The 124741-nt window shown below is 61.2% G+C and overlaps 8 protein-coding genes across 14 annotated transcripts; 7 read left to right on the top strand and 1 right to left on the bottom strand.

The window, feature by feature from the left end:
* The first annotated feature begins 4101 nt into the window (after positions 1 to 4101).
* OTUD7B (OTU deubiquitinase 7B) lies at positions 4102 to 41043 on the top strand. Of its 6 annotated transcripts, XM_035571795.2 has the most exons (13): positions 12965 to 13053; positions 14155 to 14388; positions 18113 to 18261; positions 21974 to 22144; positions 22356 to 22571; positions 27716 to 27817; positions 28809 to 28936; positions 31580 to 31692; positions 32466 to 32593; positions 33208 to 33357; positions 33744 to 33858; positions 34942 to 35026; positions 35830 to 41043. In XM_035571795.2, the coding sequence occupies exons 3-13, from the start codon at positions 18189 to 18191 to the stop codon at positions 37129 to 37131; spliced, it is 2583 nt and encodes an 860-aa protein (XP_035427688.1). In that variant the 5' UTR covers positions 12965 to 13053; positions 14155 to 14388; positions 18113 to 18188; the 3' UTR covers positions 37132 to 41043. The 6 variants fall into 6 exon arrangements, with proteins under 6 accessions (XP_035427687.1, XP_035427689.1, XP_035427692.1 ...); XM_035571794.2 differs by lacking the exons at positions 12965 to 13053; positions 14155 to 14388 and adding an exon at positions 4102 to 4321; XM_035571796.2 differs by lacking the exons at positions 12965 to 13053; positions 14155 to 14388 and adding an exon at positions 5905 to 6559.
* Positions 41044 to 43643: 2600 nt separating this feature from the next.
* On the top strand, positions 43644 to 49596 carry MTMR11 (myotubularin related protein 11). The gene is made up of 15 exons (XM_035571814.2): positions 43644 to 43732; positions 43980 to 44110; positions 44817 to 44883; positions 44979 to 45121; positions 45233 to 45474; positions 45569 to 45656; positions 45753 to 45841; positions 45941 to 46062; positions 46165 to 46228; positions 46494 to 46564; positions 46662 to 46834; positions 46956 to 47126; positions 47360 to 47569; positions 48364 to 48636; positions 49465 to 49596. The coding sequence occupies exons 1-15, from the start codon at positions 43684 to 43686 to the stop codon at positions 49594 to 49596; spliced, it is 2025 nt and encodes a 674-aa protein (XP_035427707.1). The 5' UTR covers positions 43644 to 43683.
* A 1758-nt stretch (positions 49597 to 51354) lies between these two features.
* SF3B4 (splicing factor 3b subunit 4) lies at positions 51355 to 56467 on the top strand. Its single transcript, XM_035571802.2, has 6 exons — positions 51355 to 51418; positions 51619 to 51747; positions 52669 to 53211; positions 53572 to 53766; positions 55070 to 55240; positions 55965 to 56467. The coding sequence occupies exons 1-6, from the start codon at positions 51385 to 51387 to the stop codon at positions 56147 to 56149; spliced, it is 1257 nt and encodes a 418-aa protein (XP_035427695.1). The 5' UTR covers positions 51355 to 51384; the 3' UTR covers positions 56150 to 56467.
* An 8637-nt stretch (positions 56468 to 65104) lies between these two features.
* SV2A (synaptic vesicle glycoprotein 2A) lies at positions 65105 to 71190 on the top strand. The gene is made up of 12 exons (XM_035571806.1): positions 65105 to 65684; positions 67154 to 67334; positions 67460 to 67611; positions 67702 to 67835; positions 67969 to 68058; positions 68266 to 68376; positions 68456 to 68544; positions 68986 to 69150; positions 69243 to 69376; positions 69468 to 69671; positions 70437 to 70596; positions 71007 to 71190. The coding sequence occupies exons 1-12, from the start codon at positions 65105 to 65107 to the stop codon at positions 71188 to 71190; spliced, it is 2184 nt and encodes a 727-aa protein (XP_035427699.1).
* A 2425-nt stretch (positions 71191 to 73615) lies between these two features.
* On the bottom strand, positions 73616 to 74017 carry BOLA1 (bolA family member 1). The gene has a single exon (XM_035571801.1). The coding sequence runs from the start codon at positions 74015 to 74017 to the stop codon at positions 73616 to 73618; it is 402 nt and encodes a 133-aa protein (XP_035427694.1).
* A 4149-nt stretch (positions 74018 to 78166) lies between these two features.
* On the top strand, positions 78167 to 85913 carry LOC118261582 (nuclear receptor subfamily 2 group F member 5-like). The gene is made up of 3 exons (XM_035572475.1): positions 78167 to 78494; positions 84263 to 84790; positions 85639 to 85913. The coding sequence occupies exons 1-3, from the start codon at positions 78167 to 78169 to the stop codon at positions 85911 to 85913; spliced, it is 1131 nt and encodes a 376-aa protein (XP_035428368.1).
* Positions 85914 to 108590: 22677 nt separating this feature from the next.
* Positions 108591 to 111046, top strand: HJV (hemojuvelin BMP co-receptor). Its single transcript, XM_035572474.1, has 3 exons — positions 108591 to 108684; positions 109497 to 109999; positions 110423 to 111046. The coding sequence occupies exons 1-3, from the start codon at positions 108591 to 108593 to the stop codon at positions 111044 to 111046; spliced, it is 1221 nt and encodes a 406-aa protein (XP_035428367.1).
* Positions 111047 to 119291: 8245 nt separating this feature from the next.
* Positions 119292 to 124065, top strand: TXNIP (thioredoxin interacting protein). 2 transcript variants are annotated; one of them, XM_035572477.1, is made up of 8 exons: positions 119292 to 119960; positions 120831 to 120903; positions 121010 to 121157; positions 121505 to 121607; positions 121775 to 122031; positions 122137 to 122293; positions 122408 to 122556; positions 122737 to 124065. In XM_035572477.1, exons 1-8 carry the CDS (start codon positions 119711 to 119713, stop codon positions 122770 to 122772), a joined length of 1173 nt encoding a protein of 390 aa, XP_035428370.1. In that variant the 5' UTR covers positions 119292 to 119710; the 3' UTR covers positions 122773 to 124065. The 2 variants fall into 2 exon arrangements, with proteins under 2 accessions (XP_035428370.1, XP_035428369.1); XM_035572476.2 differs by having other exon boundaries at positions 119487 to 119960; positions 122137 to 122556.
* The last annotated feature ends 676 nt before the right edge of the window (positions 124066 to 124741 follow it).

Raw genomic sequence — 124741 nt, forward strand, 5'->3', positions numbered from 1 at the left:
TGTTGGAGGAGATGAGGAGCGCTGTTGCGGAGCCAGCACCATTTGGAAACTGAAACCAAGTCCGTGCCACCGTGCCTCTCGGGCAGGCGGGCATTTTATCTTCCCTGCTCTCCATGGAAGGGGCACTAATGATATAGTGAGGCAAATGTGGCTCGGGGCTTTAGTTCGCCTCTGGCTTTAGGAGCTTTTAATTAGTTTTACGATGTTATTTTAATTTCCGAGGCGTTCCAACCCAGACGGTCCGCCCCAGCTGTCACGGGGGTGTGCCAAGGGTGTCGCACCAGGCCCAGAGCTGTCTCAGATTTTTTCTTCCGATTTTTTTTCCTTGTGCTTTGGGGTTTTCCAAAGGAAAGGTCCGACCCCAGGGCACGCCTATGGCGGCAGAGCCAGATGTGGGTTTCCCCCAGAGCTCCACCTCTGCCTCTTGCCACCACAGCCTCACCCTAACGTTTTTCCTGTGTCCTCTTCTCTCTCTCGCATGATTTCTGACAACGATCCAGCCGAAATAACCAGACCGCTTTCCTCACAAAGAAATTGAGTGAAAACAGGGTTTTTCAGCTGAGGCGTTTGATGCTTTCCTCCTTGATTCCCCTCCTGACGTTGGCACTCTCTCCTTCTCCCCCTGCGCCGGCTCCTTGCTCCTGCTCCCAGGAGGATAAACACGAGGCGATGCTCGGGCTTTGCAGTTCAATAGCAGCAGCTGGCACTGGGCTGCCCAGGCTTGGAAAAACACGAGTTTTCACTTTCCACCGTTGCCAATTAGGGCTGGATGCGGGGAATCCTGCTCTCCTTTACCAGCCTCGCAGCTGACACGCTGGGAACGCAGACGAGTCCATTAACCTCCCAGAATTGAGGGCTGCCTCCCACGTCTGTGAAGTGAATGGAATAAAACCGGGGACTGTCGGAAGGGTTAATGCATTACCATATGTGAAGTCCTCAGAAATCCTCAGATGAAAGGCTCTTTAGAAGTGCAAAGCACTATTATTTGTCTGGCATCTGCGGAGCAACTTGCGCAGGAGCTGCTGCGAGGTTTCCAGCTAGGAAGTTCTGAGACAGCTTTCATCCAAGGGGAATTAAAAAAAAAAAAAAGAATCCAATCCATAAACAGACTCTGGAGGGTTAGAGAGACCGAGTCGGGGCTGAGGTAGGTGGGGGAGATCCCGCACGGCTCCGTGGAGCCGTCCCTGCTTGTGTCGCACCAGAATTTGTCCCCAAAAGACCGACGGCACCGCGGCGAGCAGCAGGAATCGAACTGTTCGGTCGCCTGCGGGACTGCAGCGTCTGCCATCAGCCCTGGCGCTGTGATTCCGCGATCTTTCACGTGGGTGTTGTGCGGGGCCTGGAGCTGGCCGCTGCTCTTTTCCTGTCGCCTTGGCTCCAGGTCGGCCGGGATCGGGGGCCCGGGTCCCCGCGGGGCTGTCCCCACGCTGCGCATGGGGCCCGGTGCTGCCGGGGCTTTTGAGCTGCGTTCCCCCCGCTCGCAACGTCCCCGCGGTCCCACGGCAGCAGGTTCAGCTGATCCCACACCTAACCCGCCTCGTCCCTCCTCCTGGGGGTGCTCCCTGCCTCCCTGGACGGGCAGAATTGGGGCAAAGCAGGCTCGCTCTGCCCTGCTGGCACCACGCGGGTCGTGTTAGCACCCCGCGGCGCCAGGCCTGCGCTCTGCCGAGGGACCGGGGCTGGGAGACGAAACTGCCCCCGCTGCAAGCTCACCCCAATTTTTCCCAGTGTCAGCGCCCCCCCAAACAGCACTGCTGTGCGGCTGACGCTGTGCTAAGGTCACTGGAAGCGAGCCCCAAAGGCATTTGTCACTTGGCCGGGCACCCCTCGGCACCGCGTGGAGAAAACCAGATCCCGCTGCGACCGAGTCGCCCCGGTGGGCTCGTGCCCGCCGCTCGTTGTCCCCTCCAAAAAGCCCTTCCCCGTGCTCCTGCGTCCTGCGGGTTAGGCCCCGTTTCCCACCAAGGGGCCAAGCTGTATTTTCAGAACCAGCCTGCGCTTCCACGCTTAGCCTGGCGGAGCATCCGCCGACGGGATGATTGCGGGAGGTCCGGCAGGACCCCGGGACGGGGCTGGAAAACCCCAAAGGAGCCGTTTGCGCGCTGTCGGTGGGATCACTGAGGAGGTGTGAGAGGAGCCGCTCGGGAGACGACCCCGAGGTGTTCGCTGGCAGCCCGGCGGGCTCGGCTGCGCGAGCAGGGGTCTGAACGGCGGCGCTGAGGGCACGGAGGCGGGTTTGAGTCGCCACGAGCGGGTTTTCCTTCGCCCCAGCTTCAGCTCCGGTCGCAGGGAGAGCCGGGCCTGGCCTCCTGGGCTCTGCTCAGCCCCGGCACGACGGAGGGGAGCTGCCCCCATGGCACATCGGTCCTCCACGGCCACCAGCACGGCCCCAACGCGCTCTACCCATCGGGGGAAAGCACTAGAGCGAGATGCTGAGCTCCGAACGGGGCTGAGGAGGTGGAATTGGTGCTGAGCTCGTAAGGCAGCGAGGGTCGGGCGCCGTGGTTCAGCCCAGCACTGCCAGCGGGACACGCAGAGACCTCCTCGTGCGCCCCGTCCCTCACAAACCCCTCACAAACCCCTCACAAACCCCGGCTGCGGCGACGGGCGAAGGTTTAAATTAGGGCTGGCAGCAGAGAGGCGAGATTTTAGCTTTATTTAGCGCCCCGCTGACCCCCTGCGAGGGAGGAGGGGGACACCAAGCCCGGCCTGTGGACGGCCCAGACCTCGGGGGCGCTCAGCACCGTCCCTCCTCCGACCAAACGCGGCGCCGAGGGGGGTGAAAAACCCCAAAAAAGCCTCTCCGGAGGCCGGGACCCCGCGGCACAGACGGTTCTTTCTTCGCCGGGCTTTTCTGCGCCCTGGCCCCGTAAACAATCCTTTTGTGCGAGGCACAAACAGGGCGAGGGCGCGCGGGGAACAAAGGCGGCCATTGAGCGCCCGGATCAGCGCGTGACGGCCCCGCGCCGCTCGGGGCCGTGGGGGGATCGCCGTGGACCCGGCACCGCCGGCCCCCGCTCCCGGGGGAACGTCCCGAGGGGTTTTTCCCCCCCCCCCTCGGTGAAGCGGTATCGGGGTCAATCGGGACCCGCCTGGTGTCCGGGGTTCTTGTGGGGTGAAGATGCTGTGTAAGGTTTGCGGGCTCCACAGAAGCCTCACGAGGGGCACAGGCCCCACGCAGACCCCACACAAACCCCACTCAGGGGCTCAGACCCCATAGAGGGGTGCGGGTCCCATTAAGGCCCCACAGAGGGTACAGACCCCACACAAACCCCAGAACAGGGCCCAGACTCTATTAATTAAGGCCCCACACAGGGGTACAGTCCGACAGAGGGCTGCAGACCCCACATAAACCCCATAGAGGGGCCCAGGCCCCATAAAGGCCCCATTGAGGGGCCCAGATCCCATTAAGACCCCATAAAGGCCCTATAGAGGGGTGCAGACCCCATAAATGCCCCATACAGGGGCACAGACCCCATAAAGGCCCCATAGAGAGTACAGACCCCCCACAAACCCCACAGAGGGGCCCAGGCCCCATTAAGGCCCTGTAAAGACCCCATATAGGGGCATCAGACCCCATACAGGCCCCATACAGGGGCGCAGACCCCATAAAGGCCCCATAAAGGCCCCATACAGGGGTGCAGACCCCATTAAGGCCCTGTAAAGGCCCCATATAGGGGCATCAGACCCCATACAGGGGCGCAGACCCCATTAAGGCCCCATAAAGGCCCCATTAAGGCCCCATACAGGGGTGCAGACCCCATAAAGACCCCATAAAGACCCCATACAGTGGTGCAGACCCCATTAAGGCCCTGTAAAGGCCCCATATAGGGGCATCAGACCCCATACAGGGGCGCAGACCCCATAAAGACCCCATACAGGCCCCATACAGGTGCCCAGACCCCACCCAGGCCCTACAGAGGGGCGCAGACCCCACCCAGGACCCCAAGCCCCGCCCCCCACCGCTGAAGCCCCGCCCCTCCCTCCCCCTCCCTCCCTCTCCCAACCCGCGCATGCGCCACGCGCCGCCGCCGGGGCGGGGCCTCACCCGCGCCGCCATTGGCTCTGCCCAGCCCCGGGGGGGGGAGGGCGGGGCGGAGGAGGCCGCGTGCTCCCGCGAAAGCGCTCCGGGCGGCCGCGGGGGCGGCGTCAACGTTCCGGGCGGGCACGGGGGCGGTGCAAGGCGTTCCGCACCCCTCCGCCGCCCCCCCCCCCCCCCCCCCCCCCTTCTCCCGGTCCCGGTCCCCTCCGGTTCCTCCGGGAGCGCGGCCTCGGCCTCGGCGGCTGCAGTGGCCCGGGCGCGGCATGGAGCCGCTCGCAGGTAACGTTCCCGGCGGCTCGGAGCGCTCTCCGGGCACGGCTGGGTCCCGCCGGGCCCCGGTAGCGGGGGGGGGGGGGTCCCGGTTGGGGCCCCGCCGCCGGTTCCCGGTGGCCGCGGTCCCGGTGGGGCCGGAGCCGGGGTCGGGGCCGGGCACGGCGGGGTCCGCGCTGCCCTTTGGGCCCCCGCTGCCAGGCCCGGGGAGTCCCGGTGGGGCCGGGGCCGTGCCCGGTGCCCGGTACCGAGGGCCCGGCACGGAGCCTTGGGGGGCCCCGCGACCACCGGCGAGGCCCGGCCGCCCTGCTCCGGGCTTCACCCGGTCTCCCCCCGGGCAGCCCCGGCTCCGGGAGGGTCCCGCACACGGCCCCGTGGGGGCCTCGCTGCCGACGCCGGGCCCGGAGCGAGGCCGCGCCTCGGGGCCGTGGGGCCCCGTGAGGAGCCCCCCGAGGAGCCCCCATCCCCCTGAGGAGCCCCCCCGGACACCCCCCGGCCCCGTTCGTCCCCCAGAGGGTGCCCCTGGCCCTGTTTGTCCCCACGGGGAGCGCCCTGAGGAGCCCCCGAGGATCCCCCCTGTCCCCGTTTGTCCCCCCGAGGATCCCCCTTTCCCCGTTCGCCCCTGTGAGGAGCCCCCCCGAAGAGCCTCTGTCCCCGTTTTTCCCTGAGGAGCGCCTGAGGACACCCCCCGGCCCCGTTCATCCCCCCGAGGGTGCCCCTGGCCCTGTTTGTCCCCACGGGGAGTGCCCTGAGGAGCCCCCGTCCCCCTGAGGAGCCCCCCGAGGACACCCCCCATCCCCGTTTGTCCCCCTGAGGATCCCCCTGTCCCCATTCTTCCCCCTGAGGAGCCCCTGAGGATCCCCCCCCACCCCTGAGGAGCCCCCCAGGATACCCCTGTCCCCGTTTGTCCCCCTGAGGAGCCCCCATTCCTGTTTGTCCCCATAAGAAACCCCCATCCCCATGAGGAACCCGCTGAGGATACCTTCATCCCCCTGAAAACACCCCTTTCCTCATTCATCCCCATGAGGAGCCCCCTGAGGATCCCCCTGTCCCTGTTTGTCCCCGTGAGGAGCCCCCAAGGAGCCCCCATCTCCCGGAGGAGCCCCGCAGGATGCCCCTGTCCCCGTTCATCCCCCTGAGGACCCCCCTGTCCCTGTTGGTCCCCATGAGGAGCACCTCGAGGAGCCCCCGGCCCCGTTCTTCCCTGCCAGGAGCCCTCGAGCAGCTGCTCCTCTGCTTGGGTCCCCGCCGGCCGCGGTGTCTTTCCCCCTAAGTCGCCCCCGACGTGCAGGTATCCGTGTCTCCTGGCATTGTGGAGCTGATCTGAATAATTTAGGCTCGAGCACCGCCCTGGGGAGGACGAAGCCTGGCCTGGCCGCGCCGGTTACCGTGACGGAGTCGGGCACAAAGAGCCCAAATAAGCGGGTGCAAAATAACCGGGCACGGCCTGCGGGCGGTTGTGGGCCCGGAGTGGACGGGACGAAGGTGTAGGTGGGTGCAGCGTGGTGCTGGGGTGTTCAAAACGCTCTCACCTGCAGCGATTTCCTATCAAACGCTGGTAATCTGCGGGCTTTCCTCTGGCGTTGCCCAGAGGGGATTATCGCTCGCAACCTGGAAGCCCACGTGGCTTCGAAACGCCGCGTCGGCGCTCAAACCGGAGCGAACTCTGCCGGCCCGCCTGCTCCTGCCGAGGGTTTCGCGTTGTGGCAAAGCCGGCGGCTTCTTTCTGGGCCTGTTTTTGGGCGCTGAGTTCTCTGGGCACCGTCAGGAGCTGTGGCTGTGCTCGGATGGTGCACGTCGCCCTCGGAGCACGGTGGCCACAAGCTTCAAACCAGCTCCGGAGTTCGCTGGGCTCCATCTCGGGAGGAAAAGGAGTTTCTCGTCCGGCTAATTACAGCTTGCCGAGCGGCGGGCTCCGTCTGCTTCCCTTGTGGGCCAGGAGGCTGGCGCGGGAGTCAGCAGCTCGCAGGCTCGAGGGAGACATCTCCACGCTGCGAGTCGCTCGTGGAAGGAGCGCAGTAACGGGCCGGGAGCCTCCCGGGAGGCCGAGGAGAGCCGGCTGCTCTCGGTTTGTCCGGCTGTGAAACGGGCCCAGTGCTCAGCAGGGCGATGCCGAGGGCTGCCCCGGTGACTACCGGTTCCCCGATGCGCTCGCCGTGCGCGGGGGGGTTTGGTTTCCAGCTCCGAGTCGCAGGGCTGAGTACAACTCAGGATGTTACCGTCAGCTTAAGTCACGGAGCAGGAGAGGTAAAACTTGGCGGCTCGGATTATTCGCGTCGGGTCGCTGACGATGCCGAATTTCTCTTTCCTACGAGCCCGGGTTTGCTTTCTGCCTCGCCGTTCTCGCTGCCCCTGGAGCAGCGGCGACGCTCGGGGTGTGAAAACTTTCTGTCACAGCCGAGGAGCAGGCCGCTGCGCTGGGCATTCACGCTTTCTTTGGAGGGAAAATAAAAAAAGGCAACAACAGAAGAAAAAAAAAAAAAAAACCGCCTTGTGGTGCTAATTGTAAGGCCAGACTCGGAGCAAGAGTTTCAGCTTAACAAAAGCTGACATTTCAAGTGGGTGTGAAGAGAACAGTTGGCAGGGTGACACGCAGCGTCGCAGTTTGGGCTCGAGCGCGGGCAGCGAGCTCCTTTCTGCCCCTCGCGAGTCGTCCCCTCAGCACAGCGAGATAAACGCTCTTTGCTCGGGAGATGAGAGGGACGTTCACGATGGAAAAGGTACCGGTGAAGCCGCCGTGCAGTGGTTTAAGCCGCGTGTGTCTGCGCTGTGTTGCTCTTTGGGGGAACGCGGTGTTTAAAATACACGAGCGCGCGTTGTGGGTTTTTTTTGTTTTTTTTGCCTGCTGCAGAAGTTGAGGGATCACGGGGGGAGGTGGTGAGAAGCTCGTGGCCGTTACTTGTGACGGGGGGGCCGTCTGTTGAGAAGCTTGTCCCGAGCACGCAACCCGGAGGAGGCTTCTTCCAAGCACTCCTCGCCTCCCGCGGGGCGCGCACGGGGCACAAACCCTGCCGCCCGCAGAGCGAGGGGAGCTGCGCGCCCAAATGCTTGCACAGCCCGGGGCCGAAATCCTTCTAGCGCCTGATTTTTGCCTCCTGGTGCCGAGGGTTTACCGTCCTTCTGGCTCTTGCCCCGCTCCCGCGAGCCCCGCCGATGCCTCCGCCGCGCTGCCCGCTGCCTCTCCGGGTGAAATTTCCACCGAGGCTTCAGTGGAAGCGAGGACGTCTGTCAGGGAACAGAAAGTTTGGGTTTAGGATTTCTCCTGAAAAGGTCTCTGGAAAGAGGAGTTGATAAATAACGGCGCCGACGGGGCGGGAGGCAGCGGGTCTGCTCCGTCCGCGTTTGAAGCTGGCTTTTACGTGGCTCTGCGGCTCTGTTCCCGTGCTGCTGCAGGCACGCCTCTCAGCCCGAGTTTGAGAATCATCTGGAAGTTGAAATTAGTGCAGCTGTATTTAGAGCAAAGGAGAGCAGGTGGCTGCAGCCCGTGGAAATAGGACAGGGCTTGCTTTTAAGGGAAGCTGCGCGCATGAAAGCGGTTGCAGTGATAGCAGTGAAAGTTTATAAAACGCGACTCGTGCCTCACTGCTGCCTCTCCTGTGCCCTGGCCTTCTGGAGGAGCAGCGTGTTTTAAGAAAGCTTTCCCCGTGTGCTGTCCTGAAGCGGCCCAGGTCGTGCCAAAAACGTGTGGTCCCGTGGAGGCTTCTCGTTTCAAAAATCCCGTTTGGCAAGCCGCTGCACCCAGCACAAAGTGCCGTAGCCCCACGAGCTCAGCGCCCCATCCGCCCTGACCTCAGCCCGCCCATCGCTTCTATTTAGGAACAGACATTTCTGTCTTAACTTTGCCTCGTGGGCTGGATCCCTCTCGTGCCCGTGATCCCGCACCCTCCTTGGCACTGGGAATAATTCTTTTGCTGCTGTCGGAGCTTCGATGACGATCTGCCCCTTGGAGTTTCGCCTTGGCGGTGCTGTGCGGGCTGCAGGTTCTCTCGCCCAGCCCCTGCTCGGAGCTGAGCGACCGCGATAAAGGCGCGAGGTCGGGCTCCTTGCACCGTGTTCGGGCACCCCGGTGTGCTTGGGGTGACCCGAGTCGGAGCGGGGGCTCCCCGGGGACTGCGGGCAGGAGGCAGCAGCGAGGAGCCTCCCTGGAGGCCCGCGCGCTTCCCGTCCGGCTCGCTTGGAGCGGAGCCACGCGAGTGGCTTATTTTGTAGGAGCTCTGCTGATAAGGCTTATTAAATAAAGAGCAGGGCTTGGGCAGCACGGCCGTGGGGCTGCTCAAGGCGCCGAAGTTCTTGCCTCTGGGCTGCATCACGAAGCTTGCGTCGGGGCAAGGCCGGCACGCGAGTCCGCGGGGGGCACGAGGCAGGGCCACGCAGGCAACCTCTGCTTTGGAGGTAGGCGCCGTTCGACGCCGCTTTTGGGCTGGCTTTTCGGTTTGGGAGCTCCATAAGCGTCGCGTCGAGGTTTGCTGCTTGCTTCGGCTGCTGGGACCTCGTGGTGGAGCCCTGCAGGGCAGGAGAGCAGCAGCGGGGGGATTCCTCCCGGGGACTCCCGGCGGTGGGGAGCGGCGAGCTGCTGCTGGGCTTCGGGTCCTGAGCTGGCAGCGATAGCTCTGCGGCGCCTTCTGCAGCGGAGGGATCCACAAAACTTCGGTTTCCTTGTGTTTTTTTTAGCTTTCCCGGGACTTGAGCCAGCTTTGAAAACACCTCGGGTGCGCGGTGCGGGCTTTTTTTCGCCCGTGTGGTTGTTTAAAACCAAAAGAGCCCCGCGTTGGTTCTCAACGGAGGGCCCCGCTCCGAGGTTTGCTGCCTCCTCGTCCCAGTGTTAGGTGGAGGCATCCTGGCTGTGGCTGCACGGCTTTCACTCTCTGTTTTTATGGGTGTGGTGACCGAGCAAGAAATACTGTTTGAGGATCAAGCTCATTACAGCGCCGAGCCGCGTGTGACTCACGGCCGCTCGGCGTAATCTCTGCCTCGCTCCGCTGGGTCCCGGTGCGCGGCGGGGGGCAGGAGCACGTCGAGACCTCGCTGAAAAAAGCCTGTGCAGGAGTCGCGGAGGAGCCCAGAGGTAACGTGAGAAAACCTCGGTGCCATCTGTAGGTGGGGAGCTAGCAGAGCGTGGAGGGTCCCGGTGCGAGGCTTCTACCGGCGTCCCGTGCATGAAAACAATAAATGATGTGAGCCTAGCAATGGATCGGGCAGATTCTGTTTCCCAAAGCCCCTGGCGCGGTCTATGCCACCCCCACGTAGCCCACGGCCTCACTATTCTTCATTCCGCTCCTCGTTAGCTAACGTTCGTTGACTCGAAGGCTCCCTGCGACCCCGTGTGCTCGAGCGCGGCGTGACGTTGGTGTGCCCCAATCTTAAGGAAACAGATTTCAGCGACCAGCCCGGGAAACGCGCCCGTCCAACCCGAATTCGGCTTAAAATCAAAATGCAGGCAATGCAGAGGAGGTATTTAAATGCACTCGAAGATGAAAGCCATCTTTGGTGGCTAATACCTTTTAAGATGTTGACTTAAAAGCTGGAATTTAAAAGTGAAAGGCAAAGTGAAGTGTCTTTTGACACAGAAGGAAGCGTTTTCCTTGGGCTGAAGCCGTGAAGTTTCCTTACGTGGTTTTGGTTGCTGTGTTGTGCTGCCTCGAGTGAACGGGAAACGGACACCCAAGGCCTGAAGGCAGACACCTCTTTCTTACTTTCGTTTTATTTTAGGACCCAGACATACGTAAGGCACCTCCGAGAGCCCGGTCCTGTGCTGGTGGTCGGGTTTGGACCTCGGGAGCTGGGGCTCGTGGGTTTGCCACTGTCCAACCCCTTCCCCAGCATCGGCCTGATTGACAGCTTGGTGAGACTGCCTAAAAAATAAACACCGTTCCATTTCTTCTTCTGTTCACCCTGCTTTTGTGCTGGGACTGACGGTTTCATGCTGCTGGTCTTGATAAGGTTGGCCTTCAAAAAACAGGGCAGTGCTATTGCCCAGGCAAGTCGAGTTATGACGGCTCCTAAATATCTGCAATTCGGAAGGTTTTTAGCAGCGGAGCTGTGTCCAGGTGTAAGTTTGTGTCCCCGTGCTTCCTTCCCTCCCGTGTTTGCACAGAGCTGATAAAGCAGCTGGCAGGTACTGGCTGGGGTGGTTCGGTGCCAAGCAGAGCCCTGGGAACAGTTTCTGGAAGCGCTCGGTGCGTCACTGTGAGGTGCCGAGGAGAATGAATCCTCTCTGGAGGTTGTGGGGATGAAACCTCTGGTCTTGGCTGAGGGGAGAAGGTTTTCTCATGCAGGAATCATCTCTGGCATGAGCTAACGCTGGCGGCTTGTTCCCTTCCGAGGCTGGTAGAGGACCATGCTTCTGAAGTATGACGGCGTGTTCAGACACGACAGCAAAACAGGGTGAAATATTTCCAGTAGCAATGAACTCAGTCATCCTTTCTGGACAGGACAATGAAAAACAGTGAATCAGGCTGAAACCATTCGCTGGCAGTTCTGTGAAACGCCTCCGAGCCCGATGGGGGATCTCGGTGCGGCGGCCTGAAGTACCCACGCGTACCAGGAGGGGTGCTGGGTGGTTTGCTAACCTTTCCTCTTCTCTTTTCCTTCCTTTTGTTGATTTAAGCAACACCCTGTGGCTTTGGCATTTTAGAAACAGCTCATGTTTTGGGGAATAATTTGGTAATAGCCTTTTAGCTTTGTTTTGAGTCTGCGTTGCTGAAGCCCAGTGCAATAAGAATGGCATGAGCAAACAAGGGAACGCAAGGTATAATGCCAATCTTTTAAAACAAGCAAAAACCCATTGAAACTGAATTAATACACTTTCGAATACGGTCTTCAGAGATGCAAGCGACTAATTCTGCCGTACCTAAGCCTGGGCCTCTTTGGGAGCTCGCCTGTGTGGAGGAACTTCGCACCACGGCGTTCGTGGCAGGCTCAGGGGAGCTCAGCCCGCACCCGGCCGTGCAGGTGAAGGCCACTTGGCCCCGGTGCCAGAGGCTGCGATTTCTGCAGATCCTCCTGGAGGATCCTGCTGTGAGCACTCCCTTCCCCTGCTTTGGTCAGCGGTGGTCCCCGAGCAGAGGATGGTGACGTTACGGGCGCAGCGAGCGTGTCCGTGCGGGGTGGCAGCACGGGGCGCTTAGCACCTCGCCAGCTCCTGCCTTATCTGCTCCCCGCGAGCAGTTATTGCGGCAGCAGTGAATGCACACGCTTCACCCCAATGTGAGCGGGTCGTAAACTGCTTTTTATAAGCTTTGCTAGCAGAAGCCGGCGAGGCTCGTGGCGGCGGCGGCTCTTCAGTCGTGTAGCTGGTGCTCAGTCATGTCAGGATCCGGCCCTGCACATGGTTGGGTTGTTATTTGTTAGATCTCAGCATTGTGCTCTTTGGCAGGTGAACATTTAAAATGCTGACCGGGATCCTTGCCTCTGACTACAAGGTGAATGCGCTTGCTGCTTTTTTTGGGTTTTCCCCAAAATTATTTCTGAAACGTGGACGCTTCCCGGGCTCATGCCCGTGCTGCGCGGTGCTGGCTGCTGCCTGCGCAACAAGCCTGAGAGTCCTTCCAGTGTCTCATAAGGGCGAGGCTTAATTAAGCTTTTTATAGCATTTTACAGGCATTAGCTAACGCAATATTGTGACATCCCTGTGGGGTAGGTGTTTTTTGCTCGTCCTAATAAAGCTGTTTCTGTCTGTGTGGGCACTTGGAGAATTGCTGGAAAGGAGACGCCACCGCTGAAGCGAGGGGGCTGGTGATGGCCCTTCGGTAAGTCCAGCGTCATGCCAGGCCGCTCTAAAAATGTGTGAATTCCCAGGGGTTTGGGTTTCCTAACGTTATCACATGCCCACGTGCAGCATCCTGTGGCAGGCAATGTTGGGAAGAGGCGCTTGGAGATATTCACATCCTCAAAAAGGAGCTGGTTTTGGGACAGCGCTTCCTTCCCTCCAGATGAAGGGTTATGGCAGCCTCCGGCGTCACCCGTCTGTCCGGGCCTGGTCTGTCACCCATTTGGGGCAGAATCTGAATATTTCGGCTCTGCCTCGGGCGATGCCGTGCTGAAGATGAGGAGCCGCAGCCTGCAGACCTGCCGAAGGTGCTGCTGGTTGCCTGCTGGGGGGGGTGGCTGGACTTCGCGTTGAAAAGCTGCGCTTTTCTGAAGAAAAAGGAGAATGGAAAGTTAGGTGAACGTGTGCCACGTGGGCTCCGTGTGAGCAGCGCTGAGCTTTTAGCTGATTTCTTATCTTTATGGCCCTCGGGGAGAGATTGTGGGGTATGAAAGGAGCACGGAGGTTACGGGTGCTGGTGTTTGGGCTGAGGGAGAGGAAAGGTCAGCTCTCTGAAACACCCAGTCCGGTTTTATCTGGCTGGTGACACGGCAAATTGTGAGGAAAACTGTAACCCTGAGACCTGAAAGATGCCAGTGTTCGCCTCAGATGTAGGCTTTTCCTCGTCGGGAGGCGCGAGGGGCGAGCAGCGCGACGCCCGCTCCGCTCGCGCGCATAGTTCCGAGCTGGCGTCACGGCAGCAGAGGCGGTGAACTCCAGGAATTCCTAACAGTCCAGGACATTGTGGTTTCTACAATGAGTCGGGCAGGCTTTAAAGAAAATATTGACACCATTGTCAGTGGGCTGGGGCTCGGCTGTCGCGTCCATCGTGGGAGCCCTGGTCCGAGCTGTGTGCCGCTGCCGAGGCGAGGAGGAGGTTGGCTGTCTCTTGGGCTTTTCGGACCCTTCTGCCTTGGTGGGCCTGTTCCTTTTGGTTAGTTTTCAACTTAGCTTTGTCGCCTTGCTTCTTGCTTTGGGTCTGCCCGTGTTCCCCTGGGGTCTGTCGCGTTGCTTTGCCGACGTGCTGGAGCAGGGGGGGCTGAAGGCCGCGCGCTGCAATGAAGGAGGGCAGCAGCCAGGCCGGTCACCGGTGCAGCCTCAAAACGTTTGATAAGAGTAATTGGGATGAAAGCCTTCTGTGAAGTCAGTGCTTTTAAAGCTTCTGGTGGGGGGCAGCTTCTTGTAGCGGGCTGTCGTGAGGTGAATAATCCCCAGCTCTGGTGTTTCATCAAAGCGGTTTGAGGAGATGCAAACCATGGAAGAGGAAAATGTGAAGGAAACGCAAGCAGCTTTGCTGCCTGCCAGATAGGAGCCTGCTCATGTAGCTTTGAGAAGGGTGTTAGTGCAAAATAAAGAATGCTTTCTTATAAAATAACAAAAAACCCTCTCAATAACTAATTCACAACTTCTTGCGCGGGCTGCGGCTCGCTGGGCAGAGGCGGCGGGGCAGGTGTGAGAGCAGCGATACGACTGCGACCTCTTATCTCTGATGCTTTAATAATCTTATCAGCGTAACGGGGAAGGAGACGGTAAAATTGCAGAACACCTTTGAGGGGAAGCAAGCTGGAAAGAAGCAAGGAAGCTACTATGCAAAGGAAATTAGGATAGAAGCCAAGGACCCAGAGAAAAGCCCCGAAAACCCACGTTTTGTGGTGACCAAACCGTGTTACGGTCAAATTATTCCCGTGGAAGTGAATTTCCACACTTCAAGGCAGAGCTGAACGTGAGGGAAAGGGGATAAAGGCACTGCACCCATCCCTCCACCATCCCTCCGTCTCGCTGCTTCTGTTTGCGTGCAGGGAGATGGCCCAGAGGCCAGCAGATTGCAGGAACGGGTAACTCCTCTCCCCTGGGAGTCTGGAAATCCAGCTGGGTGTAGGCTTTGCAGCGTTCCCCGCAAATACGCTGGCTGCTGGGTGAATACGGTGGCTCCCGGTGCCCCGTTCCAGGCGGTTTTAGCAACAGGGTGCCAACAACAATGTACAATTGTGAGCTTTACAGCAGTGTGTTTATTCAAATAGAAATCTTTCTGCAGGTTTCATTGTGAAAGAGGCACTCTTCTTCCCCGGCGATCTATTCTGGTCCTCGATGCAAGTTTTTCGGGAAGGATGTGAAACCTCGTTGATGCGAGGCCAGCCCTATAGATGTAAATCCTTCCCGGGCAGAGCTGCCTCCGCATCCCAGCTCCCCAGGCGTGGTAGAGGTGGCGTCACCGATACCCCATCTGCAAAGAAATGGAGTTTCGTGAAGTTTTGAAAGCCTCAGCGAGGTGAGCGCGACAGCCACCCCGTTGCCGTTCTTCCTTAGATAAATCGTTGAACGTAAATGTGTCTGCTGCTTCCCAGCGCGCTGCCAAGATACCGCAGGTACATAGCCCATGGGGCTGCGTGTAATAGGCAATGGCTTTGGGCCCGGAAAGCTGTTTACAAAGCATTTACCCCAAGGTGCCTGCCTGCCTGGCACTTGTGCTTGCTTTATCCAAGCACCGATCCTGTGCCGTTTGGGCTGCAGGGCCGTGCCGGTGCCAAAAGCAGCGAGAAAGCCTCTCGCTTCTCGCCAAAAAGTGATTTGAAGGAGATAATAGGGCCTTATCACAACAGGAGGATTGCTGGGAAGCGCTCCTGCCTGGCGTTTAAACGTGATGACTGTTTTTGAAACTCCGAAGAGCGTGGTTGGATTTGGAGTCGGTAACAAAGCCTTGCTGGTCCCGGGCTGCGCAAGCTCCCCGAACGCCAGGAGCTGGTTGTGCTCCACGCTGTCGTTTTCCCCCTCAAACCAAGATTTCTATTGGTTTGAAGGGCTCGGAGATACGTACTCTCAACTCCTTCTCATGCCTGAAAATGCAATTAAGGAGAACACGTTGGCTTTCTACAATCTTAAATTAGCGCCTTGCTGCTCTGCAGCCCCGTGGTGAAATTAAACGAGAAAAGCTTTGGAGGGTGTGCAAGGCTTGGAAATGCCTCGGAGTCATGTAGAGGCTGGGGACCGTCTGCTAGGAGGGAAATAGAAGGAATCTGGGGGCAGTGGCTTCTCCCAAAGCACCCTTTGTGAGTGTCTCTGGGTGTTGGGAGCTCCCCTTCCACTCCTGGCAGCCTCGGCGTGGCTGAGGAGGGGACCTCCGGGGGACGGGTCCGGCCCCTTCCCCACTGCCGTCTGCCTGACCCCGTCTTCGCCTTCGGCTAGGAAGTGTCTCCCAAATTCCTCCCTTCCCTCCCGTGGCCAGGCAGTGTGCGGGGAATCGTTCTAATTTAAGTCTGTGCGAATTAAGGCAATTTGGTTTTGGCTCTTCACCAGTGGAAACAGGGAGATTTGGACGCCCTCCTTCTGACGGGAGCGCTGTGGATAGCAGCGGGAGACGGGGCTTGGGAAATTCAGCTGGTGCTTTGCACAATGTCTTAAACAGCAAAAGCTTCGGGTGTTCGGGTGCTTCTGGTGGCATTTTTTTTCCTGGAATAGCTTAAAATGTAAATATTTGGAAAGTAGCATTTCCTTGCTGAGTACTGATTATGAGGTGTTTCTGGGATGGCTTAAAGAAATGGACTGTATAATAATGAAAAAACCACACCTATAACATGGAATTTGATGGCTTTCTTCTTTATTTAGCTGTGTCGCTGCCTCCGGCTTCGAGAGCGAGCGGGGTGGCTGGCTTGAGGGATTTGCACGCGTCCACGTGTGGCCCTTGTGGAGAAATAGATGATTTCCGAGGTGCTTTTGGGATCGCGTGCCAGAGGCAGTCTGGCACCTGTGGGGTCGGGAGTGACATCCACGCGGTGGGGACGCTGTCCTGGACCTGCCTGGCTTCCTGAGGAAGATTAAAGCGTGAATATTCATGAGTTAATTTGCTTAATTCCTGCGTCCTGCAAGTAACGGTCGGTATTGCAGCGACCGTGGAACCGCCTGAGTCTCGGTCCCGCGGGCGCCCGCCGTAGCACCCCGGTGTCCGTAACGTGGTGAGGAAGCTGCCGGCGGATTACAGCCAGCGCTGGAAGCTGCCCTAATCGCATCGTAAACACCTACGTATGCGCACACGCACGTATGTACGGGGGGATTTTGGCCTGCTTGACACCCGAAACGCTTTAGCCTTGGCTGGACAGCATCGTTGTGGTCGCGGAGCTTGGGTCTCCCTGCAGAGGAGGTCGGATCCTTCCCTCCCTATGGGTGGAGGCTCCGCGGGACTGATCCTGCCCGGCACAGGTGTGAGCTGCAGCCCTGCCTGCTCCAGCCGTACCCCGAGCGATGCCGGCAGCGCGCGGAGCTGCCTGGTGTGTAAAAAGAAGCATTTACGTACAAAAAGTGAGCGCGGCGGGAGAGGCTGTTCCTTCGTTTGGACCCTCGCGGTAGATCCCCGGCAGCTCCTTGCTGTGCCGGCGGAGCTTTGCGGCTGTGTTTGGCCTCGAAGCACCAAGGTGCTGCTGTTTGTGTGTGCAAGGAGGTGGCGAAGCAGCCGCGGCGCCACGAGTTGGTGGCTGCGGGCCGTGCACTCAGCGAGGATCCCATTCGGCGAGGAACAGGCGGGTTTGAGGATTGCCTTGGGATGACAACAGCCCCAAGATTGCTCCGGTGATAAATGACATCAAGGAGCTTTTCTGCCTAACGAGTGTATGATTAGAGAGTGTGGAAGATAATAAGAGCGGCATTTAACCAACAAAGCCAGGAAATTCCAGATTAAAGCTCGCGTGTTTCGCTTGCTGTGCTTGGGTTTGGGAGCCGGTGCCGTTAGGGACTTCGGCCCATCTTTAGGAATAATCCTGACAAGCGATGGTTTTGAGGCGCCAGCAGAGAAAATGGGTTTGCTCGTCTGTGCAATACTGAAATTTCCTCGCCTGCTCTCAGGATGGCAGCGCCGCTGTCAACCAGCCTTACGCGGTTTTTCCCCTCTTATTCACGTGCCAAATTTCAGCTTAGGAGGAGTTTTTTCCAGCAGGTTACGTTCCTTGACGGTCGACTTTTTTCTTTTTTTCCACGGTAACCCTTTAGCTGCACAATCCCGCCGAGCGTTAAGCCGGTCCGGGCCTCGGCCGAGCGTGCTGCTCTCCATCTGTGCCGCGAGGAATGCAGTAAATCAGGATCTGAACGCGAGGCACAGCACACACCTACGTGTGGCTTTCTGGATCTTAGGACCTGCTAAAACCGAAGGTTTACAGCATGCACCTTCGCGCTGGCTGGTTTTGTTCCCTTCTGGGAAGGAGGTCGGCTCTCGGAAGGATTTCTGGGGGGCTGCCTTTGGAAACCTTTCGGTGGAGACTTTGGGGGCAGCAGGGTCTTGCAGCCGGGGCTGCCCGCTGCCTCGCGTTTCCCCCGTCGCGTCCTTGCTGCCTTTGCCAGGTGGATCTGAAGGGCTCTCGAAGTTGCGAAAGGTGAAGGAAGCTTTAGGAAATAGCCCCGCAGCTCCACGGCACCGGGGCTGGTTAAAAGCAAGCGCGGGCCAAGACGCTTCTCCTTCCTGGAGAGCTGGGCTGGAGCGTTCCTGTTCCTCCGAAAGAAGAGGAGGTTGCCTTTTGTGCCTGAAAGGCTTCTTGGTTTTATTTTCCGTAGGCGACTTCTGCTAATTGCGGCGCTTTGTTGGCGTCGTTGCGCGGCGCAGGGCTGCCTGCCCCCGGAGGGGTCGGGGGGTGTGGGCAGAGGCGAGAACCTTGCTGCTCCCAGGAAACCTCATTTCTTCTCCTGGGTGTTCTTACGAAGAGGGGCTCCCCCGAGTCGCTTTGAAATGAGAATTATTCCTCCCCAAAGCTGCCGAGCCCTCATCACGCCTGCGTCCGCGGCATCGCTCCGGCTCTGCCCTATGGAGGGCGAAGCCCGGGGAGGCCAGCAGCGGTCCTGCAGCACGCTTATTTGGGGTTATTTGGGGGGTGGGAGGCGTTCCCCCCCCCTCTGGGGAGACGGGGGCACCTGCCACCGGATAGTTCACAGCCAGCTCCGAGGCTGCTTCCCCGGGTTAATTATTTTATGGCCTGTAACGCGAGCCGCGCGCGGTGTTGCTCTCTTGTTCCTAGATTGAGGCCGAGGTGCTGATCCGGGCGCCGCCGACCCCAGCTGCCGGGAGGAATCCATGAGCACACGGCCTTGGCTATGGACATCGTCCTGTCGGATTTTGTTCGCTCAACGGGGGCAGAGCCGGGACTGGCCAGAGACCTGCTGGAAGGTAAATAAAGCCGGGGACAGAAGCAGGGAGGAGGCTGCTGGGGGTGACGGGGCTTGGAAGAGGGGCAGGGAGGCTGCTGGAGGGACCCGCGGGGCTGGAGGTGTCGAAGCGGCGCCGTCAGCGGCGTGGTTGGTGAAATTCTGCCCCGGTTTCTCGTTACGCGTCCAGCGGCTAATGAATTTCACATGTTTGGAAGGGGAACGTGTCAAAGAGAGCCGCGATATCCCTTCGCTCATCCTCTCTGTTCGCTGCCAGCAGCGGTCCAGAACGGTGGCAAAACCTGGGGGTTTCTCCTGTGCCTTCCGCAGGATCGAAGGCGCAGCGTTAGGTGACGGCTGCCTGTGCTTTCCGAGCAGTAGAGGAGTAATTATATACGCAAAACCGTGCTTTTACTGGTAGATCTTGTTCTGCCTGTGAAGGTGGTTTGATTATGCCCATATAAATTGCTGCTTTGTTGGTATCTCTCCGTCCGCGCTGCGAGCGGCGTGCTGCCGAGGCGCTGACCTCCCCTGGCAGCGTCCCTGCGTAGCCCGACGTACGGGGAGCCACGTCCAGCACTCGTCACGGGACGCTCCCATCAAACAGGGCCAGTCCTGTTTGATAGGCACGAAGGTGCTGAGGAATCGCAGACAAGTCTCCAAAATCCACCATCATCATCATCATCACCTGCGCTCGGTCCGTTCGCTTTTAAGCAGCCAAGGCAGCCCTCGGGAGGCTCAGCACCCCGCGCTGGCAGCCTTCCAGCGCTCTGCCTACCTAAAAAAAAAAAAAAAAAGTGTGTGCTTGCCCTAAAACACAGCGTGATGTTGACTCTCTTCCCCCCCAGCCTGCACGAGATCGAGAACTTGCTCGTTAGTGGTCGTGTTGGGCGTAGAGGCCGGGGGTGATCTGTTTGGTCACCGGTAGCTGCGGGAAGGGGGAGAGGAGAGGGGCTGCCAGGTCCGAATTTTGGGACTGGAAGCGTTCTTGCAAGCGTTGCCTTTGGGTTCGTGTTGACAGAAGGCTGGCGAGTAAATATTGGCCTGTGCCGTAATGCTGGAGGACAGAAACGTTGCATGTGAAGCAGAGAGGGCTATGCTTGGCAGTCAGTTAACCAGTACGCAATTACATAACACAAGACCGTGCTTGCTGTGATACCTCGGCTATAGGATCATCCTCTCGTCTTCGGAACAAAGGTGAGCCTGCGAGTTTGAGCTGCTGCAGGTTGCTGATGGGGAACAAACTCCCACCCGTTTTTGACCTCGTTTTGGGGATGTTTCTGCCTCCCATCCCTTCTCTTGCGTAGCTCGAGCTCAGGGCTCGCTCCTGAAGCACCCGTACCACCCCTCCGCTTGCTGCCGCCCGGTGCCGTGACGGCGAGGCACGCAAAGCCCTGAAATCGTTGCCCTAATCCGTGTCTTCAGGCGGTTTGCTCCAGCTCCCTGGCTGTAGCGCTGCTCCTGGCACGGGCCAGCAGGCGGAGGGTGCCGTTCCTCGCCCGGCTCCCGTGAGCCGTGGGCCGGCTGCAGGATTTCACCCGCTCAGCGTGCGGCCGCGTCGTCGCAGCGGAAGTCTGGCAAGTTGTGGCTTTTGTGGCGTGTTTATGCTCTGGTTTCTGGTTTTAGGTTTCTTTGTTTCACGTCAGGATTTCTAATGGTGTCTTTCAGAATTAACATTCACACTTGTGATAGAAAAAGCTAAAAGCAGATATTCCTCCAAATTTTCTCTCTCTCCCGCTCTGGCACACCGGTTGATTTATTTTGACAGCAGTTGTTTTACCTCGTTTTCACGACGCGCTGCTGAGCGCTGCTGTTTTTGCTGTAGTCTCTGTGGAATTGACAACTCCACGTGTGGAAATGAGGCGAGGCAGATTTGTCTTTTCTTTTTCTTTGGTGTGCCTTAGTAAGGTTGTAGTGTGCAGTACAGCAAAAGAGCTGTACGAGGTGAACTAGTCAGACGTGAAGTTTGAGGGCGAATTGAGGAATTGGTGAGCTGTGGTTTTCTGCCCGTGCTCGGAGTTTCGTGCACGTTTCAAGCAAAGCCACCGTGGGGCTCGTGCCGTGCTCCTTGCTCAGCGCCAGGTCTCGGCGTCTGCTCCGTCGTTCGGATCTCGGGCACTGCTGGATCCCGACGCCTCGATGGCAACGCGCTTCAGCGTCCTCGTGCACGCAGAGCTGAAGACCTGGGGGAAAAGGGACACGTTATCGGACAGCGCTGTTTGGATTCTGCTCCGAAATTTGTCCCACATCCTGCCAGCATCGCGAGGAAAACGGGCTCTGGGTCTCTCTCTGGTTGAGCCCTGGCCCCACGTGTCCCCGGAGGGTTTCCCCCTGCCTGCTTTTGCGTGGTGCAAGAGCTGCTCCTGGGCCTGCCTCCTCCTGCTGCCTATGTCCTGAAGCAGGTGACGATGTGACGGCGCCTTCAATTTTAATCCGGTGGCTCGTTCTCGTTCCTTGATGCTGGTTCTTCGGTTCATTTAAAAAATAAAAAGGCTCAAAAGGTGAACCTTAAAATAACTTTCTATTTGGAGGCAGTCACTAAATGTCGCGAATTATATCTCTCAAAAGGATTTAAATACTTGAAAAATGTATTTCCTTTTGGGAATTAGGCGTAACGATTTCTTTTATTGTCTGTGAGCTATCATATAAACCAACTGACAGTTTATATCTCTCTTCTGTAGTGGAGTTACTATATATAAAGCTGGCTTGCTTTCTATGCTGTCTGCTAACTTGCAAATTTAAGAGCTTAGATTAACAGTGTTCATAAAAATCACAATTTTTGCAAACGTAAGCCATATGGTAGACTCTTTTTTGCTATATATTCTTGCTTTCGGAAGACAGTGGCTTCTAAAAGGTCAATTTATTACATACTGAGAGGCTCGAGTGTAGTAACATATATTCTTTCAGCCCGCTGGGTAGTGTTAGCAGGAAGTGGAACTGCTTTCGGGGTTCACCTGACTCCACTAAGTTCAAGCTGAATAAGTTTTACTGAATAATTCATCTGGCTAGTAATGGTTTGAGCCTGCTGAAAAGTGTTGCAGCTACTGCCCAGCCTGGCTGGCACCTTGCTTGCTCTTATATTTTGGGTGTCAGCTGGAAGAGAGGTGGGTGGCTGCCACCTAAAAACCCCGGACAGGCGCTGGAGAAGTTAGGAGCCCTCAGCTGCTGAGGTCGTGCTCGCTCGAGCGTTATCGTGCAATAACGTGGGGGAGCAGAGAGCTGTCGGCTGCTCCGCTTCGTCAGCAAAGGAGCGGTGTCGGCGTCACGGTGGATTATCTTCACTGCAGCTTACGAAACAGCGCTTGGCGTGACCTGGGGCAGGGGGCTGCTCGGCTGGCACCGGTGGACATAGCGCAGCCCGACCTTCCATGTTATGGTGACCCTGCCCTTCGTTTCCCAGCCAGAAGGCTAATTCTGGCAAAACCCAGGGGTCTTGGGAGGTTTCTGGAGGTTTTGCGGACATCCAGCCCCGGGAGCAGCAGCTCCCTCCGAGCTCAGCGCGCTCGAGGTATGCATAAGCCACCCCCCGTGGCACCGGTGGCAGCACACCCAACGTCTGCTGGGCACTTCATGTTGAGTTATATTTCTTTCAGAAACCCAGATCCCGGTTAGGAATATAGCTTCAAATCCAACGGGTAGATAAAGGACTATTATTAGCTTTTGGTGTGGATGGTTAGGAGCTGACTTGATTTCTCTCTCGTGATGGTGACCGCTGTCGATGCCTCCCAATCCAGGTAAAAACTGGGACCTGAGCGCAGCCCTGAGCGACTTCGAACAGCTTCGGCAGGTGCACGCGGGGAACTTGCCGCCCTCCTTCAACGAAGGACGCAGCTACAAACCCCCAGAGAAGGAGGCAGCCCGCGCGGGGCGACCGCCGCTGCAGCGGCAGGATGACATCGTGCAAGGTAAGCGTGTCTCGCTGCCCCGTAGCCGAGTCCCAAAGCTGGTAGGGAGCGGGTTCGGTCTTCTCCTGGTGGCTGAAATGTTTGTCAGAGCAGTTCAGCTTCTGGAGACTGAAAAATAGTAACTGAAGGCAGCGATTTTAATCGTAGCTTCTGTGAAGTTTGCTGCTTCTGCGCCGTTCAGGTGGATTTTTCATCTTCCTTTTCCTCTCAGAAAAACGTCTGTCTCGAGGCATTTCCCACGCCAGCTCTACCATCGTCTCTCTGGCCCGTTCCCACGTCTCCAGCAACGGCAGCAGCGAGCACCTGCTGGAGATGCCCATTTCCACCTTCCAGTTGCCTGACCTCACGGTGTACACCGAGGAGTTCCGCAGCTTCATCGAGCGCGACCTCATCGAGCAGTCGATGCTGGTGGCACTGGAGCAGGCTGGTGAGCATTTACACCCCAAATTATTATTTTTTTTATGCTAATGCAGCCAGCGGTGGCAGTTTGCAGCAGTACCAACTGGAGTGTGCTGGCACACAAGCCTTAGGCAGCGGAGAACCGAGCAAGGGCGCGTATCTGTGATAGATATTATTTCATCCCTTTTTATAGCGTGGTGCAAGAGTTGAGCAAGAGTCTGCTTCGCTTCGCCTGCAGACACCAAATGTAAATTGTGCGCGCGTGTCGTCATCGCTCATGCAGCTGAATGGTAATGCTCGAAAAAAAAAAAGCTGCATTATCTCACCACCTAAGCTTCCCCGTGCCCTGCGCTATCCCAGCAGCCTTACTGTGAGAAGGGGCGGGGGGGGGAAGAAATCATTGCATAACGCCACCAGCAGCTAATCATCACGGACAGATATCAGCAGTGATTACAGACGTTTTAGATCGATGATGCATTTTATACGCTTGCTGCTTCAATGCAGGGAAACTCGTCGGCTGGCTTTGTGCGTGCCCGGAGAGGAACCACCTCGGGAGCGCAGACGGGTTTGTTTTCCAACGTGCTGGTTTCCTCCTGAATAGTTGCTAGGTGATCTGTAAAGATTGAGCTGGTGGATGAATGGGACCTCCGTGCTGGCGGAGAACAACCTAATCCGTGTTACCAGGACAGCGTGCAATTGGCACAGGGTGGGGAAAGAGGCAAACCAGGCGAGATCTGGGGAGCCCTTGCACCTCTCCTTTATTTCTGTCAGCAGTCCGCATACCTAGAAAACTATTCCTTCAAAGAGAACGTGTGTTCTTCACGTCAAATTTTAGACCCATCCCGCTCAAGTGTTCCTGTAATAAATATTCTCATGTTTTGGAAATGAGCACTTGATCCAAGCGATCTCGTTACAGCGGCGTTGCTCTTCGTTGACTGTCAAGCTGTCGTGTCTAATGCAAATTAAAATGCACTTACCTGCATCGAAGCAGAGCCCAGGCTGGGCGTCGGATTGCCGCGTTTCAGCACAAACTCTGGCTCAGAGAACTCCGGTGCTTTCAGGTGGTTAGGATCTAGTTTTCAGCATAGATCTCTCAAGCTGTAATTCACACGAATCCTTTTCGTGAACACAAAACACGTTAGAGGCATGTCTGTGACCCTGCAGGAGGAGGCACGAGCCGTCAGCAGGGCAGGCAAGAGATTCCTGTGGCCTCAGAGGGAGCTGGATCGGGCCTCTTGGCTGTGCTTTTTCCTATGAGTGCCGGTGACACTTCCCAGTGTTAATGTTTAGTAATTGATTTTTTAGAAAGTGCCATCTGAAGGCAAAGTGTGCCTGCATTATGTATGTGGGTTCGTTATAAATGAATGTTTATCTTTAATAAAGGGCTGTACATGAAATCTTCCAAGCTTAATTTGAAGTAGGGTTTTGAGCACGGTGCTGTGATCTACACCGATACCCTTTATAAATTTAGTATGTGCTGTCCTTAGGGGATTAAGCAAATATTTTATAGACCAATAAACGTGAAGGATAGAACTCTTCGGGTTCTATCCAGAGCTCCCTTTACGCCGGTGTGGCAGAGCAAGCACGCTTTCAAGTGGCTGTAAATCGTAACGACGTCCTCTGGGGAAGCTGTTAACGTGCTCAGCATTCTACGAAAAGGCCTTGGTGGAGCTGAAAATTTGGCCCTTGGTGTTTTTCTCGCCGCGCACCCGGGGAAGCAGCAGGCAGCGCCTTGCCCCGGGCTGTTCTAAAAGTCGGGAAGAGTTGGAAGAAGCCCCGGGCTTGGTTGCTGTGCCTTTGCTCCAAGGTTGGGCTTTCTCCCTGGGGTCAGGGAAGCAACGCCAAGCGCTTCTCCAAAAGTCCCCCAGCGCATTGGCAAGAAGACTTCTGCTCTCCAGGCCGGCGCTGCAGTAAACATCTGTAGGTGGACTATTAAAAAGTGCTGAGTGAAGGGTTCGGCACCTCTCCTCCCCGCCTGCTTGCTTCACTGCCGGAACGGTGGCAGAGGACCGGCGAGAGCAGGTTCCTCGTTCCTGGAATGCAAATCTCCTGCGTCTCGGAGCGGGCCATCAAAGCCACCGGCGCACGTCCGTCCCTTGGGAATGCATCACCCGGCTCCCGAGAAGCTTTTCAGCCGGGTTTAGCCCGTGTGTGGTCAGAGGCACGTGTGCGCACGTCCCCCCCTCTGTCTTACGCACTAGCGTCCGACTTGCAAAGCTCCTGCAAATATTTTAGCCCCTCAGTCACTGGCCAGCCTGGCCTTCCCGACAGGAGAGGCGAGCTCCCGGCTGGGGCCGCCTTGCTCCAAAAGGCAGCTGAAGTTCTCTTCCTTCGGCGGAGCAGTAGCACAGCTGGCCGTAACCCACGGCAAGCCTTCGCTTCTCATCCCTCCCGACCCGTGGAAGAGGCTCAGCGTTGAGGGAGAGAGCAGCTATGGATGTGTCAATGCGTTAGAACCAGCTCTTGTTGCTGCCAGATCCCGAAACAAAGGGTTTTCTCCTGCAGGTATTGTTTAAAGGAAAATTCAGATCAATTGGAAGAGGGAGGCTACGGGTGTATTATCGAAGTTCAGATGCGGTAAACCAGCTTGCCACTTCCAGCTGCTCTTCTCCTTTTTTTTTTTTTTTTATCAATAACCTAGTCCCAGGTCGTGGCCCCGCTCCTTCATCTCCAGCTTCAGCAAGGGAAGAAAAATGTTCTGCAGCAGCCACCCAAGCGCGGTGGCGGGCGGTGGCGCTGGACTCGTCGCGTCAGCCCGGGGAGCTCGAGGACAGCTCATCCCCTGGAACGCTACGTCCGTCACGCAGGGAGCACGGCCTTGTCAGCATGGCTCCGGAGTCCCTTGGTAGCCCCAGGGAAGCCATTTGGTTTCTCTGTGAGTCAGGGCTCGGCGCTGGGCTAGGAGGAGCATCGTGTCTGCTCCTTCCTCTTGGCGTGACCCATTTCCACGGTTCCTGTTAGAAGCACGTGCGGCATTCCACAAAACAGCGTTTGTGCGCAGGTTCCCGATCCCTGCTGGAACAAAGAAATGTTCTCACCGTGCCACGAAACATCCCCAAACACTCCAAAACCAGCTGTGTGGTGGGGCTGGATCCCGTGGGAGCGGTGGTCCTGGTGTCCCCTGCAAAGGGGAGCCCCTGGTGCTGGCTTCAGATGTGCAGAAAAGCTGTCGCTGACCTCCCAGGCTTGAATTCTGGAGCTGCGTCAGCTCTCGGCAGGGCTTTTCTGCCAGCCAGCGGGGACAGTGGGGTGACAGCCTGGAGCTGAAAAGCAAAAGGGCAAGCGAGAGGCAGCCGGGAGCTCGAGATGCTGCTGCGAGCGAGCTGTAAGCCAGCAACAGCAAACTTCTTGGCGCTCGTGTCGGTTTGTCCTGCTCGCTGCAGCAGCATTTCTTGTGCTGCCGCGGAAGCGCTGATGGCAGGAAGATTCATTGTGCTCCTGAATGCAATTGTTTTCCCTTCTGCCTGCACGCAGAGCTTCCCGGAGCCGCTGCTAATAGCTGCGTGCAGAGAAATACGATGTTTTAAATACTCGTAGGGGGCCTCTTGGCCCTTTTACCGCCTCGACGCACGCGAAACGCCGTGTAGGGGTTGCGGAATGCGGCTTCTTTTGAGGGAGCGAAGCTGCGACGACCTCTCTCGCGTAACTCGGAGCATGTGGAAGTCTGAACGAGTGACTGCGTGTGCAGCGCGTCCTGACCGCGTGCTGCAGGTAGAAATGCCTCCCGAAGGAGTGGCCTCGGGCCCGGACCTGGCCGCGCGTGGGGCTGCGAGGTGCCGAGCGGAGGAGCAGCGAACGCCCGGGGAGCGGCGACGCCCCCGAGCTCCGCGGTCGCGTCCGGAAAAAGAGCAGCAAAAATCCTCCAGGAAAAAACGTGCAGGGGATAAAAAAAGCTCAGCGCTGAGTGCGGTGGCGCCCCGCGTTTTGTTTAGCTGTTGGGAGATGCTGGTTTTGCTTCTCGCTCTGCTCTCCTGGCGCCGCGCCACTTGGCGCAGGTTTGCGCCTTCGCCGGGCCAGGAGCTGTGCCGAGCGAGACCAGCCCGCTTCTCCGAGCGGAGCTCTTGTCTCGAGGCTGTGCGCCGAACCCTTTTCAGCTCCAGCGGGTTCCTTTCCTGACGCTGAGATGAGAAATTAGCAGCATCACGCCGCAGTTAGCCCTGCGTGCTGTGTTTTCCTGCGTTTATCTCCCGGCGGTGTTGGAAGGCAGCTTTCTGAAGGCAGCACCCCTGCTTCTGCTGCACAATTTCAAGAAATCCTCTGCTCCCGTGAGAGCCGGGGTGGCTGCCAGGGGCCGTGCTCAGGAACAGGGATATCTGTTAGAAATATACGGCCGGGCGAGGCGCAGCCTGGCTGGAGCTGTAAGCCTGAGGTGGTAATTTCGTACAGTTTTGTTTCCTGGATAAATGTTTAACTTGTAGCGTTGAGTTTAACTGCAGCGCGTTTGTTAATTTTTCCTAGCTTCTATTTTTAGATGGTCTGAAAACCTTCTCTCGTAGTAATTCCAGTGCCTGATATTACCCCAAAGCTGCTATTTTTAAACCCGGTAAAGCGCCGTCAGTTTGCATTTTCGTTGGTAAAGCCGCTTAGCTGCTTGGCTCAGCAAAAGTTCCTGACGATTGTACCGAAACTAGTGAGCAGGGAAAAAATGACCGATGCGAGACGCTTTAAATAGGAGGGATCTGGTTGCTAAAAGCAACTCCAAGCAGTCTCGTTATTAGCTGGAGAAACTGGAAAAGTTGTTGGGCACCGTTTGGGACCGGCGCCCTGGATGTGTTCTCAGCAGGATGGGGTTTTTTTCTGGGGGGGGAACTGGGTAGAAAGAGAATGCTGCTCTGGGTTAAAGCCCTGGCTGGACTTGCTCCTGTTTTCAGCTTTATCTCTAATTTGTGTTGACCTTAAGTAAGGATTTCGCGTTTCCTGCCTGTCCTTGCAGCCTGGCCAGCTCCCCAAGCCCCCACACCGTCCTTTTCGTTGCGTCGCCTTGGCTCCTTTCTTCCAGCCGCAGACCAGGCACGCAGCTCGCATCCGTGGGTGTTCCCATCGCAAACCAAGCAGGCTGCACTCCTCAAATTTCTTTTTTTTTTTTCTCTTTCTTTTTTTTTGAGCAGATGAACCCAACGGTCCCGCGGCGCGTAACGGGCCCCGTTTTCACGCTCTCCGATATTTCCCCAGGTCGCCTGAACTGGTGGGCGAACGTGGACCCCAGCTGCCAGCGGCTGCTCCCCCTGGCCACCACGGGTGACGGGAACTGCCTGCTGCACGCCGCCTCCCTGGGTAAGAGCCTCGCTGAGTGCGGGATGGAGAAATAGCCGGGTGGTTCCCTTTGGCCCCGGTAAAGAGCGCAGTGCGGGGAGATGGGTGGCCGCAGCCTCCCTTCCCCTCACCGGCCACTTTGTGCCATCGCACCGGGGAAGCTGACGCTGCTGGAGGAGGCGTGGGAAGAGCCCAGGACCCCAACCTGCCTCGGGGACAGGCTCTGCCCGTGGTGGGACCGAGCATTTCTCGTCTGCCCCGCGGGGAGCCGTGGGCCCGCTGCTCGTCCCGGGTGAGCCTCAGTAGGTGCCCAACTGCTGGGGCTCGGCGGGAGAGGCTGAGCTGAAGGCGCCGGGCTGCCAACTGCCTCTGTACTCCCAAAATTATTCTTTTGGGGTTCAGCCTTCCCTTTGGCAAGTTTCCCCGTGGTTCTGAAGGAAATGTGAGATACCAGAGGGCCCGTTCGCACTGCGGGGCGGCCTCGCAGAGCAGGGCAGTTTCCAGGGCCCGGGTTTGTCTCCTGTGACTTCACCTTGTCAAACGTGACAACGGTTTTGGAGGTTTCTAGACTTCTAAATCAGCTGGGTCGGGCATTTCCTTTGCGTTGCCGGCTCTGTTCAGACACAGCAAAACCACAGCCTTGTTTCACCTGGTCTAAATTTTCCCTCGACAGATCAGCCCGGCGGAAAGCACCGTGTGATTTTTGCGAGCAAATATTTTGCTTCACCTGGGAGATTCCTCACAGCCGAAGGCAGCAGCTGCTGCTTTTAGCTGTGCAGAAGCTCGCTGCGGGTGGGAAAGGCAGGCTTTGGACAGGGGGTTGGGGGCTGCTGAATTTTTTGCGCAGTTTGGCCCTGCTTGCCTTGCGTTTCTCAGCCCTTTTTACCCAATGTACCCGCTTCCGCTGGTTTTGTGGCAGGTTGTAGGAGTTCAGCCATTAGACAGCAGAAGATGGAGAAACGCCAGCTCTCACTAATCCTCTGGTGCTTTTTCCCCCCCCCTCTCTGTGCAGGTATGTGGGGTTTCCACGATAGAGATCTCATGCTTCGCAAATCCCTTTATACCTTAATGGATAAAGGTGTGGAAAGGGAAGCCCTGAAGCGGAGGTGGCGCTGGCAGCAAACGCAGCAGAACAAGGAGGTAGGAACCAGACTGAACGCGGTCCTCCGAGCAGAGGGGAAAATCCTGTTAAAACATCCCGTAGGTCTGGGAGGAAAAAAACATCCCGTAGGTCTGGGAGGAAAAACAAAAAAAAAAGGTCTTGAATTTTGTGCAAGTCCGTGGCTTGCAGTACTCGGCTATGCCATGATGAGAACTATCCTCCCCTCTAAATTATGGCTGCGAAGCTTTGGTGAAACGCTCTTTATTACAAGGGAGGAAAATTCCTTTATTGGCGCTGTGTTACGTCCACTGCTGATGGAAAAGAGCTGTCGTGTAGGTCTCTCCCGCGATAAGATCAGAAAGATGTGCCTCAGTCGAGGCGTGGAGCAGCCTCCCCCACTAAAAAAGGAAACGGCGAGCTCGCCACATGAAAGGCTCCTAAAGCTGCGACGTGCTCCCCCCCGCCCCCGAAAGCAGGGACGTGGCTTTGTCAAGGCGGAAAGTTACCAGATGTCCTCGAATCGCGCCGTGGTGTTGTGAGCAGAGTAAACTTTTGTTTCCACCTGACACTGAAGGATGTTGTTTACTTCCCAACTTCCTTTTTATTTTTGGAAGGGCACGGAGATTAGCATCTTGACAGGCTGAAAAAAAGATCTATTTCCCTGTTTGAAACAAAGTAGCTGATAAATAATTGGAGGTTTGACTGCTATTAAAAGCATGCTTTTGCGCGTCTCTTTAAACTGCGTGCTCAGGGCTGTCTCCAGAACTAGCCATCAGCAAAGCACTGTGACTTGTAGACCTTAAAGGGCTTGAAAATACTCGGCGTGCAGACTCGGTTGTGTCGTTCCCTTGTAATAACCCTCAGCAGAAGCTTCTCGGAGGCAGGCGGGTGTAGGTGGTGCCTGCAGTCAGGTGCAACAGCCCAGCTTCAGCCGGCGCGGCAGGTACTGTGTGAGGGGTTGGCTGGAAGTCGGGGATTAGGAGCTCTTCCTTTCCAAATAAGCTCGGAAAGAGGCAGCCCAGGGTGATGGAAGTTGCTCCAACTTGCCTAACCCACTCTGGGTACGACGCTCTCCTCCCTCGCTTTGCTTTATGCTCGGATCAATGATGAAAGAAGTCCCGTTGGAGGCTTAACCAGGAGCAGGGAAACTTAATTAATGCCTTACTGAACGAGCGGGGAGCTGGCTGGGCTGTCAGCTGCTTCTGGTTCGTGGCTTGAAGGCTTTCTTGGCAGCTTCGAGGACTGAGGATGTTGTGTTTGGATGCTGGAGCTCTGATCGCTGAGCCCAGGAACAGAGGAGGAGGGCAGGGCTGCCTGCTCTTCCTCGTGTCACAGCAGCTTGCCTCGTGGCCTTAACACGGCAGGCTCGAGTGTAGCTTTGTGTTTTAAGGTATTTCTCCCCTCACTTGGGATTAATAAGGCTTAACGAGCCTTTTAACTCCTTGCGACCGTGTTGGAAAGCTTCTCCGTTGAGGAGACACGGGGTAATTCCTGAAGCTAATACTTGCTGCGGACTTTTTGGAGTGGAGTGGTTGTACTGGAGGCAGGGTGCTGTGTTTGTGGGCTGGGACCAACGATGTCTTCAGAGCACTGCAGCTTTTCGAGGAAAGGGCCGTGCTTTGCGGGGGCTTTCCTTGCGCTGTTTTTGGGCTGGGTGCCTCAGGGTTCACGTGGTGCGAGTGCAGAGTCGATGCTTGGTAATCGTAACGTGCATGCTCAGGAAATGTGAGTAAAACGTCGGTCTGAGTGCATGGACAAACGAGAAAGGACTGAAAGGATAAACAGTTCAGCTTGACTGCGGTTCATAAAAGAATCTGCAGCGACGGAAAAAATCCATCCCACTCTTATAATTAGCCATCGGGGCTTGCCTGTGCTATGCGCCTTGTGCCTCTTTGGAGAGCTAGAAAAGTATCAAGTGTGTTAAAATACCTCAGCAAGCCTTGTACTGGATCTTTGTGGGCTTTGTGGGTGTCTTTCTTTTGATTTCGTAGTTCAGTAAGGAAGGAGAATAACTTCTAAAGGCAAACTTTAGCTGGTCCAGTCCTCATCCGTCCCCCTGTCCCTTGCCTGTAGGTTACGTCAGCTGTAATACAGGAGGGGTTAGAGTAAGAGTAGAGCTTTCCTCTCCTTCTGTGGGTTGAAATGTTTACTTCCACCCCACAAGGATGAAAACTCTTCGTTTTAGGCAGATTATCTCCCTGCTGGCTTGAGAGCGCTGACTTGGAAGTGTGTGCTTTTTTTTTCACAGAATCAGAGAATGTTAGGGGTGTGTGCTTTTTTTCACAGAATCGCAGAATATTAGGGATTGGGAGGGACCCTGAAAGACCCCCCAGCCCAATCCCCCACCCCATTCCCTCATCCAAGTCATCGATGAATATATTGAACAACGCTCGTCCCAGTACCAACCCTTGAGGGGCTTCACTAGATACAGGCCTCCGGCTCGAGTCCATCCCATTGACCACAACCCTCTGGCTTCTTCCCTTCAGCCAGTTCACAGCCCACCTGCCCCCCTGATTGTCCAGACCACACTCCCTCAGTTTAGCATTTTTTTTTGCAAAAAATATTGATTATTTTTGCATAAATCCGTCGAGAGATGATGTGGCTGCATGTACAAAGCTGTGCTACAGAAACTGGAAAAAAAAACTCACATTGAGGACTCTGTTCTGTCATCCCTTTCCCAGTCTGGTCTCGTTTACACCGAAGAGGAGTGGCAGAAGGAGTGGAACGAGCTGATCAAGTTGGCCTCCAGCGAGCCTCGCGTGCACTACGGCACCAACGGAGGCAACTGCGGGGGGTACGTGGAGCAGGCGAGCGCAGGGACGGGGCGTGCGAAGTGGCTGGGAGGCTTTCCAGCCTTCTGGCTGGGATGTCCAGGGCTTAAGTGGCCATGATTAACGTGGGACGGGGGGGGAAAAAAAAGAGAATATCTTCCTTAAACGTACAGCTTGGAATAACTTGCCCGAGGGCAGGTCCAGGGACCTGGCTGGGAACAGCGGAGGGGTTTGCTGCTTTGGTCCCGCTTGTATGGGAGGGTTTTAAGGGGAGGGTTGAAGGATTGTGAAAAACAATGAAAACATCCATTAAAATGTTACGGAAAACCATCTCTCTAAATGCTGCCTGGCCCCTTTTGTGGGGTAACAGCTCTTTTCCAGAATTGAACAAAAACCTAATCTTTTCTCACGTTTCATCATGTTGTTGGCTCTGAAATGAGAGTGATAAACAAAAGCTGAGAATTTCTGCAGTGTTCTCTCTCCCTCTGTGTTTCAAGGGCACTTTATCGCTGCAGCCATCCCAAACAAACACAACTTTTGAGGCTCTTTAGATAAGAGACTCCAAGAAGTGCCAAGTAGCAATGTGGTATTTCCTGGAAACAAACCCTTGCCTTAGAATAAGATTTTTTTTTGGATCTGTCTCTGTGTCTAAAATACGAAATTAGAGAAAAGGTGAAACTTAACGCCATTAATATGATCTAAGTCCATGCTGTTGCCTGTAAAGAACTCTTGCTGCCTTTAAAAGCGATGATTAAGTGCACAGAGGACGAAAATTGATTTAGTTCTTGTTTCCCAGCGTTGAAAGCTCTGAGGAACCTGTGTACGAGAGCCTGGAGGAGTTTCATGTCTTTGTCCTGGCCCACGTGCTGAAGAGACCCATAGTAGTGGTGGCAGACACGATGCTGCGGGACTCGGGGGGAGAAGGTCAGAGTCGCGCTCACTTGTCTTTATTAATTGTGCGTGCTCAGGCTGCGTATTGCCTGTGCGCTGCTGTCAGGGGCTCTTTCTGCTCCATGGAGCCTGATTTTCAGCCCTGTCGATGAGCGATGAGCATGGGGCGGGCTGCTGGGCGTGACTCCGCTGGAGGCTATGAGCCATACAGCTGAGCATCACCGGCTGATCTGCTGCCTTTTCACGATGACTTTTCTACTTCTTTTGCCCCTACGTGTGTGTACAGATGGGAAATTCCGTTCTCTGCGTGTAGTATTTTCCACTAGCAGACTTAATTTCCTGTCAGAAAAGATTCATCAATTACCATCACTCTGTGTGCAAATTTAAGATGTTTTTTTTGTGTGCGTGTGGAGGAGGGCTTTTGTAGAAACTACAGATTCATTCTGCAACTGTGTTCCTCCTGGTTTAAATTGGATGTCTGTTTGGGGTTTGTTTTTGTTTTGTTTTTCTTCTTTTGCCCCTCAAGTTGATAGCTAATTGCAGGTAAAACCTTGAAGTGAAACAGCTTGTTCTGGAGCAGTTTCAGGATAAACAAGTCTTAACTCTTCAGCCTATTTTGAAAACTAATCAGCCCGATTTCTTTCCAGCCTTTGCCCCTATTCCCTTTGGAGGCATCTATCTTCCCCTGGAAGTTCCAGCCAACAAATGCCATCGTTCCCCTTTGGTTCTGGCGTACGACCAAGCCCATTTCTCTGCCCTGGTATCTATGGAGCAGAAGGAACCCACAAAAGATCAAGGTAGGTGATGAACAAGCCCAGTGATTTACATCCCGAGCCCTGGCAGTCGCAGCAGCGCTTGTGCACCATTTGGCACACCACCAGTGGCCGGCAGAACCGACGCCGTTCTTGGTGAGCGCTCCGAGCTTGGCTGCCGCTGCTGACACCGTGAAAGGTTGCCTTGTGACAGGGGTTAGACAGGCTGGAGGAGCCGGGTGACGTGAGGAAAGCTTAATTTATGTGGGGAGCACGCTGGAGATAGACGTCGGGCTTCTGTGTCAACTGCGGTTCGGGCGACTGATGAGAGATGCGGCGCAGAAGTGGCAGGCGCTGTCGCCTCGGCGCAGCGTGCCAAATCTCGTCCTTTCGGGCAGTTAAGTGGGCTTTCTGTTCTCCTTCTCGTGCAGCTGTGATCCCCCTGACAGACTCTGAGCATAAGCTGCTTCCTGTGCACTTCGCCGTGGATCCCGGGAAGGATTGGCAGTGGGGAAAAGACGACAGTGACAACGTCAAGCTGGCCAGGTCGGTTGTCTGGACGCCGGAGCGGTCGCAGCCGCGCAGTTCATTCTTTATCCCCGGCTGCTCACGAGCACTAGGGGGGTTTCTTGGGTCTGGGTGGAAGTTGTGCTGAGGTACGAACCTATTCAGTGCAGACCGAGCAGCTTTTTCTTTTTTTTTTTTTTTTCCCTTTTTTTTCCTGATGTCCTGAGTATTCTGGTATATTTTGGGAAGGGTAGTGACATCTTATCGGCTTCGATAAGGAGGATCAGGTATTGTAGCCTGTGTTCTCAGGCACAAAAAGGTGCATTTTTCCCTTCCTGCATCCCCAGAGGTAACAAACACCTTTGCCCATGAGCCCCAGGAGCCGGAGGGATGCTTGCAGGCAGACACCCGTCCTGGTTTGGGCTCAGACCACGGGCGAGCTGCGGCACGGTTTGGTAGCAGCGAGTTTCCTGTTATTGAGCCAGGAGTCGCCAATAGTGGGCGTCGTGGTCGGAGAGCTGGAAGCATGACTTGTCCATCACATGACTTCGGGTTAGGAAACGTAGAAACCTCCAAGATCAGCGCGTTTATTAAAGCTCAGGGCAGGTTTTAGCGACACAGTATTGCACAGTACAGATATTTCGTTTTGAGTTTGTTTTTTTTTTTTTTAACCGATAGGAAATACTGTGTGTTTTTAATGGAAAAAAAAATGACAAATGGAAATTGTTGAGAAAACATCTTTGCTTTTTTTTTCTGAAGTTGTTTTTGTGGAGAGGAAAATCATTTTGAAACTAGCTCTGTTTAGATCTGTGACATCTGCTTTTGTGTTACTTGTCTCGTGTACCAATAAGATTATTTGCCAGGTTGGTATTAATTTGTAGCAAACTCGATTCTGACATACAGGAATCTTCTTACTTATTCATTTCCTTTTTAATTAAAAGGCTTGGAAGGCTACAAAAATGTTATCTTTTGTATTGCTGCTGCCTTGATGGTTTTTACCCGTTAAAACATGCGTTTTAACATAAAGACAACAGGCAAATGCCTTGGTAACGATGGAGAAAAAAACCTTGGGTCTTAAAGTGGGACTTGACTCTGACTTCTTGTGCTTGTTTCAAATTTTAGTGTGACGCTATCGTTGGAAGCCAAGCTGCACTTGCTGCACAGCTACATGAATGTTAAATGGATCACGCTGCCTTGTGACACGCAGGTAAAGAGACGAGGGGTGTTTTCTTTAATTATTTCAGCCTCCCTTCTGCAGGGCGGCGGAAGCGAAGTCGTCATCTGCCCAGCCCTCCTTCACGTGAGGTTGTCTGTGCTTCCATTGGAAAAGGCAGCTAGCGCAGCTCCGAGCAGATAAACAACTCGTGTTTTTGTGCGTGCGCGTCTCTCTCGAGCTTTTCCTGCCTGTTTTTATCCTTCCTGCAAAGCTGAAGCGCAGCCCTCGCACGTCCTGCTGAGCAGCGCAGCCTGCTGTGTAGGTGTCTGGCAGCGAGGACGACTGCTGCCTGTTCCAAGACAAACACAAACTGTTGGTTTGTGGCCCCCAGAAGCTGACTTGCGGCTTGACTGTAATTTTCCTGGGACCTTTCGTTGTCGGGACTGACTCGTGGAGCTCTGGGAACTTCTGCCTGCTTCCAACATCCCCGTGGCAGCTGCCTTAGCAGTGCGGGTGTCACCGGGCTGCCAGGCGTGAAGGATTTCTTTCTTTGTTAGCTTTTTATTGTTTGTGTTGCTTTTTTTTTCTCCTCTCTTTTGGAGAAAACTCCCCAAACTTACACGTGAGCTGTTCTGATCTGTCTGAAACCAGCACGTGGCCAGGGCGTGTGCTGAGTTCTGCGGGTCGCTCTTTGGCTGCAGCATTGACGTGAAATAACTCCGGATCTGAGAGCCGCCACTTGTCCCCTCTGTTCTCCTAGCGAGTGCTTGCTTCTCCATTTATTTCACCTTCAGCCTGAAAAGTCTTATCTGAGGAACTTATTTGACTTTGATATGTGTTTTCTTTCTCCCCAGGCGCCTCTGGCCCAGCCAGAATCCCCTACAGCCTCTGCAGGAGACGACGCTCGTTCAGCTGCGGAGTCAGGGGAGTCCGACAAGGAGTCGGTCTGCAGCAGTTCGGCAAGCAACGGTGGCAGCAGGGGTTGCAAGGACAAAGAGAAACCAAAGAAAGACCGAGAAAAGGACAAGGAAAAGGATAAAAAACGGGCAGACTCGGTCGCTAACAAGCTGGGCAGCTTTGGCAAGACTTTGGGAAGTAAGCTAAAAAAGAACATGGGAGGGTTGATGCACAGCAAAACTATGAAGGGAGGTGTGAGCAACGGGCAGGGAGATACCTTGGAGAAGAAAAAGAAGGGATCCTTGAAGTCAAGGAAAGGAAGCAAAGAGGAATCCTCCCAAGGAGACTTGTCGGCTCCTGTGGAGAAAACCTGCCCGGGAAAAGCGGCCCCCGAGAAGCCGTCGGACCCCTACAAGTACAGCAACGACGTGAGGCTGAGCCTCAGCATCCTCCGGGCTGCCATGCAGGGAGAGCGCAAGTTCATCTTCGCCGGCCACCTCAAGACCAGCAACAGGCTCCAGTACCAGGAGGAGATGATCCAGCAGTACCTGCTGGACGCCGAGGAGCGCTTTTTGGCCGAGCAGAAGCAAAAGGAGGCAGAGAAGAAGGCGCTGGCGAGCGCTGCCCCCGCCAAGAGGCTGGAGCCAGAGCTGAACGCCCACAAGGGCGAGGAGGCGATGCTCAGCCCCGCTTACCCCCAGCCTCCTCCTGCTTACTCCATCCAGACCCCGGATCTGGCCCTCGGCGCGAAGATGGCAACTTTTCCCTCCAGCTACTCGGGCGTCTTCACCTTCCCCCGGCCCTCCGTGGCCAGCAGCACGGAAGGATCTCATCCCCCCGGCTTCCCCGACGGCCGGCGCCAGGTCGCGGGGGGGCCCTGCGGCAGCCTCCCCCCTTACGCCACCCTCCCCAGGCACTGCGGCCAGGCCCGGCCGAGCCCCCACGCCTCCAGCCCTTCCCACGCCGGGCGATTTTCCCCCACGGACACGGATTCTCACCCCGGCTTCCCGGCGGAACGCGACGGCCCGGGCGGTTCGGCCCCGCACAGCAACGGCTGCCGGGAGCACGCGGAGCAGGACGGCTCGCAGAAAGGAGCGGACAAAGCGAGGGGCCGCGCTCTTTATAACGTCCAGCAGACCAAATGCAAGCAGCCCAACTGCAGCTTCTACGGGCACCCGGAAACCGGGAACTTCTGCTCCTGCTGCTACAGGGAGGAGCTGAAGCGCAAGGAGCGGGAGGCTCTGGTGCACAGGTTCTGAGCGCTCTGCCCGCGCTGCTCTTCGGACCCGTGGCACCTGGGGGATGCAATAACGCCCGTATTTTCCCCCCCCCTCCCCACGTTCCTCTCCCTGTCCGTGGAAGGAGGGAGGCGGCGGGCGCTTGGCCGGACGGGCTGAGGAGCACGATGCGGCCGCCGCGCCGCGGAGGTGACCCACGGCCAGCCCTCCTCCCCGCGGCATCGCCACGAGCACGGGCGCCTTGGACGGGCTCTGGTTAGCCAGGGGGGGCTCGGGTTAGCCGGGGGGGGCTCGGTAGCCAGCCGCCGTGGAGGGCGAGCTCAGGTCGGAGCGCGAGGCGCGGGGGCTCCTCGCCGCCACCGCCGAACCAGACCAAAGCTTCGGGAGCAGCGAGCGCCCCGCGGGTCCTCCGGCCGGGCTCGACCCTCACTTCTCGTAGCGCTTCTCCCGAATCGAGCGAAAATGCCCCAGCAATTTCAGTTAGAAAGTCACAGACCTTTTAATTGAGAGGTTTTTCTTTTTTCTTTTTTTTTTTTTTAACACTGTTTTTATTTTATTTGGTGTTTTCTGGTACTGAGAGGAGCTTAGTCGGAAGCGGACGTTATTTTATTTTTATTTTTCTGTTTTCGGTTTGAACTCGTCTGAGCCCAGCGGACGTCTCCCAGCGCCTCGCAGCAGCGGGCTCGGGGCGCTGCCCTTCCGAGGGGCTCGGCTCTTGTTTTTAAACGTTACTTTAAAATTCTTCTTGGGGTGGGAGGGGGACGGGGTGGTCACAGTGCTGAGTGGCTTTGAGTTTTCCTGCAGAAGTTCCGTGCGGAACCGTTACCGGTACAGTCGAACCGACTTAGAATCGACGGAGAAACGAGGTCAGTGTCTCCACCCAGCAATAACCAACGGCGTGGAGAAGCAGGGAGGACAAAGAGCGCCCCGCGGCACCGGGAGGTAAATCTGCACCGGGCTGCCCTTAGCTTACAGCTGTGCGTGGACACACACACGATAACTCTTTCTACTTGAGCAAGCTACTTCCATACTACCTCTGTTCTGCTGAATAGAATTAACTCGGCTCCATTTTGCTGAGCCACGTAACTGACCTTAGGCTGAGTAATATTAAAGATATTTTTTGATAATAGGGCTAAAGAGTGAAATGTAAGAAAAACGAACCCGTACCTGTGTTACTCCCACACTCGCTGTGGTCCATCCACTACGTCCCCTTCTCCCCGGCCGAGCCCCGCGGCGCGGCACGAGCGCTGCCCTGAGCTCCCCGTTTGTCAGGGCGGGTGTAACTTTAGCACTGCAATGTTTGCACAGATCTTTTTTGTAACTGTAGATCCCAAACTGGACTCGATCCTCGTTCCAGTCCTGTATAGAGCAAAGGTTCAGCATTTTACCGCGTGGAAATAAAACGTGAATTACGCTGATGAGTCAAAGCTTTACAACATTCCCTCGTTTTTGTTTTTTTTTGTTGTTTTTTTTTGTTTTTTTTTTTCCAAAGCCATCAAACTATGCAATCCCTTCCCATGCTGATCCCCCCGCCCGCCATGGGGAGAAGCGAAGAGAGAACGGGGCAGAGAGGGTGAAATTGTACTTAACACTGGGGACTCACCTGAAGCCTTATTCTCACAAATACACTAAGGCTTTCTTCTAACGTACAACTTTTACCGGTTTAATGTACGTCTAAAAAAACAACCCAGCCCCAAATTAAGGCCTTTTCTGTCGCAGATGGCTGCTTTTGGCTTTCATAAAGGCCGGGGCCGTCCCTGTGCAGGAAAGGCCTTGGTGGAAGCGGTGCCGACGCCTGCTGCGGGTGCTCCCACCTGGGTGGCTCGGCTCGGCCCCGCTGGGGTTGGGTTTGGGCTGTCGCGCTCGAAGCCAACGGCCTGTAAATATCCGAGCTCCTCCACCCCTCTGACTAAAGCTGTTCTTTTGGGTTTTGTTAAATCGCTGCTACTCGGAGCGTAGATAAGCCTTGCCCGGCTGCAAAAGGGGCATGGAAATAAGGTCGCTGCGAGCGGGGTTTTCCTTAGGGTCCCTTTGCCCGGCAGTGGGGAGCCCCGGGGCTGGCACGCGGTCAGCGAGGCGTGCAGGGTGACTGCTGTGGGCGTGCTCTGCTCTTGGAGTGATGCAAGGCAGCGAATTTCTCCCTGGGGTTGGGTTAAAGTGCGCTGGCTTTACTGCAGGGGTGAGAGCGCGCGTGGTCGGGTCCGTGCCGGCGGCTCTCCCCCCGGTGACCCCGCAGCAACTCATTGGCGGAACCCAAATATCAAACCCGAGTGGGTTTATTTGAAACAAAACAAAACCCAACTCGCTGTGCGGGGATCAGTTTGTGCAGAGGCTTCTGCCTCTTCTTTTTCCTGTGCCCCGGAGCAGCAGCTTTATTGTAGAATCCTTCGGCTGCTGCCGAGAGCACGAGGAGCGGGGATGCTCTGCGCCCCCCGCCAAAGCACGAGGAGCGGGGGCGCTCCGTGCCCCCCGCCAAAGACCGCGGGCAGGGGAGGACGGAAGGCACAAATTGATGCTCCGCCAGCTCAATGCCCCTTTCCTGCTTTTTTTGGGGGAGCCGCTGCCGGAGCCGCTGCTGCCGTTCCTCCTCCCGAGGGTTTTTGGGGGAGAAAAGGGAGTTTGGCCGAGTGCTTTGTGCCCGCTGCTGATGCCGTGGCCCTGCCGGTGAGGTTTGGCCGCGGCGCCGTCCTCCCCGGGGACCGCGCGATCCCCGACGGCCGCAGCCCCGGGAGCCTGGAGGAGAGCGGGGTGGTGGAGGTGAGGGGCGAAGTTCCCCAAAAATTAATTCCCCAATTCCCCGTTTTGGGGTCGGTTTTGAAGCCCAGCCCTGTGGCCCGTGCTTGGTCTGCCATTTTTACCGCCGTTCCTGGAATTCGTAGCTTTTTTTAAACTCAAAATGGGGGGAAAAAAAAAACACAACTACAGGCAAAATTAGGCTTCCAATGAAAAGAGTAAAATAGCAAAGAGTATTTTTTCTACGAAGTGCAGAATCTCAGCTGTTCCCTGAGCATCCCTGAGCCCAAACCTTCCTGCCTTACACACCGAATCGAGGGAATCGGCCGCGTTTCTTCAGTACTGCTAAGGATTTTTTCAGGTCATTTTTGTTTCCTTTATGGTGAAACTAATATTTTTTTCCATGGGACTATTAAATACAACTTATATTCATTGGAAGACATTTACCAACCACCGGTTCCTTTCCATAACCACGCCAGAGCCCCTGCCCACGCCGTATTTTAGGGTTTTGGTATGTTTTAGGGGCTCGATATATTTTTGCTACCTTTTTTTTTTTTTTTTAAGTGGGGTGGGAGAGCGAGAGCAGCTCGTGCTCCGCAGCACCTCGCACGGAGGCACCAAACCACCCCAGGGTTTTTCTCCCACGTCTGCCCCGCCGGCGTGTGAAGGAGACGGGGAAGGGGAGGCTGCGACTTGATCCCGAGGTCTCAAAACAAGTGCACTTAGCGGTGTAACGGGAAGAAACTTTGCTGCCGTCGGGACCTGGGGGTTTCTGCGCAGCCTGGCCCTCCTGCAGTAAAGGTCCACGACCCTTTTGGAAAGTTTTCATTTTGTCTTAGCCCCGGGTCCCATCCTGCAGCCTGGGTTTTGGCCCCATCTTGGCCGTCTTGCCCGGGCTCCCCAAACGAGCTTCGTAACGTCCCCCGTGTCCCCAGCCCCTCCAGGGAGGGGTGGTGGGATGCTCTGGTCTTCACCGATCGCACAAGAGGTGACCTGAATTAATTCTGCAACCGTTTATTCACAGAAGACTTTTTTTTTTTTTTTTTTTTAAATTAAGAAATATTGGGTTGGCGATTTTTACTCTTTGTTCGAGCACTGCTGTACTGAGCACTAGATGGCGCGTTGTAATCGGGCTGTTCACGGCATCCTTCATTTATGCTACCATAGATTCACTGACAATAAACAACGTTCAACTAATTACCACCGCCGGCGGCCGTGCCTCTTTCCTGCGCTTCGGGACGAGCATCGCCCCCGCTCCAGGCCCTTCCAACGCGTCCCCCTCGCCTGTTTTGTGGGGACGTGTTGGGTTTATTGGCTTTTCCTCCTGCCATCGATACGGGGAGGTCAGGGAGAATTTCTTCTCTTTGGGTGCTCACTGGGGGGCTGCTTTTAAAGGGAACCCCCCCCCAGCTGCTGCTCCTGCCCTGGTCGTGTCCCTCGTCACCCTTCTGGAGGAGCCTTTCCCCGGTGCTTTGGGCGGTCAGGCGAAGGATTTAAAACCCACCCAAGGCTTGGCACGGCGTGGCGATAAAATCCGGCTCCTTGCCAACGCGGGGCGCTCCGGCTGCTTCGGTGGGTTCAGAAATTAGGAAAACTCTCGGCCCCGGGGCTGCGCACGCCTGCGCCCTCTTCCCCCCCGCGGCGCTATTTTGGGGTGAAACGGGTTTCTGGGTGCAGGTTTGGGCTCAGAAGGCATTGGCGGGGCGAAGAGCAAAGGTCTGGGTCCAGCCGAGCGCTGCAGCAGCTGGATCGGTCCCCGCGTGAACTCGCAGGACTTTGGCCCGCGCTCGGAGAACCCAGCCTGGAGGCTTCGCACCGGCTCCGGGTGCGGCACCCCCCGGTTTTTACCCGTGGGGTGTTACGGGAGCGCTCCGGGCTGGGTGGGACAGCTCCGCTCCCTACTGGAGCAGAAAAAATGCCAGCTATTTCAGCTGCTCGCTCCACCTGCTCCCACGCTCGAGCCAGGCCCGGCTGGGAGCCCGAGGAAGGGTTCTGCTGATGGCCCCGAGCCCCAGCCCCGCTCCTCCCTCTCGGGGACATCCCACAGGCGTCCCGGTGGCGCTGTGCTCCCCACATTTTGGAGCTGCTTCCGAACCCCAAAGCAGGCTGCTCCCCCTGTTTGTGCCCTAAATGATGCAAATCGGGGGGTCGGGGGCGTTTGCTGCCTGGGGGATGCAGGGTGAGGTTTTGGGGCCAGTTGGAAACGTACCTCGGTGCTACCGGGTGCTGAGAACCCCTGTGGGGTCAGGGGAGCTCAGAGCAGGTTCCTGTGGGGTTTCTTTGACCCCCCCCCCCCTCCAACCCCTACAGCAGTGGGATTATTTTATTCTTGCCCCCAGTGCTTTCCCTTCCTCCCAGGGCCGTGCTCAGCGCCACGTCGGTGCCGGCTCGCCAATTTTCCTGTGGCTCTCGGGGCAGCCCCGCGGCCCGGGCTGACCCCGAGCTGGCGCAGACGCTGCCCCACCGCCGATCCCTGGCCTTGGAGCCGATCCCTGGCCCAAAGCCCCGCAGGAAATTCTTCTCATCCGCAAGGTGCTGGAGCCGGGGACCCATCCAAGCCCCCCCAGGGGCCCCGGGGCTGTGCTGCCGGGTGATTTTCCTACCAGGTGGAAAATTGGGGTGCACAACACTGAGGCTCCCCCAAAAAGCTGGAGGCAAAAAGGGCCCCAAATAGGATTTCAGTGCTCCGACACCTTCCCACAGGCCTGGTTTAGCCGGTGCCAGTTCTTGGATCTCGGCCGCCCTGGTCCTGCCCCAGCCGGAGGGGCTGAGCCAGCGGGGTTGGCTTTTGGGGTCCCCCGGGGGTTCCACCTGCTGCCGGGAGCGGGGTCAGGACCCCCGGGGCCCCCAGCGGGGGCCCACGCGGTGCCGCTTGGCACGGCCCGGCCAGCGCTGGCTTTTCCGGGGTTGGGAGGAGATGGCGATGCCTCAGCGATGAGTCACGGAGCGGCTCGTTCCTCCCCGGCACCGCCGCTTGGCCTCCGTGGGGAGCCCGCGGGGGCCGCACGGTGCCCCCGGGGGAAGGTGCGGGGACGGGATGGGGGCACCCGAACGGGACCGGGTGAATCCCGGCTGTGCACGGCGCCGCGCGTCCCCCATGGGGTTCGGGGAGCTGAGTGCCCTTCCTCCGGCTCCTTATGGGGTGTGGGGGGCTGAGCATCCCCCGCTGGCACCAAACGTCCCTTATAGGGTTTAGGGAGTTGCGTGTCCTCCCCCCAGCACCGTGAGCCCCTTGTGGGGTGCCAGGAGCTGCAAGTGCCCCACGTCCCCAGTACCAGGCGTCCCTCATCCAGTCTGTCCCCCCAGTACCAGGCATCCAGGGAGCCGTGTGCCCCCCCCAAGCACCAGGCATCCTTTCTGGGGTGCCAGGAGCTGCGTGTCCCCCCGTGCCCCCAGCACCCCACATCCCTTTTGGGGGTTCAAGGAGCCGCATGCCCCCCCGGCACCCCACATCCCTTTTGGGGTTCAGGAAGCCGTTGGTCCCCCCGTGCCCCCCAGCACACTGCATCCCTTTGGGGGTGCCCGGAGCTGCCCGGAGCCCCCCCCCCATGCCCACGGGGGGCCCCCCCCGCCCTCCCTGCCCCACTCATCGAACACCTTCCCCCACACACACACACCGCGGGGGGAAACTGAGGCTGGCGGCGAGCCCTGTGCTGCCGCCGCCGCCTCCGCTCCGCCCTGGCCTCCCGCTGCCAGGAGCCGGCCTCGCTCGGGGAGCGGAGGCCGCAGGATGCCGGGGGGGCCGCGGGCGGCCGGAGCGGGGCGGTTGCTGCCTCCTCGGGATCCCCGCTCTTGCTCCCGTCCCGTTCCGTCCCGCCCGGTCGGGCAAAGTCCTCCGCCATGAACGGGGAGAGGGGAGGCAGCCGCTCGGCCTTCCCCGGCCTCCCAGGTAGGAGCCTCCGCCGCCGAGCCTCCGCCGGCCGCGGGCAGGTGGCCGGATGCTGGGGGCCTCCGCCGCAGCCGAGGCTCGGGGGTCGCCGAGGGGGGCGTGGGGGGAGGCCGGGGGCACGGGGACCGATGAGGGGGGTGTTAGGGGGGGTCACGTACAGCCTGGAGAGACCCCCCTGGGTGTGGGGGGTGTGGGGGGGCACCCCCGTGCGCCTCCTCCCCGGAGGCCAACCGGCCCCGTCCCGCAGGGGAGGTGGTGCTGGAGGAGGCTGCGGGAGTGCGGCTGCGGTGCCGCGAAGGGGACGGCTCGGTGCCGGGCACCTTGGTCTGCACCAACCTCCGCGTCGCCTTCCTGGCCGCCCCCGGGCACGGCGTGCAGGTGGGGGCCCGCCGCGACCCCCCCGCGCCCCCCCCCCCTCCCCCAAGCCCCCAGCCAGCTCAGCCCGGCTGCTTCCCCCCCCCCCCCCACCCCGGCCCCGACCTCGCTGCCTCCCGGTCCCAAACCCTCCTGGTCCTGACCCTCTGCTGGCTGCAGCCCCGTCCCCAGCCAGCCCCAACCCAGCCGTGTCGTGATCCCATCTCAGCTGCGTCCCGGTAGCATCCCAGCCCCATCCCAAGCACATCCTGACCCCATCCTGCTTCGATCCCAGTGGTATCCCGGCCCCATCCCGACCCCAACCCCGGCCCCATCCTGACCCCAACCCCGGCCCCATCCCGACCCCAACCCCGGCCCCATCCTGACCCCAACCCCGGCCCCATCCCGACCCCAACCCCAGCCCCATCCTGACCCCAGCCCCATCCTGACCCCACACTGATCCCGTCCCGGCTGCACCCCTGCTTCATCCCATCCCCATCCCAGCCACGGTCCCGACCCCATCCCCGTCCCACCCTCGCTCCTCGGACGCAGAACCGCAATCCCCATTCCCCCCGCACCTGGGGAACTCCTCGCTGCAGGACCCGGGAGGGCACAGGAGCTGCCACGGGTCACAGCACCGGCTGGACAAAGGCTGTGGGGTCCCGGATGCGGCCCCGCTGCCTTTTTGGGGTACCGGGGCGGCTCCCAGCTCTTTCCAAATCTCCTGCAGCCTCCCGTCGCCCCCCTGCAGAATGAGCACAACGTGGCGCTGCCCTGCATCCGCAAGCTGGTGGCAGGTAAGGGAACCGGGGGGGGGGGGGGCACAGCACCGAGCTCGGACGAGTGGGGCCGGGCTCAGCGGGGGCTGACGGCCGCTCCCGGCCCGCCGCAGGCAGCAGCTTCACCAAGCCCAAGGTGCTGACGGCCACCTCCACCCTCAAGTTCATCCCCGAGGAGCTGCTGATTTTCTGCCGGGATTTCCGCCTGCTGCGCTTCCACTTCCACGAGAACGGGCTGGCGCCCCAGGCGTACCGGGTGAGCCGGGGGTGGGGGGGCTTCGTGCCCTGCTCCTGGGCGATCCCCAGCGTAATTACAAGAGGTGGGGGGGCTCACGCATGGTCCCCGTCACGTTGCTCCTCTCTGCAGGTGGCCAACGCCATCGCCCAGGCGCGGGAGACGGCCACGTGGCCGGGGGACAGCGGGGACGGGGACGGCTGCTCCCGGGCAGAAGCCAAGCCGGAGGAGGAGGAGGAGGGTGAAGATGAGGAAGGCTCAGCCCCCACGCTGCTCTTCGAGAGCCTCCACGACTGGGAGAAGGAGCTGAAGCGCCAGGGCGCTGCGGGCTGGAGGGTGAGCGCCATCAACGAGCGCTTCGACATGGCCCCCAGGTACGGCCCGGCCGGGCGCCGGGCTCCAAGGGGCTGCTGGCCCCCACCCTGCCGGGGGGGCGCCCACCCCACGCCCCCCCCCCATTCCCCACAGCCTGCCCCGCTACCTGTGGGTGCCCAGCGGGCTCCTGGACCACGACCTCAAGCGGACGTTCGCCCACTTCGAGGAGCGCCGCGTGCCCGTGAGTGCCGAGGCGGGAGGGAGGAATTGGGGTGCTGCCGGGGGGGGGTGACCTGGGGGGTGTCCCCGTCCTCCCCCCGCCCCGTCTCACCCGCAGCGGCTCTGCTGGCACCACCCGGGCGGCAGCGACCTGCTGAGATCCGCCGGCTTCCACGCGGCCTCGGAGCCGGGCAGTGAGGACGTGAGGTGAGCCCTGGCGAGGATTTTGGGGCCGGGTTGGGGGTTTCGGGGCGCTGCCCGGCCCGGTCCCACGAGGGGGGGGGGTCTCCGTGTCCCCCTCCCCAGGTGCCTGGAGGCTCTGCTGCGGGCGGGCCGCGGGCCGTGCGTGCTGGCCGACGCCGCCGAGCTGCCCACCCTGGCCGACATCCAGCTCGCCCACCTCAAGCTGTGGGCGCTCTGCCTGCACGGTGAGAGGGGACGGGGACCGGGGGGGACCCCAGGTCTCATTCTGGGGGGGACCCCCGGGCTCATCGCCCTCCCCTGACCCCCCCTTTGCCCGCACGGCGCAGGCGCGGCGGCCGAGGAGAAGTGGCTCTCGGCGCTGGAGGCGACGCGCTGGCTGGACCACGTCCGGTGAGCGGGGAGCTTTTGGGGTGTGCGGGGCAGCGGGGGAAAGCCCGGCCCTCAAAATGTTTCCCCCCCCCCCGGCCCCCCACCCCGCTTTGGGGGCCGTTCACCCCCAAGCACGCCCAGCAGCTGCAGGGTGACGGGGGCGCTGTGGCGGACGGGCGGTTACCCCGATCCCACGGGGGGGGCTGGAGACCCCCGGGCAGGCAGAGGCAACATTTTGGGGTGCCCTGACCCCCCCCCCCCCCCCCACGCCCCTCCTCGCCCCCAGCGCCTGCTTGAGGAAAGCCGTCGAGGTGGCATCGCTGCTGGCGGGGCGCCGCTGCTGCGTCCTCCTGCAAGGTAGAGCCGGCACCGCGGGGCCACCGGAGCACGGCGGGGGGACCGCGGGGACGCCCCAAACACCCCCCACCCCCTTATCACCGCCTCGTCCCACCAGAGCCGTCCGACCGGGACCTCAACTGCCTGCTGGCCTCCCTGGTGCAGCTCCTGGCGGACCCCCACGCCCGGACCCTGCCTGGCTTCCAGAGCCTGGTGCAGCGCGAGTGGGTGGCAGCCGGCCACCCCTTTCCCCGCCGCCTCGGCCTGCGGCGCGACAGCCCCCGGGAGGAGGTGGGCACCGCGCCGCGGCCCCCCCCCCCCCCCCCCCCCCGGTGTCCCCCCTGCCCGTCCCGGGGGAGGGTGACGGGTTGGTGTCGTTCCCCCCCCCCCCCCGCCCCCACTTTCCCCGCAGGCGCCCGTGTTCCCGCTGTTCCTGGACTGCACGTGGCAGCTGGTGCGGCAGTTCCCGGCGGCCTTCGGCTTCACCGAGGCGTACCTGCTGGCCCTGCACGACAGCAGCTTCCTGCCCTACTGCGGCACCTTCCTCTTCAGCTGCCAGCGCCAGCGGGGCCGCGGCGGCCCGGTGAGCGGGGCTGGGGGCTCGGCGGCACCCCTGGACCCCTTCCAGCAGGTTGAGGGTGGCGGGGAAATCCTCCTCACCCACCCCCGTGGCTGCATCCAGCTGCCTGGCGGCGCCGTGCCTCGGTTTCCCCACCCGTGCCGTGCCTCGGTTTCCCCACCCGTGCCCCGAATCCCCCCAGCTTTTGGGGGGGGGGGGGGGGGGGGGCTCACCCCGTCCCTTCCTCCTCCCCGCAGCAGCAGCCCCGCAGCCAGACCTACACGCCGGTGAACGGCTGGTGGGACCCCCCCCCGGGCAGGGGGGGCCGCGCCGCCAGCCGCCTGCCCCCAGTTTGGGACTGGGCGCTGCGCTACAGCCCGCAGCAGCGGGCGCGGTTTCGGAACCCGGCGGGGGTCCCCAGCACCGTGGGACCCCCCGACACCGCGAAGCCCCAGACCACGGGCACGGTGAGCCTTGGGGGGGGGGGGGGGGGGGGTCTGGGGGGGCCGCGCTGGGAAGGGATGAGGGTGCTGGGGTTGTGCTGCCCCCATGGCACGAGACCCCCCCCCCCCCCTGCTCTCCCGCTGGATTTTGGGGGGGCTCGGAGTCTAAAATCCCTCCCCTGTGCTGATCCGCCCCTGGCAGCTGGGTTTTCTCCCCCGTTTTCCCTGACCGCTGGGGTTTCCGCCCATTTCCCCTTCCTCCTGGACCTCCTCTGCTGTCCCCCTGGCTTTCACACCTCCTTTTACCCTAATTGCCGCTTTTCCCCGTTTTTCCCTAACCACCGGCTCTCCCACCTCCCTTTTAACCCAGCTGCTGGTTTCCCCTCCATTTTCCCTAACCACCGGCTTTTCCACCCCCTTTTCACCGTAACTGCTGGATTTCCCCCCATTTTCCCTAACCCCCATCTTTTCCACCCCCTTTTTACCCCAACCCCTATTTTTCCCTCCATTTTCCCTAACCCTCATCTTTTCCACCCCCTTTTTACCCTAACCCCTATTTTTCCCCCCGTTTTCCCTAACCCCCATCTTTTCCACCCCCTTTTTACCCTACCCCCTATTTTTCCCCCCATTTTCCCTAACCCCCATCTTTTCCACCCCCTTTTTACCCTACCCCCTATTTTTCCCCCCGTTTTCCCTAACCCCCATCTTTTCCACCCCCTTTTTACCCTACCCCCTATTTTTCCCCCCGTTTTCCCTAACCACCGTCTCTTCCACCCCCTTTTTACCCTAACCCCTCTTTTTTTTCCCCCATTTCCCAGCCCGCCGATGCCTGGCCTGGGCCAGGAGCCGGGGACGTCTTCGCTCTGGCCAAGGGCTCGCTGTGTCCCCAGCCCTTCCCGTGGCGCAGCGGCCGCCCCCCCCCACGCTTGCTCCGCTGGGCCCCCTCCCTGGAGAGCCTCAGCGAGCGGGGGGGCGGCTCGGGGGGCAGCCCCGTCCCCGCGCCCCCCCGGGGGCTGCTGCTGCCCTGCGCCGCGGGGCCCTCGGTGCGGCTCTGGCGCCGCTGCTACCTGCGGGGCCTGCCCGAGGCCCAGGTATGGGGGCAAAAAGGGGTCTGGGGGGGGTCCTGGGGGGGGTCTGGTTGGAGGAGTGGGGGGAAATTGAGTCATTGGGGGGGGAACTGGGTCCTGGGGGGGGGAAACTGAGTCATGGGGGAGGGGGGAAAGGGGGTCCCGGGGGGGAGAAACTGAGTCACGGGGGGGGGAAGGGGGTCCCGGGGGGGAGAAACTGAGTCACGGGGGGGGGAAGGGGGTCCCAGGGGGGGGAAACTAAGCCCTGGAGGGGGGGAAACTGGGTCCTAGAGGGGGGAAACTGAGTCACGGGGGGGGGGAAAGGGGGTCCCGGGGGGGAGAAACTGAGTCACGGGGGGGGGGGAAGGGGGTCCCGGGGGGGAGAAACTGAGTCACGGGGGGGGGGGGAAGGGGGTCCCGGGGGGGAGAAACTGAGTCACGGGGGGGGGGGAAAGGGGGTCCCGGGGGGGGGAAACTGAGTCACGGGGGGGAAACTGAGTTATGGGGGTGGGAAACTGGATCCCAGGAGGGGGGGAAACTGGGTCCCGGGGGGGAAACTGAGTCACGGGGGGGGGAACTGGGTCACAAGGAGGGAAACTGGGTTCTAGGGGGGGGCAACCGGGTCCCAGGGGAGGGAAACCGAGTCCCGGGGGGGGCTGCGCTGTGCCGGGTGGGTGCACCCCCGAGGGGCTCCCCGGCTTGGAACGGATTTCCTGCCCCCCAGCCTGTGCAGGACGGGGTTTGGGGCTGGTGCGGGTGGTCGTGCGCGTCCATCCCGACCCCGCGTCCGTCCGTCCGTCCTGCCCGCCGCGGGCGTCTGTCCTAACGGGCTTGGGCCCCGTCTCCCCGCAGCGCGGGCGCTTCGCCCCGTCTCCGGCCGGCCTGGCGGAGGAGCTGACGCTGCTGCAGGACCGCCTCAGCGCCTGGCAAGCGCAGGGACCCCGCACCAGGGCCGCCGGCAGCCCCCTGGCACCGTCGCGATGAGGGATGGGGGAAAAGGAAAAGAACCCCCGGGGGGGGGGGGGGGGGGGCGGAACGAACGCCGCCGGCACGGAGCCGGCCCTTGGGGGGGGGGGGAGCTGACCCCGGGGCTCCCCTGCGGGGTTTTTTTTTGGGGGGGAAAAGCCCCCAAAGCGCCCCGCGGCCTCTCCACTGCTGCCTCCCTGCTCCTCGCCGGGGCTCTTGTGGCTTTTTGGGGCCGGGGACAGCTTTTTGGGGCTGGTGATAGCTTTTTGGGGCCAGCGCCGGCTTTTTGGGGCCGTCACCGGCTTTTTGGGGCCAGCGCCGGCTTTTTGGGGCCAGCACCGGCTTTTTGGGGCCGTCACAGGCTTTTTGGGGCCGTCACAGGCTTTTTGGGGCCGATGCAGGCTTTTTGGGGCCAGCACCAGCTTTTTGGGGCCGTCACAGGCTTTTTGGGGCCGACGCAGGCTTTTTGGGGCCAGCGCCGGCTTTTTGGGGCCAGCGCCGGCTTTTTGGGGCCAGCACCAGCTTTTTGGGGCCAGCGCCGGCTTTTTGGGGCCGACGCAGGCTTTTTGGGGCCAGCGCCGGCTTTTTGGGGCCGACGCAGGCTTTTTGGGGCCAGCTGCTACCATGCTGCTCCCCGGCTGCTCTGGAGGAGGCCGAGCACCCCAGGAGTGCCGCGGGCGCCCCAGCACAGCCGATTTCCCCTTTTTTTTGCCTTAAATTCCTTGCTACCTCCACGTGCCTCGGGGCTGGGCTCACCACCCCGGGCCCACGCGTCCGGCCCTGCCACAGGGTCGCTTTGCTCCCACACGGGCCGAGCTTTGCTGGGAGCCCAGCGCCAGGCCTCTGTCGGCGACACACTGTCGCGATATGGGAGGGGCGGGGACCCCAGGGCTTGGCCACGGGAAGAGGCTGGGACCCGCCGGGGCTGTGAAGAGAACGGGGCTCTGAGCGCTGGCGGCCCCCGGCCGTGCACTTTTATCGAGGTTTATGTCGGGAGCTCGCCCGCACGCGGCGGTTTGCACTTTTTATTGAGGTTTGTGTCGGGGAGCTCAATAAAGCGGCCTGCGGGCACTGCGGCGTGGCTCCGAGTGAACGGCCCGGGCTGGGGGCCCTGGGCTGGGGTGGGGGTGCCCGGCCCCAGCCGCGCTGCCGGCCGCGGGGGCGATATCGCCGCCTATCGCGGCGGGGCTATCGCGACAGAACAGGCCCGGCCTCAACATGGCGCCCACGCCATTTCCGGCCCGCCGCGAGGGGGCGGGGCTAGCGCCTGGGGCTGACGTCAGGGCGCGAGGGGCCGGCGCGTGCGGCGTTGCGTTGCGTCGGTTACGTTACGTAGGTTACGTTCCATAGATTGCCTTGTGCTGCGTTACGCATGTTACGTAGCGTTGCTCTACGTAGGTTACGTAGGTTAAATGGGCTGAATTATGTAGGCTGTGTTGAGCTACGTAGATTACGTTACATAGGTTACATTTTTCTGCATTACGTAGGTTACGTTACGTAGGTTAAGTGGTCTGAGTTACGTAGGTTGCGTTGAGCTACGTAGGTTACGTTACATAGGTTACATCGCGCTGCGTTACGTAGATTACGTCACGTAGATTACATTTTGCACCGTTACGCAGGTTACGTTGCGCTGCGTTACGCAGGCTGCGTTCCGCGGGTTGCATCGCGCTGCGTTACGTAGATTGCGTAGATTGCCGGGCGTTGCGTTACGCAGGTTGCGTTCGGCGGCCGGCGCCGCGCTGCGCTACGCAGCTTACGTTGCGCTGCGCTACGCAGCTTGCGTCCCGGCGGCGGGAGCGGGCCAAGATGGCGGCGGGGCCCATCTCGGAGCGGAACCAGGGTGAGCGGCGGGGGCCGGGGGGGGTGCGCGGCGGTGGCGGGGGGCCGGGCGGGGGCCGGCGGGGTCTCGGCGCCGTCAGCTCCCCCTCCTGCGTCTCCCTCGAGGGCTTCCGGCCCCGGGAGGCCGAGCTGCAGCGCCCCGGAGGCCGCGGGCCGCCGCCGCCTCCTGACGGAGCGCTCGGTGTTTGCCCCCCCCTTCAGATGCCACCGTGTACGTGGGGGGCCTGGACGAGAAGGTGAGCGAGCCGCTGCTGTGGGAGCTCTTCCTCCAGGCCGGGCCCGTGGTCAACACGCACATGCCCAAGGACCGGGTCACCGGGCAGCACCAAGGTGAGGAGCTGCGGGGGGGGGGCTCCGGGGGGGCCCGGAGGGGGGAGCCGAGGGCCCTCGGGCGGTGCCCGGGCTGTGCCGGGGGGCAGGGAGGCCTGCAGGGGGCCCTGGGCACGGTGGGTCGAGGGGCGGAGGCCAAGGGATGAGGTTTAACACGGCCAAGTGCTGGGTGCTGCACTTGGGGCACACCAACCCCATGTAACGCTACAGGCTGGGGGCAGCGTGGTTGGAAACCGTGCGGAGGGAAAGGAGCTGGGGGTGTTGGTCAGTGCTCACCTGAACGTGAGCCCGCGGTGTGCCCGGGTGGCCAAGAAGGCCAACGCCACCCTGGCTTGTGTCAGGAGTAGCGCAGGCAGCAGGAGCAGGGAGGTGATCGTCACAGCATCATCTGGGTTGGCAGAGACCTCCGAGATCACCCAGCCCAACCTCCGACCTAACGCTAACAAGGCCTCCACTAAACCACGTCACCGAGCTCTCCATCTAAACGTCTTTTAAAGACCTCCAGGGGTGGTGCCTCAACCGCTTCCCTGGGCAGCCCATTCCAATGCCCAACAACCCTTTCGGTAAAGAAGTTCGTCCTAACATCCAACCTAAACCTCCCCTGGTGCAACTTGAGCCCGTTCCCTCTCGTCCTGTCACCAGGCACATCGCCCCCCCACCCCCCCCCGCTCGGCTCTGGTGAGGCCGCGCCTCGAGTGCTGGGCTCAGCTTTGGGCCCCTCGCTGCAAGGACATCGAGGCCCTGGAGGGAGGTGAAGGGAGGTGAGGGGTGGACGGTTGGCAGGGCAGGTCGCTGCTCTCGGGCTCTGTTTCTAAAACAGGCAGGGTTGGAGCCTTCAGGGAGCAGCGAGCCCCTCGGAGGCAGCAGGGAGCGGCGCCGGGCCGTGGTTCTGCCCCCTCCTAAACCTCTGCCCCGCTGCAGGCTATGGGTTCGTGGAGTTCCTCAGCGAGGAGGACGCGGATTACGCCATTAAGATCATGAACATGATCAAGCTGTACGGGAAGCCGATCCGCGTGAACAAAGCCTCGGCCCACAACAAAAACCTGGACGTGGGGGCCAACATCTTCATCGGCAACCTGGACCCCGAGATCGACGAGAAGCTGCTGTACGACACCTTCAGCGCCTTCGGGGTCATCCTGCAGACGCCCAAGATCATGCGGGACCCCGACACGGGCAACTCGAAGGGCTACGCCTTCATCAACTTCGCCAGCTTCGACGCCTCCGACGCCGCCATCGAGGCCATGAACGGACAGTACCTCTGCAACCGCCCCATCACCGTGTCCTACGCCTTCAAAAAGGATTCCAAGGGCGAGCGGCACGGCTCGGCCGCCGAGCGCCTCCTGGCAGCCCAGAACCCCCTCTCGCAGGCGGATCGGCCCCACCAGCTCTTCGCGGACGCCCCCCCTCCGCCGTCGGTCCCCACCCCCGTGGTCACCTCGCTGGGCCCCGGGGTCACCCCTCCAGGTGGGTACGGCCGAGGGGACGCGTCCCCGCGCCCCGCTGGGCGGGAGCGAGGCGGTTTTGGGGGCTGTTCCCTTGCTCCTCTGGGGGTTTGTGGAAGCCGCCCGCCTGCGGCTGGCGGCACAGTGCCCTGGGGAGGGGGCGGGGGGCGCAGCAGGTCCCTGGCACCCACCCGGCTCAGCGCCGAGCGGTCGGATCCTGGGCTCCTGCTTCTCTCCAGTGGGTTTTCTGGTCGCTGTGGCCGTTTGTGTGTTCAGTCTCCTTCCCGATTTGCCTGTTTCTGTTCTTTTTTTTTTTTTGTTGTTTTTAACTTTTTATCCTGCTGCACCCAACCAAACCCTCTGCGCTTCTCTCTCTCTCCAGGCCTCCCGCCCCCAGGATCGTTCCCCCCGCCGGTGCCTCCCCCCGGAGCGATGCCCCCCGGCATGCCTCCTGCCATGCCCCCGCCCCCGATGCCACCCGGAGCCGGGGCTCCAGGCCCCCCCTCGGGGGCTGCGCCCAGCGGCGGGCACCCCCCTCACCCTCACCCCTTCCCTCCGGGCGGGATGCACCACCCAGGTAAGCTGCGGGCAGGTACCGGGCTCGGGAAGCCGAACTCCTCTTCTGCTGCGGGGTGGCCCTGCGTAAATCCCCCCTCTGGTTTCTTCCCCGGGGTTTTTTTTTTTTTTTTGCGTGTGTGTAAAACGGGGAGAAAACTGCTGCTGTGCTCCGGGAGCGTGGGGTGGCCGTCGTGGGGCAGGCAGGGAGCTTGGGGGAGTTCCCCGGTTAGCTGCTGAGCGGCAGCCTGAGCTCCCCGGGGCTGGAACGTGCGGAAATAGCTCGGAGCAGGGCCCGGCGGGGTTTTAGGAAGGTAATTTAGGAACTAATTCCTCCTGGGAGGCATCCAGCCGGGTCAGGACGTTGGTTACCTCGAGGTGGGCACGGGGAGACGCGGTCCGGTGCAGCGCAGCCTTCGAAAGTCCCTGGTGCTGTTCTGGGAGGATGCTACCGAGGCTCCAAGTCGTCGTCCTTTTCCTCCAGCGCGAATTCCTGCGTGAGGTGTGAACCTCCTCGGCGCAGCCCGCGGCTCCGCCAGGCGGGAGCTAATTGGAGACGCCGGAACAAAATGTTTCTCCGATTGCCTTCCATTTTTTTTTAGCCCCGTAGTACCGGGGAGCGAGCAGGGCGTGCATCCAGGCTGAGGTCCGGAACGCGGAAATTCAGGGAAATTCGCATCGGGTTGAGGAAAAAGAGGAGGAAAAAAAAAAAAGAAAGAATCCCTGCTTTAATTTCTTCTCATCCTGCCCGCTCTCAAGCGGCCCCTGCACCGGGAGCTCGGCGGCGCGGGCTGATCGGGGCGCTCTGCGCCAGCGTGGCCGCGCGAGTGAGCAGATGGCTGCCGCCCTCCCCGACCGCACGCCGCTTTTCCAGCCTTCAGCCAGCCAATTACCCACGGCAGGCCTGGCCGAGCGCTCCCCGCGGAGCTGCGCCGGGCTCCGGGGTTCCTCGGGAGAAAAGAATTTGCGTTTTGGTTTCTTAAAGGGGTTAAAAAAGAAAAAAAGGATAAAACCTTGGGGTGGGAGGGACCCGGCCACGCGGAGCAAGTTTTGAGGTCGTTGCTCAGGGTCCTGCCCGAGATCCCCGCGGGTGGTGGTTTCTCTCTGACCCCCTTTGTAAGGGCTGCGCCGTGCTCGCTGGCAAGGCTTTGCTTTTATTTCCTCTCCGAGCAGTGTTTCCTCCGCTCCCCTTCCTCTTAACTCTTGCCCTCCGCGTCGGAGGAGAGCTTTTGCCTCCCCCCCCCTCCCATTTTGGCAGCAGCAAACTCTCTACGCGCTTTCCTTACCCGATATTCTGACCCTCGCGGGCTCCCCTTTCCCCCCAGGAATGCCCCCCATGCAGGTGCACCACGGACCCCCCGGCATGGGCCAGCACCACCCGGGACCCCCGGGCTCCGGAGGCCAGCCCCCGCCGCGGCCCCCGCCTGGCATGCCGCACCCCGGCCCCCCGCCCATGGGAATGCCGCCCCGAGGACCCCATTTCGGGTCGCCCATGGGTAAGTGGGGCGCCCGCGAGAGGCAGCCCGTGGGGTTTCCACGCTGCTCGTGCGCGTCGGGGAGTTTTGGTGCCCCCCCCCCCCCCCCCGCCGCAGCCTCCCGGTGGGGCGGCGCCTCGGGGCGGGACCTGGCGGGGCTGAGCAGGGCTTCCCGGGGTTTTCCGCGGGAGACGGGGCTGCCTGGGGGACTTCTTCGCATTTCCCAAGCGGGGAAGTTAAAAAAAAACAAAAAAAAACAAAAAAACAAAAAAAAACGGAGGGCTCCTGGGCGCTGCGGTGTCCTCTAGCCCTGCTGGGGGTCTTAGGGGGGGGGCGAGGGGGCAGCCTCGCGTCCCTCGGAGCTGGGCACCTGCCTGGCTCGGGGGACGTGGGAGAGGCGGCTGGGTAAAACCCGGCGTCACGGCACAGAAGGACGCTGCCCTCCGCTGAATTCGGAGGTTTTGGGGTCGTCCCTTGGGGGCGGGGGACACACGGGGGGGGGGGGGGGGAAGCCGTGCCTGGGCCCCGAGGAGCCGGGGGCGGCTCTGCTTGGTGTTCTCTCCAGCGAGGCAGCCTCGTATCGAGAGGATCCCTCCTCCGAGGCCCCGGGTCGGGACCGGGAGGCTTCCACCAACCTTCCGCTTTCGCGGGCGGCTGCCCCAAAAGTGGGCGCCGGGTGGGGGGGGGGGGGTGGGGGGGTTGGGCGGGACGGGCGGGTGCTGACGCCTGTGCTCTGTCCCCGCAGGTCACCCCGGCCCCATGCCGCACCACGGGATGCGCGGCCCTCCTCCGCTGATGCCCCCTCACGGCTACAACGGCCCCCCTCGCCCCCCGCCCTACGGCTACCAGAGGGTCCCCCTGCCCCCCCGGCCCGCCCAGAGGCCCCCCGGGGTGCCCCCGCGCGGTCCCTTGAGGGGCCCCCTGCCCTAAAGGCAGCGGCGGCCAAAGCTCCCTGCTGGGGCTCGTTCCCTCTCTGTCCTCGGACTAACACGTTTGTGCCCAAGAGGCGTAGCTGGGTCCATCCCTGTCGCGGCTCCCCCCTCTTTTTTTTTTTACTCCCCCATCCTTTTCCCCCTTCTCTTTTTATAGCGTTCGTTTTGGTAATTTTTTTCCCTCCCCCCTCCTTTTATCTCTGCCTGGAAGATTTTTCAAGGTACTTTTAACAGGATTTATATATTTTTTTTTTTTTCCTATGTAAAGCCCGTTTACCAATAAACCCTTTTAGGAGCAGGGGGGGGCTGTCCCTCTGGGGTCAGGATGAGGCTCTGCCTGTTTGTTTGTGGCCGAGGCACCGCTCGGCTGCCCTTGCCTCGCTCGTACTGATGCTCTGCGTCCTGGTGAGGTGCTGAATTGGGGCCGGAGCACCCGATCTCGTGCCCCGCCCGGGCTGCTTGCTGCTGGCTGACGTGCTCCAGCACCCCCGCAGCGAAGAAAATGCGCGATCAAGCCTTAAAATCCGCTGCGTCCTTGGATGTTTGTGCCGGAGCGCCCAGGTGAACGGCCCGGATGTTTGGAGGAGAAACCTGGCAGTGAGACCTGCTCTCCCGAGCCCTTCCCTAACGAGATCTCTGTTTCCATACTGCTCACAGCCGCGGGAAACCGTTCCAGCTGCGGGTTTGGGGATGACGTTAACCGGAGGGCAGCGGAATTTGGGGGGTAAGCGGGTCTCCTGGGGGGCAGGAGGTGGAGCAGGTCTGGTCCCTGCGTTGTCTCCCTGCTTCCTGGGGCTGAGTCGCCGGAGCTGGCCTCTCCTAACGAATTCGGTGGCTTCGCGCTGGCGAGACAGGTAACTGGGGAGGTGGAAAAGGCGGCGTCTGTGCGCGGAAAGCTTCGCGCCTTCCCCAGCAGTCGGGAAGGTGCGAGGAGGGCCGGGGCTCGGCTCGCCGCAGAGCTCCTCGCAGGAAGGCGGCCGAGCCTGCTGTTGGAGGCAGGGAGTTGTTGGCTTCCTACGTGAGAGGCTCTAAAACCCAGGTGGTTTAAAGGCCAAAAAAAAAGAAACCAACCCAGTATCTCCAGATATTTGTCCTAGAGTTTTTTGTGGCTTTAGGGAAGAGCCAAGAGAGACGAATGGGGGACCAACGTTTATTATGAGTGGGTTTTTTTTGGCTGTAGGGACTCTTCTTGGGGAGCTGCCGTGGCTCTTCCTTCTCCTGCAGAGAAGCTGTCTTGTTTTCAGCCTTGCTTTTACTCTTTGCCGGTTTATTTCTGCTTTGTTTTAACTTCCTAGGGCTAAAGTTGACCTTTAGCTCCCATCTCTGTTCAGCCTCGTGGGCCAAAGAGCAAGAACGGTGCCGTGCTTTTCCTCTTAGTCGTCGCGGGGTCGCTGGGGAAGTGCCTGTGAGGTACGGAGAGATCCCGAGCCTGATGGGGAAGGCTGGGGAGGCAGCAAAAACTGATCTGCGGGCTTCGCGTTGCCTTTGGCACGTGAGCAGCCACTGAAGGCTCTGAGAGAGGAACTGGAAGAGCTCTTCAGCGCTTCCCTCTGCCGGGCTGTAGTTGTGCTCGGTCGGGGGCTGTGATACAAGCGGTGGTGAGGCGTCGGCGGAGATCCTCGTGCTGCTTCTTGCGTTAAATGTGCTGAAATCCAACCTCGGGGACAGCTCAGGACCATGGTAGAGGAGACTTGAGGCTTGTTGCGTTGTGAACCCTTTCCAGGGCTGCTCCCAGCTCAAAACCTGGAGCTTTGTGGCTGTGGGGGGCTGGTCGTGACCAGGCTGAGCACCCCGTCCTCCCCCTGCAGCAGGGTGCCGGTGCTCTCAGCCTGCCACTTAGCTGTGGCCAGGGTTACCAGCTTTCTGCAGGGGACACCAGACTCCAGAGGAAGAAAACGTAACTTGCGCAGGGTCCTCCAGCAGACCCGGAGGCGCCAGGGCACTCCCAGAACCACCGTGATTTCATTAAACTGCCCGCGGGGCTCGGCTGTCCCTGCTCCGGACCGCTCCAGAGCCCGGCACAATTGCATCAGCTCGGCCTCGCCGCGCAATTACTGCTGGCTCGCCTCCAGCCTGCAGCCGCTCCGCCGCTCGCTGCTAAAACCGCACCAAGAGCGCGCCACGAACGTCCTCGTCCCGCTGTGGGCGGCGGGGAGGCGAGGAAGGAGGACCACCGAGCGCCTGCGCTGCCTGGGGCTGACTTGGGAAGCCCTCGGGTGAGGTCGACGGCGCCGCGTGGCTCCGGCTCCCCGACCTGCGCCAGGAGGAGGAGGAGGAGAGCGGCTTCAGCTCCGCTCCTCGAAGCAACAGCTGGGAAGAGGGAGGAGAAAATGTCTCAGGTGTAAATCGGCACTAAATCGGTGCTGGTTAAGAGGCCAGAAGCTGCGAGGGGGGCTCTGCTGGTTGCTCGTGAGCAGCCAGCAGCTGGGCTGGAGGTGTTTTTTCTTCACAGATGCCTGGTGAGCGCTGTTGACAGCGCGCCCGATGTTTGTACCGCCCTGCCCAGGCATGGGGCTGTCGTTTGCCTTCCCCGCTGTCGTCGTCTGCGTGCCGAAGGAGCGCTGGTGCCTGTCCTGACGGACCCCGAGCCCCAGCGCTCTCGCCTCTAGGCGTGGAGAACGTGGACGCAAGAGCTGAAATCTGAAATTTAAGCGCTTCAAATTACAGGCGCTGAACCCCCCTGGTGCGGGCGACGGGCGCAGGGGAGGACTCGTTAATGCGGCGCACAGAAGCACCTCTGTAGGCGAGGAAATCTCAAGGCAGGGAATTTTAAGGGCTGGGGGGTTTAGCTTGCGATGGAGAGGGAGCCGAGCGGGACTGCTCGCGGGTGCTCGACCTGCCCGCAAGGAGCCGGGCGCAGCATGGGGCTGGAGAGAGCCGAGGACAGCCGAGATTTCGCTGCCGACGTTTGGGCGACCAAAGCCCAAAATCCCCGGCAGCTCCCGCGGTTACGAATGTTCCTGGAGGGGAAAAGGATCACGCCAGGGAGAGGCAGCTTGCCACCCATCGATCGGGCCTCGACGCGGGCCACGAGCGAGGCGGCTCGGTCACTCGCTGCGCCGGGGTGACCTTGGCAGCGTGCGTGGCTCCTGCGAGGCTCCAGCCTCCTGCGAGGCTGCGCTCAGCGCCCGCCTTCCCAGTGCCGGCCTCCTTCCTGCTGCTCCTGGATGCCTCCTGCGAAGCGGCAGGCTGCTGGCTCTGCAGGAGCTCCGGCACGGGGCTGATCCCTTGCCGCTGATCCGGGGCTGTTTGCAGCACAGCCTTGGGTTTCGTTTCGCCGCCACCTTCGCCTGCCGCTCTGGTTAAGCCTCTGCAGTGTGTGCGCGTGTGTGCGCGTGTGTGTGCGGGGAGGGAACGGCTTCTATTTTAATAGCTGTTCCTGGCAAAAAAAATATATATATATATAGATGCTTTTTTTTCTTTTTCCCCCTCCTTCCAGCGGGCTGTCAGGGTGGGGAATACCCCTGGTCCGGCCTGGGTGGGAAGGGGCTGCCAGAACTCCAGCGCCCACAGAAACCAGCGCATCCCATAAAGAGCCGCCGTGCCCCGGGGTGGCATTCCCGTCCTCTTGAGGGCAGCCGCCAGGACCCACCTTGGGTTTTATCCCCTCACGGCCAGCTTTTAGGCCCTGGCAAAGGAGAAACGCAGAGAAGCGGCTGGGAGGGCTGCTCCCCCGTCCCTGCTGCAGTGCGTGTCGCTCTGCTCATGCACGCGGAAGCCTCGGGGCTGAGCGCGAGCTCCCGGCTGCTGCACGGAGGGGAACGGGGACGCGGTGACAGCGCGGCACATGAGTCAGAGCTCGGTGGGACGCGGCGCCCCGAGGGAGCGGCGCTCACCCAGCGTTTCTGCTCGCCCGGCGCGTTTCGGGAGAGCCCCCGCTGCCAGAGCCACGCACGGCGGGGGCCTGGCTGGGCTGAAGACCCCCTCGGCTCAGCCCCGTTTCCCCGTTACAGGATTATTCCCAACAGGGGCTCCTTTGGTTTTGGGGATTTTCCCAAATCCTTCCTCGTATCGGCTCTGGTGCGCAGACCCCAATCCCCTGCTCCCCACCCCCGTTTGCTTCTCCTGCAGAGCCCGGCCGGGCGCTCGTTCTGCCCCTCGCCGTGCTCGTTTTGGCCTCCAGCCTCGCGTGTACCCCGAGATCCTCGGCCTCTCGTAGCAGGAGGACGGGCTCCCGCTGGGGGCTGGTCCCTGGCCCCGTACCCGGCGCTGCTGGGGGCTTCGGGGCTCGAGCCCTGGGCGCTGAGGCCTGCCCAGCTGGTTGCACGGGGGGCACGAGGGAAGGGGCAGGGGGGAAACGGGCCTGGCACGGCTTTTTGGGGTCCTCCCAGCCCTGCTCACTCTGGAGACCCCCTCCTGGGCACCCCGAGCACTCTGCGCCCCGCGTCCCCCAGGAGGGAGCTGGGTTGTGGTGTTTGGGGGGGGGCTGGAGCTCTCCAGAGCTGATTTCCCCCCGGGGCAAATCCCTCACCCGGGTGGGTTTGGGCACCCCGCACCTCCGCCTGCCTCCCCCCCGCGCTCTTCCCAGCACCGTCGGGAGCGTTTGTGCTGCATCACGACGGGAGGGCCGCGTCCGGCCCGTCCAGGCGGACAAAATTTAATCGGAAGAAATCGAAATTTCCCCCCCATCACCCCCCGAGGAGGACGTGACTCAGATTTGCCTGGCTGCCTTTCCTTCCACCGCGGCTGCGGTGGGAGGCAGGAGGTTGCCATCGAGGGTCCGAGCGCCTCGAAGCCGTCACGGCCGCGCCGCTGCGAGTCCCCGCGGTGAAACGGGGCGGGGGGGGGGGGCAGCTCCTCGCACCCCGTTACAGCCCCCCTTCACCTCCATCCCCTCGGAGCAGCTGCCAGCCGCCGGCTCCGGCACCGGAACCCCTCTCCCTCGGGAGCATCCCCGCCGGCGTGGAGCATCGCCCTCCCTTCGGCTTGGCGTAAAAACGAAGGAGAGGGGGGAGCCCCCCCAGTCCCGCTGCCGTCCCCCCCCCGCCCCGCATCGCCGGTTGCTGTAGCACGGCTCCCCCCCCCCCCCCCCCGCCACCTCCCTTCCCCGGGCTCTTGCAATGGACTCTCCCAGCGCTCAGCGTGTGTGGCGGAGGCTGCGGCGCTAGCGCTGGTACCCGCGAGCTGTTTTCCTGCCACATCCCTGCCGGAGCATCCTCCCGCGGCTGGAGCGGAGCGCGGGGCTGAACCAGGTAAGGGGGAGAAAGGAACGGCTTTTGGGAAGGGGATCGCCCTCCTCCTCCTCTCCTCGCCGCTTCTAATGAGCATCCTCGGGGTTGCCGGCTGGCGGATGAGGGGTTCGGCTTTCCCTTTCCGATGGCTGTGGCCATTTTGTCCTGAAAAACCTTGCCTCCAGCTTCGGTTTGTCTTTTTTTTTTTTTTTTTAACGTGCGTGCTTGGTAGCCCCTTGTCATCCCTGCCGCGCTGCCGTATGGCCGGGCATCGCCGCCGGCGGGGATTTCGTTGCGGGGATGGAGATTTCTCCTGGGGGCACCGGCGGGTTTTGGGGGGGGGGGGGGAGCGCCTCAGCTCCCCGGGAGTGGGAAGGGGAGGGGGGGGTCGGCAATGACCTTGGGCCCTGTGGATTTCAAACTCTTCTCCCTTGTCGCCATGTTCTGGCTGTTCTGCAGAAAGGCCGGGGGCTGCGGGGGGGACCCGGACGTGGGAACCCCCGGGGGGGTCTCGGGGTGTGCAGCGAGGCAGGGCTGCGGCCATCGCTGGCTCCGATCGCGCACCTGGCAGGAGGAAAAGGCTCCGGAGCCCCCCAGCCTCGCTCGGGGCTGGCAGTGCTCGCTCGGGCTAATGCCACCGACGGGGTAGGGGGCCAGCAGTGCCTTTGTGCAGCCAGGAGAGCGTTTCTGCACCCCCCCATTTTGCCTATGGGGCTCCTGGCTACGGTGTGCGTGCCTTCTGGCTGCCTCGTGAGATCAAACCCCTCATCTTGAAAGCCTGCGCGGCGGCGGCTCGGCTGCTCGAGGCTCCCCGGCTCGTGCCGAGCGGCTCCTCCGGCGCGGAGCCGAGCGGTGACCTTGGTGCACGCAGGCGGCCCCGTCCTCCCCGCCGGGTGCTCGGCCTCCCTTCTGCTCCCCTCGCCCTTTGCCAGCTCCCTGACGGCGTAAACACGGCGCGGGCCGTGTCACCGTGCCGCACGGGGAGGCACCGCAGGGCAGCCCCGCGGGGGCAAAATGACCTTGGCGCTGCCAAGGCCACGGCTCGGCTCCTTCCAGCGGCTTCGGGAGCCCCCAGGATTTAACCCGAGGAGGGCAGCGGGGGCTCCCCGGGCTGGGTTTTTGCTCCCCACCAAGCCGGGGAGGAGAGGGCGGCGGGCGTACGAGGGAATTGACGCTGCCTGGAGGTCCCTGCCCGGCTTCATTCAGAAATCGGCCCCGGGGGGGGGGGGGGGGTGGCCGCGGCGTGCCGCAGCGCCGGCACCGCACCGTCCCCGGGTGCCTGCGCAGAGCCGGCGTGGGCGCCCACCCCGGGGGGAGCGCTGCTGACGGCCCCGACTATTTTGGAAGGGCTAATTTTAGCTCCCCGCCGTGCCCTGTTCCCCCTCTCTCGGGGAGGGGGGTGCGGGGCGGCGGGGGGGGGACGGACACGCGCTGACGGCTGCGTCCCTCTCCCTGCGGCTCAACTTCTGCGGTGCTGTCCGCGCGTGGCCGCTGCTGCCCGGCGGCTTTGTGCTGCCGGGGGTAAAAATAGGAATTTGGGGGGGGTGGGGGGGTCGTGACGGGCCCCTCAGCAGGGCCAGCAGTGCCCGTACCCACTGGTGTCTGGGGGTCTGTCCCTGTCACGCGCTGGGCTGAGCTCTTGTCGGGTTGGGTGTGTGTGTGGGGGGTCTGGGGCGCCTGGCTCCCACCAGGATGGCAGCACGGGGATAGGGCTTTGGCCGAAGGCTCTGATGAAGCACAACCCGCAGCCAAATCCCTTCTGGAAGCCTCCCCGGGGAACGTGGCCTTGGGCACGTGGTCCCCGGCGCCGCCTCTGCCACCGCGGCGAGCTTTGGGCACCTGGATCGGAGCTGGGGACCCCTCCCAGGGCCCCCCACCCGAAACCTCATTCGGCACCATGCTGGGGATTGCCAACCTGGGGCACCGATGCCAAGCACTGGGGCTGCCCTGGGTGGTTTTGGGGACCCCCGTGGACTTTGGGGGCTGGTTCCCCTTGTGGTCCCCGTGGGGCAGGTGGCGGCACAGGCGGCGTGGTGCCGGTGCCTCTCCGTCCTGCCCTTCCCGAGGGATCGGGATGGTTTCGGCACCTGGTGAGGGCCCGCTGGTGGCCTGGTTCTTGGCGGTGACTTGCAATCCTGGCTGAACCCGCCGGGGAAGCGCTGCCTGCGGCCTGGTGGCGGCGATGTCCCCGATGTCCCCCGGCCTCCTTGTCCCCTGTCCCTTGAGGGCGAGGTGGGATGTGGGCTGGGTGCCCCCCCCCGGAGATGGGCAGGGATTTCCCAAGCCCTCGCTGGCACCGGGACCCTACCCCCTGGGGGGGCACCACGCGCCCTGCTGGGGCCCGCAGAGCCCCGGGGTCCCCGTCCCCAGGGTCCCCATCCCCAGGTCCCCGTCCCCATGTCCACATCCCCAGGTCCCTGTCCCCAGGGTCCTCTCCCCAGGTCCCCGTCCCCAGGGTCCCCTCCCCAGGTCCCCATCCCGTGACCCCCTCGCCCCATGGGTGCCGTGAGCCGGGGGAGGGCAGGTGCGTGGCCACACCCCCTGAAGCTGATTGGCCGAACAGCTGGGCCGTGCCCCCCCCAGCCCCATTGATGCCGGTGGGGTGGCCACGCCCCCCGGAGCTGATTGGTTCCCGGCCCAGCCCCACCTGCCCGGCCCCATTGAGGAGGTGGCGCCGCCTTTTTTGTCAATGGGCTGCTGGGGACCAGCGGGAGGGATTCGGGGGAGTCCCATGGCCTGGGGACCCTGGGCTGTCAGTGGGTGCTTGGAGGGGCTGTGGGGCCCATCTGCTTCCTCCTCATCCCAATCGCTGCCAGGATCCCCCCTGTGGGGCCCGTCCCAATCAGGGATCCCCCATCCCCACCGGGGTCCCCTGTGGGGGGCCGTCGAGGCAGGGGAGAGGTGGCCCCGTTGGCTTTCGGCTCGCCCATTTTCCTGTGTGGGTCCATTCACCCTCTCACCGCATCAAACCTACCTCCCGCGCACTGCGCTGCCTTCTCGCCCGCATTTCTTTATTTTGTGATCCCGGCCCCAAGGTGCTGTGGAAATGAAGCTCGCGGGGTCCCGCAGACCCTAACGTGTGTCTCCCGCTGCTCCTGGGGGGGGCATCGCCTAACCGGGGCTGACCCCGGGGCCGCTGCCACAAGGCTGGGAGGTGCCAGTGCTTGGGGAGAAGAGACCGAGGCGAACAAGCCCCGTAGCCTGTGCTCAGCCACGTTGTTGGGCGCTGGGGGATCCACCTTGGGTTCCAACGAGGTCAATGGGTGCCTAAATGCTACCGAAACGTAGGTGTCTGTGAGAGCTTCGCTCCTCCGAATGAGCGTGGAGAGGGGGCACTCTGAGAGGTGGCATCCCCTGGATGTCCTGACATATTGCTGCTTCCCCACCCTGTGCCCTGCTGCGGGTGCCTGGCCCCAAGCCGGGCTCTCCTGGTCCCGCTCTCGCTGCGCCCAGGTCCCTGCAGCCTCGCCGTGGGGCAGAGGTGCCCCAAACCCTCCCGTCTCCATCCGAGCCAGGGGAAAAGTGCTGCAAATCGAGCTGTCCCCCCCTGGAGGGGACGTGCGGGGCTGTTCCCAACCTAACGCGGGCACCGCTTGTGTCTCGCCTCCCCAGGTCCGGGGCTCCCCCGCGCCCCCTCCCAGCCTTTGCCACGTGGATGGGTGGCGGCGCCGCCGCCCGGCCCCAAACACCCCACTGCCGACCACGGGCGTGAGGGCGCAGCCCCGACGCGGAACCCCCCCCCTCAGTCCCGCACTGGTGTCCCAGCCCAGCCCACCGGCACCATGGATGAGAGCTTCCGAGACCGGACGGCGTTCATCCGGGGCGCCAAGGACATCGCCAAGGAGGTGAAGAAGCACGCGGCCAAGAAGGTGAGCAAGGGCATGGACCGCATGCAGGACGAGTACACCAAGCGCTCCTACACCCGCTTCGAGGAGGAGGAGGACGACGAAGACTACCCGCCGCAGGACGGCTACTACCGGGGGGGTGAGGGGGCCAACGAGGAGGAGGGGGCCTCCAGCGATGCCACCGAGGGCCACGACGAGGAGGACGAGATCTACGAGGGCGAGTACCAGGGCATCCCCCGGCACGACTCGATGAAAGCCGGGGAGCGGCTGGGGGCCGAGGCGGCCGCGGGCGCCTTCGACGACACCGAGGGGCAGCGGCGGAAGGACAAGGAGGAGCTGGCGCAGCAGTACGAGCTGATCCTGCAGGAGTGCGGCCACGGCCGCTTCCAGTGGACCCTCTACTTCGTCCTGGGACTGGCCCTCATGGCCGACGGCGTGGAGGTCTTCGTGGTGGGCTTCGTGCTGCCCAGCGCCGAGAAGGACATGTGCCTCTCCGACTCCAACAAGGGCATGCTGGGTGAGCCCGGGGCGGGGGGCTTGGGGGAGAGAGACGGGGGGACGGGAGCAGGGAGGGGATGTGGGGGGACGTGGGGTTTGGGGGAGGTGAGGAGGTAAGGGGACAGGGAGGGACACTGGGATATGGGGGACATGGGCAGGTAGGGGGACACGGGGAGAGGGGGCATGGGGAACATGAGCAGAGAGGGGGACGGGTTACTGGGGATGTGGGCTATGGGGGACATGAGCAGACAGGGGGACATGGGGTTTGGGGGACATGAGAAGGTGGGGGGGCATGGAGAGGCACGTGGGATATGGGGGACATGGAGGGGGACAAGGGTTATGGGGGACACGAGCAGATAAGGGGACATGGAGGGACACCTGAGATGGGGGGATGTGAGCAGGTCGGGGTCATGGAGGGCTATGGGGGCACACGAGCAGATGGGGGAGGGGGAAGGACACGAGGTTATGGGGGGGACACGAGCAGACAGGGGACATGGAAGAACACCGTGGGGACGTGGAGAGGCAGAGGGGACATGGGGCACATCGGCAGGTGGGGGATGTGGGGGGACGTGGCACACAGGGGACACGGGGGCAGGGAGGAGAACGGGAGCAGGGGGAGGGATATGGAAGGACAGGGAGAGAGACGGGGATGGGGGGGGATTTGGGGGATTTGGGGCACATAGGAGATGTGAGAGGCTGTGGGGTGGATGGGGCCCAGGAAGTGCGTGTCCTTCCCCCTGAAGGACAGGCGGGACTCGGGGAGGGGGGGGACACAGGAGATACGAAGGGTACAGGGGACACGGTGGGGACGCGAAGATACGGGGGGAGATGGCAGGGCAGGGGGAGACGTGGGTACGTGGGGGACAGAGGGCAATGTGGGGGGGGCACAGGAGATTTGGGGACAACGGGGGGGGGGGGGCACAGGAGCCCTCTGGGCATCCAGCTCCCTCCATCCTCCTCCTCCCAGTCCCACACTGGTCCCAGCTGGGAAAATGGAGGGGGGGTGGGGGGCAGCAGCCAGGTGGGGGCGAGTGTCGCTGTGCAGCCGGGCAGTGCCTCGTGGCCCCCCCCAGCCCCTGGCTTATCTCCCTGCCCCTGCTTGGGGCTGATAAGGAGACGCTGAGCACTCTGGGGGGGCTGCGGGCGGCTGCGTTGGCCGCACTGTGGCGCGCCCCCCCCCCCCCCCCCCCCCCCCATGGTGCCCGATGCAGCCCAAATTCCGAGTGTTATTGTGTGCCCCCCCCCCCCCCCAAGACCTGGCAAACTCAGGGCAGGAGGAGGAGGGGGGGGCTGGATGCAGACAGTGGGGGGGGGGGTCTCTGGGTTGATGCTGGGGGGGATCTCTGCCCCGTGCATCCCCTCAGCACCCCAGGACCCCCCAGTACTGAGTCCTTGCCCCAAGCACCGCCAGTGCTGGGGGCCCCTCGGTGTGTGGGGCTGACACTGCTGTCCCCCCCGTCCCCGTCCCCGTCCCCGTCCCCCCCCCAGGGCTCATCGTGTACCTGGGCATGATGGTGGGCGCCTTCCTGTGGGGCGGGCTGGCCGACCGCCTGGGCCGACGGCAGTGCCTCCTCATCTCCCTCTCCGTCAACAGCGTCTTCGCCTTCTTCTCCTCCTTCGTCCAAGGCTACGGCACCTTCCTCTTCTGCAGGCTGCTCTCGGGCGTGGGGTAAGGGGGCACGGCGCCGTGGGGGGGGGGGGGGGGGGGGGGCTGCCGGGGGGGCTGCGCTCCCTCGCGAGGCCGAACCCCCCCCTCCTCAGCCTCCCCTGATGCCGCTCTGCCTCCGTCCCCAGCATCGGCGGCTCCATCCCCATCGTCTTCTCCTACTTCTCCGAGTTCCTGGCGCAGGAGAAGCGCGGGGAGCACCTGAGCTGGCTCTGCATGTTCTGGATGATCGGGGGCATCTACGCCTCCGCCATGGCCTGGGCCATCATCCCCCACTACGGTAAGGGCACCGGCGCTCGCCGCGCTCGCCGCGAGGCTCGCCGGGGCTCGGCGCCACCTCCATGCCCCCCGTCCCGTCCCGTCCCCGCAGGCTGGAGCTTCCAGATGGGCTCCGCGTACCAGTTCCACAGCTGGAGGGTCTTCGTCCTGGTCTGCGCCTTCCCCTCCGTCTTCGCCATCGGGGCTCTCACCACCATGCCCGAGAGCCCCCGCTTCTTCCTGGAGGTGACCGGAGCTGGGGAGGGGGCGCTGGGGCTGGGGGTGCCGGCAGGGTCCCCCCCGAATGGGTGCCGGGGATGGGGGGGGGACGGACCGGGGCAGGATTGGTCCCAGGGTGAGCCCGGGCTCTGTGTTGCAGAACGGCAAACACGACGAGGCCTGGATGGTGCTGAAGCAGGTCCACGACACCAACATGAGGGCCAAGGGCCACCCCGAGAGGGTCTTTTCGGTAAGGGCCCCCCCTGCCCCGTACCCACCCCCTCACCCACCAGCTTCCACCTCCAGGAAAAGCAGCCCCCGGAGGGGGGGGCAGCCCCGCGTCAGCGGGTGGGGAAACTGAGGCACGAGGTGGGGACGGGGGGTGGGGACGGGGCTCACCCGTGAGCTGGGATCACGGCCAAGGCCACCATGCCCAGACCGTCCCCCGCACCCGCAGGTCACCCACATCAAGACCATCAAGCGGGAGGACGAACTCATCGAGATCCAGTCGGACACCGGCACGTGGTACCGGCGCTGGCTCGTCCGATTCCTCAACCTCTCGCAGCAGGTGGGGCCGGATCCTGCGCCGGGGGGTGGCCCTGGTCCCCTGCGGTGTCCCCTCGTCACCTCCCCTCCCGTCCCCGTAGGTTTGGAGCAACTTCCAGCAGTGCTTCGCACCCGAGTACCGCCGCATCACGCTGATGATGATGGCCGTGTGGTTCACCATGTCCTTCAGGTGGGGCTGGGGCACGGGGAGGGGGGCTGGGTCACCCCTGGGGGGGGAAAGGGGGGTGGCACCCATGGGTGGGGGCACCTGGTGGCATGGGGATGGTGGCACGGGGCTGGGGATGGTGGCATGTGGACAGGGATGGTGGCATGGGGATCATGGCACAGGGGTGGGGATGGTGGCACAGGGATGGAGGTGGTGGCACAGGGATGGAGATGGTGGCGCAGGGACGGGGATGGTGGCATGGGGACAAGGATGGTGGCACGGGGACGGGGATGGTGACATGGGCATGGGGATGGTGGCAGGGGGCGGGGATGGTGGAACGGGGACGGGGATGGTGGCATGGGGATGGGGATGGTGATACGGGGCTGGTGGCATGGGGCCAGGGCTGGTGGCATGGGAACAGGGCTGGGTTCGTGGCGGCCAGGTTCAGCCCCTCTCGCCCCGCAGCTACTACGGGCTGACGGTGTGGTTCCCGGACATGATAAAGCACCTGCAGAACATCGAGTACGCCTCGCGCACCAAGCTCTTCACCCGCGAGAAGGTCCGGCACTTCACCTTCAACTTCACCCTGGAGAACCAGATCCACCAGGGCGGGGAGTACTTCAACGACAAGTGCGTGGCCGGCGGGGATGGGGGAGCCAGGGCGGGGGCTCGGTGGACGGCAGCGAGCCCTTTACCCCCCCCCCCCTTTTGCCCCTCCCCAGGTTCATCGGCCTGAAGATGAAGTCGGTGACGTTCGAGGACTCGCTGTTCGAGGAGTGCTACTTCGAGGACATCACCTCCAGCAACACCTTCTTCAAGAACTGCACCTTCATCTCCACCGTCTTCTACAACACCGGTAGGAGGGGGACGGGGTGATATAGCCACCCCCCCCCCCCCACCTCGATGCTCGCCACCCCCCCCCCAACAACCTCTCTGGGTCCCCGCAGATCTCTTCGAGTACAAGTTCATCAACAGCCGGGTGGTGAACAGCACCTTCCTGCACAACAAGGAGGGCTGCCAGCTGGACTTCAGCGACGACAACAACGCCTACATGATCTACTTCGTCAGCTTCCTGGGCACCCTGGCCGTGCTCCCCGGCAACATCGTCTCGGCCCTGCTCATGGACAAGATCGGCCGCCTCCGCATGCTGGGTGGGCACCCCCCCACCCCCCCCCCGCCTCGGTGTCTCGGTGTCCTGGGGGGTCCTGGTGGGCGGCAGGTTGGCCGTGAGCCAGCCTGGTGGCCAACAAGGCCAACGGGATCTTGGCGGGCAGTAAAAGGAGCGTGGCCGGCAGGTCAAGGGAGGCGATCCTCCCCCTCTGCTCTGCCCTGGTCAGGCCTCACCTGGAGGTACTGTGTCCAGTTGTGGGCTCCCCGGCCCAAAAAGGACAGGGATCTCCTGGAAAGAGGCCAGCGGAGGGCCACAAAGATGATACGGGGCCTGGAGCATCTCCCCTGGGAGGAGAGGCTGAGAGACCTGGGTCTGGTCAGCCTTGGGAAGAGAAGACTGAGAGGGGGCCTCATCGATGTGTATAAATACCGGAGGCGTGGGAGGCAGAGGGATTTGGCCAACCTCTTTTCAGTGCTCTGTGGGGACAGGATGAGGGGCAGTGGCCACAAAATGGAGCCCAGGAGGTTCCGCGCCAACTTCTTCGTGGTGAGGGTGACGGAGCACTGGGACAGGCTGCCCAGGGAGGTTGTGGGGGTCTCCTTCTCTGGAGATATTCGAGGCCTGTCTGGACGCCTACCTGGGCAGCCTGCTGTAGGGAACCTGCTTTGGCGGGGGGGGTTGGACCCCGTGGTCTCTGGAGGTCCCTTCCAACCCCTACAATTCGGTGATTCTGTGACTCTCCCCTGCCGGGGGGGGGGCGGGGGCGCGAGGTGCCCCCGGCCCTGACGCTGTTCCCCCCCCGCAGCCGGCTCCAGCGTGATGTCCTGCGTGAGCTGCTTCTTCCTCTCCTTCGGCAACAGCGAGTCGGCGATGATCGCGCTGCTCTGCCTCTTCGGCGGCGTCAGCATCGCCTCCTGGAACGCCCTCGACGTGCTCACCGTGGAGCTCTACCCCTCCGACAAGAGGTGCGGGGTGCTGGGCTGCGGGACGTGGGGTGCCAGGAGCGAGATTTAGGGTCCAGGTGCAAGGATTTGGGTCCAGGTATGAGGTTTTTGGGTCCAGGTGTGAGGTTTTGGGTCCAGGTGCAAGGTTTTGGGTGCTGGGTGCGAGGTTTTGGGTGCCGGGTACAAGGTTTTTGGGTGCTGGGTGGAAGGTTTTGGGTCCAGGTGTGAGGTTTTGGGTCCAGGTGCAAGGTTTTCAGGTCCAGGTGCGAGGTTTTGGGTGCCAGGTATGAGGTTTTTGGGTCCAGTTTGCGAGGTTTTTGGGGTCCAGGTGCAAACTTTTGGGCGCAGGGCGCGAGGGGCCAAAACCCTTGGGGTCGTGCCGGATGGGGACCCCCCCCCCCCCAAATTACTCCCCCCCCATTTCCCCGCAGGACGACGGCGTTCGGCTTCCTCAACGCCCTGTGCAAGCTGGCGGCCGTGCTGGGCATCAGCATCTTCACCTCCTTCGTGGGCATCACGAAAGCCGTGCCCATCCTCCTGGCCTCCACCGCCCTGGCCCTCGGCAGCTCCCTCGCCTTGAAATTGCCGGAGACCCGCGGGCAAGTGTTGCAGTGAGGGGGGGGGGGGGCACACGGGGAGAGGACCCCCCCCCCAACCCCGCCCCCCAGCCCCATATCGCCCCCCCCCCCCCTCATCCCGGCTCCCCTCCTTGCCCCCTCTCCGGGGGGGGGCTTAGTCTCGTTAGACACTGTGAAACGTCTTCTTGGAGCATTTGGGATTTTTTTTCTTTCATTTGCACTTGCCCTCCCCCCCCCCAAACCCCAACACCTTTTTCTGCCTCCCCCCCCAAAACCCAAGCCCGCCCCCCCCCCCCTCCCCATTTCTTTTCTCGGTGTCACCCCGTCTGTGCAAAGCTGCTCGCTCGGCGGGGGCCGTGGGGGGGGCGAGGGCAGGGGGTCGGGGTCACCCCGGCCTCGTGGGGCTGGGGGAGAGGCCCCCGTGCCCCCCCCCCCCCCCAAATCCCTGCTGGGCTGGGGAGAGAGGAGGAAGAGGAGGAGGAGGAAGGCTCGACCCTCGGCTCTGCTGCGGGGCTGGGGGGGGGGGGGGGAGGGGGGGGCACCGTGACTCAGTTTCCCCCCATGGCTGAGGCTGGGAATATTGGGGAGCTCAGCACCTTGGGGTGCTCAGCCCCTTGGGGTGCACGGCACATTGGGGTGCTCAACATTTAGGGTGCTCAGCACCTCGGGGTGCTCAACACCTTGGGGTGAACGGCACGTGAGGGTGCTCAGCCCGTTGGGGTGCTCAGCCCCTCGGGGTGCACAGCACCCTGGGGCGCACAGTATCTCGGGTGCATGGCATGTTGGGGTGCTCAGCCCCTCGGGGGGGTGCTCAGCCCCTCAGGGTGCACGGCGTTTTAGGGTGCACACCACCTTAAAGCACACGATTCTTTGGGGTGCACGGCGCTTTGGGGTGCACAGCGCCTTGGGGTGCGCAGTGCTTCAGCGTGCCCCGCTCCTTTTGGGGTGCAGAGCCCCATTTCGGGGTGCAGAGCCCAATTTTGGGGTGCAGAGCCCCATCTTGGGATCCAGAGCCCAATTTTGGGGTGCAGAGCCCCGCGCTGAGCCCAGCCCCCGGGGTGCCCAGCACCTCGCACCTCCCGGCGCAGCAAAGCCCCCCCGGACCCCCCCCTTGTCCAATTTGGGGTGCTGGTGATGAATTTGGGGTCTGCGCCCCCGCAGCCCCGGCCCCATTCCTGGGGGGGGGGTGGATTTGCAGGGGGAAGAAGGACAAACGTGCCCCCCCCAGCGATGCAATTCCCCCCCCCCTCGGTGTAGGAGGGGGGCACGGCTGCATTTTGGGGTGCGGGATGGGTGGCTGCAGCGTGGGGGGGGGGGGGTCACCTGCACCCCCCCAACCTGCTGCTTCCTTTTTTTCCTACTTTTTTTTTTTTTTTTTCAAATTTTCCTTCCTTAGGCTTTTAAAAGGGAACGGTGGGGGGCGGGGGGGCATTTAAAAGGGGGGGAGGGCCGTTCCCGCCCCCCCCCCCCAAAAAAAACCCCCGTCTCCCCCAGCCCAGAGCACAAGCCCCCAGCCCAGCGGTTCGCAAAGCACAACGGCGGCGCCCAAAAAAGCGGGACCCCCAAAAATTGAGGGGTGGGGGGGTGCCGGGGCTCCGCCCCCCCCCCCCCCCCCCACCGTGGGCACCCCGGGAGGCTCAGCCTCCCCCCCCCACCAAGGACCAGAGGCTGAGGTCTATGCAAAAAGCACTTGGGAGGCCCCCCCGGCGGCCCCCCCAGCGGGCCCCCTCCCCTCTGAGCAAGCGAGCGGCGCGTGCTTCATCTCGTCCGAGTGCCGTCCTCCTCCTCCTCTTCCTCATCTTCCTCCTCCTGCTCTTCCTCCTCCTCCTCCTCCTCCTCCCCGTCCTCCTTCGGTGTAGCTGGTCTTTTTTCCGAGCACATCCATAGTTCTGTCCGTATGCAGTCGTGCCGTGCTGTAGTTTTTAGATGTTTGTAAAGAATTAAAAAAAAAAAACAAAAAAACCAAAAAACCACACGACGAAAAGCGCGCGAACGACAAAAAAAAAGGGAAAATCCCCCCCCCCCCCACGACGACCCCCCCCCCGCGCCGTGTTACCCCAATAACACCCAGCTGTGCTCTCGGAGCCGCTTCGGATGAGGAGCCAGGAGCTGTTTATTTCTGGGGTCGGGGTGGGAGGCGGGACGCGATGCGGTGGGGGGGGGGAGGGGGGGGGCGGACGCATGGGGGCGGGGGGCCCAAAGAGGTGAACGCCTTGAAGACGACATCGAGAAAATCCCCCAAATCCCCCAAATTTCCCCCAAATTTGGGAGCGGTTCGACGGGAAGGAGCAGCGACGGCTGGGGGCCGGGCTGGGGCGGGGGGGTGGGGGTCACCCCAAAAGCCGTGCCCCCAAACCCACACCTCATCCATACCCTAAAAACGGGCCAAAAAAAAAAAAAAAAAAAAAAAAAAAACACCTAAAATGGCCAAAACACCCCCAAAAACGCGCCGGGGCGCAGCATCACGCCGAAGTAGCGTCTCCGGCGGCCCCGCGCCGCTCGTGCTTGGACCCCCCCAGGCAAGGGGGCCGGGGGGGGACGCGGGGGTCGGCGTCCCACTGCTCGGGGGTCCTGGCGACGATGGCGAGGGCGTGCAGGGGGCCGGCGAGCTCGGCGCTGAGCGCGGCGTGGACCAGGCGGTGCCGCTGCAGGGGGCTCAGCCCGGCGAAGCGCCCGCTCACCACCACCACGGCGAAATGGGTTTCGGCTCCGGGGGGGCCGCCGTGCCGGGGGCTCTCGTCCAGGACCTGCAGGTGGCTGGGTTGTAGGGCCGCATCCAGCTTGGCGCGGATGGCGCTGGCCAGCGGGCGCTCGGCCATGGCCGACAGGGCCCGGCCCGCGGCGGTCAGGGGGGGACGCGGCATCCGGGGGCGGGGGGGGGGGGGTCTGCAGGAGAGAAATGGGGAGGGGGGGGGGTTAGAAGTGGGGGGGGGGGGGGGGTCTGAGGGTCCCGACCCTATAATTAGGGGAGGTAGGGAGGGGGGATATGGGGTTGGGGATATGGGGGTGGGGGGGGTTGGGGGGGCTCTGGAGGGTCAGAGCCTAGGAATGGGGGGGTAGGAAGGGGAGATACAGGGTTGGGGGGGGGGGGGGAGTTGGGGATGGGGAGGTTCCGGGGGGCTCTGTAGGATCAGACCCTATAAGCGGAGGGGGCAGGGAGGGGGGATATAGGGTTGGGGATATGGGGATGGGGGGGGTGGGGGGGGCTCTGTAGGATCAGAGCCTATAAATGGGGGACGGGAAGGGGGGTGCGGGGTTTTGTGGGGGGGGTTGGGGATGGGGAGGTTTGGGGGGGGTTCTGCAGGTCCAGACCCTATAATTGGGGGGGGGCAGGGAGGGGGGATATAGGGTTGGGGATACAGGGATGGGGAGGTCTGGGGGGGCTCTGTCAGATCAGAGCCTATAAATGGGGGGGCAGGAAGGGGGGGATGAGGGGTTGTGGGGGGGCAATGCAGAGTTTTGGGGGGGCTCTGCAGGAGCAGACCCTATAAATGGGGGTGGCAGGAAAGGGGAGCGGGGGGGGGAGATAAGGAGTTTTGGGGGGGCTCTGTAGGATCAGACCCTAGAAATGGGGGTGGTAGAAGGGGGGGGGGGGGGCGAGGGTTTTAAATGGGGGGCAGGAAGGGGGGATGTGGGGTTGCGCGGGGAGTTTATGGGGGGTTTTGGGGGGGCCCTGCAGGACCAGACCCCGTTTATGGGGGACTGGAGGGGGGGGGACACGGGGTCGTAGGGGGGGCGCTTGGGCACGGTGAGGGTTTTTTGGGGGGGGGGGGGGGCCTTTTAGAATCAGCCCCAATGACGAGGGCGGCAGCAAGGGGCGCTGGGGGGGGTCTCTGGCTTTTTTTGGGGGTTCTCTGGCTTTTCGGCCCCCCCACCCCCACCCCCGCGTGTAGCGCAGGGGGTCCCACGCCCGCCCCCCGCCCCCGCCCCCCCGCCCCCTCCACCGAGCTCCGATCGCCGGCTGCGCTTACGCCGCTGTGGCACGATGCCGGAAATGGAGGTCCCCCCCCCAACCCCTCCGCCCCGTCACGTTGCCCCCGGCGGAACTACAGCTCCCAGAAGGCCTTGCGCCCGCCCCCCCCCCACCGGGAGTCCGCGGAGGGGGCAGGGGGAACACGGGGGGCACCCACGGGTGCTGGCGCGCCACCGAGGGGGGGCTGGGGGGGGCCGATACACGGGGGGGGGGGGGGGGGGCGCACGAGGGGGGTTGGACGGAGGAGGTGACCACCTGGGGCGCGCGGAGACGGGGGGCGGGTGGGCACGGGGGGGCGGGGGACACGAGTGGGCTCGGTGGGGACAGACGAGGTGGGGCGGGGACAGGGGCGGTGGACACCAAGGGAGTGGGGACACAGGGGGAGCCTCACGAGTGGGGATGGGACAAGAGTGGGGGGGGAAACGGGGGGGGTGGCGTGGGCATGGGGTGTTGGAGACACGAGTGGGGCGGGGATGGGGGCGGTGGACACCAGGGGGTGGGACACGAGTATGTGGGGAACGAGTGGGGTGTGTGTACACAGAGGGCAGCGTGACATGAGTAGGGTGGGACACGGGGGGACGGGAATGGCGGGGGGGGGGTGTGTTGTGAGCCCAGTCGGGTGGGACCCCCCCCAGTGGGAATTTGACGCCCTGTGGGATGTGACCCAGGGCGGGGGGGCCAACGCGGAAGGACGTCACGCCAATGGACCCCAGTCACCGCCACCCACGGACTTACTGCCTGGCCTTCCCCAGCGCAGTGGCATAAATCAGGGCCCGGTGCGCCCTAAACCGCGGCCCGGTGGCCATAAATCAGGGCCGGCACACCCTGTCTGCCAGCTCCGACCCGGCCGTGGCGCCCGAGCCGCGGGGCGTACGTTGTCCACCTCGGTGTCCCACGGCTGCCCACCACGACATCGTGCCAGGAAATTTGTTGTTTTCCTTCTTTTTGGTGGCGCTACACCGTCCGCCCGGCACCCCGCTGTACCCGCCACGCGGCGTCCCGTTGCTGCCAGGAGCTAAAATCTCGGAATTTTACACCAAAAGAGAGCCGGGGGGGGGGGGGGTGGGAATTGATGATGCCGGTGCCCCCCTCTGGACCCCCAACCCCGGCACCCCCCGGCCCTGGCCCTTTCCACCACCCAACCCTGGGGTCCGTCCCAGCCCCCCCCAGCCCAAGGGTCCCGTGCCCTCTCCCCCCTGGGACCCCCCCCGCCCCTCCTGGGGTCGCCCCCGCCCTAAAACCCAGCGCCCGCCCAAGCCCCGCCCCCTCACAAAGGCCCCCGCCCCCTGTGCTATGGTCCGCGCCCCCCCTCCCGCATCGCCCCGTCCCCTCGGCGCTGATTGGCTCCCGCGCGACGGCTCTCCGGAGGGACCGGCGAGGGGGAGAGGGTGGTGCAGGCCCGCCCCCCTATGCCCTTATATATGGAGCGGCTAACGGGCGGCGGCCCGCTGCGGGAACGGCGGCGGGGCGCGGAGCTGGGGGCGGTGCGTCCACGTGACCCGCACCGGGGGAGTTGCGGGAGGGGCGCGCAACCCACGCGTGTCCGTCGCTCCCCCGTGGGGTCGCGCACGCCCCCTGCCCTGCACTCCGTGCGCTCGCTGTACACCCCCCCGTGCACACCCCGACCCCCCTCCCCACCCCGCTGCCCCTCCCACGCGTGCCACGCACCCACGCGAGCACATTTCCTCCCCCGACCCCAACTTTCACGCCGTTACAGGGGGGGCTCCGGGCACCCAGCGCCGTGCCCACGTGTGGGCTGCCCGCGGACACGCGCACAGGGAGCCGCCCAGCGCCCGGCAACGCGTGCACACGGCCGGACAGACAGACAGACAGACACACAGGACAGGCCCCCCCCACGCTCCCCCCCCGCCCCCCCACGCAGCCCCCTCCCCGTCCCGCCCCGTCCCGCCCCGTGGGGCGGTGACCGGCCTGGGGGCAGCCGGGGCGGCAGCGGCGAGGGGCAGCGACCGCCGCTCCGGGCCCCCCCCGGGTCCGTCTCCCCCCCCCCCCCCCCCTTTAACGGGGGGGAGCCGGGACCCCCCCCCCCCTTTCCACCCCCCCTTCCCGGGGAGCCCACCCCCCCTCCCCCCCCCGGAGCCGGGACCCCCCCCCCCTCCTCCTCCCCTCCGCCCGCCCGCCCCCCCCCCACGCGGACCCTCCCGGGCAGCCCCCGCTCGGCGGCGGGGAGGGGAAGGAACTTTTCTCTTTCTCCTCCTCCTCCTCCGCCAGTCCTTCCCCATCCCTCCATCCCCGCCGCACTCCGTCCCCCTCCTTCCCGTCCTCTCCCGGCTCGCTCCGCCGCTTTCCCCGGGCCTCCTCCCCCCCCCCCCCAGGTCCCTTACCGGGGTGCGGGGCTCCGCCGCCCCCCCCGCCCCCCCCCCCCAGTCCCGGGGCTCCTTCCCCATCCCGGGCGCTCCCGGCTCCGGGGCTCCTTTCCCCATCCCTGCATCCCGGTCCCCTCCTCTCCATCCCGGTCCCCCCTCTCCATCCCGGTGCCCCCCTCTTATTCCGGGGCTCCTTACCATTTCGGAGCCCCCCTCTCCATCCCAGTTCCCCTTCTCCATCCCGGTTCCCCCCCTCTCCACCCCGGTCCCCCCGCTCTCCATCCCGGTGCCCCCCTCTCCACCCCGGTGCCCCCTCTCCCATCCCGGTTCCCCCCCTCTCCATCCCGGTTCCCCCCCTCTCCATCCCGGTCCCCCCCCTCTCCATCCCGGTTCCCCCCTCTCCATCCCGGTCCCCCCCCTCTCCACCCCGGTGCCCCCCTCTCCATCCCGGTTCCCCCCCTCTCCATCCCGGTCCCCCCCCTCTCCATCCCGGTCCCCCCCCTCTCCATCCCGGTTCCCCCCCCTCTCCACCCCGGTGCCCCCCCTCTCCATCCCGGTCCCCCCCCTCTCCACCCCGGTGCCCCCCTCTCCACCCCCATCCCCTTGCCCCATCCCTCCCCTCGGGACTCCCACTTCCCCGGGGGGGGCTCCCCCTTTTTCCCCGGGGGGGGAGGGGAGGGGGGGGGGGGGTTCCCTCCCGGCCCCGCCGCCCCACCATGGCCCTGGCGGCGGGGCCGTGGCCGGAGCCTCCTCCGGCACCTCCGTGCGCCCCGGAGGCGGCGGCGGCGGGCGCGGCCAAAGCGGCGGGGGCGGCGGAGAAACCGGCGGCGGCGGATTGCTTGGTGTGCGGGGACAAGGCGAGCGGCAAGCACTACGGGCAGTTCACCTGCGAGGGCTGCAAGAGCTTCTTCAAGCGCTCGGTGCGCCGCAACCTCTCGTACAGCTGCCGCGGAGGGCGCGACTGCCCCGTGGACCAGCACCACCGCAACCAGTGCCAGTACTGCCGGCTCCGCAAGTGCCTCCGGGTCGGCATGAGGAGGGAAGGTGCGCGGCGAGACCGTGGGCTGCGAAAGCGGGAAGGGGTCCGCCGAGTCTCGGAGGGGTGCGGTGGGGAGCGGGGAGGGGGTTCGGGAGGGAAAAGGGGGCGAGGGGGAAAGGGAGAGAGCGGGGAGAGCGAAAGGAGGAAAGGGGTGAGGAGGAGGGAGTGGGGGGGGGGGGGAGAAAGGGAGGGGAAGGGAAAAAGAGTGAGGGGGGGGGAAAAAAGGGGACGGTGATGAAAGGAAGAAGAGGAAAAAGTCCAAAAAAAAAAAATAATGATGGGAAAAGAACAGGGAAAAGAACAGGGAGAGAAAGCAAAAGTGAAGAAGACAAAAGAAAGAGAAAGGTGAGAGTAAGGGAAAGCAAAAGAGAGAAAGCAAAAAGAAAGAGAAAAGAGAAAGAAAAAGAAAGGAAGGAAAGAGAAAGGGGAGGCGAAAGAAAGAGAAAGTGATAGAGGGAAAGTGAAAGAGGGAGAGAAAGGGCTGCCGGAGGGAAGGAAAGAGAAAGAAAAAGGGGGGAAAAGAGAAAAAGAAAGAGAAAACTCCGCCGTTTTCTTTCATTTTTCCTTCCCCTCTCCGCCTGTCGATCTCTCTCCATCCTCTCGCCCCCTGTTGCCACCTCTTGTCCCCTCCAGCCCCCCCCCAGTGCCGGGGTGCCGGGACCCCGACTCCCTGGGGGCGGCCGTGCCGGGGGCCGTTGGCTGCCCCTTGCTCCCCTCTCGAAATGGAGAGGAAACTTCCCCGTGCCGCGGCCGAGCATCCCCCAGTGCCGCCGAATCCCCTCGCCCGTCTCCGTCCTCCCCAAGGGCTCCGTCTCTCCCCTATTTTTTCCAAACCCAAATTCAGCAGCGGGTCCCCCGGTAGCACTTGCGGGTTGTCCCCCCGGGGGGGAGGACGAACCCCAGTGCTTCGCCTGGCTTTTAATTAGGGCGAACGGGGCGGCCGCGAGCGTCGCGGCGCCCGGTGCCCCTCTGCTCCCAGCTCCGCAGCCAAGGCTGCGCAGAGGGACCCGGCTCCTCGGCTGGCTTCGCTCTGCCCCCAACGAGACCGCTCCTGTCAAATTTTGGGCTCTTTCGGGCTTCGCTCTGGCTCGATTTATGGGGCCGTGTCTGCGCAGAGCCGCAAGCGGTTTCGCCTTCCTCCCCGTTCCGCCCAGAGCAGGGATGCAGTTGTTAAAAGAGCAGGGGATTAGAGGGCAGTAATACAGATATTCTTTCAAAGATTAGGGATTTGGCTTTTGGGAGGAGTGTCCAGCAAATCTGAAGTTAATTAGGCTGAATTAGCTTCTCTAATACTTAGCGTGACCGGGATTAAAATCGCATTTCCAACCAGCAGCGGTACGATGTGTGCCGTTACCTCGTCCGACTCAAACTGAGCCCCGCAATCACATTTTGCTTCTCGTATTTTTTTTTCTCCCCAAATCAGCAGCTTTAGAAATCGGTGGTGGTTTCTTCGCTGATTGATTTTATTTTATTTTGAAGCCTGAAATTGCATATTTGGGCGAGCAGGCGGTGGCGAAGCTCTGGGGCTGGCGCGGGTTTCCTCCGGCCGCACCGAGCCGAAACCTCGGCGCTGCAGCTCCGCCGCCGAACGAACCGTGCGGCGTCCTCCGTGCTTGGGCACGGGGCTGGCGACTCATTAATTAATTGTAAATAATTGCAGCGGTGGCCCAGGTTCTGCTCAGACGGCCGAACCACCGTGTGCTGTGCGTTTGCTGCCGAATGGGAGATTTATTCGCCGGTGGCCGGCCGGCTCGACAGCGCGAAGCCTTTCCCGTTGAATTCGGGCTGATTTTGCCTCCGTCGCCCGAGCTGCAAACTATTCTCCTGCATCACGCGCTGCCTGAAGGACCGAGGGTGTTCCTCCCGCTGCTCAAAGCCCCGGGGATTTGTCCCCATCCCTTTTCTTCCCGCGTTGTCGCCGTGTGGGTGCCGTGGGCCGCGGGAGGCGAGCCCTCGCGGCGGCGGCTCGAGGGCAGGATTAGGCAGGAGAAGGGTTTGCTGTCTGCCTGCACCAGGCTGGCGCCGTTCGGCAACAGTTGGGACCGCCCGCAGCCACGCTTCTACCTGCAAAGTTGCTGTTTTTAGAATTAAAGAATTGTTGAAAGGGAACCGAGGCACTAAACCCGGGCAGCAGCTGGGGGAAAGCTCCCGCAGCAGCAGCCACCGTCCCGGCGGGAGAGGGCATCGCGCCCCGGCTCGTGCAAAAGGATGGGAAATAGGGGAACTGCACGAAATGATGGGAATAGGGGAACTTCATGAAATGATGGGAAATAAATAGAGGATCACCAAAAATGATGGGAAATAGAGGAATCGCACAAAATGATAGGAAATAGAGGAATCACCGAAAATGATGGGAAATAGAGGAATCGCACAAAATGATAGGGAATAGAGGAATCCCCAAAAATGATGGGAAACAGAGGAGTTGCAAGCAATAATGGGAAATAGAGGAATTGCACAAAATAGTGGAAAACAGGATTAATGATAGGAAATAGAGGAATCACCCAAAATGATGGGAAATAGAGGAATTGCAAGCAATAATGGGAAACAGAGGAATTGCACAAAATAATGGAAAACAGGATTTTCAAAAAAAAAATGATGGGAAATAGAGGAATCACAAAAATGGTGGGAAATAGAGGAATCGCACAAAATAATGGAAAAGAGGATTTGCAAAAAAAAAGATGGGAAATAGAGGAATTGCACAAATACAATGGGAAATAGAGGAATCACAAAAATGATGGGAAATAGAGGAATTGCACAAAATGTTGGGAAATAGAGGAATTGCACAGAATGACGGGAAATAGAGGAATTGCACAAAAATAACGGGAAATAGAGGAGTTGGGGCATTGGCATCGGTGCGGGTCGGAGCCGCTGAGCATCCCCATGCCGCCGGCCCCGCTGCCACCTTGGGAGCAGCAGGAAAATTGTCACCTCAGTCCCCCAGGGGGGCTCAGCCCGCGAGGTCCCCGCTGCACACACAGCGCTGGGGCTTTTAGGGGTTTCTCAGCATTTAAATCAACATGATGATAAAATATATATGTATGTATTTAAACGGCTCTGGTGAGGGTGAGATCTGTTGCAGGCGACCGTGCTGGTGTTGGCTGGAAGGGAAGGAGGAGAAGGGTTGCTGTGGTCGGGCACTGGCTGGATTTGGAGTTGGGTTTTGGGTTCAGGGCTCTTTGGGACGGCCGCAGAGCACGCACTGAGCCGTGCCACGGCCGATCGGCCTCATCCCCTGCTCCTCGCTGCGGCCGGAGCTGCAAACGGCTCGATCGTCCCCAAAATCCCCGCTCTGGTGAGGAGGGAGTCCTCCTCCTGCTTGGTGGAGCCCCAGGAGCGTGGCCGAGTTGGGGACTTTGCATCCCGGGCGCTGGGTGGGACGGGTGCGGGGTCACGCAGGGTTGGCCCCGTCTGCAAACGGGATTTTTTTGTGTGTGCATTTTTGCAGGGTGAGGGCGGCCGTCCCCCTTTTCCTAGCATCGCCTCGTCGTGGCGGCTCGCTCCCCAAATGGGCTGGAGCCTAACCTCAATTTTTGCTTTTCTCCCCCCAAAAAAGGCTGGTGGCAGCGTGCGTGTCCACGGGTCCTGTGCACGGGGAGAGCCGCCTGCAGCCGACCTCCGTGCAGCTGGAGCAGGGGATTAGCTCCCGCAGCAAAAATCCCACAAATTCCCCAGGATTTCTGGCATCGCCGCTCGCACCGAGGCTGCCCAAAACAAGGGGTTTTAACCCCATTTCCCTCGGGAAACCTCTCAGGGAAGTGGCCGTGCTGGGAGAAGCCGCTCCCGGAGCTCGGCGTTCATTTCTAGAGAAACATTTGGTGGCATCCGTACGGATCCACGACCCCGCTCGGGTTGTCTCCAAGACCAAAAGAGATTTTGGGGCCATTCAAAAAAAATAAATAAATTCCACAGCTTAGTTTTGGGCTGATAATTAACATTAGCATCACTCGAGCACTGCAAAGCCCCGGCGCTGGGACCTGCTGAGCTGCACCTGAGGTTTTATTGAACCTGTATTAAATTTATTGAACCTGTATTAAATCCCCTCTGGTTTCGCCGTCTCAGCACATCGGTTCGTCGCATCCCCGCCTGCTTGGTGCTGGCACTACGTGGATCGTGCTGGGCACTGGCTCTCAGGGGGTCGTTTGGGGTCAGGATTTGGATTCTTGGTGGTTTTTTTTTTTTTTTTCCTTTGTTTTAATTCAGAAAAGGCAATTGCCACGAGCTGCTGCCGCTGCCTGCGCTCACCCTGGCCGTGCTGCGGGTTGGACGCTGGGGTTCAGCACAAGGAGCTTGGCCGTGGCTCCGTGCCTTGGTTTCCCCACCTGGTTGCCCCTAATGGCATCACCCCATGGGCCCTGAAACCCTCCTGGCACTCGGCTGGGTTGGGCTGAATTCATTCCTGGAGGACGTCCTGGGTGAAAGCGGGGCAGGATTTAGCTTGGACAGGTGGATTAAACCTTGGCCATCAGGAAATCACTCGGGGTGACACATGCGGCACGCGAGCAGAGGCCGGATCCTGGCGACCAGGCCGAGTGAGCAGCGTTTTGGTGTTTTGGTGAACCAAATTTTTGCCTGAAAAGGGGCAAAAAGGGGTTTCAGTGGGTGCGAAGTCACCCCCTTTGGACTCACATGGTGGCTTTTTCCTCCCGCGGCCGCGAAGTCGGCTGGGATCACTGCTGTAATAAATCAAATACTTGGTAGTGCTGCGGTGCTGGGGCTGGTGGTGGTGCAAGGCGGTTTGGGGTGTGCAGAGGGGTTTTGGGGTGATGCAAAGCGGGGTTGGGGTGATGCAAAGATGGTTTGGGGCTGTTGGTGCTGCAGTGAGGGTTTGGGATGATGCAAACGGGGTTTGTTGGTGCTGCAATGGGGATTTGGGGTGACGCAAGGAGGTTTTGGGGTTGGTAGAGGTGCAAACAGGGCTGCACCCAAGGTGAGCACCGGGCTGCACCCCGCTGGGGTGACGCCGAGCGGAAGGAGCGTTTTTGGGAGCATTTTGGGAGCGTTTTGGGAGCATTTTGGAGAGCTGGGGCCACACGCTGCGCCCCGAGGGGCGGGAAGCAGCTGGGGCAGGAGAAGTCGAGGGGTTCCTGGGGCACCCGGTGCCCGTGGGGAGGCCAGGAGCGGGGCCGGCCGCAGGGGTGATCCCGACCGCTGGATGACACTTGGGACTGTCACGCCGCATTAGGCTAAGCCCCGCTCAGGGCCTGCCCCCGCGGCGGGGGGCGGCGATGCCAGGGGCGAGCGGGGGGCCGGGGAGGAGGTGCGAGGACCCCCACCCGCCGCACGGATCCGGACGGTGCAACCCCAAGCCCCAATTTTTTTATTTTATTTTATTTTGGGGGGCTGTTTTCACCCCAAGCTGAGCCGCAGCTGGTGCTGGACAGACAGACGCCCCTTGTAGCCTGTCCCACCCTCCTGGCTAATCCTTTGGGGTTTTAATCCCAAATGGCAAGAAATTCAGCGGGCGGCAGCAGGGACATGGCCCCTGTGGGGGCACCCCCGGGCCCCTCGTTAGCACACCACCTTGCAAGAAGGTGGTGACCCCAAATGCTTGCATTCAGGCCCCAAAAAATCTGTCCTACCCTTCCTTTTGGGCCACCTTGCTGCACCCCATTCCCATCGGTTCACCCCATTCCCATTGGGGAACCCCATTCCCATTGGGGCACCCCCTCCCCTCTCTGCACCCCATCCCGGTGTTTGTAAGCCCCGGGGAGGTTTCGGGGGGCAGCGCCGCGGGCTCAGCACCGCGGTGCTGACCTCCTGCTCCGCTCCGCAGCCGTGCAGCGGGGCCGCATGGCGCACACCCAGAGCAACCCCAGCCAGTACCCGCTGGCCCCGGGGGACCCGTACGGCGGCCACGGCTACCTGAGCGGCTTCATCTCCCTGCTGCTGCGCGCCGAGCCCTATCCCCCCGCCCGCTACGGCGCCCAGTGCCTGCAGCCCAGCAGCGTCGTGGGCATCGAGAGCATCTGCGAGCTGGCCGCCCGCCTCCTCTTCAGCGCCATCGAGTGGGCCAAGGGCATCCCCTTCTTCCCGGACTTGCAGCTCTCGGACCAGGTGGCCCTGCTGCGCCTGGGCTGGAGCGAGCTCTTCGTGCTGAACGCGGCGCAGAGCGCCCTGCCGCTGCACGCCGCCCCGCTGCTGGCCGCCGCCGGCCTCCACGCCGCCCCCATGGCCGCCGACCGCGTCGTGGCCTTCATGGACCACATCCGCGTCTTCCAGGAGCAGGTGGAGAAGCTCAAGGCGCTGCACGTCGACGCCGCCGAGTACGCCTGCCTCAAGGCCGTGGCGCTCTTCTCGCCCGGTGAGGGGGCGTGGCCTCGGGGTGGGTGGGCGTGGCCTCGGGTGGGCGTGGCCTCTGTGGGTGGGGTCACGATGGGCGGGGTCTCAATGGGTGGGGTCGTGAGGGGGTGGGGCTATGGGTGGGGGGTCTTGTGGGGCGGGGGCGATGGGGCAGGGGTGGGTGCGCAGGGAAGGGATGGGATGGGAATTGGCGGGGCTAAAAGGGGCGGGGCTTGATTGAGTGGTTGTGGGCGGGGCTTAATGGGGTGTGGTTCTGACGGGGTGGGGCTAAATGGCGTGGGGGTGGATGGGTAGGGCTGGGAATGAATGGGCTGGGAAGGGGTGGGCGGGGTTAAATGGGGTGGGGCTTAATGGGAGTGGTTGTGGGCGGGGCTTAAAGGGGTGGGGTAAAGGGGGTGGGGCAAAAACAGGCGTGGTTGGTGGCTTGGGAATGGGTGGGAGGGGCTAAAGGGCTGGGGGCCAGTAGGTGGGGCTAAATTGGGGGCAGGGCTAAAATGAGGGTGGGGCTAATTATTGCAGGGGGACAGGGTGGGGTTAAATGGGGCAGGGTTAAATGGGGTGGGGCTGGAAGGGGAGGGGCTAAGTGGGGTGGGGCTGGAAGGGGAGGGGCTAAAAGGGGTGGGGCTGGATAGGCAGGGCTGAGGTGCCCCCTGAATGGGTGTGGCCAGGTGGGCGGGGCCTGCCAGCCGAAAGGGGGCGGGGCCAACCAGCCCCCCCCCCCCCCCCCCCCCGATCCCCTTCGGGCTCCGTGCCTCAGTTTCCCCTTCCCCATCCTGCTCCTCTCCCTGGGGGGGCTGTGGGGGGGGGGGGGGTGTCCCCGTCCGCGCTGACGCCCCCCCCTCCCCGCAGACGCCGTGGGGCTGTCGGACCTGGGCCACGTGGAGAGCGTGCAGGAGAAGTCGCAGTGCGCGCTGGAGGAGTACGTGCGCAGCCAGCACCCCAGCCAGCCCAGCCGCTTCGGCCGCCTGCTGCTGCGCCTGCCCTCGCTGCGCATCGTCTCGGCGCCCGTCATCGAGCAGCTCTTCTTCGTCCGCCTGGTGGGCAAGACCCCCATCGAGACCCTGATCCGCGACATGCTGCTCGCGGGGTCCACCTTCAGCTGGCCCTACATCCCCATGCAGTGACACCCCCCCCCTGCCCGCCCCCCCCCCCCCCCCCCCCCCCCCCGGGGGCTCGCGACAGCAGTGGCCTTGGGGGACGGGACGGGGATTTTTGGGTGGCTTCTCCGTTTTCTTCCTTTTTTTTTTTTTTTTAATTTTTTTTTTTTTTGCTCCCCCCCTCTCTCATTGAGGCAGGGTCGGGATCGGCGCGGGAGAGCGCCCGAAGCGACGCGGGAGGCTCCGGGTGCGGGGCCAGGCAAAGGGAGAGGTGTGGACTATTTATAAAAATAAAATAAAACCTATATTATATCCTAATTTCCTCTCACTCCCTTGAGCGACCAAATGGTGTATCCTCATTAATGTTTTTAATGCTTTTCCTTATTGTCGGTGAGCCAACAAGCTCCTTCGCTCCGACTCATAGGCTGGTTTCTTGTTTTATTTTATTTTATTTTATTTTATTTCATTTCATTTCATTTCATTTCATTTCATTTCATTTTGTATTTATTTCATTTTAATTTAATTTATTTTAATTTGTATTTATTTCATTTTATTTATTTTATTTCATTTCATTTTATTTTACTTTATTTCATTTTATTTCATTTTTTCCCTTTTTTTTCCACTTAAAACAAAATAACCCAACACCTTTTTTTTTTCCTTTCTTTGGCACTGGAGCTGGCAGTGATGCTCACTGAACGCGTGCCAGCGTCGCTCCGGCGCCGCGCCCCTCCCCGGGTGGGATGGGGTGACCCCAGTCTCATCCCAGTGCAGCCCTGTCCTTCCCAGTATGGTCCCCTTCTGCTCCCAGTATGCCCCATCTCCCCAGTATGACCCCGTTAGGGTCCCCCAGAATGGTCCCAGCGCAGCTGCAGTCTGATTTCAGTATTCTCCCCGGTCTGGTCCCATTATGCCCCCAGTCTGGTCCCACGGCAGCCCCAGTCTGACCCTGATGTGGCCCCAGTCTGATCCCAGTACGCCCCCATCTGATCCCAGTATTCGTCCCAGTTTGATCCCAGTATTCTCCCAACCCTGATCCTGTTACAGACTCCCATTTTAACCCACTGCAGCCCTAGTCTGATACCAGTACAGCCCTCACGCTCATCCCAGTATTCCCCTTGGCCAATCCCAGTATGCCCCCAGCATGGTCCTAGTATAGTCCTCAGTTTCATCCCAGTATACCCCCAGCTCTATCCCAGTGTGCCCCCAGTGTGATCCCAGTACCGCTCCCAGTGCAGCCCAGTCTGCAGGGTGCCCTCGGGCTGTGGCGATGCCCATGTGGAGACGCTGATGTTTTATTACAGGTTTTTAAAAGCCCATTAGAGAAAAGTCAAAAATGGCCTTTTCAAACCGAAGGACACGGGCCCAGCTGCATGTGACCCTTCTATAAATAACGTCCGGGGGGCGGGGGGGGGGGAATATTTTAGGCAAACACCGCGCGGGGCTGAGTTATGGGCGGCTGAGCACCAGGAAAAGGGGCGCTGGGCTTCCTGCGAGAGCGAGCTGGAAAAGGCCACAGGGAAAAATTACTGCAGGGTGGGCTCGCACCCTCGGCCGGGGCTCGGTGTGGCGAATCAGCCCAGCTCGGTGAGGATTTGTGCTAAAAAAAAATAAAAAAATAAAAAATTGCATCGCCGGGGAGGGAGCGCCGCGGATGCAGAAGCCGTTGGGCGAAGGCATCGTTTCAGATGATGGGCAGAGCCGTCACTCAAAGTCAATCAGAGACGGGGAGGGTCGGCGCGGGGAGCCAAGTCTGGGGGGGTTGGTGGTGGAAATTAAAAATAATAACAACAACAACAAAAAAAAGCCACTTTTAAGCAGCCGAGTGCCATGAGAGCAGCGTGGGGGGTGGGCGCAGCCGTTTTGCACATCACGATGCAGCCTTCCCGGCTCGTTTTTTTTCCCCCTTTTTTTTTTTTTCTTTTTTTCTTTTTTTCCCCTAATAATGGATAATATGTCCAGGGAAGGTATGAAATTGCTGCCTCTTTTTATCCACCTGGGGCTGGTTCAATTCCCTTTTTCTCCTGGTGCCTCATCTATTTGCACGTAAAAGCGGCGCGCCCGTGTCCGCCTGTCCGCCCATCCGTACCCCCATCTGCCCCGTGCATGCACCTAACGTCCAGGTGCACCCTCGGCACAGATGTCCTCCACCCCTGGCAGTGCTGCAACTCGCATAAAAAACATGGGAACACGCGTGCACACACGTGCACGCGCACACACACCCATCCATGTGCATGCACACATGTGCAAAGCCATGCACGTCCATGCAAAGCCGTGGGCATGCATGCAATCCCTGCACACAAACCTGTGCACACGCATGCATGGCCATACACAGCCATGCACATGCATTCACACCCATGCATAGCCATGCACAGCCGTGCACACCCGTGCACACTCCCACACCAGTCACCCCCCTCGATTCCCCTCCCCGCGAGGCCGGAGCCGCGCCGACGGCTTCTAATTTTAACTAATTGGAGACGATCCAACGGCGCGGCGAGGGGTGTGTGTGTGTTGGGGGGGGGGGGAGCAGATAAATTTCTCGATGGATCGATTAAGTGGCTGCTTGGCTGCCGTTAGCTCAGCGCCCGGCTCCGGCGCCCGGCCGGGACGGCCGCCGCAGCCCGCTCCCCATTTGGCCGCGCCGACTGCCGGCTCCATCTGCCGCGGCGCTGCCCGGCTGTCGGAGGGATCCGCGAGGTGCGAACCGCTTGGCAGGACAATCTGGGAATCGGGGGCCTCGTGGCAGTTGTGCGAGGGGCGGCCAAGCTCCCTCGCGAAGGCCGTGCAAAGCCGGTGCCGGGCGTGCGCGCGCCGCCACGTGCGTTGCGTGCACGTGCACGCCGCATGTGTGCCCCCACGTGCACGTGTGCGCGTGGCGGTGCCGGGGATCGATAATTGGGAGGTAAGTTTGCGGTCAGTAGCCAGATGCTATGCGCAGGGGCTGCCACGGGGAGCCTATGTGCACGGCTCCTTAACCCCTTCCTAGTCAGGAGCGGGTCCCCGCCGCAGCGACGCTTCCCTGGGACGCGGAGCCTCCGTCCCTTCGGGCCTGGCATCCCCATGGGAGCACAGCAGGGGGGGACTTTTGGTGCCGGGGGGGCTCAGGCAGCACCCAGGGGCTCAGCACCCCGCATGCTGGGCTCTGAGGAGTGCCAGCAGCCTGTGCCCACCCAGCAGCAGCCTGCCTTGCTCTGGGGAAACTGAGGCACGGCTGGGGACGGGGCAGCCGCGTCTCCCCCCCTCCGGCTCCACTCCCCTCCCGGCTCTCAGCCCTGTTCGGGGAGAACTCGTCAAGGTCGCCTCGGTGCCAGGAGCTAATTTACAGTGCTGACATTAAGGCACCAGACAAAATCCGGCACCCAGGCGCTCGGGTGGCGTATATACAACGGGAGGATTTATCGGCCTGCACGCAGGCAGGGGCTCTCCATGGGGCTGGCAGCAGCCCCCAGAGCAGCCCCCGGGGTGCCCGTGCTGCTCCCCAGCTCCCTACAGTGGGCCTGCTAAATCCAGCTCCCTCATGGGCTGGATCCAGCCCCCTGGCACATAGTGGGGTCACTTCCCAGATCCCCACCCTGGGAAATGCCCCACTTATCCTTATCCCCATCCCTAGCCTCATCCCATCTCCATCTCCATCTCCATCTCTGTCTGTCTCTGTCCTCAACCCTGTTCCCATCCCTGTTCCCATTCCCATTCCCATTCCCATTCCCATTCCCATTCCATCTTCGTTCTAATCCTCATCCTTTCCCCATTACCATTCATTCCCATCCTCATCCTCATCCCCATACTCATTCCAATCCCAATCCCCATTCCTGTTCCCAGCCCCACCTTCATCCTCATCCTCATCCTCATCCTCATCCTCATCCTCATCCTCATCCTCATCCTCATCCTCATCCATCTTCCTCCCATCCTCAACACTTCTCTGGTGTTATCCTCATCCTTATCCTTACCCTCATCCCCATCCCACCCCATCCCACCCATCCCTGACCCTACCCCTTTTCCCATCCCCATCCCGTTATCTGGGGGGTGCCGCCAGGCCCCAACACACCCCTTGACCTCCTGTGGCAGCACCAGGGGACGTTCAGCTCTGTCTTTTGCCATGCCACGTTGCCACCAGCCCCCTGTGCTGCACTGCTGGGGAAACTGAGGCACACACAGCTCTGAGCCGGGCACTCGGAGGAACTGGGGGGGGCCAGCCACGCACCAGAGGGGTCTCCACCGCCTCCAAGCCATCGGTGGCTCTGAACCCACCCGGCAAGGGGAGGCAAGGGCTGCGTGGACTCGGTGGCACGCTGCGGTGCCGCCGGCGGCTCTGTAAAACCTGCCACTCTGCCGGGTCTAATTGTATGGGAGGTATTCCCGCGAGGCAGGGAGAACGCCCTCCGCAAAAATATGAAGACTTTGTAAAATCGAATTGACAAGAGAATAATAAGGGTTCGATGCCAAGCCGCCTGCGAGGGAGCGGCAGACTCGGGGAGTCTCCGGCACAAAGGGAACAATCCCGCGCCGGCGGCAGGGATCGGCCGGGATGGAGCGGGGCCAAGCGCGGCTGGGGCCGGGGTCAGGAGCGAGGTGGTGGTGGAGGGCGATTGGATTTGGGACCCGTCCTTGGGGAGCGGGGGAACCCAGCCCAACCCTTGTATCAGACACTAGAGAATCCACCACGACGCCACCGGCAGACCAGCAGCGAGGTCTCCTTCCCAGGGAGTGGCCGTCTGGGGCTATGCGGCCCCATTTCTGCAGCTGAAGCAGGGGGGGGAGCGAGGGATTTCACGCCCCCAAGGTCTCCCCCCGCAGACCCCGCTGGTTTCTAACGAGCTTAATTCCCTGTTGAGTCAACACCATGCTCCAGCACCCCCGGCCCCGACCCCAAAGCCACCCCGCCGGGACGTCCCCGTCCCTTTAGGGGGGGGTTGCGGTAAAGAAATGTCCGCTTCCACCTCCCGGTCCCCCTCTGTGCCTCAGTTTCCCCACCAGCCCCATCCATGGGGATGGGGGGAGCACCCATGCCAGGCCCAAAAATAAAAGGTCCCCCCGGCCCCTTCTTGGCACCGCTTTCCCTTTCCTCGTTAGCCGGGTGCTTCGTTAGGCTCGGTGCCCTGTTGGGACGTCCCGGCCGGGTGCGAGGCCGGGCTCCGGGAGGCTCGGAGGGCGCTGGAGGCCATCCGTCATCTGGAAAAGCGCAGCGCTCTCTCCCGCAGCCGTCCCTTCCCGTAAGCGCTCATTAATTAATGCCAAATCGCCGCGCGATTACAGGACGCGGAAATCAAATGACTTCATTGTGATTAAGGTTTATTGCCGCCGGGGAGCGACAGGACGAAGAATCATTTGCCACTTATTGGAAAGGGCCGCGGGGATCGTGCGCCACTGCCGTGCTGGAGGGACCGAGCCACCCGGGGGGGCCACCGGGCACCCGTCCCCTCCGCCCCGCTGTCCCCTGCACGGGGAGGTGGCACCCTGGGGACACCGAGGGCGGTGATGCTGCTTGGGGTGGAAATGGCCCCGTAGGATACGGGGACACGGGGTGGCTTTGCCACGCCGTGGCACCGGTGCTGAGCCCGGTGGCACCATGGAGCACGTCCCCGGCACCGGGGACGCCGTTTGGGGAGTGGCTGTTTTCTTACCGCGACCCCCAAAACTCGCCCCCAGGGACTTGGCGCAGGAGCCGGGGTGGCATTTGCCGTGGCACCGCGGGGAGGAGGACGTCGGGGTCCCCCTTCCCCAGCGCAAGGGAAGGGAGAACGCAGCCCCGGCCCCGCTCATTAAAACCCTTTTCTTCCCGCTTTGATCGCCACGGACGGGGTCAGCGCAGGCGGCGGCGGCGGCACCCGTGGCCGGGGCTGCCGAAACGGCGACCGCCGGAGGGGGGGCCCGTCCCCGAACCGGTGCCCCCCACCCCCTCGGCTCAACGCGGGCCCGCATGAAAAGCCGGGACCTGGTCAGGTTAGCGGAGGAAAAAGGATACTCGGCTTTACAGTAACGCGCACTATAGAGCCACTGTTTCAGCGCTGACCCCCCGGGTCAGAGGTGAAGGGTTTCCCAGGAGTGTCTTTGAAGAGAGCCATCTTTGATGAGAAAAGAGCCTCTATACAGATGTCTCATAATTACCATGAGAATGTGGAGCACATGGCGGCCGCGCTGGCCCCAAAGGGAGCTTTAATGGAATGTCATTAAAACGCCCCGTTCCGAGGCTTCTCTCCCCGCTCGCCCCACTTTAACCTCTTCCAGGCTCGTTCCCCCGCCGAGCCGCGCGCCCGGAGCCGGGTGTCCCCACGCCGCAGGGGCTGGGGGTGCTCGGGGTGGCCGCCGGGGTCTGGTGGCATCGGCGTGGGCGCGAGGAGGCCGGGTCCTCCGGAGCCCGGCAGAGGCTGCGTGCCACACGCCGTGTGCCCCATGGGTGTGCTCCATGCGACGTCCCCGGCCCCGAGGTGTTTCGGCACCCTCCGGCCCTCCCAGAGCGGTGCTGGGTGCCGATCGCCCTTCCCGAGCCCCGCAGAGGTGCGGAGGGGCAGCCCGGTGCACGGCGAGGCTGAAGGCTTCCCCTCTTCCTCGCCTCGAGCACGGCAGGAATTTCCCTGCTGCCTTTTCCCAACCTGCACCAAAATCCTTGGGGAATCGGGAGGAAACGCCAACCCCGGCACAGCTCCCGTCCTAAAAATTCAACCAGGGCCTCCCTGCCGACGCTGCGGGTCCCCACAGGGAGGCCGGGCTCCTCCGCCCCTGCCCTTGGCCTTCCACCCTCCCCGGCTGCCTCCACGTGATAAATTGCCGCTAATAAATCCGGCCACGGGGCTAATATATCTGTAATCCGCCTTTGATACACTCGGGGAGCGGTGTCGAGGGCAGCGGCAGCCCCGGCGCGAGGCGCGGGGTTAATCTCCGTGAAATCGCCCCCGCAGCTCCGCTATTATCCGCGGGGCCGGGGGCACGGGGCGCACCGAGGCGGCCGGTCCCGGTGGGTTTTGGTCCCTTTTCCCCTTCGCTCCGGCCACCGGCACATCTTTGGGGTCCTCGGCGACGTCTCAAGGTGGCTTCCCGGCCGGGGAGTGATCCGGGGTTGATGACACCAACACGCAGCTGAAACGGGACAAAAAAACAGAGACTGGAGAACGCTGTGTAAAGGGTCGTGGTGGGAAAAATACCCAACTTGGGGGCGGTCAGAGGCTTTCTCTCAAGGGCTGTGGGATTTTTTTTAGGGCAGGGAAGAGGCAAAAAAATGATTTAAGGTGGAAAAGCTCATTTTGATCATTTCAAATTCGCCCTTCGTGGCTCAGAAGGGAGACACGGGCTGTCCCCTCCATGGGAACGGGGTCGGAGCCCCAGCGGGAGAGAGATGGGGATGAACGGGGAAAGGGATGGAAGGGAAGGGGAGAGCTGGAGAGAGGGAGGGAGAGATGGAGAAGGAGGAAGGGATGGAGGAGGAAGGGATGGAGAGAGGGAGAAAGGGATGGAGGGAGGGAGAAAGAGATGGAAAGGGAGGGAAGGGGGGAGGGAAGGAAGGATGAAGGGATAGAGGGAGGGAGGCAGGGAGGCATGCATGGAGGGCCAGATTTGGGGCCGGGGGGGTGGATGGGCAGCACCTCAGCCCTGCAGAGCTGGGACGTTCCAGGCTTGAGGCCACCTCGGCACAGCCCCAGGCCCCATCCAGCTCGGCCGAGGCTTCCTGCTGGAAGCGGGCTTGTGCCCCCGATGCAATCCACCCGCCCCACTTGCCTCGCCTCTCCCGTTCCCCGCAGTCCCTCGGGGCCGAGGTACCTGCATGCGGCAGCCGCGGCGGACGGCGCTGGAGGCCGGGGGAGGCTCGGTCCCTGGGAGGGGGCGTGCGGCGTCCTGCAGCTTTGTACACGGGGACGGCCGGGAAACCATTTCTAAGGGAAAAAGATACATATATATATATATATATATATATAAAGAAAAAAAAGTGGTGTCTTGACTGAGGAAACATCCCCATTAGACACCCTGCAGCAGCGTGGCTCCCGGCCCCCTTCCATTGTCAGAGAAAGGTCAGCCCCTGACTAGTTAGTTATCATTAGCTAAGGCCAATTTAATCACAGCGATCGTGTATAAATCACCGCGGACAGACAGGGCACTTTCCTCCCTCCCGCCTCCCCGGCTCAAAGGTTGACAAATCTCCCGGCCGTCTCCCCCCAGCCCCGCTGGCTGCCCAAGGGCCTTGGCCGCCCGGCCAAATATTAAAGGACGCGGTAAATCACCGGGGCGCTGCCCATCCATCAGCCTGTCAGCCTGAAGATCAGGGTCACGGGTACGAAAGATCAGGGGCCGGGCGGGAATGGCAGCGGGTCAGGCGCGGGGACGCGGGGTCGAGGCGGGAGGGACGGGGAGGCCGAAGGCAGCACGGCCGCGGCCGGATCCTGCCCGGCTCAGCTCCCCCAGCACCACAGCCGCCACCGTGCCGGGCGATGCTGCAGGTGGGAATTAAAGGCAGGGGTGTAAATCGGGGGCTGGATGGGAAAGGAGAGGTCCAGCCGGCTCCGTGGCCACCCCATACAGCTCCTGAGGGATGCTTGGGGCTCAGGATGGAGCCGGACGAGGCGCCCAACTTTTTCTCGCCTCCCTCCCTCTCCACCTTCCTTTTCTTCCCCCCCCCCCTTTCTTTTTTTCCCCTTTTCTCCCCCCCCCCCCTTTTTTTTTTTTTTTATTTCAATCTAATTGAAGGGGGGGGGGGGAGTGGAAGATAAGAGCTGCCAGGGCTAATTACACCTCATTATTCCAAAGGATCTCTCACGCCTCACTTCTCCTCAAACGCCGGCAAAAGCGAGGGGGAGGGGGACGGCTATTAAGGGAAAAGCCTGGTGGAAAACAAAGTTGGTTAATTCACACGGTGCGGCTGTGTGGGGGCTCCCCTCCACCCCCCGGGGCGCTGCGCCGGGCTCGCCCCGCCGTGGGGCCGCTGCTGGTGGGGCTGAGCGGGGCTGGGGGGCCCGGTGCGGACAGAGCCCAGCTTTGGGATGGTTTTGGGGTGCTCAGAGACATCAAGGCCACGTCCTTGGGTGTCCCCAGCTGGACTTAGCCCGGTTTGATTGCGGGGTTTTGCAGCAGGTGCTGGGGATGTCGCCGGCTCGCTCCGTGCCTCGGTTTCCTCGGCTGTGCGGGGGAAACCCCCAAGTTCTGTAAGTTCCATAAAGGCCCTGCAGAAAACCCCACACAGCCCCAAAAGAACAGGACAGCTCCTTTAGGGGGACCTTTGGGTACAATCGAGCCCAACCGCCCCATCTCCTCAGGGCTAGCCACAAGTTAAAGCCTAACATCGAGGGCATTTTCCTCTGGGACACCGACAGGCGATGGGGCACCGACTTCACCAGAGGCAGGCTGAGGGAATTTCTCTCAGCGTCCAGCCTGAACCTTCCCGGCGTGGCTTTGTTGAGCCCAAATTAACCCCCAAATCCTTTCGGAGACCTCTTACGGGGTGGGGTGGGGGCGCGGAGGCTGAATTTTTTCAGCATTCCCCTCTCCCCAGCAATTTCCCTGTCTCTGTACGCACCTCCCAGCTCTTAAATCCCTTCCATGGTGTAGCTGGCCACGGGTGAGAGATCCCAACTGCCCCGGCAGCTCCAGCCCAAAAAAGAGAGGGGAAAACTTCCTTTCTGTTAGAGATGGGGACGGGAGCATCGCCGCAGGCACCTGGGCTGCTCCCCACGCCGCCCGTGTCCCACAGGGCTCAGCCTGCAAGGCCCTGATGGCCCAGCACGCCGGGGAGCTCCGTGCCAGCCGGCGAGGGCAGATTTGTGCGATTTCATTTGGGGTTTGACCCGGGAGCTGCACGGGGCAGGGTGGCGATGCAGCAAATTTTTAATCAGGGCGCTGAGCACCAAAAAAACGATGCTTTGCACAGCAGCGAAGGGCGACGTGGCAGCAAACACCCTCCGCTTCCCGAGGCAGCAGCAGCAGCAGCAGCACCCGCGGCCACGTGCAGCGGCGAGGCTGAGAACGGGCTCTGCCTACCTCATCCCCCCGGTTTGGGAAAAGCTCCGGCGGTGACAGGTCCCCCCAAAACCTGCCACAGGTCTGCACCTCCTCTCCGACACGTTTCCTCCACCAAAGCACACGCCTGCTCGGCCCCCCCATCTGCGAGGCTGCTGGTCTGGGCTCAACCAGAAATCACAAATATTTCCATTTTGTGTTGCAAGACACGTTAAGGCTCGTGGGAATCAACCTGCCGGACTTTTCACTAGGATGAGGCAGGTCCCGAAAAGTTTTTGCGCATGGGATAACGTCTGAGGGACGAGGCTCAGCGTGGCTGGACTAGGGGTGGATGGGGAGAAATCGGGATTTCAAGAGGCACCCGCGAGCACTGCGCGGTGGCTGGGACCCTCCTGCCCTGTCCCCACGCTGTGCAGAGGCCACATCTGGGATTAATCCATCCCTGTTGGGTACCGTGGAGCGTGGGCACCCCGATAATTCCCCGATTTCCCTCCGTGAACCCTTCCCTACCCACCTTGCCCACGGCTGTGCTACGCCAGCTGGGTTTTCTCTCCCGCCCCAGCGCTATTCTGGTGGTCCCACTTTCTAGCTGGGTATCCTGTCCCGTGGGAGACGTAAGGATAATTCAGATAATTCAAGTAATTTAGATGATTGCTGCCGCTCTGGAAGCAGAAGGTGGCCACTTCTGCTGCCCACAAGCCCTCCTCGTCCTCGTGTTTTGTGACCCAAAAGTCCTGACACCTTTTATTTAAATCAAGGAGGGCTAAATCCATCTCTTTGTTCTGTTTAAAAATCAAAAAGGCCCCAAAGTAACCTTTAGCAAAAGCCAGAGAAGTTGATTATAGGAAATCTATAAAATTTCTATAAAATAAGGACATGAATACATCACTTCTGCGGGGCTGGGGGACGTCCTCTGAATTTACAAAGAGGAGCAGAGGCTCAGAGCAGGCGGTTTGAGGATGCCACCAGCCTGAAGCCGAGTCTCTTGCCAGGTATTTTTAGTGCTGCATTTAGAGATAATAAAAAATGGAAAAAAAAAAAAAAAAAAGAGAGAATAAACCCTCTTCTTTTCAAAGTGCAGATATTTATCTGCAGCCTCCACATCCCCCTGAATAGCCACTGACTGCAGGACCGCTCTTTCGTGCCTGTTTTTCTAAGCACAAAAGCAGGGAGAAGTGGGAAAAGGAATTAAAGCGGGGAAAGCTGATCACAACCCCTCCGCTGCTGGCACAGCTTCAGAGCAGAGGGGACCCGAACCCACAGCACCCCTGCGTGGGAAGTAGCTGCTTCCCAAGCGAGGAATTCGGATGCCTGGTTGGAGAATAAAGGAAACCAGGAGGATCCTGCACGAGCGTCCTGCGGGTTCGGGCTCTCCCTTTCCTCCAGCTGCCTCCTTTCTTTGCAGAGCCGCCCAACCTCGCTGGTAATCCTCCCCAGAAATGCGAGCGAGTCCTTTTTTTCCCCAGAAAAGACCTCAAAGCGGCAGCTCGCTTCTCCCCGCTCCCTGTCGGAGCTTGCCGATGCCGCGGCGTTAAGCCCGGCTTTGGCAGAGCGATGTGATTGCCAGAAATTATTTAAAACCCACCTTGCTGGACCGCAGCCTCTCCCCTCTGAGCCGGCCCGGAGCGAGGAGCCCTTGTCAGACCCGGCGAGCACTGAGCAGGAAAACGAATGAACAAGCAAACAAATTAGGAAGGAAAGATTACCGTCAATATTGCGTCGGTCTCAAGTTCATTAATTTGTGGTTTAAAAGGCTCAGAGCGGTGTTAAACCAACCTCATCTGTGCCGTGTTGCTGACACCTTTGTGCCTGTAACGCCACATCGCAGAGCTGCTTTTATCCCCAGGAATTTATTTTTCCTCCCTGTTGCTACAGCCCAAGCCAAAATCCAACCTTGATTAGGCAAGCACGAGGGTGCCTTTTAAAAAAATTCCCCCTCGGAGCTTTGAGCTGCCGAAGTTTGCGAAAAAAAAAAAAAAGATAAATAAAATGAACGGGGAGAGAGCAGGGAGAGCAGAGCTTGCTCTGGACTTTTTGGTTAGCTTTTTCCCCCAAACGCGGGGCACGGCTGCCAGCCGAAGTTCTGCAGCCCGCGGCTTCCCCGGCCTCCCTCGGGTGCTCCCGGCTTTAACTTTTCCCTTTGCAACAGCCGAGAGCATTTTGTGCAAAGGTCGGGGCCGCTCGGCCCGTTCCTCGAAGGAAAAAGCAGCGAGTCCTTCAGCGAAAGCCCGGCGTGCCTCCGCGGCTATCTTGGAAAGGAGCATAAAAGATACTTGCAGATTAATACTATTAAGTAGGATTTAAAAAAAATAAAGCAATTGAGGCTGGATAATGCCCTACATAACAAACCAGCTCTATTCTCCGGCTCCTGGAAGGTCCTTGTGTGCCCAGGGGTATTTAGCATGTCTTTGACAAAGCTGAAGGATTTGTATTGAAGTCGCGCTTTAGGATTCGGGTCCCTCACTGGCGCTGGACTTTGTGTGCGCTCATTTACACCTGCGGAACACGCAGCGCTGGAAAACGCCCCAAAGTTGGCTTCTTACCGGCCGCAGGCGGCCACACAGGCGGCGCGAGCCGGGAACGCCGCGGCTCCGGGGCTCAGCACCGCATCCTGCACCCACGGCGCGCACGGGAAGGGGACGGAGCAGCTGTGGCGGGTGCTGTGCCAACATCCCCTGCCGACGAGGGGATTCTCCTGGTAGAAGCCCACTTGCTTAAAATTTCAAGCGCGTTTCATACCCCATTTCTTTCCCCCAGGAGCCGGCGGAGGCTCTGCAAAGTGTGATTGCTGCCCCAACTTCCCTGCGGCTGCAAATCGACGTGGCTGGGAAGGCAGCAAACAGCGGGGTGCAACCAGTGCAGGGGCACTTCCAACCCGACCCTCCTGCCCCGACGGCCCTGGGCTGGGGGCTTCCTCCCCTGCCCACGGCGCCTGCACGGTCACACTGCCCTGCTCCCGAAACCCAGGACCTGATTCAGGGCCCCAAACCCAGGACCCGATTCAGGGCCCCGAAAAGAAAAGGGGCTTTGGAGCAAATACATTCAAAGCCGCAGGAGGTTCTTTGTGGGGTCCCCCAAAAAATAGATTCGGGAAAGCCCCTTTGTGTCTCTTCGCTGTTTTCTTTTCAGGCTGTGCTAATTGTTTTGCTTGAGAAGGGGACTTCCCAAATATTTTCGGTGGCAAACACTCCAGCCGGCAAAGTCAGCCCGAATTCACACTTCTCAGCAGCTCAGGGAACTTTTCCTCTGCCCCCAGGTAGCCCTAAGCCAGACTCACTTTCCTTGTCCTGCAAAAATAACATTTGTTCTTACGCCAGGTCAATATTTCCTCCCGAAATCCCATTTTTCAATCCTTCATTCCATTTTCCTGACAGGATTTGTTTTGTGGTCATAGGACAATATATTTACCACGCTTTGTTATTGTCCCTTTTCTGGAGGAGCTGATTGCATTAAAATCTCTCGCAAAGACAAAAACAGGCAGATGATTAATTCAAACACAACGCAACCTCTTTGGCGGCGTTTCTTTTACAAGATACCTGCTCTCAGGGCAGCTGTTGAAACGCACTTGAACCAAAAAGCATTGAGCATGGCTCAGGCCACCACCTAATTCCACAAAATTTACTCTCTGCAACACTTTCCACGCTCAGCGCCCTCATGGAGGTGTGTGCGAAGAGGGGAGGAATTACAGAGTGCAAATACAGAGCGTGGAGTTTGCATCTGGGAAGATTTCCGTGGCAAATTCGGTGTCCTTGGGGCAGATTTTGGCTCAGCCACCCAAGGGTCCGGCGCTGCGTCGCCTTTAGCAAGTGTCGCCAGCAACGGGGGGATTTCTGGGCTCGGGTTTGGGACCACCACAAAAACCAGGCGGCATCCCCCGGGGAAATAAAACCCAACAGGGCCTAAGCTGCGGGCTGGAGACAGCGATGGGCAGAGGAAGCAAGGGAAAACCAGCCGCGATGCCACGGGGGGAAGCTCTCTGGGCTGGGATCCCAACCTGCCGCGGCGAATGCCGGCTCGGGCTGCGCCCTGTGCTGCTGGGCATGGGGCTGTCCCCTCTTTTTGCTTTTTCACCACGTTTTTCCTATTTTAAAGAAGCTGAGTGAAAACTTCAGCTGAAGGTGGCTGCATCGGGCTGGGTGCATCAGGGACGGCTCCTTCGACGCCGGCCTTTTTGCCCCCCATGCCAGAGGAGCCGCTGGGATGAAACAGGAGTGAGGGTGAACCCGTAGGGATGCATGGCCAGGAGCCACTGCAGGATCACCCTCGGGGTCTGCCTGGGGGAAAAACCCTCGTAGGACAGCTCCAGGCTGTCCCACCAGAAGGTCAGCATGTGTTTATTCTAGATTTTTAATTCCTCCCCCAAACTGGCCACGACCAGGTGAAAAGATGCCCGGACGGGACGGGCACGACCCAGCCCTCGCGCATCCTGGGGCAGGGGGGGCTGCAGCCCCCTGGGAGCACCCCCTGGCACCCGGCTGGGGCCAGCAGCGTCCCAGCACCTCGCCACACCTCCACCCATCGCTTCAGCATTTGTGGCTCCACTTTGGGCTGATTTTCCTCGTTCTGAGGGCGCCCATTTCCCACGGCGCCTGTGCCTATCACAACGTTGGCGGCCACCGGGACCCATTTTCATTCCCCTCACAAAGAGGCACATGGCTGCTTTTTCTCTCTTCCCCTCGGTTTGCAGTGTGGGGATCAACACGGCCTCCTCCAGCCTCTCCAGAGCTGACTTCACCATCCCCTAAAACACAATTTATTTGTTTGCCCGAGCCCCTGACCTTGGCAAAAGTTTGGCGAAGGAAAAGAGACGGGGCGAGTGTCAGCAGCGGGCAGGCCCGTGAGCGGCACTGACGGACGAGTCTATTAAATTAAAAAAAAAAAAACACCACCAGCCCTGCACCATTACGCCAGAGGGGCAGGTTTGTGTGGATGGGCCAGGTCGAGCCCGGCTTTTCTGCATTAACCCATCGCTGCCCTGCCCCACGGACAAAGGAAACGGTGCTGGTCCCCCACCCCTGCACCCCAAACCCCAGCACGGCCGCTGCCAAAACGAAAATCCTACTTGCTGCATTATTGTTGTCATTATTATTCCCGAAAATAGGAGAAAACAGGAGGCAGCAGAAAATCGCAGCTGGGATTCAAACAATTAAAAGTTGGCGAGGCGGCGGCGAGCGGCTGCAGCGTGAGCGCTGCCGGGCTCCGACCGCGCCAGCAGCATCGCGCCGGGACCGGGGGTGCTGGGGTCACCCGGGGGTGCCGAATTTCCTGCATGAGGAGGGGGCTCCAGGGGGTTTTGGGGGCTGCCGTGGGAGGTAGGCAGCTGTGCTTTGCCTCCGGAGCCCCGCTCGCAGCTCCCGGCAGGGTTTTGCCAGCAAAGCCGAAGCAACAGCGTCGGATGCTGTTCATTCCTATGCAGCTGGGCTGGGAGCACTCCCTTTCCCCCCCCCCCAGCTGGAGATTAAAGACATTTTAGTTGGAAATAGAGACAGAAAAAGCACATTTCCCCCCTCCAAACATTGCTTTTTTTTTTTTTTTTTTAATCCCTAGCTGCAAAAAGGAGAGCGAAAGCAAGCCGACCGCGCTGCCAAACCCTGCGCTGACCCTTAGTTAAGCACGGAGACCAATTACCCATTCCTCTCTCGTTTTGCCTCTCTCGAAGCAGCCCCGCCGGCCCCAGCAGTGCCTTACCCCGGCAGCTCCTGCACATCCAGGTCCCGATGTCGCCTGCAAAAGCGCTGACCGATTTGCATAGCAGTGCCGGCGAGCCGGACTGGTTCGAGGGGACAGAGGCAGCCTTTCCAGGCCCTGAATGGCTTTGTGGAAAAAAACAAACAAACAAAAAAAAAAACCCCACAACCCAACCCTCTAATCTCTGGGGACTCACGCCTTTCCCCGTGCTCCGGGTCGGATTCGGAGCCCCGTTTGCTGCCAGCGAGCTCCGAGAGCGCTCGAGCAGAGCACGGCGCTCGAGGCTGCCTGGTTTTAGGGCAAACTGCAAAGCTCGGCAGGGGCGAAGCGGGCGCACCCCGCTTTCAGAGGCACCTGATGGGCAGCACGCAACGGGGCCGGGGCTGGTGCCCCGCTGCAGGGACCACAGATGTCAGGGGAGGTGGTTGGGACGGAGCGCCCCGTGCCACACGGCTGGGTGACGGCGGTGCGGTGACGACGAGCGGCACCCGTGCTGCGGACGTGCCCAGCGCCCCAGGCGAGCGCAGGGGCAGGGGGTGCCTCGAAAACCCACGCGTGCTCCCGGGCTGCACTCACACGCCTTGCACACGCCGTGCCCACACTCGCACGCACCTTGCACACACTGTGCCCACACTCGCACGCCTTGCACACGCCGTGCCCACGCTCGCACACCCCGTGCCCACGCTCTCACGCGCCTCACGCCCAAGGGTTTCGGTCGCCTGCTCCGAAGCGCAGCTCGGCAGGGCAGTGGGGGCACTGGGAGCCCCCCCGTTTCTTCCTCCCCTCCCAGCCGAGGCCCCGGAGAGGAAGCCCCCTCGAGTCCCATGTCACGGCCACACAATTGCACTGAGTTTGGGAAGTCTCCAGCTGATTTACTGCATTTTCCGATCCCTTGCGCATCGGGGGGGGGGGGGGGGGGGGAGGGGGGGGATATTTCTCTATTTCCCTTCCTAAACAATCCCATAAATTGAAGACTGTTTTTATTTTTTCCCCCTTTCAAACCCAACCGTTTCCAGGTATTCTTGGGCTGCAGCTTTCTGAAGAAATTTGCTGCAGAATTCATTTCCTTCCATCCGGGAGCGAGGAAAATCCCTTCCCTGCAGGACAGCCATGGGCAGAGATGTGCCCCCCCCCCCCCCCCCCCCCCCCCCCAGCCCCTCTCCTCTCCTCCCAAAATCTCTGCTCAAAGCATCCAAAAAACCACTCGAAATCCCAGCATCAGCTGCCGGCCGACGGAAACAACGCTGGGGATTTGAGCGGCCCCAACCGCGGGCGATTTGCCCCAGTTCTGCCACCAGCTTGGGGCCGGGTGGGTGAGCCCTGGAGGGTGGGGGCCGCTCCCCAAAACCCCCCCGGGGGTGATTTCCAAGCCCCCCCCCCCCCCCCCCAGCCTGGTTTTACCCCTCCTTTAGCCGGGCAGCAGCGCGAGCAGTGCGCCTCGAGGAGCGTGGAAGCACGAGTGGGGAAACTGAGGCACGGAGCAGAGCCCCCCCAAACCCCCCCCCCGTGCCCCTTGCTGGCCCCGACAGGCCCGGCCCCGCAGCCCCCCCCCACCCCGGGTCCCCGCTGCCACTCGCGACGTGCTGCTGCCACCTGGTGGCACCGTGTCCCCGCTGTCCCCGGGGTCCCCCCCTCCGCCAGCCCCCGGCCGCATCCTGTGTGGGCTCTGCGCGCGGGGGGGGGGGGGGGGGGGGACACAAAACGGGGGGACCCCCGCCCCCAGCAGCACCCACGCAGCGGGACCCGGACCCAAATCCCCCACGGGGCCGTGCGGATGCCGGGGCGCTGCGGTAAGGGATGGGGAAACTGAGGCACGGGGAGGCAACGCGACGGTTTCCCCCGGCATCGCCGCCTTCCCGCACCGCTGGCCAAACTGAGCAGGGGGTAGAAGGGGGGGGGGGGGGCTCCGGCCCCATCTGCTCCCAGCTTTTTTTAGCGCTCCCCTGCCCCGCAGCTGCTGAGCAGGTGCCGCGGGCGGGTGATTTATCTGCACGTCGGCATCTCGGGAGCAGTGCCCGGGCACGGGAGCGGGATCTTTTCCTCCGGAGGGGGCCGAGGGATGCCAGCCCCGTGTGGGTGCGGGCAGGGGGCTCGGGGGGCGCCTACGGTTGTAGGGCGCAGCTCCCCAGGCCTCCCCCAGTCTCCTCGAGGTCTTCCCTCTCCACCTGCAGCACCGAGATTTCTGCTCCTCCAAGCAAGTCGAGCAGGGGAGCAGAAAAGCTGGCGAAACCTGGAAGAAAACTTTAATTTAATTCAAGATCTGCATCTCCGTTGGGTTTTCCAGCTCGCTCCTCGCAGGGCTGGGAGAAGGGCCCTTCCCCGCAGGCCCTCTGCCCCATGCGGCCGCCCTGCGTTTGGGGTGCAGCCGAAATGGGAGCCCGCCTCGGGGTCCCTGCGGTGGGATTCACGCTGCAGAGCCTGGGGAAACCCCCGGGACCCGCAGCTCCACCTGGTCCCACCAGGACCCCGCGCCCATCCCACGCGTGGCTCGCTCTGCCCGCAGATTTGAAGCGCGCGTGGCCGCGTGCCGTTTGGAAACCTTCGGCTCTCCCTCCCTTTCCCTTCCCCTCCCCACTGGAATCCAGCTTTCGGGATCAAAAATACTGCTGGCTATTTTTAAAGCACCGACTTAGCCCCTCTCCTCCTGCGGTGACGGATCGGGCTGTCGTAAAGCTCAGCTGTTTTCCGCTCCCTCCGCACCGAGCCCGGGCAGTAGCAGGAGCGATTCCCCCCTCGCTGCCACCCAGGGGGGGGACCCTGAGCGAAGCCAGGGCAGGATTCGTGCCCGAGGTGCTGGGGGCGTTGGGCAGCGCAACCCACCGCTGCCAGGGTGAGTGGAGCATGGGGATCCTCTGTGCTGGGTGGGAGAGAGGGGAGGGGGCTCTGTGCCAGGCGCGGTGAAGGCTCTGGGTTTGAGCACCACGCACATATCCTTTCCATCGGAGAGAAGCGAGATCTTCTCTTCCAAGGAGCTGGCACCATCTTCCTGGCAAATCCCGGCTTCCCAGGCACCTGCCCCTCTTCCGACCGTGATCCTGAGGCGGGAGCAGGCACGGGGACGATGCTCACGGCTCCTCCCTGCCTCCGAGCCCCGGAATCTGGCTGGCCCCGTACCCGAGGGATGCTCGGGTGCATGAGCTGTAGGCGCTCAGCAGCACAGCGAGCGATGCTGGCGGCTGGTCTGCCCCCGGCCACTCGCATCCGCAGCCCCGATGGAGGCAGACAGCTCCTCTGAGACCGGTGCTTTGAGGTGTGATTTGCTGAGCGTCCCCCTCCACGCTGGCTGGTTTGGGTGCAACCCCCCCCCGGGGTGCTCCTGATGACCCCCATAGCAGGGGGTTTGCAGCTCAGAGCCAAGCAGGAGCTGGTCTCCCAGGGCAAATCCAACCTCAAAAGCCCCGGGGTTAGATCCTGACCCAGTGGGTGACATCCCTGCCTGTGGCAGGGCGTTGGAACCGGGTGATCTTTAAGGTCTCTTCCAACCCAAACCATCCTGCGATACCAAATCCTTGCCAAACTCATTGTGCTGGTGCTGGGGCTGGACCAGGGGCTGGAGCTGAGCTGTGGTGGCACCAGCTCGACCTCCAGCCTTCCCCAGATGAGCATCCACATGGGTGATGCTCAGAGAAACCCCCCCCCCCCCACTGCCTGCTTCGCACCACGACCGGGGTCTCTCCCCACTCCTGGTGCTTGGGAAACCCTCATCCTTCGGGGCAGGAGGGTTGGGGTGAGGCCAGCTGCTCTGCGGGCAGCTCCACAGCCCCGCGGCGGCAGGATTTGGGGACCCAGCTGGTGGGATCGGGGTTTTGCGCCTCCTAAACCTCCAGCTGATTCTGCTGGTGGGAAGTGGGGAGCTGGCTTTCCGAAGAGGTTTGATCGCAGATGCTTTTGGCTCGGTACCGCGACGCTCTGCCAGCCTGGGAGAAATTCCCAGCCTCCTCGGCCCAACATATGCCTGCAGCCCCGGCTCGGAGAGCTGCCGCATCCTGACGTTGCTGAAACAACCGATGGCTTCATTTCAGGATCCAGCACCTCCCCAGCACCCCCAGCACCCAGTCCCGGGGTGCCCCATCACCCAGCCTCCACCCTCGGGGCTGCGGCAGCCGGGACGCCCCAGCCTGGTTCCTTCATCTGAAATCTTCCCCGGCCAAACGAGGCGGGTGGGTGGGATGCCGAGCGGCTCTCGCCCAGCCCAGATGGCCCCGGCTGCCGTTCCCGGAGGAATTCCCACCTGCCCGGCCCCTGCCCTGCGTGTAACCGATTCCCCGGCTCGGTGTCGGTGCCGGGGGCTCGCTGCGGGGAAGCCAGATGGGAGGATGCCGGGCACCCAGCATGGACCTCGGGAGGCTGCGCTGGGATTCGGGTGTTATTTTTTAAACAACATTTTTTCCACTCTCCAGTTATCCCTCGTTACCAGGTAACAGACCCAGCACATAAATACCGGGCAGGGAATGGAGCTGCAAAGCCTCCGTGCATCCAGGAACAAAAAATAAACGGGCGCCCAAAGCCTTCCTCCTCTGGTGGCTGCTGATGCACAACCAGCTGGGATTTGGCCCCAAGCTGGTATTTATTCCTTGTTTTCCCTTCCTCTAACCACAACCCATGAGGAAGATGGACTGGTGCACTTAAAACATGAGCCCGGCTGCGGATTTCAGCTTGTTCTGCAACGAGCAGCCCCCGTCCCTCCCTCCCTGCCCCGCTTCCCGGGTGAGGAGCGGTTCCACAGCTGCTGCCAGAGCTCAGTTTCCGCACGAGAGCTCACATTGGGGCGAGCAGAAACCCTTTTCCTCCCCATCCCTAAAGGGGGAGGCCCCACGCAGCCAGGGCAGCCTCGTTCCCCCTTCTTCCTCAGGCCTCCTCCTCTTCTTCAGGCTCATCTGCCCCCCTGTGCCACGCACCCTCTCCCTCCGCACCCTGCGCTTGTTGTTCTTGGCCGGGTTTTTGCCTGGCTAAATTTAGGCGGCTCTATTTCGACACCCATCCCCTGCCCCGCGGGGCGAAGAGGCCGGAGCAAAGGTAGCGAGGAGGAGGAGGAGCGGGGTCTGCTCCCCGCAGTGCCCCGGGTTTTATCCGGCTGCGAGGCCAGGCAGGTGCCGAGGACAGAGGCTGGCACCTTGCGGGCTGCCTCCCTGCGGGGGCTGGCACTTGGGGTCGAGCTGGGTGACAAGGACAAGGCAGCCCGGGTGGCCACCAGGGAAGGAGCCCCCAGGGCCAGGGGTCCGGAGGAAGCCGATGCAGGTGAGCGGGGCTGCATCGAAGCAAGGGCAGGGACGAGGGTGCCAGCGGCAGGACGTTGGTGCAGGCACCCAGGGGTGCCCCAGGGTGCCGTGAGCAGGGACCCCACGGGAGGACTGGGGTGTCCAAGCACCCTTTGCTGCCCCAGGAACTGTCCAGGAACCACCGAGACATCTCCTTGGGCTCCCGGAGGGTCTCCAGGCACTGCTGCCGCCTTTCTCCTTGGGATCAGGACATCCCGAGGAAGGTCCCACTGCCTGCAGGCCCCATGGTGGGGCCTCTCCCTGCCCCAGGCAGAGCCACGCCGTCCCATTACACATTAACCAGCTGGTTATCAGCCGAGCGCTGCGCCAGGGATGCGGACACGTCCCCTCCATGCCACTAACCCCAGGGGTTCGGGTCTCCAGCTCCAGGAGGGATGCGCGGCAGCTCCCAACCTGCTCGAGCAGCTCCTGGGCCAAGCTCTGGGCACGGGCAGAGGCTCGGAGCACACCCAGAGCTTGTGCCTCCTGTGCTGGTGTGCTGAACGTGAGCCCGGCTCCGGGCCGTGGCACCAGGTCCGGTGTCCCCATCCCCGGCTGCAGGGGGCAGTTTCCCCCCCTCCAGCACAGCCGGCCGAGAGCAGCTGGCAGCCGGAGCATCGCCAGCAGGTTTGAGGCAATGTTTTCGCTCCAGACATCTGCCCCGTTAGCCATTAATCCAGCTGGCAGAGGGACACGGGGGGCTGCCAACACGCGGCTACGTCACCGCGCCAGCCAGTACAGCTAATGGTGTTTGTTTGATGGCTGCAGCCACAGCAAAGGGAGCTGGAAGGTGCTAGACAGTGCTGCGGGACTGCCTTTTATTTTATTTATTTATTTTTTGAGAGCGAGATGAGACTTCGGGCTCTTTTCCCTCCCGCTTGCAGCTTTCACTTACCAGCAGGCGTGGTGTCGGCAGGACGCGCTCCTGGGGCTGCCCAGGGCACCAGGCACACCGCTGCGGGCGGCAGCCTCTGGCATGGCACACAGCTAAAGGGGAAGGGGGAAAACACAGATTTCACGAGCAGTAGCTTCAAAAGGACGTTTGCAAAAGGCTGGCCAGCAAGTGATTAACAACCAGCCGGTAACAAAGCCACCAAGGGCTCAGGTCCCCAGCCCCTCCGAAGAAGCCGCAGCCAGCTGCTGGACCCCAGCCACGCACAGCGAGTGGCGACGTGCTCCTCGCATCGCCCTTGGGCCAGCTCGAGCCTCCCTCACCCGGAGCCAGCACTGGGGGCTCAGAGGGGGAGCAGCCACGTGCTGGCCGCAGGGGGAAGGTTTTTGGACGGAGCAGGAGGTGCTGGTGGCACCCACCGGTGCTGGCTGCGGGCTTCACGGCGGCCACGCTAAGAATTCAGCTTTTCAGCTCCTAAGCCCTGGGATGCTGCACTCCAGAGCTTGGGTTTTAACTGCCCTCCACCTGCTAGGGCCAGCAGAAGGACAGAGCAGCCCACGCGTACCCAGCGTGTAGGGCAGCGTGGGTCCTCTCCGCACACATCAGCTGCTCGTGCCCGTGTTGGGAAGCGTCCCCGAGCCGCTGGTGCTCCCCAAGCTGCAGTGGTTGAAAACAGCTAAAAGAAACCAAACCCTCTGGGATTTTGCCCCAAATTTCGCCTTCCCCGGGAGGCAGCAGTGCAGCCGAGCCCTGCAGGGCTGCGTTTTTGCAGCTGGTGACTCCAAACCTGCAGCCCCGGGCACCTCCTGCTGCAGCTCCTGTGCGCTGGCACCTCTCCGATCCCACCTCTCTCTGCTTGCAGGGGAGCTGCCGGATGCAGCAGAGCGCAGCCAGCGGGTGAGCGACCCCCCAGGCTCTGCATGGATTGGAATGGGGAAACCTGCCTGCAATAAGAGCCCCGGGCAGCTGGAGAGCCCCGGCTTCTTCCTTCGAGCACTCTTCCTCCTCCTCTTCTGCAGGCATGGTAAGGAGCCGCCCGGGCAGAGCGGTGCCAAAGCCCCGTCCGTGGCAGGGACGCCAGCAGGAGCTGCAGCCCCCAAGGGTGTGGGGGGCAGCACCATGGCAGAGCCCCCAGGAGAGGACTGGAGCGAGCCCAAGAGCCTCTCATTGGGGTCCCAGGCACTGAGTGCCCTCATCCCTCCACAGCTGTAGGGTGGGCAGCAGGAGGATGCCCCTGGGAGCCCTCCAGGGGTCTGCTCTCCTCTATAGCCCCTCTGCTTAATGAGCTAATTGGTGCCCACTGGGACGAGTTCGTTAGCCCTCCCGGAGCAGTGGCAGCGTGGTGGAAAGAAGCCCGGGCGGCAGGACGTCCTTGGTGCAGTCTGACCCATCACAAAAGAGTGATTGCCCAGCCTGGCCAAGGCTGAAATGGGACGAGGGGGTTTCCCAGCTCAGAAATTCCCATTTGTCCCCTGGCAAGCCCTGGGGCGAAGAATCTCCGTCTGAGCCACGTCCCAGGGTCACGGTCGCAATGGCTGTGCTGGCTCGCGGCTGTGCTCGTGCCCCAGGTACCATCTCAAGTCCCAGCTGCCCCAGCACAGCCCCTCGGCCCCGTGCTTCCCCATGCTGCCTCTGCGCTGGGTCCCAGCCCATTTCTGCAGCTGGTGACCCTGGGTTCATTCCCTCTGGTCATTTAAACTGGCCGCTGAGCTCCCTACCGCAGGCGCTCCCAGGAAGCGTCCCCATCGTGGGACCGGCGGCGGGAGGCGGTGGGGCTGCCCCTTCCCCACCCCTGCAGCTCTACTGGGACGCCCTGGGCCGTCCTTTCTCTCCCAGTTTCTTCCCAGTGCAAGATCCTGCGCTGCAACTCCGAGTACGTGGCCGCCACCCTCAACCTGCGCGGCTCCGGCAGGACGGCGGCGTACTGCAACGCCCTCCGCTCCTACTCCCACTGCACCCGCAAGACGGCTCGCACGTGCCGGGGCGACCTGGCCTTCCACTCCGCCGTGCACGGCATCGAGGACCTGATGATCCAGAACAACTGCTCCAAGGAGGGCCCCACGTCCCCGCCCCGGCCCCGGCCCCCAGCTCCCAACCACCAGGGCTTCGAGTCTCTGGATATCTGCAACTACGAGAAGAGTTTCCTCTACAAGCACGGCCAGCCCCCCAGCTACCAGCACTGCGCGGCTTTTGGGGACCCCCACATCCGTACGTTCCACGACGACTTCCACACTTGCCGGGTGGAGGGCTCCTGGCCCCTCTTGGACAATGACTACTTGTTCGTGCAAGCCACCAGCGCCCCGGTGGCCAAGGGGTCCAACGCTACGGTCACGAGCAAGGTAACGCCGGCGCCTAGGGTTTGGCAGCAAACCTGCTCCGGGGTGCAGCGGTGTGGGGTGCTCCCTGAGGGGACGTGCCTTGATAAAAGGGCTGGGGAGGGCAGTGGTAGCTAAACCCATGTGGGATCAGGCATTAATGTCCGCAGAATGAGAGGGATGAAGGTCCTTCAGGGACCAGGGAGAGCTCCCATTGCAGCCTGGGGATGGGTTACTGGGTGGTGTGTGGGGTACTGCTGTGCGCTCTGTCCAGGTTTGCAGATGGTTAAATGGTATTAAGGAAGGAAATCGCTTTCTGAAAGGACTGCGGTAGTGTGGGAGAGCTGGTGGGGGGCAGAGGGGAAGAAGGGTGGGATCTGCTTTGCCCTCCTGTAGACGAGACGTGGGGCAGGCCCGACCAACCCGCCTCCGCTCTGCTCTCCGCAGCTCACCATCATATTCAAGAACATGAAGGAGTGCATCGACCAGAAGGTCTACCAGGCCGAGATAGGCAACCTGCCCGCGGCCTTCGAGGACGGCTCGGTGAACGGTGGCGAGAGGCCGGGCGGCAGCAGCTTGGCCATCCGGGAGCTCAGCCCCGGGCGGCACGTGGAGATCCGAGCCGAGTACATCGGCACCACCATTGCCGTCCGGCAGGCCGGCCGCCAGCTCTCCTTCTCCATCCGGGCGGCCGAGGAGGTGGCGCACGCCTTCACGGAGGAGCAGGACCTGCAGCTCTGCGTGGGGGGCTGCCCCCGCAGCCAGCGCATCTCCCGCAGCGAGTGCTGCCGCGGCCGTGCGGCGGCCGAGGCGGCCCGGGCGCTCTGCAAGGAGATGCTGCCGGTGGAGGACGTCTACTTCCAGTCGTGCGTCTTCGACGTGGTGACCTCGGGGGACGCCAACTTCACCATGGCGGCTCACGGAGCCCTGGAGGATGCCAGGGTCTTCCTGCCCGACGCTGAGAAGCTGCACATCTTCCAGGCTGGGGCAGGCTGCCCGCACGCCTCTCCTTCCTTCCTCCTCCTCCTCCTCCTCGCCGCTAGTCTTTGGGCTCTTCAATCGCGCTTTTAACTCCCGCTGGCCGCCCGCCGCTGGCATGGCGTACAGCGCAGGGGTAAGATGAGAGCACTGCTGACTCAAGGCCCATGCCTTGCAGATCAAGAGAGATGCCTCGTCTCGGATCAAGTAGCTCTACAGCGAGAAGGAATCGGAGCCCCAGACCTTTGGAGAGGGGAGCGCTGGAGACAGAAGTCGCTGAGACTCCAGTTTGTCTCTGCTGCTCCTGCACACATGGCACTGACTGAACCTCGCTCCTCTCCCAGCAGGCCAATCCCTGTTTTTTTATGTTGGATCCTGGTGCGTGTTTTCCTAAAGGTGAGGATATCGCGGCCGTACCAAAGAAAAAAACAGCCAGGGCGCAGGCATGCTTGGACAGCCTCTGCCCCTCAAAGCCTTTGGGTGCTCCTGCCAAGCACAGCCTCTGGCAAGACACCGGTCCTTTCTGAGCTACTACAGCAGGCGTTGGCTCAGGGACCGTACAGGTTCAGCAATAACAGGCTCAGAGCCCAGATCCCAGTTTTTAGCAGTCAAAAAATGTCGTCAGGTGGATTTGGGGCCCCTTGACACTGCAGCTGCTGAAGTCACGCGGAGCAAGGCAATCAGACGGTCATCAGAGTGATGTGACCAAGCTTTGAGGGTTGTTTTTTTCCACGAGAGCTGGATTCGACCCTGCCACACGGAACCCTCCTTTCTCTGGGCTGGTGCCACTGATTTCCAGCCCTCTGCAGGTGCAGAGCATCAGGTCTCCGCCATTTCAAGCTCCTGTTGCTATTTTTCTTTGTTGTCTTGGCACCTGTCTAAGACTCAGTATAGCAAGTTCTGGACTTTGGACCAGCGTTGAGTTTCAGTGAGAAAAAAATACCACTCAGCATTCCTCTCCTTTGGGCCCAGCTCTCTCTGTTACTGTCACAGCCCAGCTCACATCTAACCAAGACTGTAGGTTTGACTTGTAAAAGAGAATTAATAATGAAGACACTGAGCTGGCAAAAAGCCCTACAGCTGTACTGATGGGCAGGGGAACTATTAGCAGATGTACATAAATACGGAGGTGAGGTCAAATTAGATGTTTAATATATTTAAGAGGTTTTAAGTAAAGCAGAGTTCTATAAGTTAAGAAATATTTTCCATATGCTTTTTTTTTAATGAAGAGGACTCATTAAAACTTTGCCATCCCTGTCCCACGGAGCCACGAGTGCCTTGCAAAGCCCCGGCCTCGCAGACGCGAGCTGGCAGCCGTGGGCAGGATTTGGGCAGGCAGCTGGGGAAGGAGAACAGCAAATCACCAGGTGAGGAGGATGTGGAAACCAAGGTTTTGCAAGTCACGTTTCAGTGCACCCCCAGCTTCTTTGGTCCATTTTTTTTTTCACCTCTGTCTCTTCCACCAGACAGTGAATGCAGAGATGTTTCTGAGCTATATCAGCATATTTCCTCCTCCAACATAGTCTCGAAGCACACAGCGACTAGCATGAGAGTTTCTCTGTTTCTCGTGTGCTGCTCTCGCTAATCCCTGAGCGTTTTGACATTAAAGGTGTCTATTTTTGAAGTCCTCATTTCCTGTCATCTGTCTCATTTCTTTGGTCGGCAGCAGCAGGTGAAGATAATAATATCTCGCCTTCCACCCACTGCTCCTTTTACTCTGGAGCACTTTGTGGTTTATATATACCCGCGCTGAGGCAGGAGAGCAGCCAGTCTGCCTCACCACCCCGCTCCACCACGTCACGGGTCCCCGTGGTGGTGACAATGTTCCCCCAAAGGGATAAAACCCTCAGCAGCCCCGACCAGCCCGCAGCATGAATAGTCCCGGAGCTCCGTGCAGGAGCAGGGCTGACTTTATGCAGCAACACGAGGGAGCCATGGGGTGAAACGGCGGCTCCTCGGCAGCATGCAGCAACTCTACGCCGCTGCCATGAACAGCATCGTGGTCACACAGTGAGGGACAGATTTTACAATGCACAATAAAATTATCCTTAGGTTTGGGCTGGTGACACCAAGCATGTATGGGGAGAGGCTGGCGTTCCTGATGGAGAGCTGAGGATCTCGCTGCCCGATGGCCCCTCGCTCCCCAGGCCTCGTGGTACCTCCACGGCTGTGTATCGGGGACAGGAGAGCCCCCAGGACCCCCCAGCAATGCAAAGGGATGACCCCACACGTGTCCTGGGTGTATGGGCATGGCAGGGAAGCAGCGCAGCACACCCCACCGAGTGCTAGTTCTGTCCCGACCCAGAGCCTGGCAGGAGGGTTGGTGTCGGGGCTCGCGCCTCCCAGCCCGCTCACTGACTTCCCAGCTGGAAAAGAAGCCATGAGCTGGGCTCCAAAGGCGTTGTTCCCATTGAAAAGAAAACCGGAGTTCCCTGGGTCCGGTGCATTGAAGGCATCTCCACGTCAGTCCCCGGACAAACCCCAGAGCCCGTGAGAAGAGAGGGCTTTGGGCAGAGCTCGCCGGAAAAGGCGACCCAGGCTGCCCTGAGCAGCTCCCCAGGGTCCCCAGCTCTGGTGTTGGTTAGGGCCGGCACCAGGCAGGCGCAGCACGTCACGGCCACGGCCACCACTTCCTGCACACGACGCCGGTGCCTAAATCCGAGCCTGGTGGGGGGCCAGGCATGCACGGCGCTGAATGGGCTGGAGCCCGCTCCCAGGATTGTTCCGTACTCTGCATCCTAAGCGTAACAATTTGGGGGAAGCAAGGCCTCTCAAAGACGTGCTGAAGGCTGTGAGGAGGAGAGAGCCCTTTCCACCCCTGCCAGATTGCAGTCTGAAATAAAGAGCTGGAACGTAGGCGTGGATCCAAGGCCCATTGATGTCGACAGGAGTATTTCCATTGACGTCAGCAGACTTTGGATCGAGCCCTCGGTTTCCTAGCATATGTCACCTGCTAAAAAAGACCCCGGCAACACTGGCCAGCATTTTCATAAGCGAGCCTGGTTTTGGCCATTCTGCATGCAGATGCCCAACCTGAGTGGTTGCAGCAAGGGAATTCCCAGTCTAAATCCAACCCGGGGTTTGCCTGACCTTGTACACATTTGTCAACAGCACCGGGTCTCGGGGGAATGTCACTTAAATCCCATCTGGCTCCGAGTTCTAGCAGGTAGAGAAATGCCAAGGCATTTTCTTGGGGCATGAGGTGTAGTAGCCAAAGATGAATCTTCATTAGCAGCTTTCCCCTAGCAGTAAATGAGCCGGTCAGCAGAGGCAGCTGGCTTGGCCAGCTCCTGGTGCTGCAGCGAGGGTACAAAGCTGTGTAAGTTGGAGCTGCCGAGCCACCAGCCTGCAAACCAGAGCTCTCCAGACCATATGTAGGTCTCCAAAACGGTAACACCGGTCTAAAAGCTGCCCAACCATGCAGCTTTGAGGGGTGCGTTTCACGCCATGCCGTGGCACGTTTTGTTAGCAAGATGCTAAGGCCGGGACACACACGTCCTCCCCAGAGCCTGGGGTCAGAGTTGGCTTCAGGTTCGTGATGGCCAAAGCCTCACCGGCGTCACCAGCAGGAAACGTGCGTGGGGACGGCGGCTGACACGGGCACGTTTCAGTGAGGGCTTGGCCGGGTGCTCTCCAAGCATTTGGCAAGACAAAAAGTCTCTAATCTAACAAAAAGAAGTAAGCTGCCAGCGGCGTTTGGGCAGCAGATGCACAGAACCCCGATCTCTGGGGGTCCAACCCAGCGTTTTGCTCACGAAGTGGAAATTCCACCATTTTCACAGTTTTTTACAGCCCTTCCTTCGTGCGAGCAGGTAATGCACGAAGCGAATCCACGAACGCTCATCCCCAGACGTCCACCTAGGACTGAGCAGGGCGGACAGAGCGATGTGGTCAGCCTGGCACCTCCGTAAACCCAAAAACCAGCCCGTAAGGATGGATGGAGGAAGTCAATCCCTCCCGCGTTCCAACAGCCCGTGCCGTTCCTGGAAAGGCCTCTAGATGTCCGCAAAATCCCAGGGATGAGGAGCAGGGGACGGAGCCTGCAGGGAGATCCGCGGCCCGTGGGTGTCAGCCCTCACCCCAAGCACCACCAAACGCTCCCCGAAAGGTGCTAAGTCTTTCTGCTAAAGATTTATTTTCTGCTAAATTAGGTCCTAAATCTTTCAGATTTAGGGAGCTTTACGTTCAGGGTGAGCGTCTCCAGCAGCCGTCCCCTTGACCCCAGGCACAAACACAAGCGGTGGCAGCCTGAGAACAGCCTTGGCTGCGGAAAAGTTAGAAATATTCCTTATTTCTTTGCTGTTTCCATCGTGCACAACCTCCGTTGGGCCCTTGCAAGGGATACCCAGACAGAGCAGGGAGGGGGGCTCAGGAAAACTTTTGCTTTCCAACACTTTTTCCTCTCTTAACAACAACAGATTTAAAGTCTGGCTGCCACCAGAGGCACAGGGGGCCCAGTGGGTTGGTTTGGAAAGCAGAGGGCTGGCTTTGGTCTTGCAGAAGAGCAGGACTTGGGTGACGGAGCAGAGCCCAGCATGAGCAGCTGATGCAAGCGAGTCCTCCTGCCCAGGGCAGATGAGAGACACGGGACTTCCCAAGCTTCAGAAGTCAAATTCCTCCTTGTTTGTGGATGACCAAGCCCGGTCTGTCACAGGCTGTTGACTCGCAGCTCCGACTTTCCCCCCGGCTCTCTTGCAAAAACACAATCTGGCCAGAAAAGAGGTGAAGAAATCCCGTCGCAGCAAAGAACCATCTGTTAGGGAGAGCTTTCACGTCGTGTTCCTGGCAGGAGCTGGGAAACTGGGCCCTGGGGGAAAAATCCTCACGCTCAAGCCCTGTGAGGACTCTTCCCTGTTCAGCAGGGATTGGGAAGGGGAGAAGGGGCTCCAGGTCCGTGCCGTGCGTGCACAAAGCCTTTCCAAAGGCAGCCTGCACAGCGCTGCAAATTGCAGGCAGCGGAAAGCCAAGCCCTTGCTGTGGATGGCAGCAGCAAAAAGCTGATTTCGGTACTGGGGATCTGTGGGATGTGCCCCGAGAGCTTTCCAGCCCGTTTCACCAAGGGACAACTCAACCCCGTCCACCTCCAGAGAGCCGGCGGTGTTGTGGCCCCTGCCCCACGTCAGGCACCGCAACCAAAACTGTTGTTTTTGTTCAGAAACACAGACGGAAATGCTCCCCTTGCTTCTCTGCCTCAGCCTTCCTGCTTCTGAACCCAGCCGAGCCGAGCAGCCCCATCGCCGCCGAATCACTGCGGCGCTCTGGATGTGGCCGCGGCCGAACGCCAGCAGATACGAGCAGGGCAGCGGAGTCCTGCCAGCAGCCCCACAAGTCCCCCAGCCCCTCGTTCTCCAGCTGTGGCCACACGGCCCCGATATGATCGGGGTGGGATTTTCTAGGCGCTGCTCTCCGCACACAAACATCGCTGCCAAAGGAAATGCCTCTTCCGCCCCGGCTCCTGTTCCCATCCGCAGAACAGGCACACTCTGTCCCTTCGCTCGGGCCTGTTGTGAATCCCTTTGCGTCCCTCTCTTCCCCCTCCCTGCCCCGAACGTGCTGGAAGTCACCATATATGGGGAAAAAGGCAGAAAACGGCAGTGAGGAGCACCGGGGAGCTCTGCGCCAGGCTCCAGCCCTGGCCGCCGGCGGTCCCCGCGCTGCGGGGCGTTGGGGTGGACGGGGCAGAAGACGATGCACCAAGAGGAGCCTGGCTTCTCCTGGCAACCCTGGGTTGTGGCTCCCGATAAACCAGGAAATAAAGGTTTTATTCCTCAGGGCTTGGCAGGAGAACGGTTTCCAGCATGGCCTGGTGTGGCCATTGCGGAGCCCGGCACCGAAAGCAGAAGGGCGAGCTGCTGAGTCGCACTGCTTGGTTTCTGCCTCACTTAATTCCTTCTCCGTGACCCACGCAGCGGCCCCTGCTTTCCGTGACTCATCTTAGGGCCTTGGTTTCCAGCCCAGCCCTGTGCTTTTGACCTTCCTTAAACCCAGCACACTCGGTTCCTCATGCGGCTCTCCTCGCCCCCGGCCGGGCGCAGCAGGAGGGGCACGGCTCTGGTCACCCTCCTCACCCACCCGCGCTGCCACAGCCTCACCCAGAGCTTTTCTCCTTCCCTGCGGCAGCGATTGAGGCCGGGGGGATCCTCCAAGCCTCACATTGCCAGTGGGAAGTGAGCTGAGAGGGGGTGAAAGCCTTAAAACAATCATTGGGGGGAGTGAGGAAGCACCCAAGAGCCGGCCCCTGCCCAGAAGTCAAACTGTCTTCTCCTCTGATGTCCTTGCTCTGAGGGGACGTGACATTTTGAGGCTTTCGTTTACAAGCTGAAGCTCGATTTCCAAACCCCCTGCTTAACTCAGAGTGCTGCTCGCGTGGGAAACCTCGTGAACCCAGTCTCATCCTGAGGAAATCGCAGCTTCCCCTCCTTCTGCAGGAGGACCAGGGAGGCATTTCCAGCCAGATAGAGGTCAGGGGAGCAAAGGGCAGGAGCTGACTGACAGCTAAAAGCAAATTTGGAGAGGATTCAGGAGTTGGAACGTGCCTTGGACCATATCTTTGGCAAGCTCTTTGGCTTGGGACTTCATTGTCCTTTGACATGGCTGGAATGCGTTTTGCTGTCCCGCAGTGAGCCGCGATGGGCGGCCACAGCCAGGCTGGATATGTCTTTCTTGGAAGACGGGCTGCGAAGGAAACCAGAGAGGGAAAGCACGAAAAAGGGAACGCTGGGCCCAGAACCAAGCTGGGGGCTTTGGGATCGTGTATCCCACGGCTGGCGAGGCTGGCAAGAGAGCTCTGCTCATCGGGCCAAATCAGAGTAAATCCGCAATTCTCACTAACCCAGCACCTTTATCCCCAGCGTGCTGCGGGAGACAATGGGGAGAGCTCGCCAGCCCCAGAGGCAGCAGGAAAAGGTGCAGTTCCTTCATTACGCCCCTAATTGTGAAATAATCTTCTCGCAGCAGGGAAATCAGTCCCGCAGCTTGGCAGGCGATCAGTTTATGCCCCACAGTTTATCCGGCCAGTCTATCAGTTTATGCTCGCAGGTGTGAATTAATGCTGAGGGAAGCAGAAGACGGGAGGGCGAAAAGCAGGGGGTGTGTGCCAGAAAGCCATGGACAAACGAGACCCACGTGAGCGGGCGAAGGACAAAAGAGACAACTCCTGAGGAAAAGAAAACAACAAAAAAAAAAAAATCCCTTTCCTCGTTGCGGGTGGGGAGGCCTGGGCGACTCCGAAAATATTGTTCTGCCGTTTCCTCCACTCCCTGCGCTGCCCTTCCTGAGCCACAGGAGTATAATAGGGCTTAAAATGAGTGGTGAAAAAAGCCCCCCCCCGGAAAAAAAAAAAAAGAAAAAGTCGGGGGGGGGGGAACGGGTGCTTGGAAAAAATAATCGAGGAAGGAAAACGCAAGTGGGTCGCGAGTGGGAGCCACGGCAGCGCCCCAAATCCCCATGGGGGAACGGGGCCGAGGAGCTGTGGGGGCACAGGGGTAGGAGGTGGGGGGGCAGCCCGTGGTGGGGGCCTTGTTGATAAGAAAACAGCCCCCCCCGTGGTTTTTTGCCCCCCCCCCCCGTGGTTCTGTGACGAGCCTCGGTGACGCCGAGGCCCGGTGATCTCAGCCGCGTGCCGCCGGTGCTGTCACCCCGGGGTGACGGCTGGAAAGGTCCCGAAGTGTGGGGGGCGAGGGGGGCGTCATGCCTTGCTTTTAGCGGGGTGACGGCGCACAAAAGGGATGTTTGGGGGGGGGGCTGCCCAAATCTGGCAGGCAGGGAGGGGGCACAGGACCCTACTGGGGGGGGCACAGGACCTGATTGAGGGGCACAGGACCCTTTGGAGGGGGCACAGGACCCTACTGAGGGGCACAGGACCCTGTTGGAGGCTGCAGATGGCGGTGGATGAGGGGAGCCCCCTCACGGTCCCCAGAAAGGATGGAGGGAGGCTGAGAGATGCCCCCCAGACCCCAATTCCGTCCTTTTTACCACAAAGTAGACGTTTTTAGGTGCGGGGGGGGGGCATCACTGGGGGGCTGAGGGAACGCAGGAGGTGACTGAGGGGGGACTTGGGGGGGGGCTGTGGAAGCCCCAGCGGGCGGGGGTCGCACCAAGACCCCCCCCCCACGCACGTCAGGGCCCGGCCCCAGGCGGGGGGCTCGCCCCCGGCCCTCACAGCAGGGAACAGAACATCCCGTTCCCCGTTCCCCGTTCCCCGCTCCCCATTGGCCTCCACCGCCGCCCGTCCTCACTTCCCATTGGTCCGCCGCGCTGTCACTCCGCCTCCCTCCCCGCCCCCGCCCCCGCCTTCCCAGCCGAGCACACGCTCGCCTCTCCTTCACACGCTGTCCACGCTCCGCAGGCGGCGCGCTGATTGGCCGGCCGGCTTGTAAACAAGGCGGCGGCCGCCAATGGGCGCGCTGATCACGCGAGCAGCACGGCCTGGCCACGCGCCCTCGGCGTGGAGTCGCCTGGCATCAACAGGCGCGGGAGGGGGGAAGGCGGGCGGGCGGAGGCTATAAAAGGGGGCGGGCGGCGGAGCCGCGGCCAGAGCGCTGAGGGCAGCAGGAGGCGGAGGAGCTACGCAGCGGCTCTGCGGCGGGCAGAAAGGGGTTTAAACCTCCTTTTTTTTTTTCTTTTTTGACTGAAACCAGCCTTTTTTTGGGGTGGTTTATAGCCTTTTTTCCTCCTTGCGAGGGAGAAAAAGCTATCTCTGCCCTGCATTGCCGCTCGCTGCTTCCTCAGGAGAATCCTCACGCACTCACCTCAGCCATGGTGATGTTCAAGAAAGTCAAGACCTTCCTCGTGGCCTTCAGCGAGCCCGAGAAGGTTTATTGTAGTGGGGAGAAGGTGGCCGGCCGCGTGCTGGTGGAGGTGGCCGAGGTGACTCGCGTCAGCGCCGTCAAGGTGCTGGCCTGCGGGGTGGCCAAAGTCAACTGGGCCAAGGGCCCCCAGCAGTGCAAGCAGGAGATGGAGTACCTGCGCTTCGAGGACGTCCTAACCCTGGAGGAACAGCCCACAGGTGAGGGTTTGGGGCTGGGAGAGGGGGTGTGGAGGTGGGTCTCTCCTTGGGGTGTCCTGGTTGTGCCCCCTTGGGTGTGGAGTGTCTTGGTTGGGAGTTTTGGGGGAGTTTTGGGGTGGGAGGGCTCACCGCTGAAAGTGGAACTGGGTGGTGGCTGGAACTTGGGAGAAACGAGGAAATGGATAGAGACCTCACAGCTGGGCAAAGGGAGAGGTGAGGGTTTCTGTGCCCTGTGAGGAGCCCAGAACAAAAGCAGCCGTGCTGCTACCAAGGACCTGGGTGTTGATGTGGCTGGGAGCAGGCAGAATGAGATTGGTTTGGGCTGGATGTTGCACGGCAGCAGGAGCTGAGCCTGGTGCCTGCAACAGGTAGGCAGGGAGGGGCCCGCACAGATGGTGCCAGAGGCGAGGAGTTTCCAGGGCACGGAGAACTTCCCTGCCTGCCTTCAGCCTCCTTGTTGGGCTGGCTTCAGGGTAGGCAGAGAGGGAGTTGGCAGCGTCCCGGGAGATACCTGGGGTGATGTGAAATCTCAGAGATAAACAGCGAGGAAGGAAGTTGGTGTTGGATATTCCTGCGAAGTCCAAAGGGGAGGCAGTGGGGAGGGGTAACACAGGCTGAACTGAGGCAGATTGTGTTTGTGGCCTCAGCTGCGGATGTTGAAAGAGGAAGTGAAAGTGCTGCTCGCTTCATGAGGACATGAAGTTCTGTGGTTGTTTGGGGACAGGTGTGGGAGGCTCTTAGCAAACAGCTAATGCTGCTCTAGCTCATGCAGCGTCTGACTTGATCGCTGCCTGGGTAAGCACAAAGGGGATAATGCTTAAGAACAGTGCCCTGGAGCTTCATCTTAACGCTCCCCTCTTCTTTTCCCAGATGGGGATGGCTCTGTAATCCTGAGACCTGGGAACAAATACGAGTACAAATTCGGATTCGAGCTTCCGCAGGGGTAAGTATCATACAAATACGGTCTCTGAGGAAAAATAAATCGCAGTCTTATGGAAAACTCTGTTGCTGCCTCAGATGTGCCTAACAACAGGTGTTTGTCTTCTCAGGCCTCTTGGTACAACCTTCAAGGGAAAGTATGGCTGCGTGGATTACTGGGTGAAGGCCTTCCTTGAGCGCCCGTCCTTTCCCACACAGGAGATAAAGAAGCGCTTTGAGGTTATGGACCCCGTTGATGTGAACACTCCAGAGCTGCTGGTAAGTGCTGCTGTGCCTTGCCACCCTCCAGGAGGTTTGGGTGCCAGAGGGTGTTGAGAGAGGCGCTTAGGTGGGGTCACTCCGACCTCTGTAATTAAGACGCCCTTAATGGGCTTTGTTGCTGAGCGTGGATTAAGGGCTTAGTTCCTAAGAAGTCTTAGTCACTTCTAGAAACCTACACCAAGGCAGGTGAAGTGAGGCAGTTGGGCCTTCGTTTCCCTGCAAGACACTCGAGCCTCTCAGGAACTTGAAGCTGAGATCCCAAAGGGGGGGAAGGTGAAGCTTGGGGGAATGGCCTGGGAGCAGCAGACAGGTTTCATCCAAGTAACCCTCTACTTTCTCCACAGTCCCCAGTGGCTGCCAAGAAGGAGAAGAAGGTGTCCTGCATGTTCATTCCTGATGGCCGCGTGTCGGTCAGCGCGCAGATCGACAGGAAGGGCTTCTGTGAAGGTAGGAGCCTGCCTTGCTCGAGGAGCGAAGGGGGGAGGCAAGGGGCAGTGGGACGAGTTTTGGGGGAGCATCAGGGGGTGTTGAACCAGTGCATGGCGGCTCAAACGGGCAGACCCCAAGAGAAAAGGTTGGACCTTCCTAAATGCAAGCTGTCCTTTCCTCCCCAGGTGACGAGATCTGCATCAATGCCGACTTCGAGAACACTTGCTCCCGCATCGTGGTGCCCAAAGCAGCCATCATTGCCAAGCACACCTACCTGGCCAACGGGCAAACCAAGGTGTTCACTCAGAAACTCTCCTGTGTCCGGGGCAACCACATCATCTCGGGCATGTCAGAGTCCTGGCGGGGCAAAACGATCCGCGTCAAGAAGCTGAAGCCATCCATCCTGGGCTGCAACATCCTGCGCGTGGAGTATTTCCTGCAGGTGAGTGGCTCGGGCTGCTGACCCCGCGTCCTTGCTCGGCGGGGGAGTAAACTTGGGGTGCTGCTGGCTCCCGACGTCGCTTAACTCCGATCCTCCACCCTGCAGATCTACGTCAGCGTCCCGGGCTCCAAGAAGATCATTTTGGAGCTGCCCCTCGTCATCGGCAGCCGGTCGGGCATCGGGAGCCGCAGCTCCAGCATGGCCAGCCAGACCAGCTCCGAAATGAGCTGGGTGGACCTCAACCTGCCGGATGCTCCAGAAGGTGAGCGGGGCACGGCGACAGCGGGGGCTCCTTGGGGGTGCCCCACACCTGCCACCGACACGGTTTTTGGGGCGCTGTGGGGCAATGCTCACCCTTTCCCTCCCTGTCTTGCAGCACCCCCCTGCTACCTGGACATTGTGCCTGAAGACCACCGCCTGGAGAGCCCGACCACCCCTCTCCTCGATGATCCCGACAGCTTCGACAGCCCCATCTTCATGTATGCCCCCGAGTTCAAGTTCATGCCGCCGCCCACTTACACCGAGGTGAGCAGCGGGGCCCCGAGGGCTGGCTGCTGGGCTTTGGGGAGCAGGGGGATTTGGGATATGGGGAGCAGGGGGATTGGGGGGGCGGGGGGCAGGTGTGGTTCTGGATGGTAGCTCTGGCCACATCCCGTGGGGAATGCATCTGGAAGCATCTCACCGGCCTCTTGGCTTCTTCCCCAGGTGGATCCCTGCATCGCTAACAACAACGTGCAGTGAGTGCCGAGCGGAAGTCACTCTCCCAGTTTTTTTTTTTTGGACTCTGAACCTGCTGTGGGACCTGGCAGCAGCCCAGACTGGCGTCTTCCTGGGAGCCCTGCTGCAGGAGTGGCCGCACGAAGGGCGCCCGTCACGACAGCTCCCAGGGAGGCTCTCGGGCGAGCGTGGAAGGGGTGAAGTGTCTGAGTCTTTGTGTTCCCTCGTGTGCTGGCTGCCTTGACGCGTACGAGAAACCCTCCTGTGGCTCAGGGGTTGTTCGGGACCTCGTTCACAGCCAAAGTCTTCCGAAAAACCAAAACCAAATACCAAGGTGCTCACGTGGAAACGGGCAGAAGATGGGTGTGTGGAGCACGGAAGGTGTAAGTGCCTCAGACACCTCGGTCCCAAACCCTTCGGGGAGGAGAGGCAGATGCCAGCCCGAAAGGACTTGCAGCGACGTTGGTCTGTGGGGAAACCGCCATCGCGACGCCTTGGACTCGGTGACGCCGTCCTGGGATGGATGCGACCCATGCGACAGACGATTGTAGCCAAACCCGGCCCTCTGCCCGGAGGGCTGTTGCTCTCGCTTAGGCTAATTAATTAACGCCTCTGATGTCCGAGCTCCCTGCGCGGGACGGGGTGTGGGGCGAGGTGCAAGGCTGCAGGAAGCAACGACCCCGTTACTACGGGGAGCTAATGCAGCGTCCCGAGGGCTGCTCTGCATGCTGGTCTGGTCTAGTTTGCTTTCTAGAATCCGATGGGGAAGCTCGGCCCCGCGACTGAGCCGGTTGGCGTTGAGCGGTGGTGCCCGTAGCGTTGATCTCAGTGTCTCCTTTCTGAACTACTAACCCCGTGCAACCGACGCGGGGCGGGAGAAATCACTATGCTCTGTTCTACTCGCTTCACGCCCGCAACCGTCGCGGCGGCGGCCTCCCCCAGCACCGTCCCGGCCTGTCACCGCCCGAGTCCCTGACATTTCGACCAAAACTTCATCTCCTGGTGCCAAAACGCCCCCGACTCGGGTGAGGCTGGGCTGCTGCGCCGAAGAGGCGAAACCAAATCTGGCCGGTGAATTTCTTGCCACCGCGTCGCCCCCGCTGTCCAGCTGCGGTGGGGATGGCCCCAGTAGGGCCGAGCTCTTGAGGGCTGCTGGGGCGTGGAGCGGACGACGACTCCTTTGTACAGTTGTTTTTGTATTCGTTTTTTTTTTTTGGGGGGGAGGGGGATAAGAGTTGAAAAAGTCTATATTTTGTACTGTTGAGGCTCTATAAACCCCTATGGGGCGAAGTTTTTAATAAAGATCTCTCAAAGTGACATCCTTGTGGGGTCTCTGACTTCGGGCACGGGAGGGCGGTGGAGGGTGGAGTTGGGGGAGTGGGGCAGAGGTCCTGAAGCCACCTGAGGGACTTGAGGGGTCGTCCCCATGCCCCCATCCCTGCCCCACCCGCCTCTGCAAGGCACAACGAGCTCGGCGCTATCGCAGCGCCTGCGTTGGGCACCCATGGGTGCACCCTGTGGAACGCAACCACTGCCTGAGGGCGCGCGCAGCCCTGCTCCGGGTGGTTTTTGGGGCCGGGTCAGCCAAAAGCTGCCCTCTCTCGGTTGCCCTGCTGAATGGGGGAGGAAAACCCGCTGCTCAGTTCAGATTCGCTTCATTTTACCCCGATTCGACACCTGACAAACCGGCCCCCGTACCTGCGGCGGGAGCAACCCAACCCGAGTGGGAGCGGGTGCGCTGCGAACGTCCCAGCCCGCGGGTCGCATCCGTGCGGGACTGGGGACCCCACCAAAAAACGCCCCTCGAGGAACGCCCCTCGAGGAGGTGGTGGCGGGCGAGGATGAGGTTTTAGGAGGAGAAGCCGCCCTCGGGACCGCTCCGCGCATGGCGGGGAAGGGGAAACTGAGGCACCGAGCGGCAGCTCCCCGGCGCCTTGGTCCGGATGGGGTGGGAAAATTCCTGCGCGCTCACGGGCTCGGCATCCCCACCGCT

The sequence above is a fragment of the Cygnus atratus genome, chromosome 28 (genome assembly GCF_013377495.2).
Source record: "Cygnus atratus isolate AKBS03 ecotype Queensland, Australia chromosome 28, CAtr_DNAZoo_HiC_assembly, whole genome shotgun sequence".
NCBI lineage: Eukaryota > Metazoa > Chordata > Aves > Anseriformes > Anatidae > Cygnus > Cygnus atratus.

Coding starts and splice junctions, on each gene's coding strand:
- OTUD7B (XM_035571794.2), top strand. CDS start 18,189: ATGGACATCGTCCTGTCGGATTTTGTTCGCTCAACGGGGGCAGAGCCG. Junction 18,262..21,973: donor GGCCAGAGACCTGCTGGAAG/GTAAATAAAGCC, acceptor CTCCCAATCCAG/GTAAAAACTGGGACCTGAGC. Junction 27,818..28,808: donor GCTGCACGCCGCCTCCCTGG/GTAAGAGCCTCG, acceptor CTCTCTGTGCAG/GTATGTGGGGTTTCCACGAT.
- HJV (XM_035572474.1), top strand. CDS start 108,591: ATGGGGAAACCTGCCTGCAATAAGAGCCCCGGGCAGCTGGAGAGCCCC. Junction 108,685..109,496: donor CCTCCTCTTCTGCAGGCATG/GTAAGGAGCCGC, acceptor TTTCTCTCCCAG/TTTCTTCCCAGTGCAAGATC. Junction 110,000..110,422: donor ACGCTACGGTCACGAGCAAG/GTAACGCCGGCG, acceptor TGCTCTCCGCAG/CTCACCATCATATTCAAGAA.
- TXNIP (XM_035572476.2), top strand. CDS start 119,711: ATGGTGATGTTCAAGAAAGTCAAGACCTTCCTCGTGGCCTTCAGCGAG. Junction 120,904..121,009: donor GGATTCGAGCTTCCGCAGGG/GTAAGTATCATA, acceptor TTGTCTTCTCAG/GCCTCTTGGTACAACCTTCA. Junction 121,158..121,504: donor TGAACACTCCAGAGCTGCTG/GTAAGTGCTGCT, acceptor CTTTCTCCACAG/TCCCCAGTGGCTGCCAAGAA.
- MTMR11 (XM_035571814.2), top strand. CDS start 43,684: ATGAACGGGGAGAGGGGAGGCAGCCGCTCGGCCTTCCCCGGCCTCCCA. Junction 44,884..44,978: donor CATCCGCAAGCTGGTGGCAG/GTAAGGGAACCG, acceptor GGCCCGCCGCAG/GCAGCAGCTTCACCAAGCCC. Junction 45,475..45,568: donor CGCTTCGACATGGCCCCCAG/GTACGGCCCGGC, acceptor CATTCCCCACAG/CCTGCCCCGCTACCTGTGGG.
- SF3B4 (XM_035571802.2), top strand. CDS start 51,385: ATGGCGGCGGGGCCCATCTCGGAGCGGAACCAGG. Junction 51,419..51,618: donor CATCTCGGAGCGGAACCAGG/GTGAGCGGCGGG, acceptor CCCCCCCTTCAG/ATGCCACCGTGTACGTGGGG. Junction 55,241..55,964: donor CCATTTCGGGTCGCCCATGG/GTAAGTGGGGCG, acceptor CTGTCCCCGCAG/GTCACCCCGGCCCCATGCCG.
- LOC118261582 (XM_035572475.1), top strand. CDS start 78,167: ATGGCCCTGGCGGCGGGGCCGTGGCCGGAGCCTCCTCCGGCACCTCCG. Junction 78,495..84,262: donor GGTCGGCATGAGGAGGGAAG/GTGCGCGGCGAG, acceptor TCCGCTCCGCAG/CCGTGCAGCGGGGCCGCATG. Junction 84,791..85,638: donor CGTGGCGCTCTTCTCGCCCG/GTGAGGGGGCGT, acceptor CCCTCCCCGCAG/ACGCCGTGGGGCTGTCGGAC.
- BOLA1 (XM_035571801.1), bottom strand. CDS start 74,017: ATGCCGCGTCCCCCCCTGACCGCCGCGGGCCGGGCCCTGTCGGCCATG.
- SV2A (XM_035571806.1), top strand. CDS start 65,105: ATGGATGAGAGCTTCCGAGACCGGACGGCGTTCATCCGGGGCGCCAAG. Junction 67,612..67,701: donor GGCCATCATCCCCCACTACG/GTAAGGGCACCG, acceptor CCGTCCCCGCAG/GCTGGAGCTTCCAGATGGGC. Junction 68,545..68,985: donor TGGTTCACCATGTCCTTCAG/GTGGGGCTGGGG, acceptor CTCGCCCCGCAG/CTACTACGGGCTGACGGTGT.